A 144,179-nucleotide genomic window follows, 5' to 3' on the forward strand; every position below is an offset into this window, starting at 1 on the left:
TTCTCTTGCTTTTGCCACTCCCCTTGTATTCCCTGCTAGCCCTCTATTTCCAAGCATCCAGTGGAAGGTGGGGAGGAATGCTGGGTGTTTTTTAAGGAAAGTCTGAGGAAAATCTAAACCTCCATTTCCTGTCCGTGGGACAGAGCGCCCATTGCTCTCCAGCACACTCCCTCCGCTCTGATCTCAGCACCACCTCAAATTTAGTCAAACTAGACCCACCCAAGAGACTGAAGTCCAGCACATTAAGCTGTACACTCCTCTTTCACTGTAAAATATGATTATTTTAACCCGCTCTTCCTCAAGACACGCATGCTGTGGTGGATCCACTAAAAAAAATCAGTCATGGATAGGATGGATTTGGGAAGATGCGGATTAAGAGAAGTTATGATACAAACTTTCCATCTTCAAATCAGGCACACACACAAAAAAAAACAAAAAAACTAAAAAAAAACCTCAACGTCAATTGAGTGAAAATTGGGGGAAATTACAGGATATAGGCGCACAGAGGAGGACGAAGGCAGAGATTTCCCACTGGCACAAGTTACGAGAAGAGTCAGATGATCCTGATAGATAATTAGATTAGAGGAAACAGACAACACTACACTTATACATAAGAGGATATAGGCTGCCTAACAATATCTTAATTTCATTTTCAGTTATAAGGTGCGGGGAAGTAGAAACAGTGTAGGAGGCATATATTTAAATATTTTTGCACTTGCATTTGTAATTTTTAATAATACATTAATTTAAGTGTATTAGTAATATTACTTGTGAAAGACCTGATCAACTATATTATTCCCTTGACATGCACAGTGTATTCTTCAAGAGAGATACAGATGAGAACAACAACGTGAAGAGAAACATGAGATACTGTGTGTGTGTGTGTGTGTGTGTGTGTGAGAGAGAGAGAGAGAGGAGAGAGAGAGAGAGAGAGAGAGAGAGAGAGAGAGAGAGAGAGTTATGACTTATGTTTTTTGGCCCTAAACAGAGTATTGCCTACTGCAGACTAGGCTACCTGTCCACAGTGACTAATATGAAACAGAGAAAAACAACTACAGCTATTGAGAGAGGTTGACTGAGACTAAGACACATGGTAGAAACAGTCTCACTTTTTGAGTGAATGCATAAAACACAAAATTCATTATTTCCTAAACTTGAGGACAATTACAGTAGGCTAATCCTCATGTATGTCCAAAATGAAAACAACAAAATAATAATTTTGAACCTGACTTTAGTTTCTGTACTTGAAGCATATGCAAATTATTGCGTATTACATAACATTTCAGAAAACTTCCAATACACAAAAATATTGACTTATGTAGGCTACATAATCATCTGCGGAAGTTTTGTGGGGATATCTATTGGATATCTATTAGCATTTTTAGCCATATATTTACCTGTAATATTATTATTTTTTCTATGTATTTTACTGTCTATGGTAATATAACCCTGCATAGACATAAACTGATTGATAAAACACAAACAATTTAGGCTACATCATGTTTTATGGTAGCCAGAAGCACTGGACAGCACCATTGGTCAAAGGTAAGGCTATGAATCTCCCCATCCAACTTGTCGAAATGGTTTGTTCCGTTGCCAAGGATCCTTCTCCAAACCACTTGATGGACACTTCAGAAAAATACAAGGCAAAGAAGTCCCTAGCATACATACCATGCTAATGTAGCACCAGTTGTTTAGTTGGAATCAACTGAAGTAGTCATATTTGTGCATGTAAACTTCGAGGAACAAGCGAAGTTTAAGCTTTACAATTGTTAATACTACCAGCACAGTATCTACGCCCTTCACTGCCTGTTGCGGGTATCATATCGTTAGTTGTGTTAGCTGGAGTGCATGTTGGTGGTTTAGATAGCAAGTTGTCGCTAGCGTGTTAGCCAGGCTGGCAGATGTCTGGCTGAAATGGTGTATTTTGTGTCTTGGCGTTTGTTAATAAGATAGCTCTAGCTAGCCATTGTAATGGTTGTAAATATAAAACACAGCTTGAAATAGTATTTTAAACAACACCAAGCGTGAATTAGATGGTTGCTTGTTAGCTACCCAGGTATCTTATGGCTAGTGGGATTATTATCACGCCCTTTAAGATAGTAACGTTAGTGAACTATCAGCAAAAAGTTATTTTTCTTCTTCCAGCTTGCCCCGCGGATTGTTAATTTATGAACTGACATGTAGCTTGCTGGAATTTGTTCCAAAAAACGTGTGTACTTCCATGATGTAGCCATGTCGTGACATGTAACTAACTATCATTTTTGCCTGTTCACAACAAGGGCACGCACCTATCCTACTACGTTAGTTGCATAGTTCAGTATAACGGACCTGTGAGACTGGTCAGTTGTGTCTTTCAGAATTATTTACAGATATGATTTTGGGATGGTTTGTAGTTGTCGAATAGTTAGTTGAGTAGTTAGTTGAGCCTGTAACTTCGAGAAATTAGTTTATCGTCTGATCCACTCTACTGCACTTGTGTGGTGCAAACTGTGGCTTTAGTATGGGGATCAGATATCCGTTCATAAGTTCTGCTGCACTTCAAAGCGAGCCTAGCTTTGAAGCACTCGCCTGGGTTACCAAGACATTTACCCAAAGAACAGTGTGGAATGATGTAATTATTTGGAACTTCAGCCTTTGCCATTAAGAGGATCTGAACATGGAGGTAATGCTACAATTTGTTTAATTTTTACAAGGTGCGTGTTACTTTGTAAATTATAACTTTCTATCTACATTTTGTTATTGGCATTTCATTTTATTGAATCAGATAGGCTGCAAGTGGTGACACAAATGTCATTCTTATAATGTTGAACTAAATGTCAAGCATTAGTTGGAGACATGAGTCCCCTTGCCTGTTTGGGAAGATGTCTCAAGTTACTCGCAGGTTTACAGTATGCCCATTGTCTCATAATGCCCCCTTTTCAGTCGAGGTGAGAACCAAAGCTACCTTTTAATGCCCTTCCCTGTCAGTGTCACATTAAAATGGTAAGATTTAGAAATGGCCCTGTTCCTGTGGTCCCACAGGGGGCAACGGAGGTTGTGGAGGAGATCGCCCTTCGCCTACAGAAGGATGGTGTCTCTTCTGACGCCTCCCCCCAACAGAGGCTTTACCACCTGTGGCAGCTGCTGGTGAGGAGTGAGGGGGAGCTGAAGACCCTGCGCACACAGCAGGCTACAGAGATGAAGGAGGTAAGAGAACCGGCCCTCCGACTGCGGTGGTATGTGTGTGTGTGTGTGTGTGTGTGTGTGTGTGGGGAGTGGGGACCACTCCCTTCTGTAAAGAATGACTAATGAGAAGCCTCTGCAAGCTGGCTGTCACAGGATAAGTGTCTATGGAAATACAATCCAGTCTTCCCATCTTAAGCCTTACACTCTGATGAGTTTCTAGTAAATTTATACAGACATGTTATTGTTTTCCAAAGTGCCTTTGAAAGTAAGAAAATTAACAGATAAGGTTGCCATTTTCCACACCTGTAAGATATACGTGTTATTTGCCTTGGAATATTGATGCAAAGAAGCTGCTATCATATCTCTGTGTGTGCATGTTTAATTGTCTGTCCTCACCAGAGAGTGTGTGTGTGTGTGTTTTACATTTTCAGGTGGAGAATTATGTCGAGCACATCCGCAACCTGCTGGAGGAGCGTGAATCCCTAACAGCGGAGTATGAACGTGAGAACGACCAGCTCCGCGCTGAGCTCGCCCAAATGAAGCACCAGCTAGGTGAGCCTGGATGGAGAGATAGGCACCCACTTTTTCTGTTTGACTTTACAGTATCATATTCTTCTCCTTAACCATTCCCCAGACTCCGAGCCTAAAGTGGACCCACTTTGGTATTCCACTTTATTTTAGACGTACCTGTCTGTCTGTCTGAAACCGTCCGCAGACTGTCAGCTTAAAGCGAACACAGGTTGCGTTAGATGTATTTAGATACCTGTCTGACCGTATTTTTTTTTAAAAGTGCTTTTTCCGGAACCTTCCGCAGACTCCCAGCGCAAAGAGGTGGTGGAGATGCTGGAGCAGGAGGGCCTGGCGGAGATCAGCCAGAGCAGCTCCAGCGAGCAGGTGGCCTACATGCTGGTGGAGAGAGCCACACTGCTGGAGCGCCTGGAGGCTGCCGAGAGGAAGCTGGACACCCAGGCGCTCACGGACAACCTCAGGGAGGTCCATCTACAGGTAGAACAGAAAGAGCCCCTCCCCCCCTCCCTTATCTATTCATGCCTCTGTAAACATGGGGGTTTCAACCAGGAGTCCATGGCCCACTGGTGGTCTGTGAAGGTATTGCTGGTGGTCCCTGACCATGAAGTTTCAATGTGGAGATCACTATTTTTTATTCAGTGGTAGTCCTCCGGTTGCTTCCTTAGTCAGAATGGTGGGTCCTGGGTCATAACAGGTTGAAAACCCTGCTTTCAATGCATCTTCTTATAGTTTGCTGCTTAACTCATTTGGTTATCTTGTTTTTTTTCGTTGTTGTTTTTTGTAAAAGGCAGTATTTATTGTTTACTCTAACGGCCCATATTGCATTGTAGCTTTAATGTTTATATTTTTTACATTTTCATTAATTTTAGCAGACGCTTTTATCCAAAGTGACTTGAACCCACAACTTTTTGGGCCCCTGCATGCTAGCCCAGCTCCTTAACCACTACACTACCACCACGATAATGTTGTGTATCACCTCTTAGTTGCTCTGGATAAAAGCTAAATCAGCTAAATGAATAAATGTAAAGTGTGTGTGGGGAAACTGAGTTGTACTGCTGTGTCACCGTCAGAATGGGGCATCATTTGAATGCAGAAGTGGGTCTGTTTCCTTGCAATGTGGAGTTTGCTCAGCAATAGCAGATTGTCATATATGATGCAATAGAATTGAAGTCATCATGCAAACTAGCTGTGTCACACCACCATGTGGACACAGCAGGCCTGTCAGCTGGCACTGAAGTAGCCGCAACAGGTAACGAAAGGGTCAGATCTCTGTAGATCCCAGTGTGCACTCGGCAATAGTTGTGCCCTCACTGGATCAGTGGCAAGGACGCACAGGTACTTAGCACCCTCACTCTACTGTATGAAGCGTGCACTAATTGGCTGTAGAGATATATTTATCTAGAAAATGTGTTTAAAACCAGCCAAACAGACAAACAAACTGTGTGATCAAAGTGATACCAAATCATACTACTTCTAATTTGTTATACTAAATAAATTTGTAAGACTAGTAACTGTTAGAAGTGAAATAAGTTGTAAAAATAGAGCTGAAAAAGCTTAACTTCAAAAAGCTAAAATGCTGACCAATATGGGTGAGAACAAGGTAAAAGAGAATGATTAGAACCGTTTAGACTAATTGTCTGCCATCTTAAAACCAACCTCCAGTCACCACTCTTTATAGGTCTAAACCTTGGGTTACCATGTTAAATGTTAACATTTGTTATAGTATTTAGAATTTGGCAGACACAATTAAAGGGTATTTATGGATAGAAATTGTTTATGTTATAATATAAATACATTACCAGTCTCAGTTTATGGCAGACATTCAGTGTGACAATAGATAGGAGACCTGATGAGTCTTCAAATTGGATTTAATGGTGGGACCAGGACCATAAACACATCCTGTTACAGACAATAAAGTATCTTTATTGATCTGTAACATCCTGGATAATAAAGTATATCTGTCTATCTCTCTATCCATCTATCTACCTATCTATCTGTCTGTCTATCTATCTGTCTATCTATCTGTGTCTGTCTATCTATCGATCTATCTTAATCAACTACTACAAACAAAGAGGAAATGAGCATTTGTGAGCATTTATGAGCATTTGTGTAGTTACAGCTTAGAGATTCTTCTGAAGCAGAGAAATGAGTATCAGTTTAAGGAGGGTGTTGCTTATTATTAGACATTTACCAGTGTCCCAAAGAGTTATTTTGTGGAAACAACAGAAGGAAGTTTTACCGTGTCATATTGTTTGCAATTACATTGCAGTTATTCCCAGAAGACTGCACTTTGTAACTCAGCTGAACTCTGTACAACTTTGAATATGAAAATCTTAATGCAAATGTTAATATAAATCCTGCCGTATCCCCATCTGACCACCAGGAGGAGCTAGATCACATCCGACACACCATGGGGGAGGAGATGAGACAACAGCAGGAGAGCATCCAGTGTACTAAAGAAGGCATGGATAAGGTGAGGGCATCACTCTCTCTATGGCTTTGGCCTTTCAATGCCTCCCACTCTCTCTGTTGCTCCTCTCCAATACCAACATCATCAAGTCCTAGTCCTTGGATCACAGGTTTAGGCTAGTTCAACAGAATAACACTTTGTAAAGTGAGTTGTGAGCACATTCATGATAAAATAGCTTTTCTGTATAAAGTGTTGTACATGTGCTAAGGATGTAACGGTGCACCGTGAATTGATTAAAAATCCATACAAATGTGTGAAGATTACAACCGTTTGAGATTAAATTAAAGCGGTATACCGCAAAATAGTCAGTACAGGTTCAGTTGTTGGTGGGTTGTTCTGAGTGATAAAACACAGACACCCCAATGATTGGCAAGAATAGTAAAATTGGGAGTGAGATGAATGTAATTTAAAACAATGCGCTGGATAATACGCATGGGACTGGAACACTTGGCTGACGAAGTTCAGATCTTGTATTCCTCTCAGTTTACATGTATATAAATAAAGGAATATTTTTCAATCATAGTTTGTTTGCAGGTTATTCTAAACAAATCATGAGAAAATCATATTGTGAACTTAAAATCGTGAATCGTACTGAGTTGAAGGTATCATTGCATCCCTACCATACGTAGATGTCTTAGTTATGTGTGTCCTTGATTTACCTCTTAAGGAACAACAGTCTCAAGGTCACAGTCCCTGGAGGAAGCTGTTTGGAGTGCGCAAGGCGACACAGAGGGCACACATTCGTGCCAGTGTATGTCCTGGTTCTGCCAATTTACTCACCCTTCTGCTGACAGCACCATAATAATAAAAGAGCAGGTTGTCCCGTGGGTGAATGCTCATCATGTGCTTACTAACCTTTGGTCTCCTTTAACATTGTTTAATGATTGCTCTTTGTGTATAGAAACAACGCTAAACTGTGTTTAATTTCATAACCAACTCAGACTTTGTTCTTTATGAGGGCATTCTCTACCTTAATGATGAGGAAGCAAAACTTAAAACAAAAACAAAAAAACAATGCAGTACTTTCCTGACTATCCTCTGTATGTTTCTCATGGATTGTGCTTTGTGATGGGAGCTTCTCTATGGTGCCAGGCTTAGCTCCAGAAGCATGCAGGTGTATGTATGCCATTCACACAGGCTGTCTCATCTTGCACCACTTAATGATCTGATATTTAATAGTCTCACCTCCTGTTTGTGTCGACTACAGCCCCTGGTGTTTGCACGTTGCACAGCTATGAGATGGATGCATGTCGGGTCACCAATACTTACAGCATGACTTTTAACATAGTGGAATCGTGCCAGGTTTGGGTGATGCATTAACATTCCATTTCTCCCAGGTCCAGAGTGAGGAGTTACTGAAGCAGAGGGAGGAGCAGCAGAGACTGGAGAGGGACCTGGAGGAAGCTTCCAGACGCCTCACCATGGCGCACAGGGAGATACGCCATCTCACCGACGAGCTGGACTCTTTACAGAAAAACAAGGGCTACTGTGGTAGGAGCTGGAGTAGTATTTATCCATTTATTAAACTTAAACATAGACACAACCAAAAAAGCCCCTGTGTGTGTGTGTGTGTGTGTGTGTGTGTGTGTGTGTGTGTGTGTGTGTGTGTGTGTGTGTGTGTGTGTGTGTGTGTGTGTGTGTGTGTGTGTGTGTGTGTGTGTGTGTGTGTGTGTGTGTGTGTGTGTGTGTGTGTGTGTGTGTGTGTGTGTGTGTGTGTGTGAATTTGTTGTGTGATGTTTGGTTAGGGATGCACCCGCATGCATACACTACATACACACCAGAAAATGTGTCCCCACCTACAGACACTAGTTACTGGTTATGCAATCTGCTTCTCCCTTGTGTCCACTATATGAATAGAAAACTGAGGATAATGCATTTAGCAATACTGTTGTCAGCCTTTGTGAAGTAAAAAGGATCAGGATTCAGCCACACAAATAGCCTGAGTGTGAGACTTGATGTTTGCAGGGTCTGAGCTGCAAAGGCCTAGACAGGAAATGGAGCAGCTGAAGCAGGAAGTGGAGCAACTAAAGCAGTGTGGTGAGGCAAAATTGCTGCGCTGAAGGTTCCCTGTGAACATCACGTGTGACCCATCTATATGATATTCTAAAATCTATAAGATCTATGTGACCCATCTATACGATATTCTAAAAGATCATTGCCCCCCCCACACACCCCCTAACAGAGAATAGGAAGTAGTGTATCAGGTTGCAGGTGGAATTGAATATTGAGACTCTCCCTCACTGTATGTTTTGTTGTCTATCTCTACCAGCCTATTGTGATTTTAAATGCTCTTCAATGTATATTATTCAATACAATAGTCTTCTGTCTTTTATATTATCAAGCCAAAAGGTTGAAGTATTCCCTAATCAAATATGTATAGTCAGCCAACATTAGATAAGGTCAGCTAGAAAAGAAGCCTGTCTGACATCTGTGTCATTGACAGACATGCCGTAACGTACCACAGTTTAGGAGAGCTATCAGAATCGCAGGCAAATGTAGTCAGACACACATTAAGGTTTTCTAAATGTGTGGGTTGCTTTTGGAGCAGTAACACCACATTGTGGTTTTAATATATTGCAGATATGGCCGAGCTGCACAGGCTCAAAGAGCAAAATGAAAGGCTGAATGAGGAGATCCGAGCACTCAGGACACGCGTCCGCTGCTTGGACGGTGAACGCAAAGGCCTTCTGGAAATGGTGAGAACATAATGGCAAACCGTACTCCAATGCAATTATGCACATCCAAACATAGCATTTTTTAATCTGCAGATAATACTACAAATCTCTTTGGCTAATGAACTTGTGTTTTTTAATCAGTGATATTGTCGCTGCTTCTGGTCATTGTCAGTTATCTTATTTCAGGAGGGTCACACTCAAGCAGATATGATCACTTAGTCTTGCTACTCATTAAGTTCCGTCTCTCATAGATTGAAGTGTCAAAGGCAACATCAACAAGTCATGAACCCAAAATCTCCGCAGGTCACTCTTCCCTGCATCTTGGACAGGTCAAATCTATAAATCTCTGATATCTTAATATCCCTCATTAATTGTATTACTAATTAACAGTATAATATTGCCAGCTTGCTGTGGCCTAGTATGCCTAGCCTCACCTGCCTTGTATTTGTCCCAATAGGGCTGTGATGCAAATCGATTTAATGGTTCCATAGCAGCATCTGAAGATCAGGAAGTTCATAAAAGGTATCACAGACCTTTTGTTTTATCCATTGTGAATGCTTAACCATGCAAAGACTAAGGTAGTCCATAGACGAAGATGATCAAATACAGTAGGTAAACCATACCAAAATGGGTTAAATAAGTGTTCAAATTCATGGGTGTGCTGGGCCCTTTAAGATTTGATTTTTGATCGAATAGATTATTGTAACCCTACAAAATATCAACATCTACCTGGGCCACCATAGCTGCATTGTTTCCCTTTAACTGGTGTGACTTTCTCGTGCCTAATATCACTGCATGTGTCGTGTTTGTGCGAAAGGAAGACTGTCTTTGCATGGGCTGGATGGGCTATATTATGCTCGGAGAAATCAAAGATGGCTATAAAGGAATAGCGAAGACATTTGAATAGGATTTCTACAGATGCATCTCAGTGGGATGCATCTGGCCAGCTGCTCATAAAGGATTTCAACGTGTCTTTTACATCACTCCCAATGACAATACACATAACAACAACATCAAATGCAGAGAAAAAAATCATTGTTTGAAGCTCTGCTCCACACCTTGAAAGCCTAGCATGGAAATTGGCATCTATGTGTGCCAGCATAGAGGTATGTGCCATTGGCCTCTCGACACCTAATCCCGTCTAATCTAATCTGGGTGGGTGGCGGTGGCAGGTGCCGGCGGGAGTCGGAGGACCAGGAGTGCCGTCTGCGGGAGGTGCAGCGGCGGCTTCAGAAGCTGCAGGGGGAGCACGAGGAGCTGGTGGAGAGGAATGAGGAGCTGGAGGCTCTCCTCGGGGAGGAGCAGAACGCCAGCAAGGAGGAGCGCGAGCGCCACGAGGGCGAGGTGGAGGGCTTCAGGAGGAAGGTGAGGAGGAGGACTTAGAGGAAGGACTAGATAGGGTCAGACGAGACGAGACTAGATTATTAGCCACTCGCTTTTCGATACATGGGAGTATGCATGGGGGCAACACGGCTCAAAAAGTTGTATCAATGTATCATCACCTTTCATCACCATGCTTTGAAATTGCTACAACACCCCGTCTTCAGGAGCACAGGAGATGGTGGGTAGGCACGTACGGTTTTAACCAAACCTGTTTGAAACTGTGCTGCCTGCCTGGCATGGAGAGGGAAGCTTTTTTAGGTTCACGCGACATCATACAGTTATATTGTCTAGGATACTAAACCATCAAAATAATCTTACTACATATCATACACAATGTCATACCAAATGTAGTATTCTATTTTGGAGTAGCATATCATATCTCTGTTTAAATGGCAGCACCTTGCAGTAAGTATCTCACCTGATTTGCCCATACACACCTGATTCGCCCACACACACCACAAATATTGCTTTCATGTCTATGTCCGCTAGATCTAGACTTGTAGAACTTCATTTGAAGAGCTTTTTTCCAAAATGCTAAAAATCAATTTTTTGAAAACATTAATTAAACATTAAAGTCATGTTATTTTATTGTGTATTTCAGGTAATATCCATAAAAGTCCAGTTATGTTGTTTTGATTTAGTAAAGATAAATCGAATTCCACTGAAATTAGTTGGAAAGCAAAAATGTCAAAAAAGTATTTATGAAAATGCATTAAAATGATTGATATAGCGTTTTGGGAAAATAGCTCTTCATTTGTATTTTGAGGCTATGCAAGCTCAATACGTTGTTGCTGCTGCACTGGTTTCCCTTATCCAGATCAAAAGCATGGAGGCAGAACTGAACAAGAAGCCAACAATACCAGCCCTGGTCCCTGCAAATGAAAGAAGTGTGAACACACAGCAGGTAACTTTGTGCGCTCAGCTGCCCATCACAAGAGAGAAGTTAAATTGAAATGGCATTTAAAAACCCATGTGTTTACCTTGTGTCTAAATAATTATCTTTACAGAGTCATGGATTAATGTTTATGGTTATTATTATGACAAGTTGTTATTGTTATTATTCTGTTCAAATGATTTAATCTATTATTAAAGAAAATACATAGTCTTCCCAAAGGCATGTTATGTTGACACATCGGTTCATGTTCCTTTGCAAAAACAGAAGGTAGGCACAGCAACCACATATAACATTCAACATTAATTCCCTAGCCTAGCCCCAAAACAAACTTACATCACACAGAACATTCAGATGGTTACATCACAGCCTATGACCTAAAAGACACAAAAGACAGGAGTGATGTCCTCATAAACACCCAACTGTTGGCCGTGAATGGCCTGGTTCTGAAAATGAACGTTAATGAAGTGAATAGGTGATGTCACAGTACTGCCAGTCTGTGTTTCTTAAATGTCTATGCACCCAACGTGTTGATAGTCTTTTGTGTGACATGTCCTCTCTCTAACCCCACGGCCCAGCAGATAGATGCCTTTGGGGACAGGGTGGCGTTTCTGGAGAGCCGGCTGGAGGAGGAGAAGTCATGGAGAAAGCAGCTTGAGGCAGACTTGACTATGGCCCAGACTGCCCTCAGGAAGGACAAAGAGGTCAGCTACACATATAATGGTGGCCAGGTGCCTATAGATGGATTAAGTCTAATCCTAGACTAGAACCTTTTTCAGTGAAGATTTTCCATTTTCATTGGTTATCAATTTCAATTCAATTTAAATTTAATATCACTTATAGAGGGCCAAAACATTGCACATGTCTCATGGCGCTTTACAGAGTCTTAAACAATCAGAGAAGGCCCATGAGTAACAGGGGCGAGGAAAAACTCCCTAGAATTGGAGATACATGTAGGAAGAAACCTCGAGCAGATCCACGAGGCCTGACCCATCTGCCTTGGGTCAGTACAGAACAGTAGGGTCTGTTTACATGATAAATGAACAAGTTAGTTAGGTGTAGAGAAAAGAACATGGTGTTTAAAGCCACCTGATTCCCTGTTATGCTCATGTACAGAGGCAGAGTGTTTCTGGTTAAGTTCTCGTTTGTAGGGACCGCCTTTTAGCAGAAACCCCCTCAAACAAAACTGTTTAGCAAACAGCATCCATCATTTGACACCGTGGCAAGCAGTGGGTGGAGACGGGTCCATTATTTGTGGGGTTTTATGCTTTCACCAGATCCTGCATAGAGATCAGGAAGAGTTGAAGGCCTTGAGGTCAGAGGTGCAGTCACTACGAGCCGAGTGTCAGCAAGCCAAAGCCCTCAGCCACACGCTAATGCAAGTGAAAGGACAGAAGGGGGTCCTCGAGGAGAAGGTGCAGCACATTACATCACATCATTTTTCTTCCTAATGCTGCAGACTTTTCCATTTCATTGAATGCAGAGTTGCCAACCCTCACGCATTGGTGTTACGCATTGGTGTAAGAGCACGTAGAGCCAATCAAATGAATGAATCTCGCTCTCAACATTTGGGATCCTTGTTCGTCCTGTCCAGATGTATATTTCATGAGTGACCAGCGGACTATGCATTATCCCTTTACTGAAATCCCTTCACTGAAAAAGCATCAGATGTCTGCTGAAAAATGAATTCCCAATATTCGCTCCAGAGAAATGGTTTGGTGAATAGTGCACTGTGAGATTCAACCTCCAGTAAATTAACATCCAATAGCATTGTCCGTGTTCTATTTTAATTTACACATACTGTGACAGTTGTTTGCACGCAATTTAAAATAAGATGGTTTGTTGTCTCACTGATCTGCGTTGTTTGCAGGTGGCACAGTTGGAACGTGCCCACGCTCGACTTAAGAGCGACTTGGCTCTCCAGGCAGAGAACAGCCCGGCCCAGAAGGACCTCAGGGAGAGCTGGGGTCAGGTGACTGAGCTCACGGCTCAGGTGGAGCGAGTGAAGGCAGAGCTGTCCAGCCTGGACAAGGAGAACAGAGCACTCAAGTAAACAGCTTTACGAAACATGGCCGACACTATGTAATTATAAAACACACTAAACTTGAATAGCTGAGGTGGAAGAGCAAAATGCTAATATCTCCTCCTAGGTCCTGGTGTTTTTGGTAAGTTTCTGTGAAAGGGCTAAATGACATAAGTGGCAGACAAAGAATAAAATAAAAAAAAATACCGTCATCTTAACAAATATTGCTCCAGAATAAGAAAACATAACTCAGCCTGAAAGCCCGACAGAAATTGAGTATAGGCCTTTGTAACTTCATCCGGTAGTGTGACCTCAACCACCTGTAATTTCTTATGCTGAAACTCCATCTGACCCCAACCCCTCCCCCTGCAGAAGTGACATGGCTGAGAGGAACCGGCAGGTGCTGGAGCTCCAGAGGAAGCTGAGTGAGGAGGCGCAACTGCGGCTACAGGCCGAGGGGGAGAGACATCGGCTGGGCCTGGAGCTTCAGCACGTCAGGGACCAGCAGCAGCAGCAGCAGCAGCAGCTGGTTTGGCTGGAGGGGAGGAGGCCCAAGCCAGAGGGGGAGCCCAGACCAATGCCTCCCTCTGGGGCCAGTCTGCAGGAGGAGGGGCGCGGTCAGGTAGGAGAAGGCCAGAAGACGTTCATATGGTCCTTGCCAGTGTGGGATAACTTTTCCGAACATGTAGGACGGAAGAATAAGCAGTTCACTCTCTGATTTGGTTCTCTCTGTTTTTGATCCACTCTTCCCATAGTCTACGCTTTAACAGAGTGACCAGACTGATATCATGAACTGCGTGTGTATGACACGCCAATGACCACTAGCGTGTTATGTAACGCATAATCGCATTTTGGCATGTTTACCAATGCCATAACCCTAACCCTAGAGCAGTGTTTCTCAAACTTTTTTTCTGGGGACCCACTTTTTAAAAATGACAGACTATCGCGACCCAACTCGTGACTGTGGTAGTTAACAGTATAAGTATATATACTTTTTGATCCCGTGAGGGAAACAAACTAGATCAGTGGTTCTCAAACTTTTTCTTTCATTCCCCACTTTGATCAAGGGGGCATTCTCGAGCCCCACCTGTCCCTCATCGCTCTAAGAAAGTGGTAGGTCAAGCTTAAAATTGTCAAATTTATTGAAATAATGACAAGTTCTAAATATATCCTCTTCAACAGAGTTAAAATCAGCTGGTGCTGCAGATATAATAATAAATAAATACATAACACACATATTTCTGTTTTCCAGCAACATATTAGGAAGCATAGGCCATTTTACAACATTGTACAATATATTCATTGAAATACCAACATGCTGCATTAAATGGATCCATAATCCAGTCATACTGAGCACTGCTGGTTGGGCAATATTTTTGAAATAAACTTTGCAGGGATGTGATGTAGGCCTACTGTTTAATACATGGGATCACAAGAGTGGCTCCCAATCAGACGTTTCAGCGATTTCGCTCAGAAATCTCAAAGGCATAATACGGTCGCGATCGAGGCGCCTGTCCCATACTCAAGTTTTTTGGTGAATGCAGTAATCTTATTTGCTAGGTGAGGTAGGTGCTTGTCTTTGCCTTGTAACTGGACATTTAACTCAAATGTATCGCTAAGATATATCAAATATATCGCTAAGATAGGCCATCTTCGTCAAGAAATGTTCATTATTGAACGTGCTTGCAGATTCAAACATGCGCTCTTCCTCCAAGAAGAGGCGACTAGGAGCTCAAACACGCGCGACAGCACTTTACCTCGGGAAAGCCACCTTGCCTCGCTGTGAAACAGTACAGCCTTTTGGTCAGCTACCATCTCTTCGCAAAGTGCGGAGAATAGACAGCTTTTAAGGGCCGCGTTTTGAGGAAATTCACCACTCTCACAACAACGTTCAAAATCTTATGTAGGTCAGGACTAACTAAGCTGCCTTGACACGAGCGCTTCCCTGTGAATAACACAGTGCGTCCATTGCGCATCGGGTGCTACCTGGGCCCAGGCTACAGATAAAAAAAATAAATAAAAAAACTCCTGTTTTTCACGTCAGTTCGCGCCCCACCTGGCATGTCTCCGCGACCCACAGTTTGAGAAACGCTGCCCTAGAGGCACATACACGCGGAAGTGAGACAATAAGAGGCGTGTATGTTTACGCGGAGTTGACATTGCTCAAAATGCGTGCAGATAAGACGGCAGTTTTTTTGAAGTGCCGTGTATATTTATGCAAAACCATGATACCAAGTTGGAGTGACGGTTATCAAGCTCTACCTGTTTTGTCTCCAGCCTGATTACTGACTGTTGTACTATTCAAGTCCTGTCTGTAGCCCAGTCTGTGGTGGGTCCTCTAGTGAATTATTCTCTTACTCGACTTAGAAGATTTTATCCACATTTCCACTCAGGGTTCTTTATTTGAATGGCCAAAAATGGCATGAAAACGTTGGATGCAAACCCAGATATTTATATTTCCCCACACCAAATTGTCACATCCTGAATATGGCATTTCATTCATATCTGACTTAAACACAGTGGGGTTACTACTGTAGGTCTAACAGTGTAGTGTCATCATGGCTGGCACGGAGGTTTAAAGCAGGTGATGAGTTGTTGTGGTCATCTTCCAGCTGGCGTCTCTGAAACTGGAGATGCATCGGCTGCACTCTACGCTGGAAGAGGAGAGAGAGCTGGCCAGCCAACACCAGCTGGCCCTGCAGGCACAGATCAATGAGGCACATGCCCGTTCAAAGGTTAGAAACACACACACACACACACACACACACACACACACACACACACACACACACACACACACACACACACACACAAGCACAAGCACACACACACATGGACATGCTTTTGAGTATTGTGGGATGGGATACATTTAGTTTTTTTGCTCTTGAGAAAGTTTATTTTTCCCTTAAGTGTTTGCCATTGCTGTTCTGCAGTCCCAAGATTCGGTCCTGCAGCAGAAAACGGAGGAAACCAAGCAGCTGAGGCAGGATCTGGCCCGCACCCAGAACCTCTTCACCTCAGCTGAGCGCGAGCTGCGTTATGAGAGGGAGAAGAACCTGGACCTCAAGAAGCACAACGCTCTGCTGGACCAGGAGAAGCTCAAGGTAGAAATGACCTCCTCAACAAACCCACTGACTCTTCTCTCTCTCTGTCATCAAGTTCTTAAAAATTAATGTTTATTTTTTTTTTGCTGATGCGAGAAATTATCCGATCCGTGACCAGTGTTTCCGCTAGATTTTTTTTTAACAGTGGTGGCACCCCCCCACCCCCGAAGAAAAAAAAAAAAGGTTACAAGGGTAGTATGAAAAAACTGGTCGGGTGTCACTCCCAGGATTTTTTTTCATTCTAGTTGCTAATCACACCATTTAGCCTAACGTGACTTGAGGGACAGGATTCAGGAACTATGACAGGCCCATCTTCTGTCTGACTCACGTCACGTTAACCCATGCATTAAACCACATTGTTACTTGAACGCTTGAACATACCGGTAGTTCACGTTGACAATGGAGAAACACTTAGCTTACTTTGTTTATGACAGAAATTAAGCTTTTTTTGCCAACATGTTGTAGAAACACAACCCACAACACTGCCTGTATTTGGTGCAAATCTTCTTTACTTTATAGTCCGCGATTCACATTAGGGCCATCACCGAGAGTGCATCCAAAATGTTTTTGGCCAAGTTTTGCAATTTACCTTCGTTACTACCAGTCGTTGCTTTTTTACTGCGTCGATTCGCGATTGAGTGCGCATCTAATGTAACAGCGGTGTCTTCGCGGAGACATCCTCTCTCCAGTTTAATTTCTGCTGTTGTTGCGAGCAAGCTTATAGACTACGATATGGGAAATACTTTCAATGCAATCAGCTTCAGAAATGAATGGGGTTTCCTTTGCCTGTACTACACCTTTCCACCAAGTTGTGCGAAAATTTTAGTTTTTGCGATGTTGAGAAACATGCGTAGCACAAGGAAGCTCCTGATAGCGCATGCCACTAATGTTTATAAAAACAGTATATTTATGGAATAAAACTAGACAGGTACCTCGGATTAGCATTGCTGTTTGTTCTTGAACATTTAGCCTAACCTACTATGCTTCCGGACAATATTTTGCGTCTCCCCTAATTCTGAAGCAGTGGCACCGCTAAATGAAAGTTAATGTTTTAAATAGGCTACATCAATACAATATATAATATGTGAACTGAAACTGGACGGTCCATAATAACCTCTGACTAGTTTAGGTTACTTATTGTTAAATTGCAATGTGAGCGGCAGCCAGCAGGGGAGGATACGTCGGAGGATTATTTAAAAAGAAACTGCAACTACATTGTGCGTCTGTCCTGATTCTGATACTGTGGCGGTATTAATTAAACCGTGGGGGGCCGCCATGCTGAAATAAACGTAGAGGAAACACTGCGTGACTCAAAACTGATACGATCCAAAATGTGAATTTTGTCATCTGTTGCACCCCTGCTTTAGATCTGTGTTAACTGGCAGATTTTGTTCATGAGTGCATGAGTTTGGGGGCAGCCGTGGCCTACTGGTTAGCACTTCGGACCTGTAACCGGAGGGTTGCCGGTTCGAACCCCGACCAGTAGGCACGGCTGAAGTGCACAGGCAAGCCACCTAACTCCTAACTGCTCCCCGAACGCCGCTGTTGATGCAGGCAGCTCACTGCGCCGGGATTAGTGTGTGCTTCACCTCACTGTGTGTTCACTGTGTGTTCACTGTGTGTTCACTGTGTGCTGTTTGTGTTTCACTAATTCACGGATTGGGATAAATGCTGAGACCAAATTTCCCTCACGGGATCAAAAGAGTATATATACTATATACATACTATACTAGATGGTACCAGGTTATGTATGTGTGCAGTTGATTGCTGGAGTAATGTAATGTACTGTATGTGTGCAGGTGTGTGGTTTGTAATGGGTATTATGGATACGCACAGTTGATTTCAGGGGTTGTGAATGTTTGCAGGTGTGTGGTTCCTAATAGGTGTTATGAATGTGTGGTAGTTAGAACCCGACCGATATGGGATTGTAAAGACCGATACTAATTTTGATATTTGAGGATTTCAAAAACCGATAAACAATAAATGAGCCAATATTCATTTTTAACAAACACAGTGTAAACACTTTAATATAGCATATTGAAAAGTTCTGCTCAAGGTGGGACATTGTGTTTAAAAAGGCCTAACTATCTGGTATCCTAATGAAAGGCTCTTGTACAATAAATTATGAAATAATTATTATGAATAATACTCATGTCATGTTTGTTCTTATGGGTGTTGTTCTTATGAATGCTTGTATGGGTGTTCCCAGGCTATAACTGTATTTGTTAGTTTCTACTTTCAATCCCTTTTCACCTGGGCAGGTGTGTGTGGTCTATAATGTGTTGTGGCTGTGTGCAGGTGTGTGTGATCTCTAACAGGTGTTGTGGCTGTGTGCTGGTGTGTGTGGTCTATAATGTGTTGTCGCTGTGTGCAGGTGTGTGTGTGGTCTATAATGTGCTGTGGCTGTGTGCAGGTGTGTGTGTGGTCTATAATGTGCTGTGGCTGTGTGCAGGTGTGTGTGTGGTCTATAATGTGTTGTGGCTGTGTGCAGGTGTGTGTGTGGTCTATAATGTGTTGTGGCTGTGTGCAGGTGTGTGTGGTCTCAAACAGGTGTCGTGCAGGTGTGTGTGGTCTCTAACAGGTGTTGTGGCTGTGTGCAGGTGTGTGTGGTCTATAATGTGTTGTGGCTGTGTGCAGGTGTGTGTGGTCTCTAACAGGTGTTGTGACTGTGTGCAGGTGTGTGTGGTCTATAATGTGCTGTGGCTGTGTGCAGGTGTGTGTGTGGTCTCTAACAGGTGTCGTGGCTGTGTGCAGGTGTGTGTGGTCTATAATGTGTTGTGGCTGTGTGCAGGTGTGTGTGGTCTATAATGTGTTGTGGCTGTGTGCAGGTGTGTGTGGTCTCTAACAGGTGTCGTGGCTGTGTGCAGGTGTGTGTGGTCTATAATGTGCTGTGGCTGTGTGCAGGTGTGTGTGTGGTCTCTAACAGGTGTCGTGGCTGTGTGCAGGTGTGTGCGGAGCTAAGGCAGGCCCAGGCCAAGCGGAGCCAGCTGGAGCAGAGTGAGCACGAGCAGGTGGCCCAGCTGGAGCGGCTGCACCAGAAGAGCCGGGAGCTGGAGCTCCAGCTTGCCCGCAGCGCACAGAGCCGCCATTCCACCAGCAGCCTACAGGAGGAGCTCTGCACCGAGAGGAGCCGCCTCATCACTGCTGACAAGAAGGTAAGAAGACTCAAGGGGTCCGTCCGCACATTGGCGCCGACACATCCCTAGTCGAAATGTCGTTTGCCCTTGCACACTGGCAATGCAAGTCAGTAGCCTACACAGAAGTTGGTTAATTTTGTCACAATGGATTTTCTTGAGTGGCGGCAACAAAAATAGCCAGAAATTGTAATCTATACGGAGGTGGCAGCAAAGTCTGATGCTGGTGTGCGGGGTTGTATTGAGAATAATGGGATCTAAGTCAATCTTTGTTGGACCAAACCAAAAATAAACTTGTTTGAGACAAACAATATTTCAGGCTAAATAAAAAATATAGACTAGATTTGCATGTGCAAAGATGATTTCAAATGTTTTACCCTGCACCCTAGGCTATGCAGATTGTGCTGTTTAGTTCGTCCAAACCAATAGGCTCATGTCGTGGGAACAGTGTTCCCTTCACATTAGCTTACATGTTAAACTGTGCCATATATATATATATATATATATATATATATAAACAACAGCAGCTTCATGTCTTTTGTTTCTTGAATGCCCAATGCTGCCAGACCCATCTTCATGGTTCAAACGTAATGTATTCTCCATGAAATAGACTCGTTATAGACTAGGCTACACATCTATTTTTTCACATGCAAAAATTCAACATAGCTGTCACTACGAAACAAAACCCCTTATTTTCCCCCATTTTAAATGGCTTACTTTTGACCTTAAAACCCTTCTACAATTATGTAGATGCTATGTATAAATTTGCTTAGATTAAGGAGAAAAGCCTACTGAATTTACCCCTTACTTTTTCATTTCCCCTTAATTTCCTCCCTTAATCAAGGAATCCCTGAATTAATACCTTAAAATAAGAATTAAATGCCACTGCTGGCCATTTGGGTGCCCTAAGCAGAACTGCTTTCGAGGAGTGACAGCAAAATAATAACTTCATATAGCTCGACTTACCCCACGTTTTAGTCTGTTTTTGTAGCAAAGCATGTTTATAATCCAACGCTATGGCAAAGCATGTTCATAATCCGGTTTTGAGATCCTAGCAAATTCCGGCATGGCATTCAATTCAAGGCTCACATTGCATACCAATTTGTTTAACAAAGAAACACCTTTTTGCCTTTATTTTGTTAATGGCAATGCAGTATAAAGTTGTTGAGAATCATTTATGAGTGCATAGCACATGTAGGCCACAGGCTAACACGCAAACTCGGGTCAATTCAGGTCAGATCAGTTCATGTCACAGATATGGAGCGCAGAAACGTCATTTTTCATCACTAAATAAAAAAATGCCATTTACTTCTGTAAGGCGCACACCATATATGTCTGTAAATTGCTCAGCCCCAGAGAATCCCTCCACCATGGCAATGTGCTCTACACACACATGTAAGGAAAGTCGAGCTGCCAGCTTGCAGTGGTGAGATACATGTCAAAATATAATAATTGTTATAATACGCTTTTTGTGTTTTTATTATTTAAAAATCTAAATTAAATCAATGCAAGTATTAATACATGAAATTGTGGCAGGTAATGTGGGTAGCCTAGACTCTGCTGAACAAAACAATATATAGCATGTGTGTATGGCACAATGACCAGGATAAATCCTTCTAACTAAAGGTAGTGAAAATGCCCTTAAAACAGTCTAGGGTTCTAAGGGTTAAAGTGATCAATTAAGTCTTCTACCTGACAGTTGACAGTTGTGGTGTGTGGTGACAGACACATTAAAGAACACACAGAAATGATCGGATAAGGCTAGGTCTTTAATTGTTGTAGAGACATTGAGACCCTTTGTGATAATAAGGTTGAGGGTATGGCCAAGAGTGTGTGTTGGCTCTTGTACATGCTGTGTTAGGTTGAAGGTATCAAGTAGTGTAATTAATTCCTTGGCATAACCGTTTTCAGGATTATCCACATGCAAGGTTAGATCTCCTGATATAATAAGACATCTATGCAGATAGTTGACAACAGTTTACCTAACTCTTCAAGGAAGACTTTAGCTGAGTGTTTTGGAGGCCTGTAAATAGTCAGTAGTAAAATCTGAGGAGAAGATTTAATGATGCACACAGGTATTCAAATACAAAGATACAAAGTCATCCAATGATGATTGATTGCACTTAAAAGATTTTTTGAACATTGTGGCTATCCCCCCTCCCCTTTTATTTGTTCTGCAAGCACTTAGTAAGCTGAAATTTTTGGGGGGCTGATTCGATGAGGGTAGTAGCACTGTTTGCTTGATCTAACCATGTCTCAGTTAAAAGTAGAAAATCGAGGTTGTGTGTGCAGATAAAATCATTGACTAAAAATGATTTGTTTAAAAGATATCTTATATTCAGAAGTGCTAGTTTTACTCTAAGGCAGGGGTCTCAAACACCCGGCCCACGGGCCAAATCCGGCCCGCATCCGCCCCAATTCCGGCCCGCGACGTATGTCAAAATAATAATGTAATCCGGCCCTTGAGACTTTTTAATTGCGACAAACAACGATACTGATTAAAATAGACGATAGTTCCAAGTACGGTGACAAATCTCATTTGTACTCTGCTCCACTATGTGCTAGACATCCAGAGCTTCATTCAAACCCAAAATCGCTGCGCAAAGTTTTCAGGAAATACTTGTATTAGCGAGAAACACAAAGACGTGCATTTGTAATGACGCGGAAGCGATGCAGGCCATAGTGTTGCATAAATTGAAGCAGAAATTAAGCAGAAATAGGCCTACACCTAATGTTGAAAAACGTTTACGTGTGATGAAGTCTTAGGTAGGCTATGTTATTCACCTATTTTAAATCTGAAGGAGAATATCCTTTTGGAGATTATGATCGATCGTCTATTGAATGGAGTTGCGTCTGCCTGTATACGACGGTGTCCACTAAGCATACCATGCCTATTTCGACCCTCTGCCCAACATAGCTTGGAGGTTGCAGTGGTAATCGTGATGATAGTGTCCGTAATGGACGTGGTAAAGACAGCAGGGCTAGTAGAAATAGGGCTCTAAACTACAAAATCACCTGCAATATGATGCGAACTTCTGGGTACTCAGATTACCCGCGATAGGAACTGATTTGACCAGAATACTTTATTGTAGGCCTTGTGGTTTAGAAACCATATACATCTTAGGTGTTGGTATACATCGTAGGTGTTTTCCTGTTAATTTGTTATGTGGGTAATATGAAAAAAGGAAAGTAAACCTGCTCAAATATGTTCATCCAGTATTTACTGAAAGGTGCATATTTTGAGGTGCTTGCCATCCAGTGGCAAATTAGATGGGTAAATTTACCCCCTTCATAAACTTTTGTTTTACTCAAAGATTTTTACATTTACAGTAGGACTTTATCTCTGACCACTTTCAAGCCATGGCCTTTTGACATTTTGATATAAAAATCCAATGGTGTTGCTTTCTTAACGCCTATAGTTTGCCAGGTTTAAAAAAGTTATGAGAGGAAAATATTTTTATTTGGTGTGAAACACACACATACCTGTTTTTATGTTTTTCATTTGTTTTATAATTTGTATTAATATTTATTTTATCATTATTTTATTTATAAGCTAAGGTTGCTAGCACAGGTGTCTAAAACTAGATAAAAACACTTGCACTCTTTGCAGTTTTGTGTGGTATTTGAAAAAAGAACATTGCATTTTCAGAAATAGCCGGCCCTCCAATCAGATGACGTTGGCAGAATTGGCCCCCAGCTCATTTGAGTTTGAGACCCCTGCTCTAAGGGCTGTATTTTGGGTCACCAGCGCATGGCGTAATACTCGTTATTCACCCGCGGAAAGTTGAATTCGGTATTTTGCACGTTTATTTTTTAAGCATTGCGCCCAGGGGTGTGGCAATTAACAACCTAGGGAGGGGACTCGCGCATTGTCTAAAAATCGCTATCATACACCACCTAAACCTGGTCAGAAGTCAATGGCGAGTTGTTCATATGCTATTTTAAGAGTGCATGTCAACAGTCATATTGGCAGGTGCACGCACCATCCTTCTATCATTCATGAACGCACACCAGCGCACGTCCATGCAAAGCATTAAATTGCACGATTACAATGGGAAACATAATTAGAATAAAGATATTACGAAATACTGTACATCTCATGATGAGTAGTTATTCACTATCATTTGCAAATTGGTAATGACAGTTAAAAGTGATTAGGGGAGAGGCGAGAGACACGTATGGAGCACAGCTGAAGACGCACTGTCACGAGATATAAGCAACTCCTGCAGGATAAATGTTGTTTTATTCAGTCATTTGAGCAACATTAGGGTAAGTGTTGCTTTTTCCAGCCTATGTTTTCGATGGTAACCCATTGTCAGTCAATAGTGAAAGTAACTGCATATAACTGTCTTGTTGTTGACTGACTCCTTGGTGAAGTTAGTTTCACTTTGCCAATGAGTTCAAATAATAGACGAGTGCAAATGCGTGAAGGCTATGCTAGGTTTTAGTAAAGCATGGTTTAAGAATGACTTCCATACGGTCTCGCAAGCAGCCTCCTTCAAATGCGCCGTTGAATGCCAAAATACCGATGCATTTATTTGACATATCGCGCGTTGCGCCGTTAAAGGGAATGACAGATGTCATTCTCATTGGTTTAAAATGATGTTACGCCCCAAACACACCCATATGACTGATTAAAAGACCTAGGAACACCTTGTTACGCCATGCGCTCCACTTTTGAGAACGAAACCCCTCCCAATGTGAACTGGACATCCTACTAAATTTGAATAGACTTTCAAAGACGATAGACGAGTCTTGATACTTTAGAATGTCATGATAGGGCCCTAAGTGTTGAGGTAATATGAGCTGCGGGGGAATTTTGTGGTTGTTGTGGTACAGGTAGGAGATTTGACTGGTTTACCCTGAAAGGTCGATGCTCTTGACTCGTTCTATTGCTAATCAATACAGGAATAGAGAATGTCATGGGCCTACTGGGTCCCGGCATGTTCTCAAAACTACTGTCAGTACCATTTCTATTGCAGGGACCCCAACAATATCAAACAACTATATTGCAATCAGAGTTAGTGATTTGATCCCTGTTGTTGTTGTCAGTATTGTCCACTGCACATTCCATGTTACGTGCCGGCTGAGAATATGACTGCTGAAAATATTCTTCTGGGGCGGGGGGGGGGGGGGCTGATATAACACAGCCTGTCTGTTTGCAGGGGATCTGCTGATGGTATTAAGCTGTTAAAAGGCTGCCTGGCTATTGCCATTGGTCTCTGCATACTTGCAGGGAGTGACATATGCTGGGGTGGAGATAGTGATGGGTATTCAGGGGAGTTGGGGTGTAGCTTCCACATGTTCACAGTCTCCATTTGACTGCTTAGGTAGTTCACTTTCCACAGTCATTCCAGCAGTGTCCATGTCACTGGTATGTCAGCATAACTCTTTTTTCCGGATAGCGTCTCCGCAGTCTTGGTAGGAGATTTAGATTTCTGCAGCACTCCAACACAGTTTTATCTCCTCATGCTCATTTGTTCCAGTGGATGTGGTTGGGCATTGTTGAGCGGGCTGTTTATGTTCCTCCAAGGTCTTTATTTCAGTGGGGGCTACCGGGCGATTGTCAGTGGTCCCTACAGCAGAGGGGGTTCGGCATGAGACTGTTTCAGCTCGTGCAGAGTGTTTTGGTTTAGCCGAGTTGTTGATGTTTTGTTCCGTCTGTACGGCTACTGAGCGCTTATCAGAGGTTTGGCCGAATGCTGGTTGGTGCAGAGAGAGGCGATAGTTTTCAGTTAAGATGTTGGCTCCAATCCAACTGAGTTCTGTGCTACTTGGTCTGAAATATTCTCTCCGATTCCAGAAAAGGTGAAAATTGTTAATGTTCATTCCACCTGAAAAGCATGTTTTTGCGAGCCAACTTAAAAAAGTCTTGTTAAAACAAAGCTTCCCTCGGCTGGGAGTGGACCACTGAAATTTGTATTCCAAGCTCATATAGGACAGAAAAGTTCCTTGAAATCTTGCTGGACATACAGGTGCTCTTTGTAAATGTAATTTTCTCCTACATGCACAATGATGTGTTTGATTGTTTTATATTTTGACACTATTTCTGTAAGTCTGTCCTTTGTCTCAGACACTGATGCATTTGGAAAACAGCATACAATCATCCTTTCCCCATCTATATGTCTCACAGCAGAGTCACCAAGAACAAGGGTTGTGGGATGGACAAGTGCCGAGTGCTGTTCTTTGTCTGTGCACATAATTTTTGTAATCTGTTCCCTGGGAAGTTTCTCTCTCATGTCTCGGAGGCATTCAGATCTGTTTGATAATCTTAGGGGCTGTGGGTTTTCCTTTGGGCCTGGTTCTATTTCTAATACCAGGCATACATCTAGGAACATATGAATTTACTGGTGTTGAGGTAGTTACAGTTCCTTTTGTATTTTGTTTTCTAGCATCTTGCCAATGTTCTGTACTCACATTAGGCTTTGTTAAGTCAATGCATTCATCCGCTCCATTAGCAGTCATATCAGCCTGTTTGGGTACATTCTCTGCATTCATCCGTCTTTGATAGAAGGGCAATCATTCCTTGATTCTAATGTAGAAATCCTCTGTTCAAGCTCAGTACATTTTCCACAGAATTTCTTGGGTCTTCCCATTTTGTTTTAATCCAACTTCAAGGTGACTTGCTGTTCAGTTTCCCGTTTCTATTGCAGTTTCTATTCTCGTTTATATTCCCGTTTATATTCCTCTAAAGCTGTAAAGTCTTTTTTCAAAATTAACCACTAAAGTTCCAAGATATAAAATGTACTGGCTTCACTATCTTTGTTGTCCAAACTTGTAAATAAAATAAAGAGAGGAAAAAAAGAGTGACAATTGCTGGAAAGGGTAGGTTAAGCGATGTGAAAAGCGGCCTACTCGCTTGAGTAGGAGGAGCGAAGACACCAAAAATATAAACACCTTACAAGGGTTAAACCCATTTATTATTAATAATAAACCCATATTAACCATGGTTTTTAACCCCCATAGTGGGTTGGGGGTTCGGGGGTTCCATGTTCCATATGTGTTGTGCATGCATTACTTGAAGTGAAGGTGAAGGTGAAGGTAACGAACTCTTAAAAATGTGAAAAACGTGAACTTGAATAAGTAGGCTAAAAATTTAACAATAGGCCTATGAACTATGAAAATTGAACAACTTGAAGCTACATCTATCAAGTGTGAACATGCTTAACAAAATATGGGAACAAAACATGGGAACTAAACGTGCATTACGAATATTATAATCAGTGGGAGCCCTGTGCTTGTTTCCCTGCAACAAGAAGGTTCCATCTGGGGGTGATGGAAGACAGCGACACCCTCAGTGTGTTTGAAATGTCCAGTCGATTGCGCAATTTGGTCTTAGTTGCAGTCATTGCAGAAAACCCGGCCTCGCATAGATACGTGGTGGGAAATGGTAGCAACGTTTTCAGCGTTTTTTTTACGGCTATCTCGGGATATTCTGCTTTGGTTTTGATCCAGAAACCCGCCAGAGAGGTTTCCTCATACACACTCTTAAGACCACCGTCATTTGCAGTTTCGATCAACTGCTCTTCCTCCTGCGCTGACAAGTTAGGACTATTCTGGATATTGACAAATGGGTTGCGGACCCACTCATTGGTTTGCCGTGGATCTTTGGAGGATGGGAAGTAGCCTAACGCTCAAACTTATTTGAAAGCGCAACAAGTGATCGCGCACCAGCTGCGAGAGAAAGGGCCCTGCCTCAGTCTCTCCCAAAACCCCCACTACTGTTTGGAACATATCAAATACACCCCGTTCCCATTTGTCCCCACAAATCAAGCTTGGCTTTAAATACAGTGACTTTATCTGCCAGTTTAAAGACCGTGGTCATTCTCCCCTGGAGTGACAGGTTGAGGTCATTAAGCAACCCGAATATGCCACACAAGCGAGTTTTGACACCCAGTCCTCATCACTAAAATGTGCAGCTAACGGTGACTTTTTTTTCTGTAAGAAATCTCAGCAGCGGCTCTCGCAACTCAAACACTCTGGCCAGTGCTAAAGATGCTTGTTTTTTGTTGCTCATTCTAGCAGTTACTTCAGTAGCAGTAACTTCGTGTGACACTACCGTTTGCCAAGAACTGATCAAGTGAAGTGAGCTGACCTGAGGCTGCGCAGCGCTGAAGGCAATATGTGCCAAGTGTTGAAGGCGGGACAGACAGACGTAAGAAAATAGACCTTGCAATATGCAAACATGCGTGCAATCAAACAACTGCATATAGGCCTATGCCATGTAAAAACATTATTGCGAATTAAATTTAGTTTAGTTTGCATGCATTTTTTTTAAAACTCATGTCGTAGGCTACGGTCCGGTTAGGAATGTCCCACGGCCCGGTGGTTGGGGACCGCTGGTTTAGAGTGTTAGCATAATTTTCGTGGACGAACGCTGGAGTCTTTTCAAACCGTACGGTTGGAGCTGTGATTTTCTCGCCCTCTTATAAGACTGCGATTTGTCTACGTGACTTTCTATTATGATCGGTTGTACACTTTTCTTTATTGATACCGTTACGAGTGAGCTCGCTCTACTGCGGCAACTAGGCCTATGTGGAATCGTTTGGGTGTTTTTTCGCCCTCAGGGTGCCTTAAATACATTTTTGTTTAATGAAATGCCTTCGTGGTCTCGCAGGCTTCTTGAGTTAATGACGGATCTTGTGTTTTCCGCAACGTCTTCCTAAGTGAGTTAGAATTCAAGCGAATTCCGCTTTTGTATTGGAAGTGTTAATTTCACGTTTATGATATTGTTTGTTCGCGTTTTCAAACGCTCTCTTCTGTTTCTTATTTATAAACTAAGGCGGCGCGGTGAGCGTGTGTTCGCTCCTTATTTGCGCATATTTGTTTAGCCTACTGCATTTGATAGCCTCCTTGATTTTGTGTTTGTTGGTTGTTGGTAGTATAGGCCAACCGTTAATTTGTGAACTAAGCTATCGTTTGAGGCATGTTTATGATTTGTGTAGACTGCCGGGCCCCTCTGGAACCGGAGGATGGCCACGATGAGTGTCCAAGCTGTCTGGGCATGGAACACTTAAGGCAGGGTTTGACAGACCAGGCTTGCATGAATTGCAGTTGCCTGAGCGTAGCTGCAAGGACTGCTAGGCTAGCCCAACTAGAATGGGGGTTAAACTCCCAACCACCCCCTGCAAGGAGCCGCATAGGGTCCCCAAAAGCGCGGAAACGCAGAGCAGACACACGGGAGGCCCCTGCTAAAAGGAGGCTTAAACTCCCTAGGCCAGATCCTTTAAACCAGAAGGTAGAAGACCTTCGCTCAGTTTAAAGCGATGCTCCTTAATCTACAAGGTCCGGGAGCACAGCCTGCTGGCGATCACGCAGCAGCCGCTTCAAGGTCTTCATCAGAGCAGCCCCCTGTGCTGTCCCCAGCTGGGGGTGCCCGAGGGGAGGATGTGCTCTCTATTAGGGCCTCGGAGAGCCTATCGACGGTTGATGAGTGGGCAGATGATCTGGGAGATGCAGGGTCTTATGGCTCTTACACCCAGGATGCTTCTGGACACAGCTCACTGAAGGGCTCAGTTGCTAGCCACACATCAGCGATCAAACCCGCTGTGAAGATAGCACTGGCACGCCTGGGCTTAGATGCAGCCCCAGCGCAGGTAGGTATGCAGAACGCTTTTTTCAAGCAGGCCCCTTCTACTGCATCTTTTAGCGTGCCTCCTTCAGCTCCTTTCATTGAGGAGTTAGAGATGCTGGGCTGACCCCAGACGTTTCTCCCATCTCCCCATTGACTGCAGAACCCTGGCTAGTATGCAGGATGCAGCCAGTCATGGGCTGGACCGCATGCCGTGTATAGAGCCGGCACTTGCCGCCCTTATCCTTTCACCTGATGAGGCATTAAGGCCAGATGCACGTTGTCCCCGGCCACAGTGTCACCTGACTGACGAGCTTATTGGGAAGAGCTATGACTCAGCGGCGCGGGTTGCGCGCATAGGCAACTCAATGTTGCACCTTATACTGTCCCTGTCACAGACCCTCCAGTCCTCTGGAGCAGACCAGTCGGCAGGAGTGCTGAGTGAGGCCTCACTGAAAGCATTTGGGTACATGACAAGGGAACTGGGGAGACTAATGTCGTCCCTGACCCTGACACGGCGACAGATATGGCTGGCTCAGTCACCATTGTCTGAGCCCTGCAGGAAAGCCCTTCGTTGTCTCACGGTGGTTCCTGGACAACTCTTTGGGCCTGCCGCACAGCAAATGCTCGAACGCAGCCTACAGGTAACGCAAACCAGGCAGCAGTTTGCTAGCCTGCGTTGTGCATCCGTTCGGGGACAGAGGCCCGCTACGGCGGGTGATACTCTTCAGCCAATAAGGCGGACCTTTGCACAGGGGTCAACAAGGCCAGAGCGGTTTTGCCGGCCTGCTGACAACCAGCCCTCTCACAGGGAACGGCGCACGCCTGAATATCGCCCCTTTTGGAGTAGGAGGGGGCGAGGAGGTAGACAGTGACGTCTTCAGGCCGGCAGTCGGACGCTTCACCAGAGAACAGTTCAATTACTGGGAAGCGAATACAGCAGACCCCTGGGTAGTGTCAACCCTGTCAAAAGGGTAGACCATCCAGTTCAAGCACCGACCGCCGAGGTTTCAAGGGGTCAAAATGACTGTGATGAAGGACCAGGGCAAGGCTCTGGCCCTGCGCCAGGAGGTTCAGGCCCTCCTGGAAAAGGGGGCCATCGAGCAACTAGGGCCACCATCACAAGACAGTGGGTTCTATTCCACATATTTTTTAATTCCAAAGAAGGGGGGTGGACTTCGCCCCATACTGGATCTAAGGCAGTTGAACAGCCATCTAAAGGTATTCAAATTCCATATGCTTCACACAGCAGAGGTATTACAAAGCGTCAAGCAAGACGTCTGGTTTACAACCATAGATCTGAAAGATGCATATTTTCATATTCCAATTGCACTTCACCACAGGCAATTCCTCCGCTTCGCTTTCGAGGGGAGGTCTTACCAGTTCCGAGTTCTCTCGAGCATTTCCTGCCAGTCTTAGCAGGTAGACATGTCCTTGTAAGGACAGACAACATGTCAGTGGTTTACCATATCAACCACCAGGGGAGCACAAGGTCTCTAGCGTCCCTGAGGCTGATTCAGCAGCTACTCTCATGGGCCTACCCTCAGCTATTGAGCCTGAGGGCAATGCACATCCCAGGCACACGGAATGTCACGGCGGACTTCATGTCCAGGCAACAACCCGATCCAGGGGAATGGAGGCTGAACCTAGAAGTGGTGCACGCCATCTGGCACCAATATGGCAGAGCGGAGGTGGATCTTTTCGCCTCTCAAGCCACAACACACTGCCCCCTCTGGTTCTCACTCAGGGAGTCAACAAGCCCCTTGGGCCAGGATGCACTGGCGCATGGGTGGCCCCAGCAGCTCCTGTATGCATTCCCCCCACTCCCGCTCATACTACCCACTCTAGAGAGGATTCTCCGGGACAGCCCCCAAGTGCTGCTTGTAGCCCCCAGGTGGCCAGGGAGAGTCTGGTTCCCGGTGCTATACAGCCTGCTGGACGGACAGCCTTGGCGTCTCCCTGTGCGCACAGACCTCCTCTCTCAGCTGGGTGGCCGGATCTGGCATCCGAACCCAGCACGATTGCAACTTTGGGTGTGGCCTCTGAAGGGTCTGAACCACTGCTAGGGGCATGTGACCCTGCAGTGGTACAGACTATCCACAACTCACGGGCACCCTCCACTAATGCGCTTTACGCTAATAGGTGGAAGCTTTTTATACAATGGTGCCAAGAACATGGACAAGAGCCAACACGTTGCCCGATACCGGCTATCCTCAGTTTTCTACAATCACGGTTTGATGACGGACTGGCGGCATCCACTATCAAGGTGTATGTAGCTGCAATATCAGCTAGGCATAACAAGGTAGAGGGAGTTACAGTGGGATCCCATAGTCTGGTGACCCGTTTTCTCAAGGATGCTCAGCGACTGAGGCCCCCTCAAAGAAGGATAATACCTTCCTGGGACTTGCCGCTGGTGCTGAAGGCACTGTGTCGTCACCCGTTCGAACCTCTGGGGAGGTCAGGATTAAAATGGTTGTCTTTGAAGACGGCTTTTCTCCTAGCCATGTCATCGGCGAAGAGAGTGGGGGAGCTACACGCGCTGTCTGTCAGCCGGGAGTGCCTACAATGGAGTTCCGATGGCACAGGGGTGACCCTGTGGCCGAACCCGGCATTTTTACCCAAAACCTTCTCTGCAACGTATGCTAACCAGCCGCTCAGTCTGGGAGCATTCGAGCCCCCAGCCCAGGGGGAGGAACCGGGGCAAGGTGACATTCTTCTATGCCCAGTCCGAGTATTGAAAGCCTATATTGAACAGACCGCTGCCCTCCGGCAGTCAGATTCATTATTCATCTGCCACACTGGACATGCCTGTCTAAGCAACGGCTATCCAAGTGGATCGTGGAGGCAATCAGCTATGCCTACTCTGATAGTGGCTTACCGGTTCCACCTCGCGTTTGTGGTCACACTTTCTGACATATGCATGGCGGCCTCATGGGCGTCGACTTGCACATTTGCAAGGTTTTATAGGGTCAATGTGGCCACGAACCTCGTAGCCACAGCCGCCCTCTCAAGCCATTAAAAGGGTATGTAGATCTTCCTCGTGACCCTGTTGGTATTTGTCATCCAGGAAAGCACCGGTCAGTAGAAATGAAATAGAATGATGGTTACGTATGTAACCGCGGTTCTATGAATTTCGGATGACCGCCAGAGCTTGGCAGTCACTCGGAAGGCGGACGAGAAGATTGCCAAGAGGTCACTTCCGGGGTGAGCGCACCTTAAGTACCGGGGCGGGGTCATGCGTCACCCCATGTCACGAGTGACTGTTGATATAAACACTCGACCTGCACGTGCATGTGATGGAAATCCAGGTGCTGAAAGCGGTCATCCGAAATTCATAGAACCGCGGTTACATACGTAACCATCGTCTTCTTCAGAAGGTATAAACCATGGTTTTCCTCAGAACGTACAGTATAAACCATGGTTTTCCCTAACCCAACTTTATCAACTGTTACAAAAACATAGTAGTTACACGGTTACCATGATAAAACCATAGTAGTATCACAGTCACCATGAAGTGCGATAGGGTAACCATGGTGATACAAAAGCTACTATGAAGAACTATGCATAAACCATAGTAGTACGATCATCATCACCATGGGTTACCATGGTAAAACCATAGTTACTGCATTAAAACAATATGAAACCATGGTTAATTTTTGTAAGGGGGTGTTTCACACACACTCCTTGACTGGCAAGATGGCGGCGAGCAGAAAAATCAAGTGAGTTGTTCAAAACCTTTCTTTTAGTAAACTCTGTGTACACAAACAATGTTCTCAATGGTCAAGTTCATATCTAGAGACACTGATGATACTTCGATCAAAGTTTCAGGTTGTGTCGAAACAGGGAGTGGCACAAGTGAGAGGAACAAAATTATGTTGTGGATGATAACCTTGAAGTTGTGGATTTGTTCATTACTGTTACAGTACACCAGTTTCATGGAACATTTCTTCACTTTAACCGTTTGAGGTGATCCTCTCCTTTGAACCATGTAAGTTGACGGCTGAGCTATCAGTGTAAGCACCTGCTAGGCCCAAGCTGAGAGATGTGTGTATGCTGCTGTTGTAGGTGCTGGAGCTGCAGCAGCACCTGAAGAGCACCCTTCACCAGCTCCGTCTGGAGGAGGCGCGAGCCGGAGAGACGTCCAAGCTGGAAAGGGAGAGCAGGGACCTGGCCGACAGCCTGTCTGCCATCAGGGCCAAGCTCCAGGAGGAGCAGCTGCAGAGGTGAGAGACCCTCTAAACCCCCCTCCCTCAGAGGACCTAATGGTTCTGCCCAATTGTCTGAAGAAACTAATTCTACACCCCCCATACTCATAATGGTTCTGCCTAGTTAATTACTCACTACTACTATTATTATTGCATTTATTATTATATAATGTCAACTGGATTTATAAATGTGCCAGTGGTTCTCATTGGATTTTGCATTGTGTTAGGGTAGGTTGGTTGTAGGTAGGTTGTATTTGTCTAGTAGGTCTAGTCTACTGTAGTTCCCTTTTTTCACTTGTCGTCATTGCCACTTATTGCAACAATATTGTACAACAGCACTCCTGTTGTATCAGGACACCACCCCAAAGCCCACTTCATCTTTCCAACCTCCAACAGGAAGTTGCTCGAGCAGAGGGAGGAAGAGCTCCAGCAACAGATGCGCACCCTGAGAGCGAAGGAGGCGTCTTTAGGTCGCACAAACTCAGAGCTGACTCACCGGCTGCAACAGTTGGAGACCCGCCTTCTGGTCCTGGATAATGAGCAGGATGCTGCCAGAGGGGAAGTAAGTGGTTAACCCTTAAAGGAGTACCGTCACACCAGTGTGACGGGAATGTTGAGAAATGAACGTTCTAAAGAATATCTGGGTTCATTGAATTCAACATAGAATTTTAGAACCTTCAATTGTTGCGGAACTTAGAACGTTCAAAAACCTACACCTTTAAGGGAAAAAAAGAAAATACGTCAATTCTTGTGTTAGAAGATTTCCCTCTTTCACCCCACTGTTATGCAACTGCTTTGCCATTCGACATGAACTTGGAAAGGTACTTAATCCAGCCAAACAAATGTTGTGGCTAAGAGACATATTTATGTAGATGGTTGCTACAACAGCTCAACAACTATTCAGCTCTTTGAGCGTGTGAATGGAAACATCCAGTCACTGCCTCACTAAAGGCTCGTAACCATTGGTGAATTTCCATCATGAGTAAAATCCCAGTGTGTGGGGAAGCCTCTGACTTTTTTTTCCCCATGCATAAAAATGATAAATAAATAAAAGATACGTAGAATTTGTTTAAGATTGCCTGGCAACAGAAAATAACTTACACCTGTAGATACAAATACATAATTTGTGTTACAAATACATCAAACGTTTGCAAAAGAAATAAGGACCCTGTTGTTAACAATTTACTGCTAGTCTTAAATATCATTGTAATTTATTTTGTGTAGTCACATGATCATTACTAAGCACTGTTTAGAAGTTACTAGGCTCTGTGTCCCTAATATTACAACTTCTAATGGAAACAGACGGAGGCTATTCTCTGGCTGCATAAGCCTCAAGAAAAGCCTCAAACTAGCCTAGGTTCGCTCTAACAGTTGTACCAGTGCCGAGCATGATGTGTTCAGTTCTGCTCTGTTCCAAAAGACTGGAACCAGAGCATCCCATGTGTGCTCTGTTCTCTTTTCTGGAGCCTGTTTAAGGCAGGAGTAGGGTTGTACTATTCTGCCATGTCATTTTGTATAAATGGCACATGGGGTGGGGCCATTATTGGCCTGGCATTATGCCGGAACTGGACTGGATAGAGACAAATCCATGGCAAATGAAAGTCAATGCAAAAAGGTGAGGTTGGCTTTGTTTTATTTCTTTTGTTTTATTTGCTTATTTATTTTGTTTATCCTTTATTTAGCCAAGTGAGTGTCATTTGGTCAGAATGCAAACATGTTAATGCTTGTCTTTCATTGATGTGGAATGTTGGGGTTTCTTTGCCAGTACATGCCGGGAGCAATCAAAACAGCCATCTGAATTCCTTCGGCATGTTTATTTTCCAGCAGCGTGTGGCTGAGCAGATTTGCCGCGATCTGAAGGAGCAGATGGCGTCCAGTCAGCAGGAGTCCGAGAGGTTGCAGGAGGAGCTGCAGCAGGCCATGCTACAGCTCGACTCCAACATTCGGTAGGAAATGACAATGACAAACCCTGATGGGACTGAGGCTGGCATGTCAAATAAAAAAAAAGCTCTTTTGTTGGGCGTCTTGTCAGTTGGGATAGGGTAACCTTTCATGCCTCTGATTGCTTGACCCACCCACCCCCACCCCCCTCCAGGAAGTACAATGAGAAGCAGTGCCAATACAAGTCCAAGCTGCGCAAAGCCAAGCAGGTGTACACGAGGGCAACCACACATCGGGACCGAGTCATTCACAAGCTTGAGAACGACATCATTATCGCCAACAGTCTATCTGAGAGAGTGAGTCTCCTCTAAAAGCCAGAGTACTGAATTAATCTCCTGTGTAGAGCAGGATACTGCACCCCAAACTGTTCCCAATGTGCAGGTTGGGGCCTTGCATGGCATGAGACTTTAACTTTGACCCCATGCATTTGCATATGCATTTGTTTATTTTTTAAATGCATCTTGGCTGATCTGGTCACAAGTGAACAGTGCTAAATACAAAAACAAATGCATCCTGAATAAATGCAAATAGGATTTGTAATTCCTGGTGTTGCCTCATGGGGAGGGTGTGACCCCGTCTACAAATTTGTTTATAAAATGCGTCTTGGCCAATATGATCACAGACGGACAGCGCTAAATACAAAAAACGCACTATATAAATACAGTCCATGAACAAAATGCATCCTGGGTGAAGTGTAAATGGGGTTTGTGATGGCCGGTGTTGTGCGTGTGGCCAGGACCAGGACCGCGTGAGGAAGGTGATGGAGGAGAACGAGAAGCTGCTGCTGGAGAGGAGAGAGCTCCTGCAGCGGGTCACCGAGGCCGAGGAGATGGGCACCGACGGCCTCCGCACTGCCACCAGCGTCCAGCAGAGGTGTGTGTGTGTGTGTGTGTGTGTGTATATGTGTGGATGTGTGTTGCTGTTTGTAAACCCGGATGTTTGTGTGCCTCTGTGCGTGTCTGCCTGTTTGTGTCTAGAGTGTTTTCAGTCACTGCCTAGCCAAGAACAAGAAACATCCGGAGAAGTTTGTCAACACTTCCTCTGGCTAATTAGTGGTCGGCCAGTCCAGCAGCTGGAATAAATCCCAAGGCTATCTGATTAGGATGATTTACTCTCTATTCTACTAAGTAGGCATAACAATTATATTTTCTCTCTCTGCTATGAGTATGAATTGTTAGAACCAAATAAGCAGCTGAGGTTTGTAGAACCCCACCATCACAGTGGTGTCCACACCCAATCCACACCCTGCGTCAGTGAATGTGTGTAGGATTACTTGGATTACTTGTAAAGAATGCAACCATTTTGTGTGTTGACAAAAAAAAGGAGAAATGGAAAACTATCCTTGTAGATTAAACTGTGGTCTCATTTTTCTCACAGTGCTGTTGTTGAGGAATTTAAATTTGTCTCTGACCTGTTGATGTTGGTGATAAACCAAAATAAGATCAGATAAACCTGATGAGTCTACACAACTTATAACAGCAAAAAAATATTGTTCTAGCTAATATTAATGACGGCGTCCACACATAAACTATAACGATAATGACATCATCATTGAACTTTATTGTTGGGGATCACTTTTAAAACAATTTTGAGAATAATAAAAAGCTGACAGCCAATCAGAATCCATCAAATTTTAGCAATCACATTCATCAACACAAAGAGAGACTTTTCTTATTGTTGGTCAGTGTGGATACTTTTTTTTTCTACGGTTATAGTTAATCATTATAGTTATTCTTCCTTGTGTGAACGGCCCTTTACACTGGACTAAACTATAGCTAGAGGAAGGAGACAGGAGTGGGTAGGTCATAATCAGGCTGATGACCAAGATTCTGGTCAGGGGTGGAGACATGGGTCATTCCATCTGAAATGAGCCAATTTTGGAAAACCTTCACGCTCCACGCCTACACATTTCATTTACTCGCTGATATTGTGTGCCTCTACATCTCAAAGGAACGGGGTTGAGTGAGGGACTCCAGTTGATTTCACATGAAATGACCCACATGGCAAAATGAACAAATGAGCTCATGGTAAATACAAGATTACTACAAACTAAAGACATGTTCCAAACATATTGGACATGTTCCATGGCAAAGGTTCCAGACTGGAACATGTGTCTGGCACACTCAGTAAATAACAAGGTTCCTTTTTACCTGAAAACTGGGCTGGTCTCTCACAGGTTCTTAAGCATGACCCCATTGTTGATTGTGAGTGTTCTGGCGTACAGTGTATATTGGCTGCCGTGCAAAGTGGGTGCTACACATTGGTGGTGGTTTGTGAGGTTCCCCCTTCACTGTGAAGCGCTTTGAGTGTCTAGAAAAGCGCCACATATATCTATTGTGTTGTTGTTGACTGTTTTCCCCAGGGTGAACATTCTGGAGGTGGAGAACAGGCAGCTGCAGGAGAAGACGTTACGGCTGGCCCATCAGGTGGGGGTGCTGGAGCGTGGCCTGAGGAACATCCACTCCACCTATAATACGGAGGTGAGATGAGCTTCAGTCGTGAAGGAGGAGGAGGAGGGCTTGCATGAAGGGCATGTGACGGGGTTGGAATTTTTTAAAAATCTTCCACCTTAGAGAGAAAATATTAAATCTTCCACCTCACAAATTTTAATTCGGCCCGCGACACCTTCACAGAAAACTATAACACGCTGCTATTTAGACCTATGATGCAGACGGACGCACATCTCCTTACCCATTCGTCGTGGTGGAATATTTTAAAAAGTCTTTATTCAAGAAATTACAAACCACATATCAGCGTATGGCTGCCACACTAAAAAAAAAAAGGCTCAGTATTACGTAATTAAGTGAAAAGTTTTTTGTTATAACAATATCTTTTTCACGTTTTAACAAGATGTTTATCACGATATTACATGAAATTATCACGTTATATATATAGGGCACAAAGCTTTTCCCAAAGCGTACTTGCTTCCACCCCATAGCCCTGTATCTGCGTCTTGATGGAAGCAGAATGAAGAAGGGATTGAGGGGGTGGGTGGGGTCATGAGCGATGGTCTGTGCTCTGTTCTTGGTGAGTTTACTGTTGAGGTCTGATAGATTAGGGGTGGAGAGGCCTATTGCTTTGGCTGCGGTATGAGTGATGCATGTGAGTCTGTTTCTGTTGGCAGCAGTTAGCATGTTGAAAAAGCAGGGAAGGCAGTAGAGGAGGATGGGCTGGACTATGCTTTTGTACAGAAGGAGCAGGTGACAGGGGGCAACAGAAAGTGATCTGAGCTTACGGATGGCATAGTCTCTGTTGACTGCGTTTTTGTATGTCAGTGGTGTGTTGCTCAAAGCTGAGTTTATTGGATTAGATTAGATTAGATTTACAAGATATCTATCATATCCTGAACGCAATATATATATATATATCTATCATATCCTGAACGCAATGCAATTATTCAAAAGTAGTTTAATAAAAAGCTTGTCAATATTTTCCCCATATGCAGTGTATGATGCTTGCTGTGGAAAACGTACTTGTCTGCAATCATAACTGATGCCTTTGTTTTGGGAAGTTCTTCTCATGCAACACTGTATGCACATACAGTGGTGTAGTCTAGGTGATATGCAGGTCTACGCATAATAATCACTTAAAAAGCATCAATATTTCCGTATTTAAAATAGCAAAGGATATTTATCGACATTCATATGAGCATTGAGACATGAGCATTACACCGGAGCATTGAAACGTGATAATTGGGTGTGTTTCAACTGATACAGGGGAAAAATGCCTCTGCACACAATAAGATAGACCTAACCAATTAGAACAAACGAAATAGCCTACCAAAACATCCTTAAGGTATCCGACAAATGCCTTTAGTCACTGTTTTCTGTTAGTTTTTTTAAAGTTATTGCACTGTCAATGTCTTGTACAACAGACATGATAGCGACATCTAAGCGTATACGTCTCTAACGACAAGCTTTTTGCTGTAAACAAAACCGAAGTGCCAGGGTCACGTGAAAAAATAGACACCATTGCTCATCTGTCCATCATTGTATAAAGCCCGCCCAGACGATTTGATTGGTCGGCTGATTTTCATACGGGCATAGAAGCTTGTCAATGGAGCAATGCCAGATCAAATTTCACGACCTCAAATTTTGTGGGCGGAGTTAAATTTGGGCTGGCTTCCAGGCTAGGAATCTTTTAGATAGATAGATAGATAGATACTTTATTGATCCCCAAGGGGAAATTCAAGTCAATTCAATTTTTAGGTCATTTATTACTTGGGTTTTCATAGGCAAATAGTTTTGTAGTTTTTAATTGTCATATTCATGTTGATTGTATATGATCATGTGAGTGACAGATAAACACACCTTTTCACTAGTTGCCCAGGCTATGCAGTATGTAGTTTGGTGGTCCAGGATAGACCATCATGTGTAAATGTAAGAAAAATGGCACACCAACAACACAGCCTGGCATGGCCAACTACAGTCTCACAATTTACACCAGTTAGCACACTAAAGAGCATGTATCAACATTGTATCAACATTGTATCAACATTATATCAACATTGTACCAAATGTTTTGCAAGGTTTGTGAATGCTCTTACTTAAGGCTCGCTAAGTAGGTTAACCTTAGACCAAATGCCTTACTGCCTCTTTAAGTGAGGGCAACAGCGAAGTGAACTGGGTGCTCTCATAATTTGCTACTGGAATTAAGCATACAGAAAGCACTAACTGCAGGGCTTATGTTAGTATGACCAGTGGACTTGCTACCCGCCCCATTTCTGCTCCAAAGCTTTCTTTCCCCACAGCCATCATTCTCAATGACAGATCCCATGTGCTCTTGAGTACAAGGCAGTCTTAGCTGGTCGGAATTGATAGCCTGTGAACACAGGACATGTCATTTTATTCCATTACCATTGTTTTTGGAATTTGGAATTTACTACTGGTCTAAGTTTCCTTCTTTTTCATGTATTTGTTTGTTTATCTTGAATAAGGATTTGAAGAAAATGCTTCCTTCGGACTATGATGGATTTCTCCAAAATTCTGGATCAAGGTACAGCCTTTACTTCTAAATAGAACTCGTAAATAATTGAACTGTGTCACACAATCCGAAAATAGAACTTAAATGCAATGGTCTCTCAGTAGGCTATTAATGGGACATTCAATTGATATCAAATGTCACTGTTGTGGTCATGGGGTTTCTAAAATAAAATCATATCTGCAACTTGCTTGCTCTCTTCTTATCTAAAATATTTTGTGCAGTCATACATTGCCATTTGAAGAAGTTTCAGCAAAACTATATTACTTTTCAATGATTAATTCTGTCTTTCTTGCTCTCTCTTCCTTATTCTCTTTTTCTCTCACTGTCCTAAAAGGAAGTTAAATACATGTACTGTATATGTGGCCATGAAGCAAGCACACAACCAGAACTATGTGTTCTTATACATAGGAACTCGTCCCTCTCTCTTTCTCTGCTTCTCTTCTTACCTTAAAAGGACCTATAGTTTGAGAAGGTAGATACTTGCAGTATTACATTCGCCGACTGATGTCACTTTTGGAAGCAGTGCGCCTTTCTAAAAAAAGGTGTAGAGATGAATCAGTATCAGTGTCAGATTGGCTGTGTTAGTTAAATATTGTTGAATGAACTAGACATTTAGCATGTACTGTAAAAACAATTGCAGCGGGAGAATCCTTTGATTATGTCCAAGAGGTTTTTGGACGTTTTCTGAGACATTCTAAGATACATCGATCTCAGTTTGCTGAGAATGCTTTCTGGAAAAAAGTTCCTTTGCTTTCTATATCACTAAAAGGAATTTCATCAAACTGGTATCATTATGGAAAGAAACATTTTTCTCCCATAGTCCACACATAATCCAATACCTCAGCATTAAACTGAGATGAAACACTACATTTTAACATGTAACATTCAGTCTTACAGTGGCTACAAATGTGTCACTAGTGTAATTGATCACAGACAGACATCTCCTATTTCTAAATGTAGCATTTCAGTCTAATCTTCAATATTCAGCTTTCATTTTTGCATTGTGCAAAATCATTTTATTTTATTAAATGATTTAATGAAATTATTATTTTAACATACAGTATATGTTTTCCTTCGTTTTTCATTGTTTCCCCTCTTCTTCCTCACTCCCAGTGCAAAATTGGGTGTGGGTGACCCTCTGAGCATCCTGGACTCCATCCGCAGGGTGAAGATGGGGGAACACCTGGAGAGTCTCAAGTCCTCCATATCCGTGGCCCTCTCCCAGCCCTCTGAGCTCAGCTACCTGAACGTGACGTCCCCTGAAGGGGCCCATGCTACCAGGGACCAGGAGGACTGCACCAGTGTGGCCAGTGACGAAGCCTGAAACGCTTCTAGCGCTTTTGGAGACACTAATACTCCAGCAATGTGGGAAGTAGACTGCCACAGATACAGTACATGTGGCGCTTGTGAGAAAGGATGTGCCATAACGTGTCGTCTATGATTTCTCTCCCCACTGATGAGAATTTGTCATCCCACAATATTGTCAATGTAGTGGACTACATGTTCACATATGCGCCAACATGGGCAGCTTGAATTGTTTAACGAGAACAAGAATGACAGAAGGCAGAGTTCAAACAGTTGGCGAGGAAAAAAAACAGCCGATCGCTGACAATGTTCAGGATTAACCTTTACTTCTTTGGATCAATGTTTGTCATTGCAAAGCCCTATGTTGATGTGATTTGTGCCCAAGAAGATAATGAATGGTACTATTTTAGTTTTTATCTTTTGTATTGCAAAGAACATCATGAAATATTGTGATATAGTTTTAAGTTGTTGCTTATGAAAGATGCCACACTGTTTGTCACCTTTTAAAAAGTAGACTAGTTCAGCTTGACCTACAAGGGAATAACGTGCAGCATGCATGAATCCAAGTGGTTTTGGGAGATTACTGGGTGAGATTCACATACGGGAGTTATGTACGCATGAATGTATGACTCCGAGATCTCTCTGTCATCCTTGAAGGGTAGTATCATTACACTACATGCCATACACCTTGTGGAAACTGTTTAGGTCAACAAAATACAGGGTTCCTACGCAGTATGGAAAACCTGGAAAAGTATGGAATTTGATTTTAGTAGATTTTTCTGACCATATTCTCGACATTGCGGCCTCTTCTGGTTTGGGATAACTCGGTGAAAACAAAGGTATGGACAACTGAAGTGAATTAAAAAATGACACTTAATATAAGTCCATTTAGCTGGGTCATTTTTAGGTGTATCTTAGTTGTATCTTGATGATGGGGACTGACAGTTAAGCTACACAACAGTAGGAATGGTTCATTATGACCCGAGTGAAGTGATTAGTACTGCAAATGCAATAGTCTGGAAACAAATATTTCTCCATACCCTTGTTTCTTTTTTCCATACTTATCCAGACCTGAAAATGACGAGAAGTTTGGAAATTTGAGTATGGAAAAAGTATGGAATTTTGAAATGGAAAATGTGTAGGAACCCTGAAAATAGATTACTGTGGGTAAGGTCACTTCTACCATGGTGCATGGCGTGGTTGACATACTTGCATCACACATAATTTCCAGTCTTTCTGCGATGTGCTTTTCCCTATCGCTAAGGCCAAGCCTTTGTGTTTGATTCCAGCAGTTGGCACCCACTGCCTGGGCCTTTGAATCTTATGCTAGTAATAAACTCAAAGAATGCCTTATTTAGGAAAGGGAACATTTACTATATGAGGAGAACTTTCCTACAAAACCAAGAACAAAACCATTTCACTGTGGTATTACTCTATTTTGGTTGCTTTTGAGACAATCTGAGAGAGGAGGGAAAAATTAAGCACTTTTTTTAGCCAGAGATTATATTTCTATGTTAAGGACTTTGGGTGGAACGTGCTAATGTTGTACATATGGCAGTGCAAATGATTCGGCTGTATCTACCTATTGCCTAAGACACTCATACAGTTCAATGTCATTTATAAACACTATAGGGCCTATGAATGAAATGCATGGAGGCGGTGCATGTGCTTCCTACTAAGTTTTAACAAACGTAACAGGACATGAGAAGTTTATTAGCTAATCATGTTAAGGAGTGGTAGCCAGAATAGAGCCACGTGCTCTGACCACAGTGCGTGGCTTTCACAAGACCAACTTCACTGATTGTGATTTAAGCAACTGAAAATCTTAACCGCAGTTTTGTGGCTAGCTGTTCTCCATCATCTGACACATTCTTTTCTTAACTGGTTATAAGCACTGTTATTCGGGCGTGTCTACCATCATCATTTTAATGCCAATATATTTAAATGTATTGAATGACTTTCAGAAGTTTGATAGACTTTGTATGGTGTTTTTGACAAAATAATGAAAGGGAGTTAGAAAACAAGTTGTATCATTGGGAGATATACTGATATTTTTGTTACATTTGAGTTAGATAATATAAGTTAGTCACATTTGGGATTGTAATATCAGGTTAACTAGTTAGCTGAGCTGTGGAATACATGGAGGATCCAGTCTTCAGTGTGTGTGTGAGTGTGTGAGAGAGAGAGAGAGAGAGAGAATGTCACAACTCTTGGTTAGCACTTAGAGGGACATCTTGTGTATTGTGACCGGGAATTAGGATGTCTGATGAGACACTGGTGGGAAAACATGGTTGAACTGGATGTCAATCAATTCAACCCTGTCTGGTATTCATTGTTTTGTCTTCTTCATTGTTTTGAAGTTATGTTAATACCAAGGTTTTCAGCTGGTACAATTTGCATGCCTCACGTTTGAATGGGTCCAATTGGTACAGTGCTGTAACAGTCATGACGGGGTATCCCCAAAGAGGTTCACCCTCCACCCAGTGGCTATTATAATGGCCAGTGGAACCATGTGTCCAGCAGCCCTATCATCCAGTACTTGGCTGAGAGGCTTGAGACCAAAGATTCTAGAACAGAGCTCCGCTCTAGAATCTTTGCTTGAGACGTTGGTCCTGAAAGCCTCAGTGGGTCAGTGCCAGTGGATGCCAAATGCAGTGTATTATCCTGAACTTTCTGTATCAGTGTGACACCCAAAAGAGCCACACAGTGTCAAATATTCCATTGTTGCACTGCAGTGATTTCTCACCCAGCAGAGGAAAACCACCATGTTTTTTGGCATTATGGCATTTAGGGCACATTATGTTACTGTGACACTGGTATTCATTTTTGTGTTTATTGGGAAGCAGAGTGTTTTACAAACCACTCATGTTTGAGAATGTGATTTTTGGCCCTGTGTATTACAACAAACAAACTATATATTTTGTTTAAAGTATTTTAATAAAAATGGAAATATCTGTCAAGTGTAACTTTGTTTTTCAATTGGTCAGAAAAAAAATACAGCGCATTTCATACACATACATTCAGTCATTGTAAATAATTGAAATGAAACAAGATTTTACAAAACATTCCTGAGCTTAGTTCTTGAAGAGCATATCGATAGCCATTTTTACTTTCCAACCTGCCACATTATTTTGACTAAGGCGGGGACCACACTGACCAGCGGCAAGCTGCAGGTTTCCTATGGTTCGGCAGCGGAACGGTGGCAGCGCTAGCGTAATGCTAGCGTTGAACAAGCTGAGCGTCGAACTTGGTTCAACTTTCAAAGCACAGCACGATCGTATTCAATTGGCAGTTTAGGCAAACCGTTTGTGTTACTTAGGAACGAGATAAAACGCATTATGGTCTGAGTGTTGCGTTATGCTTGCCGCTGGCCAATGTAATCCCAACCTATATGATTTTTGCTGTGCTCTGTCTTTACTCCAGTGTGTGAACGACAACATCAACATATTTTCTCTGCTTTCTCACATGCGGTTAGCTACAATCAGATTTTATTGTATACCCCATGTGCACATCTGGAAGGGTGGCGTACGCACGTTTTTTTGTGCGTACCCTTCCAGATGTGCCCATTATAAATCACAAATGAACGTCAACTTGTGCGCAGACAGATGCTTTTAGGTCTCCGCCCTGTAAACACCCCCTCATCAATATCATTAGCATATGTTTTAATGAAATCAATGGCCTAAAAGCTGTAGCTTATGTAAAATTATATATTGAAAACATTGTATAGGCCTAGCCTATGCCATCTGATGTAAACTATATGCGTCAGTTCGAATAGCTTAACTAATTATGTTTTTTCCAGCAAAGCTTTCTGGAAAGAGATCGTATGCATCCATGTCCATTGTCCTCTGCTCGCTTTCATTCCTTTTGCTTGCAGTAATGTGAATAATCAACATTTCGTATGTTTAGGCCTACTTTGTAGAAAAAAAATGGGTAGGCCTAGCTTATGAAGGAAAGACCTCTAGGCCTATATAATCCTGTACGTTATGGTACAGTAGGCTACTGTACGTTTCCAACATGACCCAGGGTAATATGCTGATTTAGCCTACAAAACAGAGGACTAAATTATAAGCGTTATATGTCATGTAGGCTTAACGTTTCTTTTAGGGTAGGCTATGTTTTTGCTGAAAAAGTAGCCTAGTTCGCCAGTCATTTTTCATTCATTCTGCATATCTTTGCTATCATTTTCTTTCAATAATGTCCAATGGCTTAAACATTGTCCTTTATTGTTTGCTTTAGGCTTACCTTTATATTTTATCCTACATTATTCAACTCACGTATTGTCATCTGATCTTGGGCACTGCCAGTCAAAAAAAGCAAACAGGTGCGCGCTCTGCACCTCTTTACGCAACTCAGACGCAACACTAAATATGAAGATGCCCTGCTTTCAGAGGATAACTTCCGTCCCTTGGTTGTGTAGGCTATATATGATATAAAATATCTATAGCCTACATTGTATAGCTTACAGTCAAATATTACTTTTCTGTTACGAAGCTGGGAATAGGCCTATGAGCGCAAATAAGGATGTAGTGGAGGCTAAACGCGAGTAAACGCAGTTTATCCACCTGAAATTTCAGAAATAGAGTTTAGGCCTACCCACCTCTTATTAGAGTTTATCCACCTCTCAAAAAAGTTTATTCACTTTTAACATTCAAAACTGTATGATCAAATACTTTCCTATATTCCCAATACTGCACAATAACCTCCAACATTATCAAACTGTTCTAATGCCTTTTTGAATGCCTTCCTCTCCTAAACGAGGGCAATTGGACATTTGATGGTCAATATTAGATTGGTGAGAACACTAAATATACTAGATCACCTGTAAGAATGTTTCAATTATTCTATCGTCTTGGTGGGGTTTTTTTAGATATTGTGAAATAAGTAAGCTATACTGTACGTCTTTTCACTTTCTTAAGTGGGCTACAGTTCTCATTAGCAGTTTTATGCCAAACCATGAAACATTAAGCTGCGTCCAAAAACGTCTTTAAAAATCTTTTGATATTGATCATGCATATGGCAAAGAAAGACATGAGATCGTTGGTCTTGGAATTTTGAAAATGCATCGCACTTAGACCTCAGATTACTTGCAGTACCCCGGCATTACCACAAGGAAATGGTCGTACGTCAAGTTTGAACCTGACGTGGAGATAAGCACTTTTCCACGTCAAAGACGGTTTTTATAAATCTGAGCGTTGGCATGGATTTGAGCGTACGCACGGTCTAACATCAAAACTGTGCGTAAGAACGCTTTATAAATGAGGCCCCAGGGGTATACAATAAAATCTGATTGTAGCTTACAGCAGCCGACTATTTAGGTTAAGTTTATAACGTTGTGGACAGCCACCAAGCGTCTTCTGCCCCACAGCTGCGCGCGCATCTAGTTTTGTTGGTAAAAGGGAAACCCGTGTATAGGCCTATCCTCAAAGTAGGAAGCCACATGCCAGTGCTCTCATTGGGATACTTCAGCTTCTGTGAGGGCAGAACTGCATATTTGCATCTCCAATGACATTTGGCAGCAGAAGTTACCCAGCATATAAGGAAATGCATTAAGAGCTGCCATTTGATTTGAGGTCTGTGTCTGGACTAGAACTAGTCTAGAGAGCAGATGGAGCAGAATTGCACCTAGCAATTTCAGAGTTCACTGCATGATGTTAGAGCATTGCCTTTGTGTTAAAACTGCAATCTATTCTATCTAATCTAGTCTAATGCAATTCATCATTGCTTAGCATGTTTTAGACACTGCGCTTTAACCAACAAAGCCTTTTCACAACACAGAGGGTTTGGAAAAAAAAACCCAAAAGTTCTGAGTCCTGCTTTTACTGGCGGGATGTGAATAGGCTAATATAATATTGGCGAGAATTAAAACAAGTCCTCACAATCTCTAGCTCCCAAATCTTTGTAATCTTGACAATTTTGAGGTGATTTTTAGCAAAGCTACACACTTTTAAACCTGTTCCGAGCTTGATGGACTAAATAAAAACCTAAATAAAAGTTCACAAAGCGAAATAAGACTGGCAGCTACAGACCACTGGTCATTTATGTACATGAACAAAAAGCATGGTCTTCTCAACAATTAGTTTCATACATCAAGAGATCACAAGGGCTTTTTGCAGCACACACAACGAAGGTTTTCATGTTTCAATTCCCATCCCAAAACCTGAGCTTGTTTAGCTTGTAAACACTTAAACATTTCAAAATGTCTATACACCAAGTCTATTTCTCATCCCTGAGAGCCTTGTAATATTTTTCAGCCCAGATCAATCTTTGGACCTGGATTTCAAAAGGGGAGCCAATGTCAGTAGCCCAGCAGTATTCTGGGGAAAGCACTTTGCTGGGCTTGTGAAGCCAAAAGTACTTATTCAAGTGACTCTCGTCATGCCAAAGAGCCTCAACGCCATTTACCTTATCCATTTTAATTCCTTGGTGACAGCTTTTGGTGATGTTCCTCACACTTTGCCATGTGCCACCAAAGATAGCCGCGTGGTAATAGTAGTCCCCGTCATCCATGTACGCCTCAGATTTGGGGTTTCGGTCATAAGTAAACTCCGGTACTGAGCTCTTGTAGAAATAAGCATGCAGCAAGGCCACCGAATCCCCAAGGGCCTCCGAGCCGAATGGCCCAACGAAGACCTGATCAACGTCCATGCAGAACACATACTGGTTCCGCTTGCTGATGACGCTGTCGATGACCTCTGAGATCGCCCTCATGCGCATCATGGAGATGTCCTGCCAGCGGTCGTACTTCTTGACACTGATCACCTGCAGTGTCCGTCCTGGTGCCAGCTGGACAGTGGGAACGTTGTGTGGGACATCAGTGAACACAAAGTAGTCTACGGGCAAGCCCACCATGAAATACCGTTCGGCTGACGTCAAAAAATCTTTCAAGTAGATCTCCAAGTATCTTCAAAGGTGAAAGGAATACAGATATATAAACATAATGCAATGAGTTGAACTTGCTGAACTGAATTTCACACAGAGAAAAGTTCCATTAAGATTACTTATGTTACTGTTAGTGAATATTACTGTTTTTCTGTTTTCCACACAACTCTCTGAACTTAACAGAAAAACAAAAAAGGTAATGAAACACTCACCGTCGAACAGCAAAGACAGTTAAGGCTACTGATGTGGCCTTGGCTTTATAGTAGTTATCATAGATTTCTCTTTCAAACATCTCATTCCACATTATCGGAGCCCTCCAGGATGTGCATGTTTGAACATCAGATCTGTACCTATATGGGTTAAAAACACAGACAGATTTTTACACCACTTTACAACCAATTAACACACTGATGTCTTTGATGAGGGACATTTTTATAGCTCTCAACATACCAAAGATTTAGTGAATTATCTATATGATCTCCTGGTTGTAAGGTTTCACCAGGGGTCAGAGTACACTTCTTAGTTGCAGTAAAATACCTGGTGGAGAGTATCACAAAAAAGGTAAAACATTAAACACACAATATCATATAGACTAGTTGTAGCTTTTAAACATCTCTGACTTTTCATCTGGTGGATTCACACAAGTTTTCGGCCATAAAGTGAAGATGAAGTTATAGATAAGATAAAATGAAGAAGATGAAGATAAAAATGAAGATTTCTTCATTTTATTATGTCAGACTGTTATAATCTATCTATCTCAGTATCTATAAATCTATCTATAAATGTCAGGAACATCTGTCTGTGTGTTTGTGTGTGTGTTACGTCTCAAGCTGTTTTTGTGTTCCTGCTGCTTTTCTGTGTATTTTTCTGACACTCCAACAGGGGGCTTAATTGCTAGACTAGGGCCCAGATCGTAAGCCTAAGAGCATCATAAAGTCCCTCTTACGAACGTCTTAAGATTTGCCGACTATTTCCCGAAACCATCGTAGCTTAAGAGCGTTGTGAAAACACTTGTAGATCTACGAGTGCTCCAGAATTCTTGTTACCGGCTTAATAGCTATTTTGCATGCTAAAATCTGATTCATCACAAGTAAACACAATAAAGAATGGGAACGTAAGTTGGATAATGTATTCTAAGTTGTAATTCCTCTGTATGTCCTGTTGGTGACCTCAGTGAGAGGTATCTGTTAAGGTGCAGAAACAAGGCATACTGAGTTGGTGGTAAAGTATCCACATTGGTTTTCACTTTCCGAAACAGGGCACAGCGAACATCATGCAGTGCTGGTCGTTTTTGAAAAACACTGCACAAATATAAGCCCAAGCATTTTCATCAAATGTGTGCATAGATGTCTAAAATCTCTTTTGTCTTTCACTCCTTTTTCATTTGTGCGTGTTTGTTTATCACTAGTAGGCCTATGAGCTACCAAAGTCTTTTTAGGCAAGTCCCTCCACTCAGCGGCCATATTGTTAAGCTTTTTGGGCACTTATCGGGCATGTTTCGGCAAAAATGCGCTTTGCAAGGCTTCACGACACCAACCTTGCTCCAGCGGTGAGATCACAACACATGATTGGCACTTTTTGGTGGGGAAGGGGCGGGATATGTGTAGACAACTGCCATATTGGTGTTACAAACTGTGTGCTGTGTCTCCTCATTAAAACGTCTCTGGAGCTACCTTCTATGTTGTAGGCCTCTGAAGGTCGCCTACAAAAAGGAACCAAAGCTGCCATCTTTGCCCGTATAAGAGGATCCGGGTGTTAATTGAAGCTATTGCCAGTTGCATTGTAAGTTAGCTCTGGGGTAGCAAAGATCTAAGTGTGCCGTGTTCACGTAGCCTACCGAAGATCACAGTATCCACTCGAAGGCAGTGGACAAAACTGTGTAGAGCAAAACGTCTGCATTTTCTTCATCCCCGCGAGAGTTTAACAGGTGACATAATTCCAAATCCCCATGTTATTTTCCCATAGAAAAAATCTCAAGATACCGGATCTCCTTATTTGGGCAAAGATGGTAGCTTTTTTGTAGGCAAACTTCAGAGGTCTTGAGGCAGTGACTCTCTCTCTCTCTCTCTCTCTCTCTCTCTCTCTCTCTGCATAATCAGACACTCATAACTTACATATAGGCATACTGATAACAGTGAATAAAAGAACAGGTCCTTCATTCACTAACACGATCATACAAACAAAAAAATCGACACACAACATGCGGACACAACCTCTTCTCCACACATCTTCTTCTGGTGTTGGTCTGCAGTCAGATTTAATTTCAAGTTACTGTTGAAGAGGCTAAAGTGGAAGTGGTTAGGGCCTAAAACCCCTAACTGCACTGTTAGTCATGACCTCAACACAAAGATGGACACTAATGACATTAGGGCTGCTCGATTATGGAAAAAATGAGAATCACAATTTTTTTGGTCAAGATTGAAATCATGATTCTTCAAACGATTCTATTTGAGTTTGAAAATAAAATGCATTTATTTGGCATTTCGGCAAAAAAACTTACTGTAACTGAGAGTTTTTAAAAATTCTTAAACTACACAAAATGTTCAAATAAAAAATAGAAAATGTTCTTCAAATTGAAAATAATGTACAAATAAATATTTATCCAGCTGTTCTGTAATTTCTATAAAACTTTCAATGAATAAAATAAATATACTAATCAAATAAGACAGAACAACTTAAATACACTTAAATTAACTTTCTTGTGTTTAGCGCACTGACACATTTTTAACGTTTTTTGTAAACGACACTCAACAAATTGCATCCACTAATGGATTAAGGCTGGAAGGACTGGCCTGGCCCATCATACTCAGAACTTACTGAAACGAACTTGTCTTGAACTTCAGAATCATTTTCGGTGAATATGGCACATACTTAGTGTTTTTTGCCAGAAACACCAGCCTGTTAACATGATCATGCTTCAGAGATGAGCGCAAGCAGGAAGCAATATTTCCACTAGTGCTCGCATTATACAGTGTGTTTGAAATGGACGCATTACACAGTATGAAATGGATGTCTGTACTGATGTCGTCGGGGTTGTGGTTTTGTCTTTTTGTTACTTTACTAATTCGTTGTAAGCGACTTTGTGATTACTTCTGATGCAGGGTTGTGCACAATTCGAATTGCAATTCTGCTTCCTGTTTGCTACCTCAATTGAAATGCAAGTGAAATTTAAGAATTGAATTGGAATTTAAGAGCCAGTTTCAATTCAATTCTGGAATTTTGCACAAGCCTGGTCTGAGGTTATTGAACAAGATTGTTGCGTTGCCAAAGGGTGCAGATATATTACATTGTAGCACCTTTTGCATGAGTCTGTGCCTCGTCGGATTCTTCAAATCCGAAGTGTTGCCATACAAGAGAACTTGTTTTACCCTTTTTATCGAGCAAACGGGGCTGTCCTCCATCTGCCATCTCGCTCGCGCTGTTTTCTGAATAAGATGCTGGTGCTGCAGGTCACCACACACACAGACACACAGCTCGCAGGGCCACGTTGAATGCTCCGGGGGAACGACTGAATTGCGCATGCGCATTTCTTTCCATAAACCTCATAGACAACGGAAAATGTCAAAAGAATTGTTCCAACTCGATTTTATTAATTTGGAGATCGTTTGACCCAAGAATCGAAATCGTGATCAAAATTCAATTAATTGCACAGCCCTAAATGACATGCAATAATTTGAATGGTGTGGGGTTGGGAAGCCAAAGGCAATCTGGCTGGCTTTTGTATACTGCTGGTAACACTACCCAGTTCGACTTTAGGCTCAACTGTTTGGTTGACAACAGGCCTAAAACATGTTATCTTTATATATATATATATATATATATATATATATATTAGGGGTGTAACGGTACACAGAAGTCACGGTTCGGTTCATACCTCGGTTTGGACATCACGGTTCGGTACGAGTTCGGTATAATGGAGGGAAAAGCAAAACAAAAATGCAGAAAGCATTTTTTTTGTACATGTCTCAGGCTGTACCACCTAGTGTCATACAGTCTCTTCCCTGATCTATCTGCAACAGCCTGAAGTGTTTAAGATGTAGGCTAAACAGTACAATAAGTACCCAGACTCCATCTGTAACTTGTAAACAAAATAAGACAATCAGCTAAAAACTGAAAATAGGCCTACAGCATCTTTCATTTCTGAAAGTGCAAATTACATAGAAAAATGATTTTTAAAAATCCACTTAAGCAAGACCTTCAACATCTGTGTTTAGTTGTATATGGAAGGGTCTACAATTTGCCTCAATATTTTTTTTTATTGTGTGTAAAGTAATAATCTAGCCTACTAACTGTAAAAATATCACACTATTTTGCCTTTTTTTAAAAACGAAATTGCTCCTTTCATTTCATAAACAGACTACAACTAGAAGTCACGTGACTTTGCCCTTTGACGTTAACTCACCGTAGCATGGTTTGTTTATTAGCCTGGTTAGCGTTGTCACTTTATTTTACTGTCTATGCACTTAACACTACCAGCTCCTCATGTGAGAAGTTACAAGTTACCCCAACATAAAGGTAATTACCACGCGATTTACATAGCTTTCTGTCATTACGAAATCATTTAATTTAAGCCATAGTTTTTGGCCCTATTTGTATGTGTATCCAAAGGCTGCTGATGCGCAGGGTAAGTTTTTTCCCCTCGTTTCAGTGATTGGTAGCCTACTACATCATCTGGGTGATGGCTTCGAATATGTGTAGCATTTTTTCCACTCACATACCCAACAACTGCTGAACAACGCCGACACACAGTTTCATCTTATCCAGCACTCTTTCGCCTGTACTAACGTTACTGTAACTGAAGTTCTCAAACTTGCGATATTAAAGAGACCAGCGGATCCTCTAACTCTTGTGGGTCTAACCTTAGTGCTGCTAATGACTGACGGCCTCGACCGACGACCTGACAAAAAAAAACATAGGCGCCAATCAGAGCTTCAGAGCTAAGGCGAGGCTACAGATTAGCGTTAGGTGTCGCTAAAGAACTCCCGTAACTCTCGCTACTTAACAGTAATTGCGCATGACATAAATTAATGCGCACACGAGTTTTATGTATTTTTATACCGTGTATTCTCTCGTGTAAATTCATGCACCGAACCGTGATGCCCGTACCGTTTCGGTCAATACGAATACATGAACCGTTACACCGTTACACCCCTAATATATATATATATATATATATATATATTAAATATATATATATATATATACATTTGGACTATTTCATGGAAAGTATATGTTAATTTTGAATTTGATGCCAGCAACATGTTTCAAAAACAGTTGGGACGGGAGCATGTTTACCACTGTACTGCTTCACCTCTTCATTTAACACAATTCTGTAAATGTTAAGGAACTGAGGAGACCATTTGCTACAGTTTTGATAATGAAATGTTGTCCCATTACTCCCCGATATAGGATTTCAGTTGCTCAACAGTATGGGGTATTCTTAGTCATGCATTTCATTCCATTATGCACCTAATTTGACAAATCTGGGCTGCAGACAGGCCACCTTAGCACCAGCATGATAGATAGATAGACAGACAGACAGACAGACAGACAGATAGATAGATAGATAGATAGATATACTTTATTGATCCCTAGGGGAAATTCAAGATTTTTAAATATGTGCAGAATTCATTTTAGCATTGTTTTCCTGAAATATTCAAGGTCATCCCTGGAAAAGACATTGCCTGGATGGCAGTATATGTTGCTCAAATCTTGTATACATCATTCAGAATTGATTGTGCTTTGCCAAATGTGCAAGATGCTCATGCTGTAGGCATTAATGCTCCTCAACACCGGCATAGATGTTGGGTTTTGAACTGAGCACTAAGACAAGGATAGGTTGGATACTTGGATAGGCCCTCTCCTTTTTAGCCCAGATGAGTCCATGATTTCCAAAAGGAATGGCAAACTTTGATTGGTCTAACCACAGGACCTTTTTCCACGTTACCTCAGTCCAACAAGCTCAGGCCCAGATAAGAGGGTGGTATTTTCTTTATTATGTCTCAATACAATTTTAGTTGTTACAATTTTGGCTGCAGTTTTTGAATTGAGTATCAAACTGGGCACATAGACAATGGTTATCAGAGGTTTTCCTGAGCCCATACAATGACAGGTCTAGAAACAGGTCAGGTGTTGATGCAGTGCCATCTGAGGTCCAAAAGACCACGGCCATCCAATTTGTTTTTCAGCAATTTCCCCTGTTTGCAAAGATTTCTCTGGATTCTCTGAATGTTTTAATAATATTATGTCCTGTAAATTATGAACTTCCTAAATACATCCCAATTTCATGTTAAGAAGCATTAAAATTACATTGTTTTATCATTTGTGCACACAGGTTTGCACAGAGTGATGAATACCCCTACATCTTTACTTAGAGACCCTGCATCTGGGATGCTCTTTTTTACCCAATCATGTTGCCAGTTACCATAATTAGTTGTGAAACATTCTTCCTTTTGTTTTCTTTATCATTACACAACTTTTCCAGCATTTTGTTACCCCTGTCCCAACTTTTTCTGTTTTGGGGTTGTGTATATATATATATATATATATATATATATATATATGATATATCCTATATATATCCTATATATATATATATATATATATATATATATATATATATATATATATATATATATATTAGAGGGAGAGCAGATAGCTAACAAACGTTCAGAAAAAGTCCTGTTGGCAAATTTGAGGAAAAGTCGGTAAAGGGGCTATTTCACACAATTTGAGGGTGCTGAATTCAAATATTTTGTTTACCAAGCTCAATTTTGAGTTTTAAGCTTGCTAATTAGCATAATTCACATACTTTTTGGTTTTGCCATCAGATATCATAGGAATTGCAAAAAATAAGGCATTAATATACTCTTTATGTATCAGATATGTTGTAGGACAGGACAGGAATTACCCCAAAGACCGTTAAAAAGCAAATGAAAATAAGCTAAACTAAAATATAAATTGAAATAATAGCTAAAAGGCAGTATGACGTTTAGAAACAAAATAGATTCCTTGATAATACATTGATAGAATAGTAGGTAGAATAGTTTCTGTAGAAAGTACTTTGTCACTAACTATTATGAACAGTTGTCAGTCTTTACAGAGGATTTACACTGTATTTTGTTTTACTGTAAAGGCGACTGTGATTGCCTAGTTAAAACATCTCACTGGTGCTCTTTCCTACACTGAAAAAAATGGAAATAGGGGGTCTTTGATTTGACACAAATTAATTTGATATATGCAACATGATTGTTTTATATTCCGCTTGCAAACGCGTTTTAATTAAGTAGATTTCAAGAGATAATTTTGAATGCTGGATGTAGACATTTTTCTTGTGTTGATCGAAAGTGAAAATTTCAAGTTCAGACATACTCCAGAGCAGCAGGTGGCTGTAATGTGTCATTAAAACAATACATAGTAGTAGAAGAAGAAGTGTTTGAAGCATGGTTTGACCGTTAAAGTTTGGATATCTATCATCAGTGACTGAAGTGGAAGAGAGAATGGCAAATCGAATTAGCCTACTGAAGGGTAAGTTTATCAACCTTATGATCATGTTATATTAGACAATAAATCTCTTAGCTGTTTTCTTACAGTATTACAGTGTTGCAAAGTTGACCCTTGATGTCTTTGTATAATTTTTTGGTCCGTTTCTTTTTACCAAGTTAACGTTAGCCTAACCAACCAGTTAGCTGCATCTGTTGGGCGGTTGGAAAAATACATAAATCATAGTAAAGCTAAATTGGGGTTGGTTTGGTACAGTCCATTAATTTGATCACGTTTGAAGCATAATAAGTTGTATGTGAGTGAAAAGCCTGTTAGCCTGTGTGCGCCAAGTGTGTTGCCAGCAAATGGCTGCCTAAAAGCAAGCTAGCATAGCCACGTGGACAAAAAGCCATTTGCAAATTTACATTATAGCATCCAAAAACGTTTAGCCCTAGGAAGTTGTCTCCCCATATGATGAAAATATGAAATATAAATATTTTGATTTGTTTGTGCAGGCAAAAAAACAGGCAGTAAAGTGTACGCATACAACTTTTTTGTTACTGAGTCAAAGATGTAGTGATGTTACTGTTTGAAGTCACTGAAGTTTGATCTTTTATTTATTTATGAATTTACTGTTGATAAAATGAATGTCTTATACATCAATAAATGGCTGTTATGCCAGATGTGTGGTGCAGTATGAGTATGTTTTGTCTGGCACTGTCGTATGTGTGATGGTATGAAACTAATTTTCTTCCTGCTAATCTTATTTCAGATCAACACGGAATTTCAAAAGAATCACAATTGTCCCACTTCAATCCAAGTTCCTGTCTCCAAGCAATGATTAAGCAAATTACTGATGTGAGTAATGCAGAGTTTTAATCATGCTAACCTTACAGAGGCTAATATTTTTGATCATGTTGATATTGATACTTCTTCACATATTGTTCTATTATTATTATTCTATTATTCATCACATCCTAAAATTTGTGATGATCTCGGGAAGAATAAAGTATCTATCTATCTATCTATTGTATTCGTCTAACTTTTTTTTTCTTTTTATCATATGGTCGTTTACAACAGTGGCTGACTTAAATGAAACTTGGATTAACGTGCTAATCAATAATGTTTTTATTTCAGTGTGATATAGATGCTGGCCGAGTGTCTCCTGAAGGGACTCTGTATCTACACGGGGGAAGATCCTGAAAACTTTGTGCAGGAATATGTGGTATGTACATGAACATGTCTATTTTTCACATTCATTTCTCAATAGGGCTTTGTTAGAGGGTCTCATTTTCTTACTGTTATGTGCATTTGTCTGCCTAATTCAGGGCATGGATGAAGTTGATGTCATTGAAGACAACTGTTGAGGTTTATGTCCTGAGAGAACATGAGTCAAGTGAACCAGAGGACATTGGGGTCGTACTCCAAGGAATAAAGTTTTGACAGATCTACATGGCCATTAGCTGTCACTATGATGTCGGAGTTGATAACCTCATGTACCTGCCCGTGCTTAGATACACCTTTGAGGCATTGCAAAAAATCTTCATGGAGCTGGATGAAGGCAAACTCCCAAGGTTGGTTAAAGAACAACCTGTTTCAGTGAATGACTTTCCATTTTTATTTTTTGAAAAAGAAATACTGTTTTTACTATGTTGAAACCTGAAAGGACTATCAATGGCTGAGTGACCACGGGTCATGGAATCTTTTTGTGGATGTTTTTTTATTATTATTAATTATTCATTATCTTTATTTTAGGAACTAGAAATGTCACCTTTTGGTCAGTCATCTTTGAATCTGGTCCATCAGTCTTCAGGCCTGATCTCTCACTTTCTTTCTCTTCTCTCCCTCTCTCACTTCTCTCTCTCCTCTTCCTCTCTTACTCCTCTATCTTTCTCCTCTCCCTCCTCTCCCTGTGATGTTTGCTGCACTTTTTTCCATTTGTCAATTGCTGGATAAAAAACAATACTGTGTATTTCATGTTGCTTTCAATAAAAATTGACTACTAAACTGACTTGACTCTTTTCAGTAAAAAGATGTATAACATATGTCTGCAATTCTAGAAAAAAAAAACAGTTAAAAGACACTGTTCTGGTACTATAGGGACATAAAACTTTAAGAGTTTATTTTTTTAGCATTAATAAATTAAGTTAGAAGTACCTTTTACAATCTATTACTATTGACATGATAAAATTACTTTAGCATTACACAATACATTGGTATTACATAAATATGAAGGTATTATCTTCATTCAACATGATTTTTTTATGTAATACAATGTGATTTCAATGTGTAGGTTTTACAAGAAACGATTAACTAGAACAAAAGTGTAAAAATTGTGTCAGCTGGACACATTCTGATTATGTGGGACCGATGTACACATTAAAATCATGTAAATTCAAAGAACTTTTTTTTTCAGTGTATCATTCAAATTCCAGCCATGCAGAAAAATGGAAAAGTGTGCATGTTTGAGGAGTGTTGAAGAGTGCTATGGAGATTGCATTATTTGCAAAAAATGTATGGTTATGGTTATGGGATTTTGCAGACGCCTTTGTCCAAAGCGACACACAAATACAAAAACATAAATATAACAGGGAACAGATTAGAATGTTGGTCAAACTATAATAAGGAGGATAGCAATAATAAACAACAATGTCAATTCAATCAATAGCCTAATAAAATAAGCATTGAAAATGAGGGAAAAAGCAATAATAAACAATAATGTCCATTCAATCAATAATATAAAAAACAATGACATGGTAACACTATATTAAGGAGAATATCAATAATAAACAATAATGTCAAATTAATCAACAGCCTAATGGAAATAAAACAATATTATACAAACCATAACACATAAGAAGCACTTAAAGAACTAAGTGCATGTTGAACAGGAATGTCTTTAGACCCCTCTTAAACAACCCAAAACTACCACAGGAACGGAGACCACTGGGCAACTCATTCCACCAACATGGAACCACTGAGGAAAAGAGTCTTGAATTAGACCTACAGTAGTGTTTATGACTGGTCGACATAACAGACGCTCATCAGAAGACCGCAGTGGGCGGTTGGGGATGTATGCCTTGATTATTGAATTAAAATAACTAGGAGCAGATCCAGTCAGTGTCCTTTAGGGCAAAGTGAGAGATTTCAATTTAATTCTGGCTAATAGGGAGCAAATGGAGAGTAACTAGGAGAAGAGTTACATGTGTCCTCTTTGGCTGATTGAAGACCAGGCGTGCTCCAGCATTCTGAATCAGCTGTAATGATCTTATTACACAAGCGGGTAAGCCAACTAATAGTGAATTACAATAGTCCAGCTTGGACATGACCATGGTTTAAACAAGAAGTTGTGTGGAATCTTGTGTCAGATAAGGTCTGATCTTCCCAATGTTGTAAAGCATACACTGACATGATTTTGCAATAGAAGCTACATGCTCAGAGAAGTTAAGTCGGTCATCAATTACAACGCCCAAGTTACGTGCAGATCTAGTTGGGGTCAGTGAAGTTGAGTCAAGTGGGATGTTAATCTGTTGGGGAATAGCTGTTTTAGCTGGAAACACCAAAACAATTTAGACAAGATATCCTTTATAGTGCAACAAAAAGAAACATTCTCCAGTGCATCATTACTGCATATGATGCTGAAAGGGAAGTGGACCTAGGACAAATCCTTAGCTATGAACTGATTAATGTACTGTAGCTATTGCATTTGCAGATAGTGATGGTTATTTGTGAAGTGGAAATAAGTCTATCCTCACTCAAGTGCTGTCTAGCAATGTGGAATGTCCAGTAGTGATCACTGCAAAAACTGCTCATTCAACACTGGTAATAGATGCTCAAGATCTAGTTATGTCTTTAGGACACCCATCTGACTGCAGCACATTTAAGAAGTGTGCAGGAAAGTTTGTAAGAAACTTTTGTCAAAGTCCTTTTAGGCAAGTCCCTCCACTCGGCGGCCATATAGCAACGCTTCTTGGGCACACATCAGGCATCCATCTCGGCAGAAATGTGCATGCGCAAGGCTTCACGACACCAAGCTACTGCAATCTTGCTCCAGGGTCGAGATCACAACACATGATTGGCACGATGTCTTCACAACACACCACATTATTGGCTCAATGTATTCACAACACAGCACATGATTGGCTCAATGTATTCACATGTCAACGTTTTGCCGCGGAAGGGGTGTGATATGTGTAGACAACTGCCATATTGGCGTTACAAACTAACCCCATGCATTTCTATGGAGGATTTTCTGAGTGCTGTGTCTCCTCATTAGAAAGTCTCTGCTTTTTTATTGTTATTTGGTATTTGTTATATGGTAGCAAATTATTTTAACTATCAAAGAAATAGACCTAATGTAGGAATGCACAGATATTACAGATAATGGTGTAGGTCTATCTGATTAAGACCTGAGTGGTTGAAACATACTTATTAAATTACATGGAGCAAAGAAGACTATCTTCACTTTTTTCCCTTTGCAACTGTCAAAGAAATCCCATAAACACGGGAAGGCCTAGAGTAGCCTACATCAGATGGCCTAAAGATTAGGCTCTTCTGCATAGCATTAAGTGACTTGCATGCAGTAATTTGAACACTGACCTTGATCTAGCCTACTTTGGCTATTTAAAGGTAATTTATTGCCAAAACACCACACAATATAAATGAGCTATAACAAACAATAAAGGACTTAATCACACAAAAGTTTTAACATAAGTTTAAAACCCAGAATTTACCAAAAGTGCACCAAATTCAACACAAATGACTCAATACACTTGGAGGAGGCCTGCGTCCTTTCTTTTCCAGATATTTTAGGATTTGGATATAGCTTCAGTATCGAGTATCAAGATATTTATGGCAGGTATTGTATCGAAGTCATAATTTTGGTATCGTAACACTATGCCAGAGCCACTCTGTTTTCTAGATGTCGAGGATCGGAGGCTCTACCACCAAGTGATGCTGCTCAATAGCATATTAGAAGAGCTCATTATCAAGCTCTAGTATGGAGGCAAGCACACATACCAAATCCAGTGTTACTAGAAGTAAAATGTTGTTTACTTGTCGGTTGTTGCTGACGGTAGATGCAGTTCTGCATTAGGCTTATTCCTGCTATCTAAGTTCATATGTAGGCCTACTGTAGGATATATTCTGAGTTGAAGGTTATCTGTGCAACTTGTTATTGTGATGAAATGCAAACACCACATGAGTGACTCATGTTAGCAATAAAAATATGGTTGTGTTTTGATTAGAATTTCAGAGTGTATTCCATGTTAACTTTAATCATGTTCCCATTAAATACATTAATAAACTATAGTATGGTTTCTTTAATGCTCAAACATGTAAAGTGTATTTAGAGAACACTTTTTTTTGGTTTTAGTGATTACTTTGGAAATCAACCCAATTTAGAGAAAAATAAGCAAAGAAAATCGCTATTTTGTGTTAAAATGCTGATTATGTGGCTTAGAACTCAGAATTGAGCTTGGTAAACAAAATATTCAGAATCAGCACCCTCAAATTAGGTAAGAGGGGTGGTTTACCAACTTTTCCTCAAATATGCCGTCAGAAGTTCTCTTCTGTGAAGCTGCTCTCCCTCTATATAACGGATTGAGCAAAGCGAGGCTTTATGAAACACTAAAACGTTCGAAGCAATTGTGCCGAATTGTTCCGAAGGTCGAAACAATTTCAACACCTCAGAGCTGTTTAGGGTGAAACAAATCTGTCAAATGCTTTGTATTGGAGACGTAGTCTTTCAAGTTCGTGGCTCGCTGTGTTACCTGTGTTCAGTCTTCGTCAAAAGCTAAGCAGTCATGCCCTCGGTCAATTACTGGATGCTGCCACTAGTGTTCTCTAAATCACTTTCTTCTTATAAAAACTCTAGATTTTTGACCGTTCTGAGAGTTTAGTTGAAGCTGTGTGGTTAATGATAAAGCAAGAAAACCGATACGATCTGAAACAATACCTTACAAATCAAACGGGGATTTGAGCAGCCTGCTACCGTGCAAAAAACACCTACTACACGATCATGGTTATTGCTAAGAAAAGTCTACACTTTCACGTTCACTTAACTTTGGTCACATCATGACATGGGGATTTTGAACGATGTTTCGAAGCAGTGTTTCGAAACACTTGTGCTTCGAAGCCTCGACACTGATTCGAGACGTCGGTTTCGAAAGTCACACCCCTACATTTTTCAGTATATGAGCACACCTTATGTTGTTTTTGTCACTTGTGTAATTATGTTATTTATTGAGAAAGCATGACACTTGGAGCTAATGTTTTCAAAAGGTCCCTTAGGAAGGTTTTGCTATTTCCTCTTGTTGCATTAAACTCAAACTAGTCGGATTCAGAAAGATAATGAATCACTAGCCAAAATGATCCTCGTGGTTGCATAGTCTCAAATAATGATCAAAACACTGCATCAGCAAAACACTGCATCTTAAAGAAAAAGAAATATCAGCCTCAAGAAATAATCCATTTGTCGCTAAATCTAAATAATCTGACAGGGATGCCTGTTCTTGCATCGATTATTATTAGGCCGAAGTAATGGAAGAAATTAAATTTTAAGGAAGTCGTGTAGCACTTACCCAGTTGACACAGTATACTGGTATAAGATGAAGAGCACCACAGTCACACACAGAAACATTGGGCACAGACATTTTGCGTGGAGACGTCTGATAAAAGTAAAGGCGAATCGGAAAGCCATAATCAGCAGTCAGATTGAAAACACAACCAGTTCAAGTTTCCATTCCGTAACATTAAGGCCAAATCGAATTAAAACGCCAGATCACCCACTTCTAAGACCTATTCAGCACACAGTTCTAGGGCAAAATCTTGAATCTCCGAGGTTTAGGCTACCTCAGTAATTTCGGTAATTGAAGCGGCATAGCGTCAACCTTCAAATCCAAATCACTGAATGACAGGATACAAATCGCAATAATTTGGAATGTCACGAGATGTCGGAGAGTAGCCTTTGAATCAGTAGGCTACGATGGAACTGTGGAGGTGTAGTCTACTGTGTAATTAAAGAACCATGTAGCCTATGGATTCAACATTATTGTGAGACGCACAATCACCCGTAATATAATAAGTCGCAGAGAAGTTTCAGTTGCGCACAGCGTAATCCAGTGTCCCAAGACTGTCTGAAGTTGGGCTGTGCCACCTAATGTCTGCTCCTGTCAAGGATGACGTCGCAACATTTGTCGCGATAGGTTATACTTGAGACAATCCCAAAAAGGTTTGTAGATAAATTGGGTGAGGGTCTTTGAGAGAAGCAAGACTTTAGGCTACTGAACGTGTTCAGAAACTCGTACTCTTAACGTTATATCAATTTGTAACGTCAGGCTACAGAAAAATGGGAAGGGAAGACGTTTACTTCTGTGCCGAAACGTTCTGTGCATATGCATATTGCTTATGGTTATGGGATTTGACACAGTAGACAAAATTGGTAAAGAGAATAGAAATAACTAGAAAAGCATTTCCTGAAGGAAATACAGTGCATGAAAATGCAAAAAATATTATGTAAAATATCATACAGAGTAAAAACAAACTATATTGGTTGCTAGGTAGATGAGGTTTAATATAGGTAGAATGAACAGTTAAATAGGTGGATAGTTTAAATGGTTAAATTATTTAGGTAGATAGTTGACGATAACTGACAGTTGGAATGGCTCTAATGTTTGATACACTGTAAAAAACTAGATGTAGCCTACCGCATAGCGGTACAAAATATGACCGCCGCTCAGTCCTGTACATCTATTCCGCGAAAATAAATCATATTAATGAATTTGTCTCCATCTTCTACTCCATCCCCCACTCTTGAAACTTTTGTGTATGCTTGTTTGGAATGTGTGTTTGCACACATTCCGCACACAAAATAGCCTACTGGCGCTGCAAAGGTGAATAGATTTGTTTCTGGGCCAAAAAATTTGTAGCATTGTTATAAAACCTTTAAAATCTCTAAACAATCACAAGTAGGGCAGTTCATCACAGTCCATCCATTGCAACTGGACTGATGAAAGGTACACCTGTAGGCTACATTGTATTTGGGAAAAGCAGAAGGTAGCAGCATAATGTATTTATTTATTTATTATTAAACAAAACAATCCCTGTCAGTTCCATGCAGTTTTCAACAGCTATCAAGAAGAGAGGTCATGTCATGGATTTTTGTGAATGTTTCTTCTTCTACATATGCATAAATTTAGTCATCTAGTTCAAATGATATTCAGCTTTATTGTCAATGCACAAATTAAATACCAGTAGTCTAAAACAAAATGCCGTTTTACCCAGTGGTGCAAATAACTGACATGTCCAAAAGGGCCTTCATGAAATGCGTTGCGAGACTTCACATTTTAACGGGCAAAGTTGAAGAGCTACTGTCCGTTATTGTTTGTGCAAATAATATGCTGATTCATGTTCCCTTGCATTTTGCAACTGAGGTCCATGGTTAAGCTCAATCTTTTGATTTTCACCCAGCCTAGTCCATGGTATGCGCCCGATAGAAATATTGTTTAATTTTGCGATTGAGATATCCACGCACTGGCGCCCCCCCTGCGACGTGTTCGCCCCCCGGTTTCAGAGCTATTCTAAATGCAAAAATGCATAGAGGGAGTTATGACAAAACAGTGACTGTTAACAAACTATAAGCTATATAACACTGTAAAACCCGACAAGTTAATTGAACTCAAAAAAATTGGTGAAACCGATTACACAAAAAAATTTAAGTAATAGTAACTCGGTTTTGCTAAGTCAAAGAAACTTACCTTTTTTAATTAGTCTTCACTAGCAAATTTTGAGTGTGTTCAACAAGGTTTTTTTAAGTTAAAAAAACATCAACTACATGAGTTCACGGTAATTAATAAAATTAAGCTTAGATAGCTTAATTGGATTTATTTACGTCAGCCTGAAATATTTCATTTTGCTTCAACCAATTCTTTAAATTAAATTTAATTAAACTTAAAAGTTTTAATTTCCAGAAAGTTGAACAAACTTGTCCATTTTGATTAGTTTCAAAAAATTATTAAAAAGGTTGACAAAGGCCAGTTAAATTCTTCTTAATCTTTTATTTTCATGTAAACCATGGAAACAAATACAGGTTGGAGTTCAGAACAGGGCTGTAGTGGAGGCTATATTCAAATAAACACAGTTTAGATCAAGGGCATAAAGACTACATAGATAGATAGAGAGATAGATAGATACTATCTATCTAGATAGATAGATAGATAGATAGATAGATAGATACTTTATGACAAATGCCTGACCAATGCTAGGAAATTCAACAATCATTTCAATCCAAAACAACAGGAGTCTTCTTTGGGCAGAGGGATGCATTTGCACTGTTCGTGCTGATCAGAATGAGTTCAACAGTAAGGTCCTCAATATCTGGGAACTCCGATTGAGACCTGAAGAAATGAACAAAGAACAATTGTGTGTTAATTGAATATCTAATAGGCATTACATGTCAAGTGATACCATGTCATATTAAGTTTAACATTTTATCTTCAAACTTTTCCAGGGCAGTTGCATTATTGAAATAATTACTTGAAATAATACTAAGTAACTTCCCTGGAGTTTCTTGGTGAAAAAACAAACAGAAAAACAAAAGCTTGAAATGTAACTCCAGCGTTAATCGACACATAGCCCTGTTGTTCGAGGTCACGGCTGTTCGTAAGAATAAAATTAAAAGAATTAAAAAAAATTGGTGCAACATAGACTGAGTAGTGGCCCAGCAGCTATTGATAACCTACCAGGGAATTTGGCTTTAGTTTCAGTTCAGTTCAAATGCCTTGTTAGGTTAGTTTAAAGGGGTGGTTCAGGATTTTGGACATAGGACCTCATTTCCAAGTTACCAAGTGTGATATTACATTAATACACAGGATTAGGTGTTATAATCCCTTGTGCCGAGATCCAAGATAACAACACAAGTTGGAGACCGTTTTCAACACGTTTCATCCAGTCCTTCTAGTTGCAGAGTTCGCAGGTGCTAGGCTGGCGCGAGTCAACAGTATGTGTAAGCCTGCCACTAAAAACAGTCTTACCCACTCCATAGTACACCGAGGCAAATAAATATAACGCCTGAATAGACGAGGACTGGATGAAACGTGTTAAAAACGGTCTCCACTGATAAATATCACACTTGCTAACTTGGAAATTAGGTCCTATGTCCAAAATCCTGAACCACCCATTTAAGCTGCTGGACCAGTATTTGCTTTATGTTGTACTCAATTTTCTCATTGTTTTTCATTCTAGCATGAATTTTTTCAATAGCATGCGTTGACCTCGAAACAGGCCATGGGTCGCTTAATGCCACAGTTACGCTTTAACTCTCATGTCAATAGAAAACATACTTACTTACATCCCATGTCTTTAGAAAAGTGGCATCATCCTCATGGAGGTAGAAAGGAAGGCCACGGAGCGCCACAGCACGTCGGATATTTACATCTGAGGATCCCTGCATGAGAAAACATGGAGTCAAGCCAGTTAATAACTACAAAATGCAATTCAATAGGATTACCTTTCTTTGATAGTACAGCTTCTGAAACCAAAGCATTCTTTTTATCTTAAGTCCATGGAGGAGTTGTAATCTACAAGACCTCTGCTTTCAAAGGGGGTCAAGCACTTGAATATAAGTCAAAGTATTTGGAAACAGGGCCATTGTTAGTAGGCGGTGTGCAATTTCGAGCAAAAACTCAAAATAGGGGGGTAAGTGTAAAGATTTAAAACACATTTGGTCAGAACCACACATGAAATGAATCTATTCCAAGTATTTGTACAAAAGAAATGCTTACCTGAGATTCCAACATGATTGCAGGCCACCACCGAACCAATAGGCTATGTCTGCGGGGAAGAACGTCTGATATGATCTCCTTCCTTCTCAATGCCAATGTTGTTTGCATCAACTTCTGAATCTGTGAATTGAAGGACGAATACACATTTGAACATACTGACAATCTCTATTAGGACAATCCACCATCTCATGATGTCGCTTTAAATGCCACTTTAAATGCATCCTTAAATGGCCGAGAACAGTTTGCACATTAAATGGTTGTTTTCACCTACACAGCTGACATGCGAATAATACACATTCTGACTGAGCATGAACTGTGTGTGACCGTGTCAAATGAATTTAAGCTACTGACTTAAATGTGCAGACAGTCAGTAACATGACAGTGGACTAATTTTAATGGAGGAAACATTGCTAACATGCTGTAAACGATAATGTTGCAGGACCTGTGCCCTGTTATCAAGCAGTGCACCACAAAGCTTGCACTTCCAAGCTATTGTGTTAAATAGTGCTAACGGGGGTTAATTAGTTCATATTTTTAGTACTCACATTGGCAAATTGAGTTAGATCGCTGGCTGATCCAGCAAGTGCTGGCATACAGCAGCCAAATTCTTAGCCGCTAGTGCTAGCTAGTTCTAACTGGATAAAGTTACGTCACGTAGCCTAAGACAATATTTTCAAACATTCGGGTTTTTAAACAATATGATAAAGGACGTGCTTTAGGGTCAACATGCACCTCATTTTTCCACTTACGTTTAATTGCGGGTTTTCTCTCTTCTCGTCGTCTCCTCTCTCGTTGTCTATTTTCACTGCTCTTGTTCTCGTCTCTTGTCATCTGGTGGTCGACCGTTGCCGGCGTCGCTTGTCACTCGGCGTTAGTTGGTGCTGTACACAAGGTCCACGTATGGCAGAAGATCCGCCTACAAATTTGCTACAATTTGCGTGGGGAAGTTTCCCACGCTTTCTATTTTTTCAAATGACTTAAAGCGGACGAGTGCTGTCAACTTAAAAGTTCAAATTTGTTCAAGTAACACAGACGATTAGAGTACTATTAACTTTTTTTCATTTTTGAGTGTTTACAAATCAAAAACATTGTTTTACTTGTACTGTTCGGTTTTACAGTGAAGGCATAGCTGTCAACATTGAGCTTTGAAAATAAGGGAGATTTCCCGGGTTTCTCACGCAGAAAAATGTCAACATTCGTCCTCCAACGTTGGAAGGGTTGCAGTAGTAGTCCGTTTCGCAATTGCAAGGTCGTGCATTGGTCAGCTAAACAATACAACAAAGTAGCCTACTTTATTTAGGCTACGCCTAACAACAGCCTATATTAATTTCGTCAACTTTATACAGCCCTAACAAGGCTAAAGTTATCGTAATCGATGCCGCTGTGCGCTGTTATTCTCCCTCCTGAGCACACAAAATGTGTGAGTTCCAAGTAGCCTAGAGCGTAATTCTTCTTCATAAAGTTGAACAAATGCATTTGTTTATTTTAAAGGAAAAATATAAATAGCCTGTCATGCAGTTTATGGGCTACAGTGCAGAGTTGGGAAGTTATGGTAGGCCAACTTGGAGGGAATTCTTTCTCTATTCGTAGCACAGTGCGTGCGGCCTTACACTATGCAGGTGCCACTGAATTGTGCTCTCACGACAACCACGCCGTCATCTTAACCCTTATAAGCTGTTCGGGTCTGTGGGACCCGTTTTCAGTTTTTAGCTTAATAAAAATGATACAAATAATTATTTTTTAAAACTAAGATTCATTGGCCTTGGCTCATTTTCTGTGAGGAACATAAATCAGAAAACATTTTCAATGAACCCCCCCTTCACATTTATATTACACACAGGATGTTCGGGTCCACTGGACCCGGAACTAGTTAAAGTGTGGAAATCATAGGTCCTGTGTGTATGTGTGTGTGTCAGTGTGTCAGAGGGTTTTGATGGTGATGCAGAGCAAATAGTTTCAGAAAGTGAGGATAACATTTCTGAAAAATTAGAGTCTGACACTGAGTTTGAAGAGGAGGATAAGCATCAGCCAGCTCCAAAATGTAAAAGAGCCTCAGGACTAGCCCTTCAGCAGCCAGGACAAGCCTGCAAGCAGCCAGCCCCAGGATCATCCAGTGAGCAGCCAGGACCAGCCCGCAAGCAGCCAGGACCAGCCTGTGAGCAGCCGGGACCAGCCCGCAAGCAGCCAGGACCAGGACCAGCCGTGCAAGCAGCTAGCCCCAGGACCATCCCGTGAGCAGCCAGGACCAGCCCGTGATCAGCCAGGACCAGCCCGTGATCAGCCAGGACCAGCCCGCAAGCAGCCAGCCCCAGGACCAGCCGTTCAAGCAGCCAGTCCCAGGACCAGCCGTGCAAGCAGCTAGCCCCAGGACCATCCCGTGAGCAGCCAGGACCAGCCCGCAAGCAGCCAGGACCAGCCCAGAAGCAGCCTGCAAGCAGCCAGGACCAGCCCACAAGCAGCCAGGACCAGCCCGTGATCAGCCAAGACCAGCCCGCAAGCAGCCAGGACCAGCCTGTGATCAGCCAGGACCAGCCCGCAAGCAGCCAGGACCAGGACCAACCTGTAAGCAGCCAGGACCAGCCCGCAAGCAGCCAGCCCCAGGACCAACCCGTGAGCCTTAGGACTAGCCTGTAGGCCTACATCGAAACGCAAGAGAACCTCAGGACCAGCCCACCAGCAGCCAGCCCCAGGACCGGCCAATAAGCAGCAAGCCACAGGACCAGCTCGTCAATCAGCTTCAAAACGCAAACAGGCCTCAAGACCAGACCGTGAGCAGCCAGCCATAGGACCAGCCTGTCAGCCAGCTCTGAAACGCAAGCGAACCTCAGGACCAGCCCGCCAGCAGCCAGCCCCAGGACCAGCCGATGAGCAGCAAGCTGCAGGACCAGCCGTTGAGCAGCCAGCCATAGAACCAGCCATTGAGCAGCCAGACATTGGACTCGACTGTCAGCAGCTTGCAAATGACAACATATGGATGTCAAAAAATGGTAGAATTGAATGGTCTTCCTGATCAAGAAATGAACCCCCCTGCATGGCTGCCAATGTGATTTGGATGCTACCAGGACCTACTGTACATGCTCGATGTCTTGTGCATGTAACTCATGCACAAGACATCAATTGTTCTTTTTACCTTTTCATGCCATCCCCTATCAAAAAATACATATGCAATACACACACAGTGAGACTCTGCCCCTCATGTGTGGTATAGTCTGGTATAAAATTGCTGTGTTCAATGGCTTCAATGTGTTGTTCAGACAGATGTTATTGAGTATGTTCAATTTCTAATGAAATTCAAATAAATAAAACTTGCTTCATTTGTACAATTGTTGATTATTTTCCAGTTATGCCTGTTTTATGACGCATTTCCTTATTTTGTTATATTTTAATACAAAAATAAACAAAAACGAGTGGCACTTCTATTCATAATTGTGATTTAACAAAGGTAAAGGCAACACATTTAACATATGTGTTGTTTATATTACTTGCAATTGGGATGAAGTAACCATCTAGTAAGTATTTTTTTTAAAAATGGACCAGACCCAGCAGCACCTCCTGTGTAACAAAAAAACGAACACCCTATGAGGGTTAAATAGTCTCACTGTCGCCTTCAAGCAAGCAAAACGATGCTTTGAAAACATCTGTTTCGCTGGCAGGGCAAAGGGGTAGCAATAGCAACAGGACAACAGTAGCCTACAGAGACTGACAAGTCCGATGGTAGATCTAATGTTATGAGATTGTTAAAATACGGGATATTTTGGGAAAATAACGGGAAGACTGCGGAAAAAAGTTAAAATACGTGAGAAACCCGGAAAAAACGGGAGGGTTGACAGCTATGGTATAAGGTAGGCCCTATGCTAGGCCTATTACACAACACTTGTCACTAGGCTATGCTGGCGACCCAAATAAAATCTCCTTTGGAACCAATGGCTTAGCATACACCTTACAGTATCAAGCTGCCACCTCTGGCGAATCACGGAAAGGGCGAATGAATAGACACTTCTAAATGGAACCCAACCCACTGTACAGTAGCTCAAGGTCTGTGGCTAAAGCAGCCATAATGAAAGCGTTATCATTGTTTGGATACTTCACACACACGTGTTTTTTAATCGCATAGACTAACTACCAAGCTGGAATCACATCGACTCCCCTCTCACACCCTAAACACGCACTTCGCACAAACAAAAAGCGCCTCAGTCTCACGGAATAGCCATAGGCAAAACTGTATCTGACCGGTGTAACGTTGGTACTAAATCATCCATCGCAAAGAATGATTTTTGTAGCACGTGCAACAAATATGTGTAGGTACAGCCCTGCCCTGAATACATCTCAACGTGCGCTCTAAAACATCTGGTTTAAATGGAGATGTAGATCATCACGGGTGCATTAATAAATCTACATTGCGGTGAGTTGACACAAATTATTCACTTTGACGAATTTATGTAGTTTCAGTTACTTTACTTTGAGCCATGCTCTTCCTTACTTGAATCACCTTTGAAAATAGAGGATTGCAGACATCCCAACCTGCAAAAAGTCATTTCAGGGAGGTATCACGAAGCCCCCCCCCACCCCCCCAAAAAAAAAAAAAAAAAAAAAAAAAAAATAACAATAAATAACAATACTAAAAACCATAATAACAATACACCAAATAGGGAAGGCCTATAGATAGTAGCCTAATTGTGAAAATAAAATATGTAGATCTTGCAGTTTGGTCTTCATGTAGCCTTGGCAATTAAGCCATCTAATATAGGCCTGAATAATATGCACATGAATTGACACTAGTTAAACTCACCTCAACATGTTTTTGCAATCATTTAACCCACCATGGGCAATGCTAACACTGTTACAAACAGTGCAGCATGCAAGACTAGGCCTATCATTATTTTCTACTCTTATAAACAAGGGTACACTTTGAAATGGGTCTTACATTTTCCTTTTTGGGGGGGGACTGACTCTGTCGTGACTCTCCTGTTCCTAGATACACTGAACTGATTAGGATCAGGATCAGGATGCTCTGTCTTGGATGCGCTCAGACACACATGCACCACCACCCCTCTCTCTCTCCCCTGTCGTGTGCGCGCTACACTCAGATACACACGCGATTTTAGGTCTCCCTCTCGCGTGCGCGCTCTTGATCGCTCGCTCTAGATTCCGGGAGATTTTATTTAATTTGCGGGCGTCAGGGAGCCGCTATCAATATGCGGGAGACTCCCGGAACTTCCGGGAGACTTGGGATGTCTGCTATTGGCAAATGTATACAGCCAGAGAATGTCTAATAAGGGGAGAACTGCCACTCTCGGAAAACTTCCGGTTTCTGAACTGGTTGCAGTTCCTTCTGTGGTTCCACATGAGGGCGCTCGTCCACGAGTGCAGAATGCATGGAGGTCTATGGAGCTGTACCCCTCAAAATCCACTTTTCTCGGGATATAATTTTTTTTCAAGTAATTTGAATATTGTATTCTAAAGGGAAGGCAAAGAAATTACACTTGGTGGAGTATTATATTTTTTAAAGTCACTTAATTGTTCTAAAAAGCCTTTCAAACGTGTCAATGACGTAACTCATTAGCACAATGCTAGCGTGTTATGGGCAACAACGACCCAAACTGTAAGAAATCAAAAGGACATAAGTACTCGTTCATTCAACTTTTGACCTATAACCCATGTTGAAGTTATACAAACTACAATCAAATCTGAGATTTGTCAACGACAATCAGGTGAAAGAGACAAATTTAGCCGTCTAGCTCCATTGACTCCCATTCATTCTGCACTCATGGCGATCGCCCCCAGTGGAAATCTGGTGGAACTGCAACCAAAATTCGGTACAATGGGACTTAATACGGAGTGGCAAGGCTCTCCGTAGACGGGCTCTGATACAGCCTAGTTCTAGACCCCAGGCGCCACCACTTCCTCATAACTTCGATAACAAAAAATATCAAAGGGCTTGAATACCTAGAATATTTGTTTTCTGCTCTGCATGGTCTGAGGCAATGTTAACTCGCATAGCTGCTATCAGTTAGCTGCAAACTGTTAGCAGCTAGCGCATATATCGGCCACTTAGCAAGTTGAACTTAACATTACCCCAGCTGTTAATGAAACCGAATGTACAGTTTTGCACAAATGCTGTTAGTTCAACCTATACTGTAAACATTTGACACATTAATACATACTGTAAACTTACCGGACAGAGCAAGTCACTGGTGAAGCTGCGTTACACTCCCATCCCAAAAGTCAGCCACACCGTAACACTGCCGACCGTTGGCTGTGGAATCCAGAATGCTCCCTCTGCTGACTGTGCTCGTGTGCACTGCGTGAGTCCAGTTTACTCAGGTCTGAGTTGTGAAGCTTACTCGGGTATCTCAAGTTTTAGACCCCATTGATGCAAGTTCGGCACATTACTAATGTTACTCTAGTAAGAACACTAGGTCAGCCTATAGTAAGTAAAGTATACTTGTGTTACTGCAGTAAGATGTAATGATTGATGTTTTTTACAGTGTAGCAGTTATGCTAACTATGTTAACAAAGATAATAATGTTAACCAAGTTACTTAACTTAAGTTAATTTAGGTAATGTTTTCTAGCAGTTTTTTTAAATGTTAATAATGCTAATGCTGTTAACTATGTTAACAATCTTAACTATGTGACTTAGCTAATAATTTATAGCAGTTATGCTAAAATACTAAGAATGTTACCATAACCATGTGACTTAGCTAACTTAACTATTCATTTTTAACAGTTATGCTAACAATGTTAACTATGCTAACCATGTTACTTAGCTAACGTTTTCTAATAGTTTTGTCAAAAATGATAACTATGTTAACAATGCTAACTAGCATGCTAACAATGTTAACTATGTTAACCATGTGACTTAGCTAACCTAGCTACCGTATTTTCCGGACTATAAGTCGCACCGGAGTATAAGTCGCAGCAGTCAAAAAATGTGTCATGAAGAGGAAAAAACATATATAAATATATATATGTTGCACCTGAGTCGCAGGACCAGCCAAACTATGAAAAAAGTGCGACTTATAGTCCGGAAAATACGGTAATCATTTTAGTAGTTATGCTAACTATGCTAACTATCATGTTAACAATGCTAACTATGTTAACCATGTGACTTAGCTAACCTAGCTAATAATTTTTAGCAGTTATGCTAACTATGCTAACTAGCATGTTAGCAATGCTAACTATGCTAACCATGTTACTTAGCTAACTTAGCTAATAATTTTTAGCAGTTATGCTAACATGCTAACTAGCATGTTATCAATGCTAACTATGCTAACCATGTTACTTAGCTAACTTAACTAATCATTTTTAGCAGTTTTGCTAAAAATGCTAACAATGCTATCAATGTTAACATGCTAACTATGCTAACCATGCTAACTAGCTACAGTGGGTAGGAGTCATAGTTGATGACAAGTAACAGTTACAATGGCTGAACAGTTAAAAAGTTCAGTAGTTTAAAGGGTTAAATTGTTTAACAGTGAAATATTGTAGTGAGGACTTTCATTTTGAAACCGTTTTTGGCAGAGGAAGCAGTTGAATAGGGTGTGTAGTCTTAATAGGGCCAGTTTGTATGCTTAAAGCCTGAGACTGGCAGTTGATCCAGGTGGCCGGAACACCTGGCATAGGATTCTAATTGCTTAACGGCTCTATTGTGATGTCACAGCCCAATGTTAAGTCTATGGGGACATTTTGAGTAGTTTTTAATTAATAGTTTAAAAAGTATAAAAGTTACAAAGCTGAAAAATACATAGCACCCATGTCCTAAGTAAGACCTACACAACGCAGTTTGAATGAAGTTTCTACGTTAAACGGTTGAAGCTGCATTAAATGCATTAGAAGAAGAAGAAAAAGCCTTGGAAGAACAGTACAGTGCATTTTCATGCACTGTAATAAACTACAATGTAATTCAATCAATAGCCTAATGAAAATAAACAAATACAAACCATAACACATAAGAAACACTTAATAGCCTAAACTAAGTGCATGTTGAACAGATATGCCTTTAGACCCCTCTTGAAAGACCCAAAACTCACAGGAACGGAGAGCACAGGGCAACTCATTCCACCAACATGGAACCACAGAGGAAAACGAGTCTTAAATTTGACCTATCGTTGATGGCTGGTCGACACAACAGACGCTCATCAGAAGACCGCAGTGGGCAGTTGGGGATGTAGTACTTGATCATTGAACTAAAGCTGGCAATTGTGTTACAGAATTTGATATGGGGTGTGAGGGAGTTCCAGAGTTTGGGGGCAGAAAAGGCTCGGTCCCCTCTGGTTTTAAGTCGTGTCTGGGGGATAGCAAGGAGCTGTTTGGTTGGGCAAAGAGCACGTTGTGTGAATAACATGTGAGAAAGACACCCAAGCACAAGGAATGGTCAAGGAGTTTTTGCCGGTGATATAACTTAAGTAGGGGAGACCGGGGACAGTTGCAACAGGGGATGGTTGCAACATGTCAATTTTCTCCAATCAGAAACAAAGTAGAGTGATGACACTCACACTGCATATGCTCAGTTGGATGCCCCCCATAGCTGAGAAAAAGTAAGGAGATTCCTGAATTGCTCAAGGATTTATTGTAAAAAAAAACTGTTTTTTAGGTATGAAAGTATTTATTTTCTTGAGCTTTGTTTCTGTTAAACTGCTGTCACTGTTTTTGTGATTCAGCTCAAACTTATATGATTTAAATGAATGATATGTTAACTTTAAGCTACTATGGTTAGCATGTGTCAAGGTCCCCTTGTTTAGCTAGCACATGAGGTTTTATCATGGCTGACAGGAAAGGGGACAGTTGCAACAACCAGAAAATATATATAGCCTACCCGGACGATATTCTCTATGAAGATATATATTGTCAGCCGAGGGAATTCGTTATCTTTGTCAGATGATCTAGGAAGACGTCTCATAGCAATGCCCGTACGTGGACATTCATGTATTCCATCGGTGATGCAAGAATACTGTATGTCCGAAAATAAATCGGACATAGGCCTAGCACAGTATGCTGAACATCTGAGCTAGAATAGCCTAAAATAAATCGGACATAGCCTACAGTAGGCCTAATAAATTAAAATCACAATTTTAACAAACTTGTTGAATTGAATGTCATATTACTGTACCCTGCACATAAAGGCTACACATTTCCACGGCACCAGAATCCGACCGAATGCCTCCCTCAACCCCCTCCATAATCGGCCTTCCACTATTATTTGCGATGGCCAACTCCTCTGCTACTGTAAAACACTCTGGTGCCTTTCCTCCTACAGTAGTGTTCAAAGACACCTTTTTATTTTTAGCTGTAAAACAGAGGCCAAGTGAAGGCTATAAGCTAGGCCTACATGTTTTAATAATTAAGAAATATTAATGCAAGCTATAACTATATAAACCTACTATTCTGAATAATGTTTTTGTGTTTCATTTTCACCTGCTGCTATGTGCGTTTGGCAATGGTGTTGCATCTGAAATGGTCGCAGGATTAGGCATACACTAAATCAGTCAATGGGGGCTACTTAAACATTCCATTATCCTTATTACTGTAATCTATATGCCCATTTCTGAATTGGGTTGTATCTGTAGGCCTTTCTATGAACTCAAAATAGGCTATTTAATTATTTCAACTCATTTCAGACATTCCGCAAGCTACTAATCCTCCATAACACATATTTGAAGAACATGTGGGAATATAACTTTACTTTTAGGCATTTAGGCTACCCGATCTGCAATACGTTGCCAACAGCCTTGCTTTGTTCACTGCCGACGTATTTGATTTTTGTCGTAGAGTGGGTTTTAATTCCTCATAACTTGTCATAATAATTGTGCATTCCTCATCCGTAAAATAAGGTGATCGCGTCATCATTGAAAGTGGTGACTTGCGCTGCAACCCGCCCCTTTTATGTGAACGCGCACAGACTCCAACTTGTATTGCAATTCCAAGGAATTACCAGTGCATGAAAATGCTAAAGTTGTGATGTAAAATATCATGTATAGTTAAAACAGATAATACAGAGATGGTTACTACGGTGATGCTAGGATAGACATGGTGGTTGCATAGCTTAATAAAAGTTGATAGTTTAAAAGTAGACTGTTTAAAAGCTGAATGTAGATAGTTTAAAAGTTGTTGATAGACAGTAGATAGTTTAAAAATTGTTGATAGACAGCTAGTTTAATAGATAGTTTAATGAAAGTTTAAAAGTAGACCGTTTAAGTTTTAAGTTGAAGGTAAATAGTTTAAAAGTTGTTGACAGACTGGAAGTTTAATAAATGTTGTGTAAAAAAATTGTTTAAAAGTAGACTGTTTAAAAGTTGAATCTATATAGTTTAAAAGTTTAAAAGTTGAATGTAGATAGTTTAAAAGTTGTTGATAGACAGCTAGTTTAATAGATAGATAGTTTAATGATAGTTTAAAAGTAGACCGTTTAAAAATTTAATGTAAAAAGTTCAGTAGTTTAATGGGTTACATTGTTTAACAAGTTTAAAAATTGTTGACAGACTGGAAGTTTAATGCATGTTGATATTCAAATAGTTTAATGGCTGTGTATAGGTAGATATTTGACGATAACTGAAAGTTGGAATGGCTCTGATGTTTGCTAGCAGTTATGCTAAGATTTTCAACTATGCTAACCATGCTACTTAGCTAATGTTTTATAGCAGTGCTAGCAATGCTAACATGCTAACCATGTTACTTAGCTAACTTAACTAACGTTTTCTAGCAGTTTTGCTAAACATGCTAACTATGTTAGCAATGCTAACATGTTAACTATGTTAACCATGTGACTTAGCTAACCTAGCTTATCATTTTTAGTAGTTATGCTAACTATGCTAACTAACATGCTAACAATGCTAACATGCTAACTATGTTAACCATGTTACTTAGCCCACTTAGCTAATCATTTTTAGCAGTTTTGCTAAAAATGCTAACTAGCATGCTAACTATGCTAACCATGCTAACTAGCTACAGTGGGTAGGAGTCATAGTTGATGACAAGTAACAGTTACAATGGCTGAACAGTTAAAAAGTTCAGTAGTTTAAAGAGTTAAATTGTTTATTAGTAAATTATTGTAGTGAGGACTTTTATTTTGAAACCGTTTTTGGCAGAGGAAGCAGTTAAACAGGATGTGTAGTCTTAATAGGGCCAGTTTGTATGCTTAAAGTGGAAATGAAGCAGTGAGAACTGTGACCATTTTTTGGCTGCTTTTTCATTTTTGAAGATACATGGATTTTCATTAAACCTGAAATTCAAGTGGTTTCACTGGAAAATGACATGTCAATAACGACTTTCGCCACTAGGGCGCGGCCATGTTTTAAAAATGCAGGCGCTACGTCATCAGAATGGTTAGCGTTTGTTCGTGGATGTTTTATCCATTAGCGGACATTCACTTTATTTCAATATGCCAACGCAAATTCTGTTGATGTTTGTTTTTGTGTTTGTACCAGAACAAGGGCCGCTGTAATGTAGACTGTAGGCCTATCAGAGACAGTACTTAATTAGATTTAACTTCAGTCGCAATAATGTGTTTGGATGTTCTCGCACAACTTTGTGGATTACCGCGACCTGAAAATGCAGTTGCATCGTTGATGAATTGGTGAATAAACTCGGGGGAGCGAACTTCTCATGTGTGAGTAAGAGGTTTCTTTTTGTGATTGATTAGTATCAATGATTGCATTTGTTTCACTCAAGTAGTAGTGGAAACTATTTGCAGAGACTTTCTAACCTGGTGAGAACCTGTTGTGGGTACGCCAGCCTACAGTACGTCTGACTTGTGTAGGCTACTCTGCAGTAGCCTAGTTCTGTGATTGTGACAGGCATGGTTTTGTGGGTAGACGTTGTTTATGGACTGTAAGGCATCTGAGTTTTATTTGTTTATGTAAGCTAACATAAAATAACCTGCTGTTCGCTTTAAGTAAATAAATGCACGGATGTGCCGCTTGTAGCAAGATTTTAGGGTTAATGCTATGCTAGTTACAGTATGTGCTTGTTATGCTATGCTAGTACTGTATCGCAGCTTCTACCATGATAATACGTTGCAGAACAACTGAGTATGGGTGTAAAAATCAGTGTAGTCTCAGGCGATCAGTGTAGTCCCCTAGCCTACCTACCCCCTCTGCACAACCTATCAAGAGTGTGTTGGTTGGTTAACTGCTGTTTATTGGGCGTTCCAGTGTTTCGGCTCGGATGTCCCTCAGCGACCGCATTGCAACCTTCAACGTCTCGCTTTAATGACAGCATTTGGCACGTAGGATTGGACGTTATATATCTGTTATTTTGGATGAGATGTCCCAGGTTCATTTCCTGGCAGCAGACACTCTCCATGTGTGGCATGTCAGTGAACATAGGGACACAACCCCCACATAAGCACCACCGATTGTTTTCTGTGCGCTCAGATACACCTCTCTCTCTCTCGATCATCTATTTCTCCTCCATAGTCAGGCTCTGGGGGCACTAAAACTCCCACTGCTCTTACTGGCTCAAAAGCATAGGCAATTGGATGCCTGTCCTCATTGGTGGGTCTATCCCATTCGTCCATATCCATTTTGTTGAGGCAGTAAGCTAACTGAGCCTATGACAGCCGCTATGTAAACAGCATAGAATGTTGTACCAACCATTCTTGTGATGTCATCATTTTCTGAAAACAAAGATGGCGGCACACAGCTGAAATTAATGCAACTTGTTTGTTCTTTATTCTGAATAACGGGTCATATTTCTGACTTAATTTGTATTTAAGGTATATTTAAATATTTAACTAGTGCTATAGACATCTGTTTTATTTGACTGCTTCATTTCCACTTTAAAGCCTGAGACTGGCAGTTGATCCAGGTGGCCTGAACACCTGCCATAGGATTCTAATTGCTTAACGGCCGTATTATGATGTCATAATTGGCAATGTTAAGTCTATGGGGAATTTTAAATAGTTTTTCTTTAATAGTTTAAAAAGTATAAAAGTTTCAAAGTTGAAAAGCCATACCAACCTGATCTGTTTGAAGACCTACGATACAAAGTTTGAATGAAGTTTCTAAGTTAAACTGTTCAAGAGAAATTGCGTACGGAAAAAGTGGTAAGCGGAATAATAATAATAACTAGAAATGCAATTCCAAGGAATTACCAGTGCATGAAAAGGCTAAAGTTGTGATGTAAAATATCATGTATAGTTAAAATAGATAATACAGAGATGGTTACTACGGTGATGCTAGGATAGACATGGTGGTTGCATAGCTTAATAAAAGTTGATAGTTTAAAAGTAGACTGTTTAAAAGCTGAATGTAGATAGTTTAAAAGTTGTTGATAGACAGTAGATAGTTTAAAAGTTGTTGATAGACAGCTAGTTTAATAGATAGTTTAATGATAGTTTAAAAGTAGACCGTTTAAAAGTTGAAGGTAAGTAGTTTAAAAGTTGTTGACAGACTAGAAGTTGAATGAATGTTGATATTCAAATACTTTAATGGCTGTGTATAGGTAGATATTTGACAATAACTGAAAGTTGGAATGGCTCTAATGTTTGCTAGCAGTTATGCTAAGATTTTTAATTCTGCTAACCATGCTACTTAGCTAATGTTTTCTAGCAGTTTTGCTAAAAATGTTAACTAACATGTTAGCATGCTAACTATGCTAACCATGTTACTTAGCTAACCTAGCTAATCATTTTTAGCAGTTTTGCTAAAAATGCTAACTAGCATGCTAGCATGCTAACTATGTAAGGATTCTAATTGCTCTAATTGCTTAACGGCCGTATTATGATGTCATAATCGGCAATGTTAAGTCTATGGGGATTTTTAAAAAGTTTTTTTTTTAATAGTTTAAAAAGTATAAAAGTTTCAAAGTTGAAAAGTCATACCAACCCGATCTGTTTGAAGACCTACGTTACAAAGTTTGAATGAAGTTTCTAAGTTAAACTGTTCAAGAGAAATAGCGTACGGAAAAAGTGGTAAGCGGAATAATAATAATAAGTTGTTGAAGTTGCCTAGGAAGAACAGTACAGTGCATTTTCATGCACTGTAACTAGAAATGCAATTCCAAGGAATTACCAGTGCATTAAAATGCTAAAGTTGTGATGTAAAATATCATGTATAGTTAAAAGAGAATACAGATTGTTCAATATTCATCGTTCATATTGTTCAATTTTCACTTCTTCAAGTTCAGTTCACGTTTTTCACATGTTTATTTTTAGCAGTTATGCTAACTATGCTAACTAGTATGCTAACATGTTAGCATGCTTACTATGTTAACCATGTTACTTAGCTAACCTAGCTAATCATTTTCATTTTTAGCAGTTTTGCTAAAAATGTTAACTATCATACTAACATACTAGCATGTTAACTATGCTAACCATGTTACTTAGCTAACTTAGCTAATCATTTTTAGCAGTTATGCTAACTATGCTAACTAGCATGTTAATTATGCTAACCATGTTACTTAGCTAACCTAGCTAATCATTTACAGCAGTTTTTTTCTAAAAATGCTAACTAGCATGCTAACATGCTAACTATGCTAACCATGTGACTTAGCTAACCTAGCTAATCATTTTTAGCAGTTTTGTTAAAAATTCTAACAATATTAGCAATGTTAACATGCTAACTTTGCTAACCATGCTAACTAGCTACAGTGGGTAGGAGTCATAGTTGATGAAAAGTGTTGCCATAGTTGATGACAAGTTAAAAGTTGTTGATAGACAGCTAGTGAATGTATATAGTTTAAAAGTTTAAAAGTTGAATGTAGATAGTTTAAAAGTTGTTGATAGACAGCTAGTTTAATAGATAGATAGTTTAATGATAGTTTAAAAGTAGACCATTTAAAAGTTGAATGTAAAAAGTTCAGTAGTTTAATGGGTTACATTGTTTAACAGTGGATTATTGTAGTGAGGACTTTTATTTTGAAACAGTTTTGGGCAGAGGAAACAGTTGAATAGGATGTGTAGTCTTAATTGACCCAGATTATATCAATCTGTCTGCGTCCTGCAATACTACAAGACACGCCCACTACCAGAAACGCCCACTACAAGACATGCCCACTACATTGCACGTCAACGACTACCAGACACGCCCACTGCGTGACGTCATCAACCGACTCTGCCTACTTGAACGCGAATCGGTGTTTCACAACACAAACACAAAAAAAACAAATAGGCCTACTATTGCTTAAATGTCAGAATTTGTGCAGTTTACCTCTTATATCCTCCATCATAATCATAAATCATAAATTAAGTAGGTTACAAACGTATCAAAGTTGCCTTTCGTTCCTTTACTTGAGGGAATGGCTATACCGGAAGTTTGTAGTTTTTAGTGTTTAAAAAAAAAAAAAAAAAAAACTAAACATGCGGGCTGTTTCTCAAAGGATCCATAACAAAATGTTGCTACCGGTCCCGTTCATCCCTATGGTGCTATTAAGGTGATACTCATTTTTACGTTTGTTTGTGCAAACCAGAGCCCGTCTACGGAGAGCCTCCCCACTCTCTATTAATCCCATACAAACCGAATTTGGCTGCAGTTCACCAGAGTTCAGCTAGATGGCGATCGCGGGCGAGTCCAAAATACATGGGGTCCTATGGAGCTACATTTATTGTTTTCACCTATTTAACAACTGAAACCCTCAGATTTTATTTTATTTTTCACTAAATGGATATGGATTATCAATCAAAAGTGAAATAATCCAGGAGTCATGTCCTTTCGTTTTCTTACAGGTTGGGTCGTTGTTGCCCATAACACGCTAGCATTGATGCTATGCTATGATCACCCGCTGTCGTAGCCGACCTCAAAGTAAAGCAGGGTTCCCACGGGTTCATGGAATTTCAAGAATACCATCAGCATTTTAATGAAGTCTATTCCAGACATGGAACGTCAGGAAATTATATCTCTAATGCTATTTTGGGAAAAGATTATTCCAGACAGGCTGCCTATGTGCCCTAAGACTTTTCATCCTTGGGATAATTCTAGGGCTGCACAATTAATCGAATTTTAATCACGATCACGATTTTGGCTTCCCACGATCAAATTTGCGTGATCGAGCGATATTTAAAATGCGTGCTCTACCCATAGAACCAACCTGGCAACCCATATAACGCTCCGCTACAAAACAAATCAAGCGCTCCTTAAACCTGTCTGACCATGTGCCTGCATGCAGCCTACCAATGACAGCTGTCCCCTGCACTGCTCAGCCTGATGCACTGCTCAGTTTGGATGCACTGTGGACTAGTGGCATTATGTTAACTATTAGTAGGCTAGTTAGACTATACAATAAACGACGATCAAAAATCAAATGTGTGGCACAGCAGAAGGACAAGAGCTTGTCCCTCGAAGCGGATCATCCATTGTTCGAAAATATTTCGGATTTAAGGAAGGTTAAGTTAACCAAAAATATAAGCAAAGCAGGGCTCTCAACTCATACCGTGAAACACATCACATGACGTAAACCACACATGCCTTTTTTATCACGTTAACTTTTAGTCCTTGTTTGCTTCCTCCGATAGCCTATACTGTAATAAGAGTTGAGCTAACGACGGGATCCGTGGATTTTATTTATGTATAAGCTGCATGTGCAACCTACAATGCATATGCGTTTCAAGACACAGCCTACTCAAAACGAGTGAACAATAATGAAAATGTAGCCTACACGTCAGTGTTTTACATATCAACGAATGACTAAGGGGTGTCTAAACTGCGGCCAGCCACGCACTTTAATCCGGCCCGCCGAGCATTCATTAGTTTATCATAGGCCGCTCGCTATTTTTTTCCAGCGATAGACGACTTTGTGGTTAACTTTAGGCTACTGCAAACTGCTTTACACTCTTCTTAGAGAACGTTTACAGTTAACAGCTTGTTACATCGAGATACATAGTATCTCCATTGCAGCAGATCTAACTACGTTAGCTAATAGTCCATTTAATTGGGGACGCATTTGAGCGTGGGAGAGAGGGCGATGGCAACAGTAGTTCCCACTACTGACCATTTATAAACTGTGAGAGGGCACAGCCATAGGCTATATTTGAGTGGAGCTGGCAAAGAGTCTTAAAGTGACAGTGTGTGACCGGTGGAATACACTCTGCGTTGTGATTTGCTGTTTTTCAGTGACTGACGTGACACGGGATGACGATGTATTCGCGGGCTTTTATTCTCTGCAAAACGATAGGGACAATTCATACTTTGCACGTGACGTCACAACCACTGGCTGGCGGGCAAGAACGTCGTTCTCCAGCAAGGAAATCCAGTAAATTAGTCTAGGATCTGGCCAGGGTGTCGCCACTTTTACTATACAAAAGTTGTTTTTTTGAGGTGTAAATAACATGCCAGATAGTTGTTGTGCGATTGGATGCACTAACCGCCGAGGAGATAAGCCCGAGTTATGTTTTTACCGGATCTGATAAGGAGAATTCAGAGAGAAGACGACAACTATGGATACAGGCTATCAGACGTGAAATCGTTTCAGGAAATGGGACCTGGCAACCTTCACAGGCCCTACACGTCTGTGCAGTGATCATTTCATCAAAGGTAATTTCAACATTTGAATACAATGGGTGTATGATCATGTAATTAATCGTGTCTTAAGTTACCCTGTAGTTTCGTCAATCAACACCACCAGCTGGTTCCGCGAGTCAGCTGTTTGTGTTATGAGTCTAAGCTAGGCTAACAGCTGTCGTCTTTAGCTAACAACAACAAAAGTTGTGTGATAGCTTGTTTTGAGGTTTGTGATATCTATGCTTTTCAATGAGAACCAGAGATGACCCAACAGTAGAGCTAGATTATTTACGGAGGAATTATTACTGCTCGATTATAAAAAATAAAAAAAAACTTGTCTGCTTCACACAATTTAGCTATAACCTATCCCTTATGCAGCTAGCTTGCTAACATACTTGATAGTTACTAGAAATACCTGGAACTAACGTTACAAGACTCAATGTTGAAAATACCCAAAACCTTGTGTGGCAATAACGTGTTTTATCTATTATATTATCTTATTTTATTATTTCAGGTGCCAAATCTGATGACCCGCTGTCCCCTGATTGGGTTCCGTCTGTCTTCTCTCACACCCCTGCCACCAAAAGGAGGAAAAGGGAGAAAGACATGGAAAGCTTGTCCCATCATTTGTATTTTGGCCACAGAGAGAAGAGCTTCGGCTGTCAATGCCCATGATATTTAGACAAACTTACCCTAGATGTGCCTGCATAATTGATTGTTTCGAAATTTTTATAGAAAAACCCAAAGACTTAGAAGCAAGAGCACAAACATATTCGACCTATAAACATCATCACACCATGAAATACCTAATAGGCATATCCCCACAAGGAACAGTCATATTCATATCTAAGGGATGGGGAGGCCGAACAACAGTTTTAGACAAAGTAGCCTAGTCCATGTGTGTTGTGCCCTTACAAATGTGGCACCCTCAATCATTCCTTCTGGTTAAATACTACAATAATACAATGTAAATATGCCATGCTTTATTTATACAAACACACACTGTAAATAATAATAATAATGAATATATGACATTTTATATATTACAATAATACATGTATTACATTTTCACTTTAAATACCTTTGTGCATTGTATTTATTTGTATTCATCTGTTTTATTTATCTATGTGTGTGCATTTTATTTATTTATTGAATAAATCTGTATTTGTCTGTCTAACAGTGCAATTCAAAATGTAGCACTTTTCATTTGTTTTCTTTGTGCACAGTTGCGTTTTGCCAATTCCTGTTTGCAGACACTGCACCTCCAATTCAAAACACTAAGATCAGTAGTCTGCAAACAACTTCTGTGCATGTACAGTCTCTTACAGATTCCTGATGTACACTACATGTGAGCACACTTCACCCGGCGATACAGGTGCAGTGGCCAAATCGAATCAGTCCCTCCTTTTCCACAGCAACCCAAGTTGTCAGAGGCGATTCATTCAAGCTGTAGGGATGATGTAAGGTTTTAGTTAGATAAAGTATATCATTCACAAGCACAGTAGCCTACAACAGATATTTTTTAAAGCTACACATTTCTTTCCTTTTTTTAATTAGGTTACCATATATGTTTACATGTGGCAACACATGGGTAGACAAATCAGACGAACTGCAAGCTGTGCGTCCAGCTGGGTTTCACTTCTAAGTGACGGTCATGAAGTCTCCTGTCATAGAGACAGTTGACATAATGGATAATTTCAGATTTATGATTCGCTGATGTTATGTTTCATGTCAATCGTGTAATCTTATCTAAACGTGCTTACACGTTCGCCAGTAGGTGGCGAGAACGCGTTATCATCTGTACGTGATTTGATATGATATGAGAAGAAGATTACATGGTGAATGAATGACACGTTACTGTTGTACTGCGTCTACTTATTACTTACAGTTACTTTGCATGCATACTATCGTACACTTATTACTACTACATTACAACCTAACAGATTGCTAACAGGATTATACGCATTTCGCTGCCCCAACTGCTCTTGTCTGTTGTCTGATGCTATGTGGAGTGGATAAGCAGGTAGGCTACAATGTTGACATCCTGCTAGCCATATATGATACAGTTGGCATACGTTTTTTTTTTTTTTAACTACTTATCAAGCTGTCATTCGCCGGCAGGCAGGGTGTACATATTCAGATGAAGACTTCATCACACGATGAAACAGATGTCACTTTGTGTAACTTATAGCTACAAACATGCAAACATTAGCAAACGGGTAATGTTAGCTAGCTAACTAGTAACACTCACCTTTTATGAAGATATTCCTGTTTTTCACCTCCCATAACACATCGTTGTTAACCCATCCACTCTTGATAAAAAGATAGCCATCTGTACTTTTGTAGGCTTTCATATTTTGTGCGGTGTAAAGGTGACGGATTCTCTATAAGATATGTAAATATCTCCAAACTCCAAGTCTGGTAGAGACTTTGCCAGCTTCAAAGCAATGAAAACATCAGCGGGTGCTGTGTAACGTTATGGATCACACGTTCCGAGTATGTTAATCTTTTCTTGATATCTATTTGAACATTTGGTGACATATGGTCTAACTAGTTAATAGATTGTTGTATTGGAAATCTGCAATTCCCCTGGCTGGCCACTGTTCGTCGCCATTTTGTTAGCGTTTCTTGCCCGCCAGGTATCCATGGTAATCACGTGACTGCAAAGTATGAATACAGTGAAGCAGGCAGTAGGTTCTCCTTCCCCAACTCCTCTTCCCCAGAGTGACAGAGACAGGGCCAAAGCACAGGTAACCCACACAAAACATACTAAATACAAAATAAAAGATATAAAATAAAAGTAACATCAATCATTACATTTAAAAGGTTAACACAACTAGTCGCTAAGATTTAACCATTAAACTATGCTACCTAACCTAGCTCCTGATAGAGACCTAATGGAAGTAGCTAGCTAGTATGGCTAACATAGTTAGCAACTATGCTAGCGGGAGCTAGCATGCTAAATAGCTGTACAAGGTTACAAGCAAAATAACACCATGACAAAGTGATAAACAAACAGAAAACAATGACACACCTGCAAAACGATAGGGACAATACAGTGAAGCAGGCAGTAGGTTCTCCTTCCCCAACTCCTGCGGTGAATTATAAATAGCATGCTAAGTACTAGCGATCGCTAACAACATACAGTAGCATTATACAGGGTACAGGCTACAGCCACAGGCTAGTCACAGGTTTATTTTACACCATGTGACACGAAAGTACCAAATATAAAGAAATAAACAAGAAAGCTCCATAATAGATAAAACAAAGTGTACAGAAAGTAAATATAGGTAAAGTGATAGTTATGATAGTAGTGAAAGACAGTATAGGGTGAAGATATTTAATATAATATGAAAGGAGGGATAGACAGATAACATACCTCTTCCCCAGAGTGACAGAGACAGGGAAGAGGTGAAGGGCACAGCGAAATATGAATATGAAAAATTGATACATTAGAGGGGGGAGACTACGGAGGCCCACTAGGACTCTCACTGTACTGGCGATACAAGGCAGTGTGTCAAGGCAAAAACCATCTTTGTGTAATTATAAAACAATAGAAATGTGACCTGTTACAAGTGCACCATTTATAAATGAATTAAACAGCATCAAATTAACAGTATTTCTTAAGAAATTTATTTTCTACAAAATGACTTTGTCAGTTAAATAATACAAAACATTATCATTATTATTATTATTATTTGTGTGTGGCCCGCTGGCCAATTTTCAAAACCCAATGTGGCCCTTCAGTCAAAAAGTTTGGACACCCCTGGACTAAACTATTACAGTAAACTCATGAACAAAAAGCAGAGCTTTTAAGTGGCTAATGGGGAGCGTTGGGAGGATTCCCGGTGTGCCGTTAACGTTTTCCCAAATAGTAGCACGCACAAAATATTTGTTTGAAAGTTGTTTGGAAGTCGCAGTCAAATCTATATTTGCCGTAATTTAGGGGAGTAAATGTAAGGGGAAAAATTTGGGTGAGCCAGATAGCAAGTCCAACATGTTTAGGGAAAAAATATTTTTGTCACTAAAATTAATTAATAATCGTGATAAATAATCGTGATCTCAATATTGATCAAAATAATCGTGATTATCATTTTGGCCATAATCGTGCAGCCCTAGATAATTCCCATCAGACTTTTAAGTGCATTTTCAGGGACCATTAGGCCTACATAAGGCTACATATCCACTTTGTGACAACAAAAAGACAGCAGATTAATTCAAAGAATTTTATTGAAGACATTTCATAGAAATTAAACACATAGCCAAAACAAGCCACAATGGCCGGTTAAACACTGTTAAGCAAGCCACAATTGACTTTTAATATTCGTACTTCCAATTAAAAAAAAAAAAAAAACAATACACACAGAGCCAAAACAAGCCACAATGGCTGGTTAAACACGGTTAAGCAAGCCATAATTGACTTTAATATTCATACTTCCAATTTTTTCAAAAAACAATTCCACGTCCTCAACATACTCAAAGTTAAAGATGAAAGGATCCTTAACTTCATGCTTTTCATCAGTATTGAAGGTGTCACCATTAACAATAAAATTCTCGAGTGCCTGTACAGCCTCGCTGTCTTCCATGGCAAGGAAGCGTGGCACATGGACTTCACCTTTGAAGAGGTTCTGTTTCTTCAGCTGCGTTACCCAATTTCTCGCTTCTTGCATGTCTTCAATATTCTGAGTTACCCAATTTCTCGCTTCCTGTGTGTGTTCGATATTCTGCGTTACCCAATTTCTCGCTTCCGGTATGTCTTCAATATTCTGCATGATAAAAAACAATTAATTAAAATAAATATTACTGATAGAAACCAGACAAGAACAATCTCACTAACAGGAGGATATTTTTTCATTGTCATTCATTTGTGACCATTTTGCATTTATTATAACATTTACCGGGTGGCCACACCACCACCTTTCATACTAAACATTGCTTCTCCATAACAGTGATTTTGCTTTTATACTTATGACCAGGCATTCTATGAAAGGCAAACCTATTACCTCCATCTCCTCAAACTTGCGCTTCCTCAGACGCATCACAGGCTGCCGATGACCTTTTAGGAGACCATTGCTTCATTGGTCCAGTGTGAAAAAAGCTTGCCGTGGCTAAATGAGGTAGTGGAGGGAGGTTAAGAGTGGAAAATGCAAAAATTATCAGAAATGCAATGACTTGAAGTATGAATCCTGCTATTAAAAGGTTGAATCATGTGAGAATCTGTAAATGCCCTAATGTTAAATAAGTACTTGTCCAGTGTGAAGTTTTCCATCAGCATGATACACCACCACCTCCTAAGGGCTGGCATATCCACCTAAACATAAAATAGGTAGACTTATGGCATATTTATATGTAGTTATTATAAATTCCATCACACCGAATATAAATAATCATTCCTTACGATGGTGTAATCGAAGGGAGCATCAAGTGCAACGTACAAGGCCAACTGCACAAAAAACAACAAACAAGTAAAACATGTGGGTGAACACCCGAAAGACAGCAAGACATGAAAACATTTACATACGCCTTACCATTATCATGAAGACTCCACAGTCATTCCCACTGGTTTGACGAGGAAACTTCTAACAGAATAATACCACCATCAGCATTGATTGCAATGGTGCAATTGAAGTTTACTATTGCAAATAAATGCAGGCTGTAAAGCTTGATACAAATGAATATCACTTACCTCAAAATGGTACCCAGTTTTCTGTCCATTCCCCAGGATTTATCCTTTGTGCAAGATCTCTGTGTATTGTGCAACCAATCAGAAAGAAACAGTAAACCCCTGATGCACTCACTATCATTCTTGTCTTTATGAGGGCATATGAAGGTGACTGTCCTAGCGTAAGGTCCACATGAACATGACCTTATAACATAAAGCAGGGGTGTCAAACATATGGTCCAGGGCTGAAACCACCCCTTCACATTATTTCATGCGGCCTGATCCCAAATAGGGGCAGCCGTGGCCTACTGGTTAGCACTTTGGACTTGTAACCGGAGGGTTGCCCCGGTAGGCCACGGCTGAAGTTCCCTTGAGCAAGGCACCTAACCCCTCACTGCTCCCCGAGCGCCGCTGTTGAAGCAGGCAGCTCACTGCGCCGGGATTAGTGTGTGTGCTTCACCTGACTGTGTGTTCACTGTGTGCAGTGTGTTTCACTTATTCACGGATTGGGATAAATGCAGAGACCAAATTTCCCTCACGGGATCAAAAGTATATATACTTATACTTACTTACTTAGACTTAAATGCTTGAACAACAATTGCAGCTCTGTGGCCTGCTTGAAATCAGTTTGAATGATTCACATGTGGCCGTGCTAAAAATGAGTTTGAGGGATACGATTCCAGTGAATTGAAGCATTTGATTCTTGATTCTACTCTATTCCGGGCTCTCAATTCCCACCCCTACCTTGAACAGAACATAATTCCATTATTGTAACCTCAACAGAGCGGTATATCTCTGATCAAAGCCATGCGGGGTCTCAAAACACCTAGAATCAAGTAAAAGAATCTCCCGAAGGACAGGCTTCAACACCTAATGGAGACATGCAGTATATCCGTAACATGCAGATATGCAGTTAGAGAGTTGAATGAACACTACAACTTAAGCAATAAACATTTCATAATGTTAAAGTTCTCAAGAGATGCAACAATCCGTTTTATATTCATATGAGATTACTGAAATTTCTATTAGCTTTTGGAACAAAGAACTGAGAACTGTAACTTACACATAGCTGGTAATGTCCTGGTGTCCAAATTGGAATTATAATGAATTCTTTTGTGCGAATGTCATTCTGTGTGAAGATATAAGAAAAGATATAGCGGATCACATGTGGTTCCGCAACCATTCCGCCACCCAACATTACTCTCATAAGTCATATATCCAAATGTACAATGTGGTCTGAATGTTTAAATCTCATTCCGCCAAACAAATATAAAATAATGCAAATCTAAAACTTGCCTATATGGGCCATAATGCCACACTTAAAGTAAAGACTAAAGTAAAGATTTGTCTAAGATGTGAAAAAAGATACTCACAGGCATACTTAACAGTGGGTCACTGTGGTGGGCCAGCCAAGTTGGTACGACATACAAGTCAGCAACGTAGATTTCTTTCCCCTATGAAGCGTTTAAAAAGAGTATAGTAATGCAAGACTGCAACAGATAGAGGTGATTCACCACACTGACTTTCACTGTACCTTTGACCTGGCAATTTTTGAAACCAACTCCAAACAGCTGTTTCCGATCTGGAAAACAGAGTGAGACATGCAAATACGCTATAGGCTAATATAACTAAAAGTCATACATTACAGTGATGGGCAGGCTGGTTGAAATAGTTTGTAAACTTGCCCACGAATCACCAACACATTAACATTAAAAGCAAAAAAAAAGGATTTCATCAAGTTAAACCTAAACTCACCGTTGAGTCCATGTTGTGATTCAGGCCCAGGCTCCAAAAGTCAGCCCGAGTGAGGCATGCCTTATCTGTGCGAATAATAAGCTCAGCTCCTGTTTTTTCTTGGTCAAGGACATAGTCCAACTACAAATTTAAAAGCATGAGAAATTATGTAGTTGAGCAAGCAAGCCTTCACTGAAATGCGGTCTAAATTGCATTTAACACAACTAACCAACGCTTTTTGAGATGGATGATACTCGAATATCCAACTGGCACGGCACGCTGATATTCCCTCAGGGCTGGTTAGGGCTTCACAATGAGGTCCACACTGTGTTGTGCCTATTGGTGGAGGGGATTTGTAAACAATTATCAACCAGAGAAATTAACCCATGACATAGATCTGCTAAAAAAAAAAACCTCATTGTTCGTTACACCTAGCATAGAAATCACATATCATTCCTGAGAATTTAGAAGCCAACAGAAGTTATACAAGCAATAATTTTACCTTCCAGTGATCGTCTGGGAGGATGGATTTCGTACATATCTTTCTGCTTATTTGTAGCTGCAAATAAAGAATGACATCAAATCTCTTTTGTTCATCAAATGGCATTCAAATATGAAATGTGGGCAAGATAAATACCTAAAACAGCTTTTCCATTCAAGTCCAAAATGATATCTTCATTAGAGACCTTCTTCAACTCCTCCATTGCTCGTTTATTCAGGTGTTCATTATGGTGATGAAGAATGTTGCGCATGAGAAATATGTGGAAATATGTGTCAACCTTCCACAGCTTCCAAACCTGTTATGCCGTCTCATTGTTTGTTTGTTTGTTTAAGGTAATTTCCGCAACTAGGCTATTTAATGGCCAAAGCATTGTGTGTTGCCGTCTCACTGAAAAAATGGAAGTATTGTTTTTAAACTTACCAGATGCTCCCCAGACTTTTTCTAAGACCTTGTCATAGGTGCTCCTCGTTTGCATCTCCTCCCTCAGACAGAGAAGAAGGTCCATTTTGGAGCCCTTGCTATCCATGCCACAGTCCTTCACAAGTTTGCGCAAATCTTCCACCTGAACCATATAGACAGAAAAAGCATTTTACATTGTGAATGAAGGCAGTCTTTACAGCTTTGCGACAAGTTACTAACACCAACATGAAAATGTACACACACAGTCTATCCATACTATTTTTGCTTACACATTACAAAAAGTGTACATTTACTACAAATTCATCAATGTACAAAAACACAAGAAAATAAATTAAGTATTTATTTTTTTCACATGCCGTAAGAAATACACAAATAAAATCACCTTCAACTTCATCAACTCATCTGAAAGACGTTCTTCTGGTACGTCAATGTCTGCTTGGCTTTCATTAGGCTTTGAGGCTTTGATTTGAGCATACTCTGTGTTGAGCACCAAAGCACTGTCCCTGGTCCGAGGGCCAATCCACGGAGCCCATTTCGCATAAGATGGTACAACACGAAATGGGTTGTTACTGTTGCCTGTGACATAATTAAAAAGTGTCTCCTCACTAAATAACAGATACATTTCAGAAAACATTCATTGACGAGCTTACAGTTAAGAGTGCATGGCTGACCACACAGTCTATACTTACTTTTTAAAAACCCGTGACACACTATTTCCTCAGATACAGACCGCCAGAATTCCTCTAGGTCAACACGACCATCAAAGTCAGGTGGTGGATCCGCAACATCACTCACTGAAAATATATTCATGAGGACATATTCAGAAAGGACACAAAATTGTGTCTGTCAAGGAAGATCTGATCATCAATACTAACCTGGCATACTGAACACACCCTTCTTGTGCAAATCCATAATCACTACAGCTGGGTGGTCTCCACAGTTGACACATGAGAAATAGTAGTCATGTGCTGACAGGGCCTCAAAATGGAGATAACCATGCAAAATTGCATCATGGCTGCCATATTTTTGTTTGTTGGTTTGCTCCAAAATGTCCAGCTGCCTGCCAACTGCTGTGTGATTCTGTAACAGAAGCAATAACACATGAGAGGCTGTGAGTTATGCTCGTTTTACCACAGCTAAGGGGTCATCAGGCACCGAGCGGAGCTGAGTGCAGTTACACCACCTTAGCCATGATAAAATCAGCATAACTCACAGACTTAAGTGGGTTATTGCATTCCTAAAACTGATACCACATTAACCTGGCATGGTTTCATTACAGGAAGAAAGAATAAAAGTAACCTGCACTGATTGCCGTAACAAAAGGCATAGATGAATAGAGAGAATCATATGATCGTCAAAGTTATGAAGCCCCTCAGTCCATTCCTGATATCTGAAGAAGTTCCCACAGACCCCACACTTTTTACATATGTGGTAACATCTGAAAGATAACAGACAGGGTTCTTGCAGGTTTCAGTAAGTTAAATTTAATACCTTTTTAGACATTTAGATATTTTCAAAACATTCTATGGGCCCCATCTTGCACCCTGGCGCATGGCGTAACGGTGTTTCTTCAACTCCGGTCACTTTTGACCTTTCAACTTTTAGAAAATTAATTATCTCCAAACACACATTCAAAATTATTCATACAATAAGGTTTAAGTACTTAATGAGGATATACAGGGCTTTTTTTGCCTCGACTAAGTTGATGTTTCCTATAAACAACAATTCATGTTCATAGAAACAGCAAGGTCACTAAAACATAATATATTTCATACCGGTGTTGCAGCATATAGGCTAATGTTAGCAGCATTATAATGACATTCTAATGTCTGAAATGCTAATGATTAGCCTATCGGCTACCTGAAAAGTTAAGCGTTTAAACTAGCATTTACAGTGTTCTATCTATTTGATGGTGTATTGGCCCTGACTAAGTACGTGTGATATATAAACCACAATCCTTGTGGATAAAAGTACCAATGTTCGTCTAGAAAGTTTTTATTCACATTAAGATTTTCACCATAGGCAGTAAAAGACTCCGCCATCTTTGTCAATAACTTTCACTGAGAAAGTTTCAAACTATGATCATAACGGCCTTTCCACCAATCAGAGGCATCACTGTGGGATTGTTCAGGATTGTGGGTAATGAAGTACTTATCCAAGACATCGCGATTAAAAGACAAGGTTAGTGCCCCTTGAATTTTCACCATCTATATGAGCATATACAATCGCTTAGTATATATATATAGTACATCTTACTCAATTTGAATAAGCTTTTGACGAGTGACAATGCGCTTTAGGCGGTCATGATAGGGCCCTAAAGCTTCATACAGGGTTCCCATAGCCTAGGACAAACTGTTCATACACACCTCCCAAAATCCCTGTGAAAGTAGCTATTTTTGCCTTTTGAGTGATAACAATAGGCTCCGAAAGGGGTACTTTGCAATGATGGCAAAATGTCTCAAGTGGAACAAGGTGCCGAGGGAAGTCTGCTGTCTGTGGCGTGGTGACATCTTTGGGCAAGTCCGATGGAATGGTTTTGAATTCAAGCATGTACTTAACTAGATGTACCGCATAGCGGTACAAAATATGACCGCCGCTCAGTCCTGTACATCCATTCCGCGAAAATAAATCATATTAATGAATTTGTCTCCATCTTCTACTCCATCCCCCACTCTTGAAACTTTTGTGTATGCTTGTTTGGCACACAAAGTAGCCTACTGGCGCTGCAAAGGTGAATAGATTTGTTTCTGGGCCAAAACATTTGTAGCATTGTTATAAAACCTTTAAAATCTCTAAACAATCACAAGTAGGGCAGTTCATCACAGTCCTTCCATTGCAACTAGACTGATGAAAGGTACACCTGTAGGCTACATTGTATTTGGGAAAAGCAGAAGGTAGCAGCATAATGTATTTATTTATTTATTATTAAACAAAACAATCCCTGTCAGTTCCATGCAGTTTTCAACAGCTATCAAGAAGAGAGGTCATGTCACGGATTTTTGTGAATGTTTCTTCTACATTCAAGTTTAGTCATCTAGTTCATATGATATTCAGCTTTATTGTCAATGCACAAATGAAATACCAGTAGTCTAAAACAAAATGCCGTTTTACCCAGTGGAGCAAATAACTGACATGTCCAAAAGGGCCTTCATGAAATGCGTTGCGAGACTGTTCATACACATTTTAACGGGCAAAGTTGAAGAGCTACTGTCCGTTATTGTTTGTGCAAATAATATGCTGATTCATGTTCCCTTGCATTTTGCAACTATGAGGTCCATGGTTAGTCTGGCTTTCGCCAGACCAAGCTCAATCTTTTGACGCAATCTTTTGATTTTCACCCAGCCTAGTCCATGCTAGGCGCCCGATAGAAATATTGTTTAATTTTGCGATTGAGATATCCACGCACTGGCGCCCCCCCTGCGACGTGTTCGCCCCCCGGTTTCAGAGCTATTGTAAATGCAAAAATGCATAGAGGGAGTTATGACAAAACCGTGACTGTTAACAAACTATAAGCTATATAAGGTAGGCCCTATGATAGGCCTATTACACAACACAAATTGTCACTAGGCTATGCTGGCGACCCAAATAACATCTCCTTTGGAACCAATGGCTTACACCTTACAGTATCAAGCTGCCACCTCTTGGCGAAAAGTTATGCATATCAGTAGTAATACATTTCAAGTAGCTGTGTGAATCACCGAAAGGGCGAATGAAGTGGACACTTCTAAATGGAACCCAACCCACTGTACAGTAGCTCAAGGTCTGTGGCTAAAGCAGCCATAATGAAAGCGTTATCATTGTTTGGATACTTCACACACACGTGTTTTTTAATCGCATAGACTACAACTACCAAGCTGGAATCAAAGCACATCGACTCCCCTCTCACACCCTAAACACGCACTTCGAACAAACAAAAAGCGCCTCAGTCTCACGATATAGCCATAGGCAAAACTGTATCTGACCGGTGTAACGTTGGTACTAAATCTTTCATCGCAAAGAATGATTTTTGTAGCACGTGCAACAAATATGTGTAGGTACAGCCCTGCCCTGAATACATCTCAACGTGCGCTCTAAAACATCTGGTTTAAATGGAGATGTAGATCATCACGGGTGCGTTAATAAATCTACATTGCGGCGAGTTGACACAAATTATTCACTTTGACGAATTTATGTAGTGTCAGTTACTTTACTTTGAGCCATGCTCTTCCTTACTTGAATCACCTTTAAAAATAGAGGATTGAAGTAGCCTATATGGGTGTTTGGGAATGAACGTTGACTGCTTTTTGAGACTTCGAGCAGAAATGTCCCAGCCCGGTGTTTAGGATGCATCATAGACAGGTTATCTTTCAGGCCTATATATTTTCCATTAAAAAACCATCACGTAGCGAACGTATTGTGGCTAACTCACTTAGCTGCTAGCTCCCGTTAGTAGCCTAGGTTATGGTCATAAGCAAATGAGATGACAGTCGAAAGATACAATTATTGCTGTTATCAATTTGCTTGGTAGCCTATAAACGCATTTATGGTTTTCTACAAATACATCAATAATCAAATTGGCCTCCATCACTCAACCATGCTAATGGTAACATTATTTTACCTACGTTCTGCTATTGATAGGATTAACGTAGCCTACCTGCAGTAAAAAACAAGCATGTCCGATAAACATTCTCAGATTTATTTCGGCTTCAAGAGGAAATGGGAATTACATGTCATGCAGAAATCATCCTACCCTTAGACGTTCTCTGCGGTAAACTACTGTAGGCCTACTGTCTTGTCCTTGTAGGAAGCCATAGATATATACACTAGATGTCGCCTTGACTACTGCTGTTCATTGGAACGAATGCGTCAATCGAGACGCCATCTTGCTTCAGTGATCCACTCCTCTATAATGCATTAGCGTCAATCTGGGCAAAGATCTAGCGAAAATAAAATCACCATAAATCGTCAAAATCTCAAGCAATTATCTAGTTTTTTGGGTTGTTCCAACTGACAGGCATGTATTTATGGTTGAGTCTAGAGAAAACTAAGCTTAAGACGATAATAAAGATACATTTTACCCGTCTAGCCCCATAGACTCCCATTCATTCTGCACTAGCTAGCGGCGGCCCCTAGAGGAACAATGAGTAAACTGCAACCAGGTTCGATACAATGAAAGTAAACAGACTCTTCGTAGACAGGCTGTGGTTGAGGCCACATACTCCTCGTCTCGTTTACTCATGTAAGTTGTAATCTCACCAGAAGTTGCTGTAGATCTGTAGAACATTTACCTCTGCTACTACATAGGCTACGCCAGTCGTTACTTTTATATGCATGGGTCAGTGCCATGGGCAAACGAGATGTAGCTGAATTCATAAATGACAAAACCATGAGAAAGGTGATTTTCTTACGTTTCAACAACAAAGAAGCCGATCTGCCATCATTGTGAGAAGTTCCCAAATTTGTCGCTAATCGCTAAAAAGGTTTTCTATCGCTGGGGATGGCCAAACGTCGCTAAATAGGTAACGCTGACAATACAGGAGAACTAGTTTAGCGCTTCAGATCCCTGTACCATGATGGCGGCGGTGTTGACGCATGCTGAGAAGCAGAAGGCGACATCTAGTGTATATATCTATGGTAGGAAGCATAGTGTCCCTCCAAACCACTTTAGATTAACTTCCAACAAAAGTACGTCTCACTGCAACGATGCGCCATCTAGTGGACAAACGACTACGGGACGCCAATACTGGAAATGCAGCCAAATTATTATTATGATGAATATTTGGTTTTCCTTTAATCCTACTGAATTTGTAATTATGTATCGGCCGTTCTAATTGCCGATACTGATGGTATACGTGCCTGTGTGTGTGTGTACGTGTGTATATGTGTGCACCACCATCTACAGGCCAATGAGTGTACAGTACAGTCACTAAATGTACACATAACTTCATTTTTTAGACCCCCCCATGGATGAAATTCTACGAAACTTGGCATACCCCCAGAGAATGTCAGGTTAATCATACACATAAAATTTGGTGCAGTTCTGAACTTCTTAACTGAAGAGAGGGGCGATTAAAGCAGAATTATATTGCATTTTCATTTTTTACCGGGGGGGTGCAAATCACAAATGAGTGATTATGGGCTAGGTTTATGTGGGCCCTTGAGACCAACATACCATAAAAATGTCTTCATCCTCGGTGCCACGGTTCAGGTAGTTATTTAGGAAAAACTGCATTTTTTGGGTTTCGGGGGGCCCCGCGCGGAGGGGGAGTGGCCCCCGGGGACCAAACGAAATTTTTCCGTAAAAGTCTAGTGGGGCTACATACCCACCAAATTCCATGTGCCCCGGTGTTTCGGTGGCCCGGGTATCGTTCACCAAAATTTCAGGAAGTAGATGACGGGGAAAATAAATAAATAAATAAATAAATAAAAAATAAATAAAAAAACTTTGACAATCCCTATATGACCGCTTCGCTAGCTTCGCTAGCGGCGGTCATAATTAGTGAGGCCAATGCCTTTCCCTCTGGAGGATATTTGTCTTGGTTCTGTAATTGTTCACTCTGTGTGGAAATGGTATTGATCCGATCATCAGTGTTTTGAGTATTCTTGAATAGCCCTTTATGTGTGTGGTTGAGGTGCCATTTTGCTATGGCCTTGTGAGGGCATGACCTCCTCGGCTTCGAACATGGACAGTGCCAGACATTTTTCTTTTTATCGTATGCTACCATAATCCTACCCAACCTGGAATAATATGATATGTTTGGTTCAAGGATAGATATATGAATTTGAGAAGCATCGTTGCCCAATTCAACAATTTTGCTGAGCGGTGCCTTCATACACTCAGCTTCAGCACGTCTATACAGACACATTTTTTTTGTGTTTTCGGACAACCATTTCTTTTGGACCATGTCACTGAGTATATCATCAGTAAGGATTGTGTCACAGTCAAGTGACTGAGGGCTATAAGAAACAGATTTCAGATGTGCACATTGAAACCCATCACCCCACTCCTCTGTGAAAAGTCCAAAGCTCTCTTGCATTGTTCCAGCCTACAACGGAGACGATGTTCCACTCCCCAGGTGCATCGCTGGACATGGATTGGAACACAGAGAAGCCTCTTCTTACAGCAAAAATACCCCTACTCCGGTCAAGGCAAAGAGAATCGAGATAATGATTAGAATTGACATCAGGCACGGATGAGCTGTGGCGTCTTCTCATGTGAGTTTTTATATTTTTTTTGTTGAGAACCATGTTGCACAAAGTACAAGTTGTTTTTTTGGGCTGCGCATTCAAAATAGTTCTCTTGCTCATGTCCCCCCATGACCGTGGGGTATGAAGCTGGAGGTTTTACAGGAGTGGGGCCTTGCGGACCACTTGGAGACTGGCTGTGTGGGCGGCTGGAGGAAGACTGCAGACCACTTGGAGACTGGCTGTGTGGGCGGCTGGAGGAAGACTGCAGACCACTTGGAGACTGGCTGTGTGGGCGGCTGGAGGAAGACTGCAGACCACTTGGAGACTGGCTGTGCGGGCGGCTGGAGGAGCTCTGAAAATGGCAATAAATTCATTATGTGAAAAAACATCACCACCTTTGAGGGCTTGTCATTCAAAAAGTATGTGACACAAATTCATCAGATTTTTTTCCCACTCATGTATGGATTATACGGTCATGTCCATGCATTAACTTTGGTTGTTAACATTATCATATTGTCAGAGCATTTTTATTAAATTGGGCTTGATTTTCAAAAAGCCTGTTTTCATCTTCTCATTTCACCACGTGAACAGTTAACAGGATTTATTTTAATTTTACCATATATCATTCTGTATGTGAGGATCATCTGCCCAAAATTTCGGCTTGTTGCTGAGTTTCTTCATTGAGATAAGATTTTTTACAAATATTGTCTATAAATCCACTGAATTTGTACTTTATCTGCAGTACCACTTTACACCACATGTGGTGCTCTTTTAATACAATGGAAGTCAATGGAAGAGTAAGAGAGTGACTTGTTTGCTGCACATATCCAATCTAAACACACAGTTTATGGTTCATATGTTTCAAGTAAAAAGGGGTTTCTAAAATTCAGTGCATTGTCAGATGCAGAAAAATCAATACTAAAGATTTATCATATTTTTACAAATGCCTCTTGGATCCACGAGTCCTCAAACCTTGTTATGAATACTTGTGATGGAAACACACATGGTCATCTTCATCAAGTGAAATACCTTGATGAACTGAATTTTAGAAACCCATTGTTTGATTGTTTGTTAAAACACTGATCTCCATCTTGATGCTCTTTGTCTATGTATCACAGAGGACTGCATCCCAAGCATATGACGATGAATATAGACTTTGCCTAACCAGCTGGCTAAAAATTATTAAAGTGCTCACATAGGCACTGATAGGTTGAAGCTGGTGTAGAAAACTCATTACAAAGATGGTAATTATGCTAAATCCTCTTGCTGCATGTATGATGACCAGTCAGTCTTATGTGTGTATAATTTACTTGATCAGTTTATTTTCTCTAAATAAGATTTATGTATAAGTAGTATGTTGTTCATGTTGCAATAATTATTTGGACCAATTCAACTATGAACCATAAACTGTGTGTTTAGATTGGATATGTGCAGCAAACAAGTGACTCTCTTACTCTTCCATTGACTTCCATTGTATTAAAAGAGCACCACATGTGGTGCAAAGTGGTACTGCAGATCCAGTACAAATTCTGTGGATTTATAGACAATATTTAAAAAAAATCTTATTTCAATGAAGAAACTCAGCAACAAGCCCAGATGGGCAGATGATCCTCACATACAGAATGATATATGGTAAAATTAAAAAAAAATCCTGTTAACTGTCCACGTGGTGAAATGAGAAGATGAAAACAGGCTTTTTGAAAATCAAGCCCAATTTTAAAAAAATGCTCTGAAAATATGAAAATGATAACAACCAAAGTTAATGCATGGACAGGACCTTATAATACATATATGTGTAGGATTAATTTGTGTCACATACTTTTTGAATGAGAAGCCCTCAAAGGTGATAATGTCTTTTCACATTATACATTTCTAGCCATTTTCAGTGCTTTCCAGAGGGGAAAGTACACAAGATACGTCTGATCCGATTGGATTTTTTAATTCAACAGGAAAATTTACTTCTATTCACATAGTTTCACTAATGTGTGTGAAATACCAAAAGAGCCAATAATGTTGGAAGTTGAACAAAAAGGATTGTTCACCACAATGCTTAAAATGACTTGAAGTTTCAAAGGGCTGTAGTTTTGCAACGATTAGTTATACAGATATACTATTTAAGATCTATGCATGGATTTGGTCTACAAACACCTGTTTTTCAGATTTTTTCGGAGAGGGTCACCTGCCAAATTGTGCTGAAATTGGGTGATTTCACACGGAATGACCCACTTGTAGATTTTGTAACCTACCAAAACAAAGTAAAAAACAAAAATAAAAGCCATTCGTCATTTCTACTTTGTGTTGTGAGCAAGACTGCTCAACATGATAAAAAACGGATCTACAACGGATCACAACTAACACAGTCAAAGGTTTTGTTTGTTTATACCATGAAATGCACTGAGAATTACCATTGTGCTTCACAGCCGACCGTTCATGTGTCTGCACATGAGCTACCATAGAAGCGTAACTGCCCCGCTTAAAGCACACACAGCACCCATGTAAATTTTTGTCAACAGTAACAGGTTGCATGACTCCTCTGTCAGGACAAATTGTGGCATGGAACTGGAATGACATGGAATGAGAAATATGTTAGTGGTGCAAATGATGCAGGCCATATGCACAGGTTTTGGGATATTGAACATATTGAACATTCTCTAACCATTGTGATTTTGAATTGGTACAGTTTTCAGCACAAAACTCATTGTATTCTTTTCATGAAGAGCACTGCTCTATGCTGTTCTATGGTGCTTTCTGCCTCTTAGTTGCGCACGCATGTTTTCGTGACGTTGCATAGAAATCCATGTATGGACAGGCGATACATTTTTGGCCACACCCTTATTGGAAAAGCCCTTATAAGGGCCCCTGCCGCAAAGAGCCCTTATAAGGGCTACTACAAAGCCTACAAGAGCCCGCCGGAGAAGGGAGAAGAGGCGGGGAGCGGTCATTAAGGCCTGGCGGAGGACGACAACGATGGCATGATCTTCGTGGCCGTGGTGGGAGAGGACCTCGGGCCGGCGGTGGAAGAAGACGACGTCGGAGGCAGCGACCTAGCCGGGCGGCCAGCCATCCAGGTAGGGGAGGGTCCGGAGCCTCTGCCCCCGCCAGGGGAATTTGTGCGTGCGCTGGCGGCCCACCTCAACGCCCAGGCTGCTGGTGTGCCCGAGGCGATGTCCCTTTGCTGCCAGGGCGATCGAGGCTGCGAGGTGGAGAGGCAGCCTTAGGGGACGCGCCTGGTTCGTGCCTGACTGGGACCCTGAACGGCGGGCTGACTTTTGGGTGGGGCAGAGGGTGGGGGGACGCCGAATAGTGGTTGCTGCAGCTGTAGCTTGTGAGCGCAGCGTGTCTGGCTGCAGTGGAGTTGGTGTCTGCCTTCTTGGTTGGTGACGCGGTGGAACGGATTAATTAGTGAGGCCAATGCCTTTCCCTCTGAAGGATATTTGTCTTGGTTCTGTAATTGTTCACTCTGTGTGGAAATGGTATTGATCCGATCATCAGTGTTTTGAGCATTCTTGAATAGCCCTTTATGTGTGTGTCTGAGCGTCGGACTAGTGCACCGACGTGGACTACAGCAGTGAAGTAGCGATTGCAGAGGACGACAATAGCTTGTGTTGGGGGGCGGGGGGGGGGGGGGGCTGTGTAACGTCGGTGCTCCTGGACTAAGTGCTACAACTGTGTTACAGTGCATGCTGGGATGCGGGGGAGAACTGTGGGGTTGTGCCTTTATTTTACTGTTTTAATGTCGGGTTTTAGTGTAGCGTGTTACCCTTTTAGTTCTTCCTCTTGTGTGATCCTTTTTTGTGTGGGTGGCTGCGTCCACCCCTGTATGTGTAGTGTGTGCGTGTGTGTGTGTGTGTGACCTGCCTAGTGTGTGCTGTATTCGGTGTCTGTGTCCCTGCCCTTGTTCTTAGGAATAAAGCTTGCCTTGAACAAAACTTTGGCTCCTGACTCATAAACGTTACAATACATATAAACAAAATATGTAAAACCTAAGCTACTAAATACTCTTACATGGACCCACTAATTACTATTCAGGTCACAGCTGTTCCTATGTATGGTTGACTAAGATGCTTTTGCATGTGTTTTTTTAAAGTAGTTTTTTTTATTTATCTTAGTTGAGTCATTTAAGGTATCCAAAGTGCATAATACTCCATTGTACTTCATTCAGTTCTAATAGTTCAACATAGCCGTGCAGCTGGGTTACCGTCAAGAACTTGACATCCGTGCAACCCCCTAATAATTCTTTCACACAAACATACGATTTATTTGCATGGCTAGGCCGATGCCCGAGGTACCAGCATTGCCTGGCTTGTTGGTAGCATCGTCTAACTAGCGCCAGATTTCGGAGTGCAGGGGACAAGCCGAGATGGGCTATGAGACATAGGTTCACACTCGGCGTCATGTTTCAAAACACTTTGGGTCAAAATCACACCGGAATTCTCCTTTAAGGGCGTTTTTGGGAGGTAACCAGGAGGTGCAAACAAACGCTGCCTAGCCATTCAAATCACATAGTAAGGAGCTGGCTCAAGGGCTATTAAAGTTTTTTTCTCGTGTTTAGTTGTAACATGAAGGCACAGTTTTTATAGCCATACATGCATGTTCACTTCTTGCTCCTTGGCTGTAACAATAACGAGCTATTTAACGTCTTTCGAACACTAAACATCTCGGAGGTGTCAAATGTTGAGTTACTCCAGTCTAGATTTTTTGACATTAAATCACTCCAATGATGTTGACTATCCAAAGTAAAATGCCTGTTTTGAAGTTAACTGACGGTTAAATAACCAAATATCCGATTGTTTGCACCTCCAAGTGGTGTGTGGCGTAGGTCTGTGACGCGAGTTAGTGTGAAAAAATTGAGTTTAACGTTACAGTCCAAAAATGGTCTTGAAGATTATCTGCAGGGCATGAAATAATGGTGGGATTCGAAAAGCAACTCGCTGACTTAAGTTTAATAGCCTCACATTCCACCAACGCTTTCTTATTTTATGTTATCATTGCGTTAACGGAGCAAATAGTCGAAAAACCTTTCAACACTTGTGGTCGGCTAAAACTCCGGTCTAGAAGCTAGCAGCTAACGTTAACGTTACTGTGTTCTGATACCACAGGTTTCCCCGCCACTAGCTTTTTGTTTCACAGTTCGCTTTTGGGTGATTCTCCAACTATGGTACTTTTTGGACCTGAACATTTTCAGAAAATGAAACATTTTTAATTAAAATATTACTGGCATACTTTGTTTCCCCAGTATGCCTAGATACCTGCCCTGAAGTTGGCTGTGCTGATTTTTATGGAATAATATGTATTTTTTGACATTTTTCCAGACAATGGCAAAAGCAATGGTCATTTCCACAACCGAACAAAAACAAGCCAACCTGTCTACCTATCACTACCATGGAGACAGATGTGGAAAACACGGTCGTGGAAATGACATTTTCCCACTTTCCCTCTAATATCTCATGTTTGACTAGCCTGTTAGTGTTAGTTTTAGAGTTAGCATTAAATAATCTCAAATTACACCTAATGAAATTGTAAAAATCCAGAATTTTTCCCATCGGAATGAATTATGAGCGGTTCAGAAATTACGTACAATAAACATACTCGCGGTATTTCTCATATTTACCTTGATATCTCCTATGTATTAACCTCTGCTGGGATCGTTCTTTCATTCAGCCATGTGGATCCCTCTGGAGTGTCAGTTGCTATGGTTACTGAGTATACAAATCTAGAATACTGAGCCTGGGATTGCATTTTATGCAGAGGTGTGGAAATGACGGTGAACCCAAGGGACAAGTGTTTAACATGTTTAAAATATGCCAAATCGAAAAGAAATATAAAAACAAATAGTAGATTTGAATGAATTGGGTTATAATGCATACTTTCTGTTTGAATTTAAAATTATATCAGTATTAGATTTTAAGTGAGATAAGGTCGAAGACCCAAAGTCTGGCCTAGGGACAGAGGCAAAATAGTAAAAAACACATATAAAATGTCTTATATTTTATAAAAAACAACATAATTGAACAATGATTTTTTATATATAGGTTCCCCTAAATATGTAGTAAAGGGGAAAAAAATAAAAAAGTGGAAATGTTTTTTATTTTTTTAAATATATGTCAAGGACAGAAAAAGTACCATAGTTGGAGAATCACCCTTTTACAGTTTTTTCTGATTGCTTAAGCACATTTTTTGTAACTATGGCTTTTTTTGCAAAACTCTACACACAAATGGCAAAACCTCTCACCCAATCAACAAAACATTGTAGTTCTCTTGCAAAAGCTAACACAACTTGCTTAACTCTTCACACCTTCGTAAAAATTGTGTTTTCATATCTACAGTAACAGTAAACACAAGCCATCACAATAGTAAGCACACAATGTGCCAACAACACACTGATGGTATGAATAAAAAACACATCTGGCTTTTGCTTTCTCTGTGCACAAGGTAGACTATGTCAGTTTGAGGTCATACTTTTGTCATAGTTCTGTAAACATACAGGGATCCAAACTTCAAGTATTAGTGTGTATTTACACACATCAAAACAAACACAAGTGTGTTTTTCCAAGTCAAAACACAAAATAGCATTTCACTGAGACAAAACAAATCAGTTCACATCGGGTCGTCTCTCTCAAAATTCTGTCTACATCACATGCAATGTCCTAGTCCAAGGCACCGGGAAAAATATATTCTGGAATGATGTATCCAGGCCTGACATGACAATATCCCCACATGTAGACTGTTTTTTTGTCTGTAAAAGGGCTATTTCTTTCTCTTCTCTCCATTGTACCCATTGTACATTACCTGTGGCTTATTTATAGTGCTTAGGCTGATTGCAAAGTGAACTAATTATCTAAAACAGTTTTCACATGAGAAAGTGTGCCAGAGAGTTGGCAAAATAGTGTAAATAATTGCCATTGTGCCTACAGTTGTGCAAAGTGTGTGTTACAAAATTGCAAACTGAGTGCAAAGCAGTGTTTGTGCTTTTAGTTTTGCGAACTCAGTGAGTGGTTTTGCCATTTGTGTGTAGAGTTTTGCAAAAAAAGCCATAGTTACAAAAAATGTGTTTAAGCATTCAGAAAAAACTGTAAGATGCGTTCATTCAGACAGCTTATATTAAGTAGCTCTTGGGGGCCTGGTCCTGAAATAATTCATAGATGATTGAAAGTAGTTTTTCGAGTAAAGCGTCGGCTAAATGCAGCGGACACCAACCTGATGTTTCTTCCAACGTTAAACAGTAGAAGGCTATAAGCGGTCGAACAATTTGTAAATAATGTTAAAACAACCAGCGGATGGTGGGCAGGTGCATTTTTGAAAATTGGTCAACAAACTTTGGTGCTGATGGATGGCTGATGGATGATAAGTTTTGCTATGCAGTTATGGTTGAAATAATAGCCCATCAGCGCATCTCTAGTGTGTGTGCCTCTCTCGCTCAGAGGGGAGGGAGAGGCTGAGGGTCGATCCAGCATGGATTCTAAACTCTGTGGTGGATAGGATCTACAATTAGGTGTTAATAATATTACCACGCTAGGTTGAAGTACTCCCAAGTGCTATTGCGCCACACATTGTAGTGCTCATGTTTATTCGCTTGGAAAATCGTCACGTTTCATGTTGTGTGACCTAACATTTTTCATCAACTACTTGTGCAACTGTATGTAAGTAGGTAAAACGTGGAGGTGTTTGAATACTGCTATGTGCCTCTCTCTACGGCCACGGCAGAGCCCGCTAGCATAGCAACATGCTAACACATTCGCGACAGAGCGTTTGAGTGCACCTACCGACGCGGGAGAGGAACGACTCAACTCGTGAAAGTTACGGTAAGAACATATATCACTACTGATTTTGGGTGGCGTGTTCCTTTAAAGACTTGTCAAGATAGGCTACACAGTGCCGCTGCTGGCCATTTTGGTGCCCTAACTGGCGAAATACAGTATTAACCCAAGTATGTCATATATGGCCAACTATAAGGATGTAATCTGCCTTTTCTCATGGATGGGTAGTATTTCTGAAACATGTAATATGTATTTCAAATACAAAATAGTATTTTGTAATTTGTATTTTATTGAGTTGAAGGAAATGGCTCTGTATTTAGTATGAAAATACTTTATTGGTGTGTATTTTTGCATTTTAAATACTATATGTGAAAAACACTAAAATGGTAGATACTACACACAGGTGTAATGAATAATTGATAATTAGGCAACAATGGTTTATGTTTACTGCAATCAGCTAATGTGAGAACAGCTGTGTTCAACGACACTCCCAGCTTTTCAGTGACGGCTATTGCTGAAGCATTAGCTCTGGTCTGAAGTATAAGTAAGTATAAGTATATATACTCTTTTGATCCTGTGAGGGAAATTTGGTCTCTGCATTTATCCCAATCCGTGAATTAGTGAAACACACTCAGCACACAGTGAACACACAGTGAGGTGAAGCACACACTCATCCCAGTGCAGTGAGCTGCCTGCAACAACAGCGGCACTGGGGGAGCAGTGAGTGGTTAGGTGCCTTGCTCAAGGGCACTTCAGCCGTGCCTACTGGTCGGGGTTCGAACCGGCAAACCAGGTTACAAGTCCGAAGCGCTATCCAGTAGGCCTGGCTGCCCTGAAGCACTGGTGTGAAGTCGTACGCAAGTAAAGATGAGCAAGTTTACCTGTGCAACTTCACATAAGGACACCGACAAAGGCAACAATGTCCTATTGGCTCCATGCCGATCTTTAACAGAAAAAAGTGCAAGTTATTGTAACCGAAAATAATAATAAAAGGCACAACTCCGGGAGGACTTCTTGTCGCCATGGTCAATGCATTTTTTTTATACAGTATATCTGTGAGTGTGCGCACATGCGTTATGGTGCACATTATGGCAAAGGGGCCATGCCGCTCGTTATACGTTTTCCAAAGTATTCTGTATGTAGCAATAAAATAAAATAGAAATACATGAATACATTTAGATTTTAAAAAAGCAATAATTGCATGAAATACAGCTTGTTCAGGAGTCTCGAAGCTCGAGTCCGAGTCAAGTGTCTTCTGAGTGGAGTCGTAAGTCAAGTCATTGTTTTTGCGACCTCACTGCTTTTCAGCCAATCAATGACGTTTCTTGTACTGTAGTGCTGGCTGTCGGAAGGATCAGCAGCACAAATAAGTTCGCTAAAATATTGGTGGGGACAATTTTGTCATCTCAAAATTTTGATTAGGACTAGTCCTTAGCGTCCCACCCTAAATCTACGCCCATGGTCATTTGTGTTTAAAAGAGGAAGTAGAGGCTACATGTGTGCTATATTGTAGCAGAATAGGTGACCGCCAACCAGACTCTGAAAAGGAGGACAAGTTGTCTATAAAGTGAGGACAAATTGGCCAAAATGAGGACACCCCCTAATGTCTGCTTATAGGCTTATTAGTTGTGTAACTGTAGCTAGCTGGTACATACAGTATGTGCATGTAGGCCTATGTTGTGTATGTTAGCTTCCTTCCCAACGCCTTAAGAGATGTGCTAGTTGCAGCAGCCTGGGCTTTTAGCTCGATTGTTAGCGCGCTCGACTCCCGAATCCAAGGTGTTGCTGTTTGTGGGGCGAGTGCATGGCTGAGCGTGCAAATCAACACAAGGCATTGGTGCCGTGACCCGGATCAGGAGTGAGGTTTAGACATAAACACGCAACATGTTTATCACAGGTCTGCCAAATCTCACGCATCCGTGAGACTCACTCATTTTATTGGCTTCACACACACTCTCAAGCCACACCCCCCCGATTTCTGTGAAATGTCAACCCGGTTGGTCAAATACCTTTTTACTGGGGCACGTGCCCCAATACTGAACTGCTGTGCCCCAGAAAAATCTCAAGTCCAAGTTCAACTAAATTGCTCACAGAGTAGGCCTACTCATCACATAGATATCACACAGCATAGGCCTATCACGTGAGCGAGCGGAATCTAAGCTTTCCAATCATATTAGCACCAGGTTGCTGTGATAAATGGTTAACGTTGTATGAAATGTAACCATATTTGCATTCTGCGCACCCATTACTCTTCACTTAAAATATGGCAAACTCTGTATCACAATAACCTTACCGAATATGAGGAAAGCATGCCTCTGTAGGCCTACAATAAGCGGTTCCCGAGTAATCCGGTTTTGAAATTGCAACAAATTTATACATGGTCTCCAACTTCGGGCCGGAATTATAATGTATTTTAATGTAAACTATTTGTGTCAGTACATACATTTTTGTAAATTGCTTAGCCACAGAGTAGCCTACCCCACTATCATGGTTCTTATATCCAGATAGCAAAATCAGATTGGCAGATAGCGGACCGCTTGTGGCATGTGAACTTATTGCAGTATCATCATAACTATTCCACCTGTGTGTGCATGGTTACAATTCTGAAGTGCAAAATAGTTTAGGCTACAGCACAAATATTTCCATCCATAGATAAAAATAATCACCTTTTCAAAGTGCACCAGATTGATGCATTAAAATGTTAGAATATACAAAGGTTTCTTCAGGGGGTAGCTCCCCCAGGTCTCCCCAAGGATGATAGATCAGAGCCAAGGAAACCCCTTTGGTCTTTGGCCACCAGTTCCCTCTGTTGTAGTAGTCCCCTCTTTTAGTAGATCTCTTTGGTACCCCAATGTTAATTTAACTCTGGATCCCCCTACCTGGTGGGCCATAATATATTTTCATCTATCTAAAACTGTTTTTCCATGTCTCACCTCCATAAATTATTGTTTAAACACAGATATTTGTGCATTTACTTAAAATACATGGAGTTACAGCCGCAAAGACATATGCCACTATAGCCTGTTTTGCTTTCCATGTAAACAAGCACGCAGTATGAAAGTCTGGGATTGTGGAGAACACTAAATGGTCTACTGAATAAGCATGAAGTCGAACCTTTAAATGAAAAACACTCATTAATAATCAAAAAATGTAACCACTAATGAAGTTTACTTTCAACCATCAAAACCCGTTTATCGCCTGTAACACAGTGATAAAAGGACATAGCAGGAAGATATTTGGCTGATAGAAGGAGGTTAACATGCTCCAGGACGTCTGTCTATCATCATTGCACTCGGAGAAAACTGGAATGTTCAATCGTCCCGGTTCTCCCCGAATATGGCCTTTTTCGGTTTATTTCAATCAGAACTAGATGTACCGCAGAGCGGTACAAAATATGACCGCCGCCCAGTCCAGCACATTTTTTCCACAAAAATAAATCATGCTGAAAGGCCTATATGATTCTAACTGTCTCACTAAATTGCATTATCCACACGTACTCAATTCTCACTGATATCTGCTAGACCAGTGTTTCCCAAACTTTTTTTCTGGCGACCCACTTTTTAAAAATGACAGACCATCGCGACCCATTTCACTTCAAATCTACCCTGCAACCACCAATGTGGTTTTAGGCCACAGGTTCTCCAACTTTTCTATGCCTCCCCCAACCATACATTGCTATAGGATCCCTGCTTTGAACACGGTTGTGTTGCATTTTGAGCACCATCAGCGTGAAAAGTTGGAAATGACTACTGAAAAGATACGTTTTAATGCGCATCCGAGAGTAGGGGCAATTTTCGCATGTTGTGCAGTCGTCATTCGTCAGCATAGTAAGCTGTTCCTGTATGTTCCTGTATTTCTAAAAAAAACATAAAACTGTGGACGTCAATTCCAATGTAAACAGCAAATAACTCAAGTCGTTATATTGTATTGTTGTATTATATTATATTGTATAGTCGTTATATCAGAACAAGAGGCGTTTGCGCAATAGCCGGAAGAATGCGCCTTTACTTTGGAGTTAGCGAGGTAGAAAACGAGAGGAATAGTGTTTAAAATGCCCATTTAAATTGTAGACTATAATGCACTGTTGTGCATTTTAAATCAGAAATAAGAATGTGAGGAGGTTGCTATTAACTTTAAAGATTGCATCTGCAATCGAAACTGTATGCAAATTGAATGGCCTTATGTCCGGTCTATGGATGTCTGCTTTAGTTGACAGCGCAGTCACTAGATTTGAATCGGTAAAGTTGAGGAGCTGCTATCTATTAATGTTCGTGCAAATAGGCGGATTCATGTCCCTTGCAGTTTGCAACTGCGAGGTACATGGCAGGCGCCCCACAGAACGGTTTCATTTTGAAAGGTAGATATCCATGCTGGCACCCCCTCTGCGATGCGTTCGTCCCCCAGTTTCATGCGCCAGTTTCATGAGCTTTTATGACAAAACCGTGACTGTGGTAGTTAACAATCTACATCCTAATAGAAAACTGTTAGCTTTCCTGGTATCAAATGACAAATGGTATCAGTTAGGCCTATAACACAACATAAATTGTGCTGGCGACCCAAATAAAATCTCCTGCGACCCACCCGTGGGTCGCGACCCAGACTTTGGGAAACACTGTGCTAGACAACAAGTACCAAAACATGATTAGTTCATAGACTTCACATGTAAAATTCATTTTATACAACCCCACCTCCATCTTGCCTGTTCATAATTCTGAGAAATTCTTGAATTGTGTGCATGTGTGCATGTTCATGTTTATGTTGTGTGTGTGTGTGTGTGTGTGTGTGTGTGCGTGTGCGTGTGCGTGCGCTTGTGTGTGTGCCTGCGTATGTGCCTGTGCAAGCGTACATATGTCTACTGTGTGAGTATGTGTCATACGTATGATTACTGTGAATGTATGTGTGTGTGTGTGTATCTGTTTGTGCACATGTGTGTACATGAAATGGGTTAACATGACCCCTGGAGGCAAACATACGGAAAAAAATGGTCATCCTAGTCCCTACAGTTCTCAAGATATTCACAGAGAACTGTGTCTGCCCTACCCTCCTTTCGGGGGTCCAGTCCAGCGGGGGGGCTACAGATCAAAACGAAAAACGACGGTTCCATGCTATCCATGTGGGGTTACATGCCCACCAAGTTTTGTGTACCCCGGTCTTTCAGTGTCCCGGGAATCATTGTTGGTGTACGTCACTAAATGTACACATAAATTATTTTATTGTAAGGCCCCCCATGAACGAAAGTACACAAAACTTGGCATGCATTCGGAGGGTGTCATAATGATCCTACACTTTTAATTTCGTGCAGTTATACATGCTATACATGAAACTAGATGTACCGCAGAGCGGTACAAAATATGACCGCCGCCCAGTCCAGCACATTTTTTCCACAAAAAGAAATCACGCTGAAAGGCCTATATGATACTAACTGTCTCACTAAATTGCATTATCCACACTCAATTCTCACTGGTATCTGCTAGACAACAAGTACCAAAACATGATTAGTTCATAGATTTCACATGTAAAATTCATTTTATACAACCCCACCTCCATCTTGCCTGTTCATAATTATGAGAAATTCTTGATTGTTTGTGTTATGTTTATGTTATGTGTGTGGGTGTGTGTGTGTGTGTGTGAGTGTGTGTGTGTGTGTGTGTGTGTGTGTGTGCGTGCCTGCGTATGTGCCTGTGCATGGAAGCGTACATATGTCTACTGTGTGAGTATGTGTCATACGCAGTGCCGGCCCAAGCCTTTTGGGGGCCCTAAGCAGAATTTGATTTGGGGGCCCCCTCCCACAACGCAGTCACCTGTGCTTGGCGATAATTGACAACTTCACACTATAATGTCATATTATAAATTAATACAGTGAGGTTATGTATTAATACAGCGACTGATTATGAACTACTGTCCCCCTGGACACAGATGCATAAGGACCCTCTCCCCCTACCCTGTTTGTGCAAATGTGGGTACAAACGGGTGGGTGTGTGTGTGTGTGTGTGTGGGGGGGGGGGGGTTAGATGTGATTTCCTGTATTCTGGTGCATTTTTGGGATGGTCAGCTGGAGAAGGGCAGTACCTAAATTTGTTCAGATTCATAGCCTTTTGCTTTTTGACTTATTGGTAGTGAATTCACACAACTACTTGGGGTTCAGGGTCCCTTGACCTCTTGGGCTCGGTAGGCTCATTCAGTAATCCATCCTTGCTCACATGCCAAAAATGTTTTGGGGCTCCAATCTAGACTTCTGGCTCCATGTGCTTGGTAAACCAATGTATTAATATAGTTGTTATTTACACCAACCCTGTCACCTTTTAATCTTAGAGGGTACTAAAATCACAGATTTATTTGAAACATTCATATTCAAAGTGAAGCACTAAAGGTGGTTTACTGAAGTTGAATTGACAAATAACAAAATACAACAGCATTTGTATTTGTTGTAAACAAGTACATCAGTTTAATGACTTGTTTTTCAACAGATTTGCTGAACAAATCCGCAAATGTGCATTAAATGAGCAATTTTCAACTACAAAATAAAAACAAAATAGACAAACATTAATAATCAAAAATAAAATGTCCCAAAAAATAGATAATTATTCCTACTTCGTTCCTGGTTTTTAGGCATCTGCAACTCTGCAGTGGACGAACCTGCAATGATTAAATAAATACATAAATAAAAAATAAAAAAACCGATGTTAAATGTGTCGTGTCATATTAACAGGCTATGTAACCATTTGCCATCAAGAAAACCTCACCTTCTGGTAGGTAGAGTTAGGTAGAGGTAGAGATGTGCTCCAAAGGACTTCAACAGTGTCTCTGAAAAAAAAAAATATTGCATAAGTGCATAGTTGATCGAGCAGAATGAGTTTATTTTGCTATCATTACTTACACTCAAATAACAAGCAATTCCACATGTAACAATTCATATTCTATTGGCAAATGAGGCATAATCAAAAGAGTATACTTAATTGCAGTATGGTGAACGCTTAACATGGTGATCTACTGCAGCCTAAATATTAGGGTAGCACCGCTACATCACTTGCCACCATCTTAATCAAATGTAAGTTTATTTTCATCATAGAAGTCTCCCCACCCAACATGGTAAATTTCCTCAAACACTACCATCTCTCTCCAAAGATCTTAGAGCAGAGCGCACTGCTGTTACATCTTTGCCTATGAAGCTGGAACGTTACCGATGCCCAGAGTCGCGTTAGTCAGTGGGTTGGGTTGGGACTGGGAGCCTGGGCTTAGTCTGTTGTTGCTATCAGACTTACCACTATGTCACATATTATAGAGCAGTAATAAACTATCAACACTTTCAGGTACGAAATCAGAAACAATCCCTCTGTGGTAAATGTGCCTTCAGCTACGTTTTCATGTAGCTACTGTAGTGCTAATGTCCACTTCAGTCAGCTAGCTAACTTTAATTTACGACATAATAAGCCCACCTAGAGCAAGGGTACATGCTTGATTGAAAATCCAAAACAATCCCAATATCCTTGACATCTGAAATACATCTAGATAAATATATATTAATGGGAGACATTTCTCTGTTGATGGCGGAGATTTAGCTCTGGTGATGGCTTATATTAGATCATGACAGCTAGCTAGCTACCTCAAGCACAAAACATACTGTAAATAATCATGCAAAACATACCTGTATCTTGCTCGTTTTTCTCCTCCTCTGTCATTTTCTTCGTTCTGTTTTCGGCACCAGAGAGATACGTCCTTTTTTGTGACTTGTCTTAACATTACCGTCTCTTCCGATTGTTGAACTTGATGCAGTGTCTGCACGAATTGTATATGCACCCGAGGTGTCTAGCACTTTATGCGCGTGACTCAAAGGCTGGCAGACACAGTAGCAGTAGGCAGGCATATTGATCATGAAATCATAATTTTCTTGATTTGAATGATAATTGTTTCATTTATTCATTCATTGATGTCACTTGTTTACGTTATTTATTATGTAAAAAAAAAAAAAGAAACTCGATTGGGGGCCCCCTGGTGGCCAGGAGGCCCCAAGCAGCCGCTTAGTTCGCTTATGCCTCGGGCCGGCCCTGGTAATACGTATGATTACTGTGAATGTGTGTGTGTGTGTGTATCTGTTTGTGCACATGTGTGCACATGAACTGGGTTAACATGACCCCTGGAGGCAAATATACGGAAAAAGTGGTCATCCTAGGCCCTACAGTTCTCAAGATATTCACAGAGAACTGTGTCTGGCCTACCCTCCTTTCGGGGGGTCCAGTCCAGCGGGGGGGGGGGCTACAGATCAAAACGAAAAATGACAGTTCCATGCTATCCATGTGGGGGTACATGCCCACCAAGTTTTGTGTACCCCGGTCTTTCAGTGTCCCGGGAATCCTTGTTGGTGTAGGTCACTAAATTGTTTTATTGTAAGGCCCCCCATGAACGAAAGTACACAAAACTTGGCATGCATTCGGAGGGTGTCATAATGATCCTACACTTTCAATTTCGTGCAGTTTTGACCATGTCAGCCAGAGATATTGTGATGAAAACACCTAATTTTTTGCTTTTTAATTTTTAACTAGGTGGCGCTATACATGAAATAAGTGGTAATGGGATGGGTTGACATGGCCCCTTGAGATCAACATACAAAAAAAAGGTGGACCTCCTAGGCCCTACGGTTCTCGAGATATTCACAGAAAACTGTCTCCGGCCACCTACAGGCCAGTTGGTGTATAGTAACATAAATTAATTTATTGTGTGGCCCCCCATGAACGGAATTCCACAAAATTTGGCGTGCATACAGAGGGTGTCATAATGATCATACACTTCCAATTTCGTGCAGTTTTGACTATGTTAGGTCACAGATACCTTCAATTACAACACCTCATTTTTATTTTTTTGTGTTTAACTAGGTGGCGCTATACATGAAATGAGTGGTTATGGAATGGGTTGACATGGCCCCTTGAGATCAACATACAAAAAAAAAAATGGTCCTCCTAAACCCTACGGTTCTCGAGATATTCACAGAAAACTGTGTCTGCCCTACCCTCCTTTCGGGGGGTCCAGTCCAGCAGGGGGGGCTACAGATCAAAACGAAAAACGATGGTTCCATGCTATCCATGTGGGGTTACATGCCCACCAAGTTTTGTGTACCCCGGTCTTTCAGTGTCCCGGGACTCATTGACGGAAATTTGGGCATGCGAAAAAAAAAAAAAAATAAATAAATAAAATAAATCTGACTAAACCTAGCTTCGCTGCGCGGCGGTCATAATAAGGTGTTTATAAGACACACGCATATTCACGCAGTTTATTCCCAATACACTGATTCGAAACCGTTTATTGGCTGCATGAAAACATAGTGATAGTCAGTATTTTACCTATCAAGTAGGCATAGGCGAACCTGACTCTCGCCAGATGAATTTCGTTCTGCCTAGCTCCACTCATCCATCTGGGATTGATCCATTGGAGTGGTGTTTCAGAAGGCAAATCCTTGCATATGATTGTGCTACTTCAACCACTCACATCGAAGCCAACCTGTGACGCTGAGAACAGTCTCACAGTCGCTTCTACGCTACGTCGCATCTATGAAACTCCCACCCTGCGTCCTGATTGGCTCTACCATACAATCTCGTGCTGAAATCACTCTCAACCGATCCCAGATGGATGTGAGTGGAGCTAGGCGGAGCAAGGCGGAACGAAATTCATCTGGCGAGAGTCAGGTTATGGAAACCCAGCAGTGTGTTCAAAAACCCAGGGATTTTTTTTGGTGCACTCCATCTTTGCTCTTGATAAGGTGCACTCCATCTGTGGTGCACTCCATCTTTGCTCTTGAAAAGGAAGCTGGCTTGACAGAAGTATCTGCTCGCCACCTGGAGGTCAGAGACACTTCATTCAATAAAAAAATCTTCTCAAGGCATTTGTCTCAGAACAGTCGAGACTCTCTCAACCAAAATGGCTGTGGCCCTCTGACTTCTAAGCTGCTCGATAATAACCACTGTGAGATAATGCTCATCTCAGCACAGACAGGCAGCATGTGAAACAGAGGTGTCCCAGCAGGTACTTGGGAATTCAGCCAAGTGTCTTCAGACAAAGGTCCTCAGTAGCAGCCTTGTCCATCCTTCACTCCTAAAATGTGTTTCAGGAGCACAGAAAACAGTGTGCGCAAAAACCATGAGGTCTGTGCACAGTGTCGATGAGTGCTGAGAGATGGGGTCTGTGAACAGTGTCAGTGGACAGTGTCGATGAGTGCTGAGAGATGGGGTCTGTGAACAGTGTCAGTGAACAGTGTCGGTGAGTGCTGAGAGATGGGGTCTGTGTTGCACTCTGTGGTGTGAATGTCAGGTGCCTCTACAAAAACCACAAGAACTGTACATGTGCGCGAGTCCATGGAAAGGAAACCGTTACTATGGCTGCAAAAGCCAGGAGCAACAACAATAAAAAAAAAAAACATTTGCAAGAACATTATCAACAGTCTGCATTTATTAAAACCCGATAAAGATACAAAGTATTTGTAACATTGATATTATTTAATTCACCTAGCATGTCTGTGCATATTAAGCCAAATCTTAAAATGAAACCACAATGCAAGACAAAGGAAAAGGGGTGTTGTCATTTCTAGACATGTATAACAATGTCAGACAGAACAAATGCTACAGTTAATTAATACATAAGTTATTGTCAAAGTACTCCATGCGAAAAATGAAAAGTAAAATGCACAGAAACTGAATACTGAAAACACCAATATGGGAATATGGAAATAAAATAGTCAATGATAACAGTTAAGGCTTAAATGTAAGAAAAAAGGAAAGAAAAATAGAATGGATATTAATGAAAATGGTCAATACTCACAAAGATGATTAATAAATGAAAATATACTAATACAAAATTCAACAGTAAATACAGTCATTTGAAAATTTGCACTATAAATGAATACAAGGGTTATTTTTTTTGTCATAACAAATGTACACTTCTCAGTTTACTAGCTTTATGAAGACAGGAAGGGTAGAGGCAGGGTCAGTTATTGGCATAAAGAGTTTTGTTTTGTGGCAAGTTGCCAGCATAGAATGATCTGCAGTTGTACATACTAGACTTTATTTTACTTGTAAACATGCTTATGTTCCATCTCAACATCTAGGATTAATGTCTTTTGACACATAAGAAGCACCTCATCTCAAGTATGAGGAGGCATATGGCACATAACTGTGCGTGACTGCCTCCCAATTCTTGTGGGCCAATGTGTGACCATTCCAAAGGAAAGCTTTATCACAACATTATTTTTTAACATGTCCAACTCTTGCACTGAACGCAAAAGACCTGTATCAGAGAGCCTTTTTCAGTACTCAGTACAGCACCAGAGTGATTGCCCTCTTTTGAAAAATAAATGAAGGAAAATAAAAAATAAGAGAAAAAAAAAACTATTGGTCCTGTGACAGGAAATAACAAAATAATCAAACTCACATCAGTGAGGAATCTATTGTAACAACTTTAGCAACATATGTGTAGAAATGGCAGCATATCGAGCCTGATGTAGCTGACGTTTGAAAGGTGATTTGAATTTGAAATTCTTTTTTTTTTAGTCAAACAAGGCAGTTTGCTCCTTCTGATCTAGTCAGGACTGCATGCTTTACATTTAAAGGGGCATCTAGTTGTGGTGTTTGTCTGAGAAACTTGTTAACAAAGTATTTCAAACAAAACCCAACTGAGCATCAATAGCCCTGGAGAGCAGTCTTGGTGTGCATCTTTAAAGCCAGAAAAATCTTCAAGGATCTATGTGGAATTCTTTAGGATTTGATTTGTCTTCAACGGAGCCACGCTGCTCTCTTCCATTGAGTTGCATTGTATTTAATTTAATTTAATACAAGTGGCACAACATGGTATTATAAGAGAGCTGGTCCTACACTAGGTGGTTTGTATGCTAGCTAGACATATCTGGACAACACAGGGATGGGGATCTTTGACATCATGTTAAAATGTTCACATTCTGTTGCTATATGAAGGTAAAAAACAACAACAAAAAAGAATAATCCACATAGCACCTTTAAGCACCTGCTTACTTTACTCTCTGCAGTAAAGAAACAAACTGCCATGGACAACTAAAAAAGCAACCACCTTTGCAATGTGTGCTTAGTCTGACTCGTTCTCTTCAGAGTGACAGCAAGCCTGTGTAAGTGAAATGAGCTTAACAAGTGACTGGTATGATGAATGTAAAAGGATGCACATTAAGTAAACCAAGGAATGGCATACTTAGTTTCTGGGTTGACAATACAGTACACAGTAAGGGGGAAAAAAACAGGTCATACAGTATACATGAAAAGTCATTGCAGTATGCATCATACTGCAAGTTTAGGGTGCAGGTTAGAGGACTATGATTTTTGGTCCACCTATTTTAAATAGCTTCCCACACCATTTATTGCTGCACTGTGTTATTAGCAGTGATGAAGAAAAGACACATTTTGATATGACAAAGCTACAAAACACCCAACTAGCACAACAATACTGAATCAATAGTCATTTTATGAACAGCGGGGGAGGTGCTCAATAAGGTGACATTCACAAATCATTCATAAGGGCATTTTCTCGCATTTCATGCAATTTAGATTGTTATTATTTAACAAGGTCATGTTATCCTTGATAAAGCTGTGAGAAAGAAACTCACTATATTTTTGGCATCAAGTGACTTAAAAGTCTATAACTGTTATACAGGAGAGGGCAGCAAACAAAATCTGCCATTGGACATGAGGATTAGAATGAACCCATGTGAAGACAATGGACTCTACAAAATAAAAATTTAAAAAAGTCTTACATAGAATCGGATTGCTCCTCTCTAAGCAGCAACGTATTTAACCATTATCACAACTAAAGTTTAGTATGGAGAAAATGGCCTCACGGTGGGAAAATGGCTATTGATTCAAGAAATTCAGAACATAAAAAAAAACAATGTTCACAAACTGAACAGCATAAACAAATGTCTCATCCATTCCTACACTAAAGGTCATTTTTACAAGTGCAAACGCAGCATGACTACTATGAACTACTTCCAATACTTCAAAAAGTTTACAAAAATGGCATCAATTACATTTGCTCACTGAATTCCATATTGGTATTTTACATAGTAAGGGGTCACTCATACTCATGTATAGGATTGACAGACCATTGAATACATATTTGAATACAAGCTAAACAATTACAATTAAATACAATTGACTATGTATGGTCCGCTTTCGATCAGCTTTGCATTTGCACCTTTAAAAATGTAATCCTAAGTGTTGTTCAACACCAGACAAAGTGGAAGAAATCTCTAAGTGAGATATTTGTGAGACCTACAAATATTTTTTTTTGTACAAAGAGACAACATGAAAAAATGAGGAGAATGCTTGAGTCAGTATAAGGAACGAATAAGATGAAGAGTACACCAACAACAGCTAAATAAAATGATAGTCTTGGAACCTTTAGCTGCCTAAAGCAATGCCTTATTCTTGAATTGAAAAAAAAAAGAGATCTGTACACTATCTTGAACCAAAACCACAAGGCCTGAAAGTGCTTTTTAAAAGATTATCTTTGGGCATCTCCCTAATACATCCTTGGTAACAAATATAAGGTGACAGCAACAAACTGGTATCTGGCTGTCTGCTCTAGGGATGTAGTTCCCCTCCAAGAGAGTCACAAGAGCTGTCGATCGCCATAGACACTGTATCAGCAGGTCCATCTACTCTCCATAAGCAATACAGGATTGTTATTAATTGGTTAAGGACTACAATACACACCAACAAACAAATTAAGAAAAACAAACAAACAAACAAACAAACAAACAAACATACCCAGCAGCAGCCACTAGGCCCTTTGAGGACTAAAGTGCTGCTCTCTCTGCTCTATTCTCAAGAGAGCAGGAATATCATCTGGCACATTCTGAGGAAACTGCTTTGCAACCCAAAAAAAAAAGGCAAAGAAAAAAAGAATCAAAGTGAAAAAGAGGAATGACAGAGGAACCGGGAGGGAGGGAGGGAGCGAAGTGTAGACTCAGATGAGGGAGATGCGTATAGGAATGTTGGGAGACTCAGTTCTCTGGGGAGAGTGGTGGCTCACGAGGTGTTCCACGACTGTGTGTTTGGACATGTGCTTCATTAGGTAGGTCTCCTGTTCAAGGGCACAATACAACAGCATTGTTACATGAGGGGGGTATTCCAGAAGGGAGGTTAAACAAACTCTGATCTAACCGAGATCTCTAGATTGATTTAACCGAAGATGGAACACTCAGATTTTGGATCCAATAATGGAATTTGAGACTGAGTTGATTCGAACAACACAGTGTTTGCCCGACAACTATGAAAAGCCATCAGTCACCATGGCCACCAGTTAAAAAACATAATCCTACTTCTACATCACTCCATTTTATGCCCATGAGCCTGCCTATAAGTTCTGGCTATTAGCACTATGGAACATTTTCAGATGAAAATGCAACACAGTTGCAGGGTTCTGTGGAACTGGTGGTTTCCCAGGTCACCAGGAAATTATTAAATGCATTCCTGCTGTAAAAATATTGTAATCTACAGTTCATTGTTTTATAGTCCTAATTAAATTCTAGGCTTATATTTCCTTAGCCTGGTTAAAACCAAACTCATTCACTTTGCGAATAGAGTCTGGACATTCACGATTGGGAAACCTTTCCAACACTAGCATGGTGACGGGCATAGACATAGCGCATATAGCATAACTCATTGGTCAAATCATTGGTCCAGCCTAACCAATCACATTGATCAGAGATTCCTAATGTTACTTCCTACTTTGCCTAAACTTTACAAACTGACAATAAACAGCATTGGCAGTCAGGAAACAATACAGGTGGGCCTACCTTTGATGTAAATAAATGTACACATTCTTCCAACTGCAGTTTGCAGGCATTGCTACCATTTACCACAGCCAATCATGGTGTTCCAGACTAGTATCTCCCTGAAAGGAGATCTAGGTGGGTGTGGCCACTGGCCAGGCTAACATATCATAGCCAGTGACTTAAAAATGACTAAAACCCTAACAGCACAAACAATGATTTTTACATTTCTACAGCACAAACAATGATTAAAACATGGTGAAATCTTTGATTACTGCTCAGTTTCAACACTCTCTGGTGAAATATCACCAACTCAAGAGTCCGATACCATCCTAACAACATCCTGGACATCATCCCCTAGCAACATCCTGGATACCATCCTACCAACATCCTGGATGTTGCTAGGATGGTATCAGTATCTGAAGTCAGTGAAATTTCACCATGTGTTGGGTTTTCCCAGATCCTATCACATATAGCCCACTATAAATTTGCTGCACTAGTAAATGCAATGGATTTAAAATAACTTTTTTATAGGTTATTATCTTAGTCATTATGTGGAAAAAGTAGTGACATATTCAGGACATATTCAGTTACTGAATACATTTTAATTTTAATTTCAGGCCACATATTTGGGATCTCAAAATCATTTCTGGGTGTAGGCCATGGAAATGAATTTGAGGATAGATATGTGAATTTTTTTCTTCCCATCTTGAGGTAGTCAACTGACACTTTCAAGGTTTGTAAAGTGGTGACCATGATGGCATAGGTGACATCTTCTTATGTCTTTGAGGTGACTGAAGTTACTTTCAGGTGTTCTACATGTTTAGCTTGAACTCGCAATGCACTGATTAAATGCCAATCCATAATGCTAATGCCATCTAGTGGACAATGAGCGCAACTCTCCTACACCTGTGCTGTTTAGGCCTACATGGTAACCCGTGGTAACCCACCCCCCGCCCCAAATCAGGGAGTCTGCCCCCAGTCCAAATAAATCCTCAGCTATAAGCAAATTATGCCCACTTTTATTTGCCCACATACTGTATGGCCTCTTTTACACTTTACTAGCACATGCAGTGTTTCCCATACATTGGCTTATTTGTGGCGGCCCACCACAATATCAACATTGACCACCACACAATGATTTTCCAGGTTGTACTAAATTGTGCTTAAAGCTAGTTAGCATCATAACCACGCGGCGCTAATTTGCTAAAAACTGTTGCATTCAAGTTAATTCTGCAAACCTACCGCCACAAATATAATTCAATTCTGTGGAAAACACTGACATGCATATTGAGCGTGTATGCACACATGCATACAAGCATACACATACAGTAACAGAAGCCTGTTGGTGGAAGTGTGAGGTAAAAGACAAGAGATAGCTGAGCACAGTACTCACTGAGGTGTATGCCCGACCACACATACTGCAGCAGTAGGCTTTAGCGTTCTTGATGGCATGAGCGGAGAGGTGGATCTGTAATGAGGCGGAGTCTGAGTACGCACGGTAGCAGTTCGGGCATTTGTACGGCTTGTCTTTATTGTGTTGCCTCTGGTGCGACTGGAAACAAAGGAAAAGAGAAAAGAATACAGACATGGTTATTTGTCACTATAGAAATATCTCACTTTTGAAGACAGGCTTAGTGATTGGCAGGACAACTCATAACCTGCAATTGAATGACCAAATTCATAAAAAAAAAAAAAAAAAAAAAAAATCATGATTTTTTTTTTATGAATTCATAAAAATCAATGGCATTTCAGAAAATACTTTCCATGAGGATCACACAGTCATGGCTGTTGGTGCACTAGGGCTGTGCACAAAAAAAAATGATATTGTGTTATATTGAGACACACTTCCTGCTGTATGCATCATCGATACACATGCTGCTTTGCTCCACTGGCCTGAACACTGAAAAGTGTTTTTTTAAATACAGAATCGCTGTTATACAGAATGATAAAGCTATTGGAGTGAATTCTGCTTGCACAAGGTCATTATTAAACCACAACCAGCACCACAGTGTACCCTTTTCTAATGTACAAGACCCTGGGTGATGTTGGCGGACCCATCTCAGCGGTGCCTCAAGTGGTGCATAGCGGTACTGTCAGTTACACAGAACTCCACAAACAGACATGAAGAGATCATTTGTTTGCTCTTCATTAGCCGAGTTCCCACTATCGCACCAAAGACATGCAAATAGGGGCGAGCGGGGACTAATCCTGTCCCCATGATCACTTTGGGGGCGTAATCGCGCCTTAATCAAGGCATTTCGGGGCTACCCTAAGGCCAACGAGTGCTTACTAGTGCTTGAGGCTGTGTCAAGGTGGAAGGCGGGACTGAGTCTGGTAAGAGGATTCAGTGCCAAAACAACATAAATACTGAGCTTATGCCACAGACTGTATTGCTAGCAATTGTCTGATAAAATGACTCTTGACTATGCAGGCTCTCAGGGGGATGTGCTTTGCCATCTTGTAACCATTCAGTGTCATAAACCGTTATTCCTCTGCCTCCCTACCAACTGAACTGAAAATATATCCATGTGGTTGGTAGTCTATACACACCAAACAAAGCATGGCTTGCCCAGCTTATATAAGTCCCAGACTATAAAGTAACTATAAAGAAATTCACCGCTGACATTGCTGACACAACACTTTGAAGTCATTCAATTTATGTACACTGCTTCAATGAAAGCACACTATATTTAGCTAAAAGAATTAATTCAAACCAGTACTGACAGATTTAGACTGAATAGTCCGCTCTCTATGAATACTGGCACCGATTCTCTCTCACGTGGATGTCTGCCAAGTCTGCAAAGATGATTCTTTAGTTTGGCTGTTACAAAGACATACCACTGCAATCGTCAGGGAATATTTAAATGCATAGAAACCACAAACCCCATTCATCACAGTATTTCCCACAAACATCCATCGGCCATGTTGCAGCTACCTAAAAAGCCATCTAGCATTTGAAATGGAACAGGATAGAGAACATAAAACCTTTAACTCTTTAAAATGTTATTGCACAGAGACAATGTCAGTCTTAAAGCAGCACTATGCTAGCCTGGCCCCCGCCAACCTAGATCTTCTTTCAGGGAGATCTAGGTCCCTATCGTGCATCTGGCGCAAGGTGGCGCAAAGCGTGATGCAAGGCTTATTCTTATCTTACACTCAATAAAGTGAGGAATTTTTAGTCATGCGCATCACTTTCATTAAACCTTGCGTCCAGGGGTGTACCAATTAATGACACAAGGTGTGGTCTGGCGCATGATCCAAAAATCGCTATCTGACACCCTCTAAAAATCATTACGCCACTATTTGAAGTTACTCTGCTTGCTGTTAAAGGGAATGACAGATGTCATTCTAAGTATGTTACACCCAAAACACACCCATGACTAATTAAGAAACAAGAACAACCCTTTTGCAACCCGTGCCCAGCACTTGATCACAAAATCAAGCCATTGAATTAGTGAATATGGACTGGCCACGCCTTTAATGTCTAACCTTTCACCTCTGACCACCCGTTTCCGATCCCCAAGATAGGGCCCCTAGTCTGGAACACCGTAGTTCATAACGGTTTCCCTTCAGACAAGAAAAATGTCAGGTCAATCAGCGACAAGAGGGGAAGACGAAACCAAAACTTATTGTGATAAACAGAAGCAGCAACACCTGCAAACGTCAAAAAATGCAGTTTGAAAAATGCAGAAATTTATTTACAGCAAAGGAAGACTCACATACATTGTTTCCTGACTGTTGATGCTGTTTATTGTCAGTTTGTAAAGTTTAGGCGAAGTAGGAAGTAACGTTAGGAATCTGTGATCAATGTGATTGATAAGGCTGGACCAATGATTTTAAAGTTAGTGCCCGTTGTAATGCAAGTGTTGGAAACGTTTCCCAATCGAGTCACCAGACTCTATTCACTTTGTGAATGAGTTTGGATTTTTCCAGGCTAGCACTATGCAACAATTTGCCACTTTGTTTCAGACATACACAGGAAAGGTATTAAATTCCTAGTGCTATAGGTGGCGGATCTCACATAGTGGCCGATCAACAACCAAGCCTATTTAACATTAGCCAACATGATACTGGATACAACAGCAGCACAATTGGCTGAGGTATGCTTTTATCTGGCAACTAGTTTTGGCATCATCTTTAAACTCATATTGATTTATTTTTTACACAATTCTGTGTTCTGGGTTGGAACACACTGCAAAAATGAAAGAAAACTCTAATTTCTTTTAGCAAGCATAGCATACCGTTTAATTGACAAGGTCTCAATTGTTTATTTCTTTTTATTTAGTCAGCCAAATGTTATCTGTGAAGTTAAAAATGCACAACTTGCAGAAGTCACCTGGTGCCATTTTGCACTGCAGTCAATGCAATGACAATATAGCATGAACGCTGCTCTTCCACAAAATGTTGTGCATCTCTTGGCTTCAATATTCTACTTGTAATGATGTCATATCCCCACATTATGATGCCCAAACACACATGGCTAAATAAATTCATCGTCCAACACTTCTCATGGTCTCCCTATCTAAACATCACCACCAAACAGATCACTTGCGGGATGCCAATGTCTTTACATCTTACATTTAGAACGGTACGTGGGACTGAAGTGCAAAACATATGCATCCAAGATCTTACCTGAAGGTTAGAGAGCTGAGTAAAGGCCTTCTCACATCCAGGATGTGCACACTTGTAGGGTCTATCACCAGTATGAATTCTGTAAGTCAGAAATAGTTGACAATAGTTGATTGACAATACGCAGACAATACACTCTGGTAAATCTTGGCTCATACCATCACATTCAAATAAACAATGAAATTGCCATCAACATTCCTGTGCAATGATATATTCAGAAGAATGACACAATTAATTTCTGTTTATATTTTCTGAATAAATAAATGTATGCTGGATTATCCATCGAACCCTTCCCTGGGAGCAGGGATGGATTACTGAACGGGCCTACCGGGCCCAGGGGCCCAAGGGCCCAAGGGGTCAGGAGGCCCTGAAGCCCAAGCCTTTGCATGGAATCATTGGCTCAATATCAACAAATCAGGATGTAGGCTATGAATCTGATTGAATTTAGTATTGGCCATCCCTAAAATGCACCAGAATACAGGAAATCACATCAAACAAATTAAAAATGTTCTGATGGAGGACCCCCAAACCCCGCCTCCCACATATGCGACAATAAGTGGGGGGCCCTTAATACATCTGGGCCCAAGGGCCCGAAAGTTCATAATCCGTCCATGCCTGGGAGCCACTTTGGTGCATTCACCTGGTGTGTTGCTGGAGGTGAGAGAGCTGGCGGAAGGAGTTTTCACAATAGGAGCAGTGATAAGGCTTAATCCCTAAGTGAATGCGTAGATGCTGGGCCAGGTAGGAAGCGTTGGCGAAGGATTTGGAACAGTGAGGACACTTGTGCGGTTTGGCCTCTGTGTGGGACTTCGAGTGGATCTGCATCTCCGACTTGGTGAAGAACTGGAGAGGACATACTTTACACCTGGGACATGAGGGAGAGAGGAGGAGGGAGGAGAAGAGGAAGCGGAGGACGAGGAAAGAAGAGAAGGTGAACTTTGTGAGTAGGAACAAAATTACACTTGCAATGTTAAAGTTCTCGGCTGTTGCAGAGGCTGTAGTGATCCTTGGCAGGACTGAAAGCTGTTTATGAAAATAACTGGGGATTAAACATGCAAACTGGAGATGTTGTGAGAAGGCTCATGCAAAATGAAACTCAATGGGGATCAGACACTGTACAGTATGACATGGCTTTTTTTTTGTTGTGTGAATACTAGACTCTCCCTTACACTGCAATTCTGACCAACTATGCTATGCTATCCATAACATCCCCAAGCAAGGTAAAGATGGCTAAGTCTAAAGGGCTAGAGCAAAGCTAAATAAGGGAATCAAAAGGCAATTACAACTAGGGCTACAACTAACAATTATTTATTTACTGGTAATGGATTAATCTGGTTTGGTCTATGAAATAGTGAATAAATGTTGATCAATTTCCCAAAGCCCAAGATGCCATCTTCAAATGCCTTTTGTCCACATGCTAAAGACATTCCAATTACAGTCATAGAACAGGATGTAAACTAGAGAATCTTAGAATTGTGTGTTTAGAGTAGGGATATAACGATACACCAAACTCACGATTCGGTTTGTATCACAATTTTTGACCCACAGTTTAATACATACCTCGATTTTTTAAAATGAATTCATTTTTTAATTTAAATGTGCATGCCGTGGGGCGCGTGTCCATTGAGCACGTGTGCGAGAGAGAGGGTGGAGCAAGGACAGGGGGTTTACCTCCGTTTGGTAAAGTTGCACGCATAGTCTACAATGAAAGCTATGAGAGCTATGAAGTTATTATTTTTGGACAACGTACCGGCAAGTATACTAATAAGGCGGGAAATGTGTGTTGCTCATGCGGCTGCGTAAGCTGCAAAGCGCTGCGGGAAACACTAGAAGGGGTGTGTCACGATCCTGCCTTCTCACACGGCGACACAGGTTCTTGGATATAAGTTTCGCGATTTCGGTTTCGATACACATATCGTTACAGCCCTAGTTTAGCGTATTTTTCCTTCAAAATGAATGAATTCATTAATTGTTGCAGCCTGAATTACAAACACTGCATTTCATACCTGTACGTTTTTCCCTCTTTGGCAGTAATTATAGAGGACTGGTCTGTGCCCGAAGCCAGGATTGGGTAAGGCACCACGAGGAGAGGGCCTGAGGGGTTCTCCGCTTTGATCTTCTTGCGCCCGCGCGGCGTCTTCGGCGGTGGCCCCAGCATGCCCGCCAGGGTTCCGCCCTTGATTGGGTCCATGCCGGGACCACTGGCCAATCCGGAAATGACGTTGAGGCTGGGGGCTCCGCCCAGTCTATTCTGGCTGCTGGAGGTCGGTGTTGTTGGGGTGATGGCTTCTGAGGTGTTGTGGGGTGTGTCTGTGCGAGAGGATAGCGCTAGACCTGAAAACCACCAGAGACAACTAATAAATGCATGTATTGACTCTTGTACCAGCTCCTTTGATATAAGTACTTGTCAACGACAGCATTTGTTCTTATGACTTCACATAATCGGTTACACTACTAACATCACAGTGACAGTACAAGGTATCTCCACTTCTCCATACAGTTATAGAAAACATATCGCATTGGCAGCTGGGATGTGAATGTGTTCCTTACCAAACAAATACCACAAAGTGTGTTCTTAAATGGCCAGACAAAAGATTTTATGTGTGAGTGTACCTGAACGCTGGTTAATTCTGTTGGCTTGGTCAATAGCTTGACGCATATGCCAATCTTCCCATAGTCCTTTTGCTTTGACAGCTGTTTTGTCATCCATATTTAAGTCTGCATTCAGATAGAAGAAGCATATTAGACAAGCACAGACAGACACAGACATCATGTAACTTTAGGCTTTGTCTCAAACCACCTACTTGCACACTTCAAATACTTAATTTAAGTATATAGTGCAGATATTAGGACAATACTAACCATCAAAAAGTGGGCAGTATGGATGTAAGCGCTTAGTGCACACTAACAGTGTAGGCTACAGTACAAGATCCTAGATCAGTACATGCTGTATCATACACCAATGACTTGGAAATAAAGATAGGGAAATGTCATATAGTACTAAAGTGGTCATTTCCCCCCCCATCATAATTCCATAAAATTAGGATTTTTGTTATTTCACTGTGTTCACATTTTCTGTTTGCATTTACATGTCCTACCCAGTACAAAAACACTTTTAGCAAATATTTCTATACCCCATAGTGCTAGGTCATGGCAGTTGCTCATATATGGTCACATGACCTTACATGGTAATGCGCACATGACCTTAAACACCTTACTTTACCAGCTGGCCTCTGACTCCCTCATCATGTAACAAGTCAACTCCAGGGGATGTTGAGAACTGAACCTCATGCAAAGTAACTGAGCCCTGTGGTGCTGTGGCGCTGAGGTGGTGGTACCTGACACAGTGCTGGAGGCCGGCCGAGCGTGCAGCGCAATGTCGGGCTGCGACGAGTTGTGGCCCTGCAGACCGGGCACCTGCTGCAGCTTGGGGAGAGACATCACATGCTGGCCGGCTTCGGCGGGCTGAGAGGCTACCAGCAGGGTCTGCTGAGAGGGGACAGTGGTGGGTGGCAAGTGCGGGGGCCTGATCTTTTCTGCCATCAGCTGCTCTTTGATCTTGTTGATTAGAACCAGGTTATCCAGCTGCAAGAGTCATGAGGTTTTGGTGCTGAGCTAGGACACAGTTGGTACTACAGCGCACACCAGCAATAGTAACAGATCAGGTGAGCGGACTGTACGTGATGGTATGGAAAAGTAAAATTATCCGAAGAAGTAAAAATGTGAATAAGATATGATGAGATATATTGAATGGCAAGTTAATATTAGTATGTTCTGGTGATATAAAAGCTATTGGAATGAAATAGACCTGAGAGATGTCTGAACCTTTCCTCAACCAACTTGTTTTTACACACCAATTCCCACTGTGCTTTCATACACACAAAAGTTACTCTGGGTGAAAATAAATATTGTGTTGTAGGGATTGATATCATCACTGTGGCAGTCTTGCTGATAGGAACATGGTTTTCTTTTGATGATAACAATGAGGTGAGTCAAGACTGAAATAATTAATTTGATTTTTTAAAATAAGTTATGAAATTCTCAACTGCACTGGATATGAATAAAATGCAGATGCATTCAAATGTTCACATTCTGTCAAGTGTTAAACGTCACATCGTAACATAGTAGTTTGGTTAGTAAAACAGCAAATGAAACGCAAAGCAATAAGTCTATGGTACAATACAGATTTAAAAACTACAACTTTAGCAGCTTAGCTCTGGCAGCCTTATGTAGGGTTGTACATAGCATGTCTAACTAACTACCAGAGATGTAAAAGTCCTGCCACATTTTTGCTTGAACCATTCACTTAATCAGCTGATTCTAATTAGCACAACTCTTAAGCCAGGTGGATCAGCTAATTGGTGAAATCACCTGTGTTAAGCACACACATAGAACCAATACATGGCAGGACTTTTACTTTTTTAAGCTGGACTTTTACATCTCTGCTAACTACTAACAGAGGGATGATGGGGGAGCGAAAGCAGGACAGACACATCAGTAGTCTATGCTGTAGGAGGACATTGTGAGAGGATGGATGATGATTCATTCCAGTGACAGAAGCAGAGATGTAAAAGTCCGGCTTCAGAAAATAAAAGTCCTACCATGTATTGGTTCTACCAATACACTTAACACAGGTTACACTTAACAGTGCACTTAACACAGATGATTTTAGAAATTAACTCATCTACCTGGCTGAGGAGTTGTGCCAATTAGAATCAGCTGGTTTAGTGAATTGTTGGAGCAAGTTGGAGCTAGTTTACTTTCTGAAACTAGACTTTTACACCTCTGGACAGAAGACACAGGAAAGAAGCACTCACCTGACCGGGCATAGATGGAGGAGGAGGCCAGAAATAAGGGTTATTAAATCGAGGCTCTGCCATCCTGTCAAAACAAACAGTGTTGTGTAAAGTTAGACTGCCCCCCTGACTTCATTTTTAAAAATTAGCCTTCTACTAGTCAGAAATAAAAATCCACCACCAGCAAACCATAGAGCTCAAGAAGGAAGCACTTAAAAACACAGTAATCTAATGCATTCTTCAGTAGTGTGTTATGCCAAACTGCTGTCAGCGCAACAACACAATCCTATATTCACCAAGCTAACATTAGAAGAGAACAGCCCAATTTAGACACTTTGTACAACATTCTTTCAAAGGAGAACCAACAATTGTCCGTGCCAAAAGAAGAGTTGTTTGTCAGACATTGTTTGCTGGCCCCTGTCTGCAAAACTAAGTAGTAAACAATCAGAACAGGGCAAAGTCATGTGTGGACCTACAAACGTGTAATCTTGGTAATTAAAAAAGTATTTATTTTTAAATTGAACAGAGGTTTGCATCTGCACTATCCATCACAAGGCATGTTAGCCTACCTCAAACATTCGCAAACATCAGAGCTAGTTAGTCAACTTGCAATAAGCTGGACATTGTGGGCCTGTCACCCAACGAGTAACATTGTTTAGACTGTACAGGCTGCCTTTAGACGAGCATCACGTCACACATGTAGCCTATGTTGTAACGCTGTAGCCTACATGCAGGCTACAAAACGAGTTTAAACTTGAAGCCGAATCAGTGACAATAAAGATAGTCAAATAGGCCTATGCTTGCAGCCTTAGACATGCCAATATTCGTGGGTGCGTAGCTAATGTAACTATACCAAACCCAAAAGTGGGCATTTTCCCTGTAAAACCGGGACCTCATTCCCTCAGTTAAAACTGAACTTCTTGCACTCAACAGCATATTCGGGCTTCATATCTTATTTTCTTGTGATTAATGAAAACAGATTAGGTGGCATCACAATCATCGCGCAATGTTTTGAGTCCTACATGTCCGCGTCAGTTTTTATCAAAAAATCAGACAAAAGAAAAACAAAAATGGCAGCCTGTCTTATAAGGAAGGACGCCATATTCTGCAGATCCAAATTTTAAAACCCGTTCGTATCTACCAAAGATTCATTTAATACATATAATTATATCCGATACACAGCCTATGCTGTACATGTAGGCTATGTTTGTGTTTAACGAAGGAACGATTGTTTACTGAATAGCGCGTTTGAATTGCCCGGCCCCTGCTTGAAAAAAATGACACTTCCTACAACAATCATGCCTTGCAAAATTGCACCGACGCCGATAAGGAGAACAGTTTGGACATGCTTTTTAGCATCACATCAGACAAAACTATCTTATTCGCTACATTCATGTACAAGATACATCAAGACAACTGATTCGGAAAACGCTCGCACGATGAATTCTAAAATCGCAGCTACACAGTCATTTGCAACTTTGTAACGATTGAAATGGGCGTCAAAAGCCCTTCACAACTAACAGAGGGGGTAACATATTGTTACATTTTTGGTGGCATTTATAGAGAAACTGGGATGTCAACCACAGACCTGGTATCCTGATTGCTGATTTATTTCCCTCGCAAGCACAGCTTTATTACAGCAAAAGCTTGATATTCTTTCTGTCTGTTTCAGAGTTCAGAGCTTCCGGGTCGCCTGCTGTTCACTTCTGGGTGTTGCAGCAGTTTGTACCCACATCATTTTACACTGTTGTCACTCCCCGATGTGAGTCGCTACCCGATGTGAGTCACGCATGCTCAGATTGATAGGTTTTACGGCATAACGCCAAGGGATCCGACTGAAATCCATAAAATAATTCACTTTTCTGTTTCAAAAACGTTTTAGCTATCTAAGATTGTTTGATTGCTAACGTTAGCAAACGCCATTCAAGTGACAGCCTTTGTTGTGCTTGATTGCTTACTTACTTGCCAGCAGTTAACAAACTTTGTTATGTAGGTCAATTTTTATTGATATTACAGAAGTCTCTCGCTAGCAGGCTACTTCAGCCTCTAATCTAGAACTGACATTAGAGATCATGCCGTGAAAATGTGATGCCTTACGCTAAATAATACATTACTGCTGTGTAGGCTAATGTCATTATTCTGTGGCTAACAGCACAGGTAGTCCAAAGTAGCAAAGTGACGCATGCGCGACTCACATCCGGTAGCGACTCACATCGGGGAGTGACACTGTTCTGACTGCATGGCAAACATGTGAAGTCGTCGAAACACCCAAAAGCGAATAGCTAGCATTTTTTCAGCAATCTAAGAATGATCTGATCGTTATTAAATGTTTAAAGGATGATTGATGGGTTGGCTATGCTGTGTTGGTAGGCTTCTCCATACACCTTTTGTTTTTTATTTATATTTAAAGACCATTCATTCCTTATGATGGATCCGTGGATTTCTTAGTGAAAGTAAGCACGTAGCATACAAGCATTGAATTGTAATCGAGGTTAGTAGAAGAGCGCTTTCAATGTCCACCAGAGGTCTCTATTGGCCTGTCACTAAACTCAAAACGCAAAAACTTTCTCTTTACATGATAATGTGCATTTATTCCAGCTCGTTTAAACAGTTATTTTTATTGATTGGGTGGGTGCTATTCAAGCCTCGTTTTAAACAATATGATCAAATTCACCATGACCACGCTTGACATACGTTTGACTCCAGTAGGCCTACTTTCTTTCATTTACAGGATGGTGCTATGCTGGTTAGGTAATAGCCTACTTCAATAGGCTTCCGCATGTGTAATGACGATGACAATCAGTGAGCGGGACCCATGAGGTTTTCTCTGACGTGTTTCCCCTTTCTCTCTCTCTCTTGGTCTCTCTCTCTCTCTCAACGTATTCACCTGTCATTCCATCATTATACCGTAGGCTAGTTGGGACTGCCTGTTTAGTAGAACATTTCGTAGATTGCCTAGGGTAGCGCTCAATTAGTTAAATGCGTTATCCAGGCCTAAATGCAATGACGTCTTTTGTGTTTTGTGATCTATTTTATTTATGAATGTATTAAGGACTGCGTACTTTTCACATTTCTTTAACCTCACATTTTACCTGGATTCTAGACTGTAGTCATACTATGATGAATCTGATTATTTACATCTGGATTTTGTTCATATTAAAGGTAATGTAAAGTATTTTTTTCTTTTGATGCTGACAGTACAATTCATTATAGGTATCTTCAATTCATAAACAATTGCTTGTCCCAACACAGTTTATATGCAAGCAGCATGAAAAGACTTGTTACAACTTCACACAATATGGTGAATGGTTGTGAATTGGAGCTCAGTGGCATTTGTGCAAATTGAAACAAATGTAGTATTTTCATGTCAAAAATAATATGTGTGATGTCTTTAACAGAATGTGTGTTATTTTATTCCTGAAAAATTGTCGCCTGATTTGTTTTATAGTGAATTTGAGTATCTAGGCCTACCAAATGAATGAAAGAGACATACTTCACATAACATATTTCCTCCTCATAGCTTTTGCCAACTACTACTGCCCTGGAATGTCTTGAAACACAGAATAAAACAGTATGTTGTAAGAAGTGTGCTGCTGGTAAGTGTTTTTACACATTTTAATTAACTCCAAACTGTTAATTTAGCTCATATTTTACAGGCAGTTGTTAACAAAACTATTCAAGATGCAGGACACCCCACCAGACAAATACTGAATATTCTCTGTTAAAGCAATGATGGCAAATATTGTGTGATCCAGTATAGCAAATGCACCAACTGCACTTAGAGCCAATAAGCTTACTACAGTAGTGGGAGCACTTAACTAATTTCACACCATAAGACATGGCCATTTATTTTTGTCCTTTGTGGGGGACATAAGCAGAGTGCCCGAGTGTGATTAGGCTACTCCCCCCTAGCCCTGACCCAACTGGTCTCTGTTCACATTACATTTTTTGTTTGCAGACCTGGGTCCGTTTATGTCATAAACACTAGTTTCTATTTACCAATATCGCAAACCAATATCACAGTCTATTTAACAATTATGGCAACATCGCAAAAACGGCAGTTTATTTCCTGGTTTTGGAACAGATAGCATTCAAACTGCACCAGAGTTCTAACACACCGTACCCCAGACCACTGTTTTCTAGCGGACCCTGGTCCGCACCCGGTTAAGTAGACTGCGTTCACATTAGCAAAAATCACTGAACTATTGGTCCAACGAATTCGGGTCCGGACCAAACGGTCTAGTGTGAATGCATCCTAAGAGTCTAAGACCTTTCAGTCAAGCACCATTTATGCCATCGAGTCCTACTACACTCTCAAGAGGACATCCTGGGCATTCTGGTGATGTCACAATTATGTGGGTGTGGTTAAGAGAACACACACCTTTTCAAAATGGCGGGCATAGCATTTTTTTTACATTTTATAGCGACAAAAGAGGTAATTGATAATTTTCTGGGGTCCGTCACACAGGGTCAGGGGTCAGACTAGGGGTGTCCCTAATACAGCTCATACTTTGGGCAAGTCTCTGATGGCCTCACAGCGAGCCATCACACTGAAGGGAGTGTGTATACTCACCCCTCCTGGGCTAAATCCCAGGCCTACAGGGTACCATACCTGCACCTTGACTGTAACACCCAAGACCAAGGCTCATTGGCATGACCATCAGAGTGCATACTCAACCATAGTAACAGCACTCCAGTTGAACTTATTTCAATTTAAGGTGCTCAGGATGCCTCCACAAAAACACTAGTAGTTGGCTCACACAACATTTCAGATGTATTTTGGGATTACAATGAAGGCTTTTTTAGAATGTACAGTGTCTATTTCTCGCTAACTTTCACAAAATCCAAGCATTAAAGAACTTATGTTTATCTGCAAATACGCAACATCTCCCGCCCCCTTCCTCCCGTCCAATTGAAGCTCTCCTTAACGCGCATCTCGTTGGTGATTGGCTGTAATATGTTTTTATTGTCCAGGCTGTTTTTAAAACAGATCTTAATATCCAAACTTTTTCCTCTGGGTTCCAGGATTCTTTGTAAAGAAACACCTAGATGACATTTGCCCGGGCGACAATGTGAGTTCGAAGTGGGGAATGGAATGTGAGCCGTGTAGAACATGTGACACTGGAGGTAACCAACACCTGATTTCTTAATCATACTTACACAGGTGTCTCAAATGTTCTTCTTTGAGCTTGGTCTGTTAAGTTCAAGAATCAACCAATCTTTGAATCCATTATGTTTTACGGTCTAGATCTGAATCAAGGTCATATTGAATGTCAATGTAACAAGCAATACGCAATTATTTCCCTGCTACTATGCCTTGAACAGAGATTGTGTTTGAAGCCTTAGTAATGCTTTCCTCATGTGTAGAGTAACTAGTGATTGAGACTGGCTTTTCCCTAAACTTTGCCAGTTTGTCCTAAGGTCTGACCTCTTATAATGAGGAATAAGCTTGGCTTTTCTGACTTCGGTCCATAGAATAGTATCTTTGTCCATTGCTTAATGCTTATTTGACTGGGTTCAGCAGGTCACATAAACATCACATACTGTACTCTAAGTCACTGAAAGAGTTGAATAAATGTGTAAGACTATGAATGTTGAATCCCACAGTTCTTAGCCTGTGACATACAAACAGGCAATTAAGTATAAGTATAAGTATATATATACTCTTTTGATCCCGTGAGGGAAATTTGGTCTCTGCATTTATCCCAATCCGTGAATTAGTGAAACAAACTGCACACAGTGAACACACAGTGAGGTGAAGCGCACACTAATCCCGGCACAGTGAGCTGCCTGCAACAACAGCGGCGCTCGGGGAGAGTGAGGGTTTAGGTGCCTTGCTCAAGGGCACTTCAGCCATGGCCTACCGGTCAGGGTTCGAACCAGCAACCCTCCGGTTACAAGTCCGAAGCGCTAACCAGTAGGCCATGGCTGCCACCATTAAAATGATCAGAAAACAGATTTCTTTTCCCACTTAGCCGTCAATCACAGCAACGCTCTACTTGTTTCTTATCCATTCTCTCTTACCCAAATGAAACCGCATATTACCGGTACAGAATACTAAGCAGTCAACCTCTTTGGTTTTTGTATGCTAGTATTAGTGTTGGGACCTTTTCCTTGGATGTATACTGTCCTGACAATTGTATGGCACACTATTGTAATATATAATATTAACCTGTACTAAACGTTGACCCATTTCTGCCAGGTAACGAAATTGAGGAGACCCCCTGCACACCCACTAAAGACCGTGTTTGCCGATGTAAAGATGGATACTACAGCAGACTACAAGTAGACAATCATCTAATTTGTCAGAAATGTGAAAGTCACTCAGAATGTAAGGATCTTTAAAGGCCATCGGTGTACTCAGAACACAAACCTGTGCCACAGATGAGATTTTACAATTGAAAGAACCAGTGAATATTGAGCATCATCAGTCAATTTCACATGTAAGAAGTTTTTTTTAATTTAGTTAACATTTTGGATTATCCTTTTCTGAGGCCCAGAACCCAAGGAGTGCAAAAATGGCACCTATATGGATGATGCTAGGAGGTGCATGTCTTGTCAAGAGTAAGTAATGTTTTTTTGTCCATACATAGCGGTGTCCTACAAAAATGACACACATTTCCTGGCTGTGATTAGTTTGACATCATACATTTGGGTTAGTGGGTTGTGGTTTTCCTGCGCAGGTAGTCTGAGATCTGTCTTTACTGACATGCATATTTTTTTTCTTCTTCTAAATAAGCCGTTTTCTTTGTACACACAACTTAGGATGGCTGGGAGAGTTTTCCCCTTGCACCCTTACAGTTAGTTACGCTATCAGTCAGACTCATGTTACTTTCAGAACAGCCTGTCTTTAGGGAAAACACAGACACCACAATGAGATAGAATTTAATACTGCTCTGCTGCTAAGTGTTGTGGCATGATTTGGTGTGGGAACACTCAGATACTTCTTAATGTGTTAATGGTGATACTACACCGATTCACCACATACATTGACGTATTTATGAACAAAAATTGATGCAGACATGATGCAAATTTCCTGGACTTCCTTAATATGGAGTCTGGGAGAGTTGGCAAACCATTTGATGTTTTTCTATACGGGCATGCAAAGTATAGTATAGTATAAGTATACTCTTTTGATCCCGTGAGTGAAATTTGGTCTCTGCATTTATCCCAATCCGTGAATTAGTAAAACACACACAGCACACAGTGAAGACACAGTGAGGTGAAGCACACACTAATCCCGGGGCTCGGGGAGCAGTGAGGGGTTAGGTGCCTTGCTCAAGGGCACTTCAGCCGTTCCTACTGGTCAGGGTTCGAACCGGCAACCCTCTGGTTACAAGTCCGAAACGCTAACCAGTAGGCAACGGCTGCCCCATGCATAAACTTCATGAACTACCAACATGGCAGCAATCATACATTTGATTAATGCTTCACTGCCCCCACTGCATTTAAACTGGCTCGGGTAACACCCCTGCTAAACCTTGTTCCCACTCAAGTGGAGAACTATCAGCCAGTTTCGCTCCTCCCATTCCTCTCACAAAATGACATCCTTGATCCGAATCAATCTGGCTTCAAAGGAGAAATTTGGCAATTTTTCAAATAGATCTCTGTTTCTCAAGGTCACCGTCCGAGTACTGTCAGTATGAAAAAAAGCGAAAACAATTGGTTTTACCTAGCTTGAGTTGCTAGTTCCAACAGCTAAACTAGCCAGACAGTTACAGAGCTACACTCTAGGGCATGTACATGGGGGCTCACAAACATGCCTCAAAGTGTAGCGCTGTAGCTGCCTGGCTACTTTAGCTGCTAGCTGCAGCAACTCGAGCTAGGTAAAACCGATTGTTTTGACAGTACTCGGCGCCTTTCAGAAACAGAGATCTATGCGAGAAATCACCAGATTTCTCCTTTAATGGCGGCCACTCCACTGAAACGTCTCTGTTGTCTGTGACAGAAGCAGTCCGTATCCCTCCGCCTCAGGAGTGCCCCAAGGCTCGATGCTGGGGCCCCTTCTCTTTGCTTTGTACACCAATTGCATGTTTTCTCATATCACTGCTACACAGATCAAACCCAACTCTATCTGTCATTCCCGCCTGACGGCCCCACGGTCTCAGCGTGGATCTCGGATTGTCTCTCACATATCCACATGGATGAAGGAACATCACCTCCAACTAAACCTCTCTAAGTCTGCACTGCTGGTCTTCCCAGTCAAACAAAGTATACACCACAACATCAACATCAGAACACTGTTAAATGAGCTCCACTGGCTACCCTTAGCCGCATGCATCAAATTCAAGTCACTAATGCTTGCCTATAAAGTGATTGCTGGGTCTGCTCCCATTGATTAAGATGCTTCCATAAAGGCTTATGTTACCCCTCAGCCACCGCATTCCTCCAAGGTACATTGTCTGGCACCGCCGCCCCTACGCAGATTTTCATTTGTTTTTCCCCGCTAGTGGAATGATCTTCCAAGTGCTAGCATAACAAAGGCGTCCCTCTCTGTCTTCAAGAAGCTCTTGAAGACCCAACTCTTCTGAGTGCCTCCTCTCCAAACACATCTAACAACCCAACAAACCTTACAAGCTCTTACCATGCACTGCCCTTCTTCCCTCCCTTTTACTTCCTTCTACACCCTTTTTTGTCTCCCACTATCTCTTCCTGGTAGTAGTATTTATTTTTAGTAGTATTTTTTGTTACCTAAGGTCTTCTTTGCAATGCAGCTTGAATGTTGATCCTCATTTTGTAAGTCACTTTGTATAAAAGGGTCTGCTAAATGAACAAATTAAAATGTAAAATTAACTTTATGAGTGTGGATGTCAGAATCAGTATGACGGTGTCACAAGTCACTTATTTTCTTATTTTGGGGGATATATTTAACCCAATAGACATTATGGAAATACTCAAGAAAAGAAAAAGAATAGCCTAATGCAATATGTAACATAGTTACCCCCACAATTTTTTAACTTTAAAACTAAAGTTGTTTAACTCTCTTTTACTGCAGACAAAACTGTGACAAACCTCAGTGTAAAGGCACTGACATTTGTGCATGTAAGTTGGATGCTTTTATACCTTCAAAATTCTCCTTGTTTGGTAAATGTATAAATAAACCTGATATGCTCTAATCTAAGGTTCATCTTTTTTAAGCAGCCAAACTACCTGTTTTGGTCATTGTGATTGCACTGATACTGCCACTGATAGTGGGACTTTTGCTTATCAGTATCAGACACCTAGTTCATTGTAGGAGACAACCTTGTTGGTCTTACAAGGGAAAAAACATGAATTTGTCAGATAAACATGAGGACACCCACAGAACCACACAGACGTCCTATATAGGGACAAAGCAAGGAGGTGAGTTGGCAACAGTTTGACAATTAGCCTTTTTTTTTGGTGGGGGAGGGGGGTGCACTGGAAAGTGTCTTAAGACCCACTCCAGCAAAAATAAACCTTTTAACATTTTTAACATGTCTTTTTGGTGTTTTAATGTAGGTGTTTAATGTTAACTGAAATTACACTGAAATTGGTACATTGAACTATTACCAAACCATTCAGAAGTACAGCAAACACATCTTTTTTGTAAACAAAGGATATAAATACAGTTTACTCCATTCCATGTAAAATGCACGTCCATAGTCTGACACCATCAACCATCACTGGTTGAGTTGAACAGCACTGCTAACTGTACTCCTGTCTGTCATCACCATAGAAGAAGCATACAATGTAACCAAGAGCATCCGCTTAGTGTCAAGAAACATTGTTTATTTCAGGATTAGGATTTTAGAGCAGTAAAAATATGGGTAACACTTTATAATAACTGCACATAATTCATAGTGTAATGATGTATGGAACGCCGGTCATTATCTGGAAAATAAGTCCCGACAGGGCGAACCGGGTGTGTCAGGGTCTAGCTTCGCCCTAAAGGGACTTATTTTCCCGATAATGACTGGTGTTCCATACATTATCCCGCTTATTATACGGCTACTTGCCAAAATGAGAAAAAATAAACTCTTATAGATAGAGGCTCTGGTTTACACCATACAAATCAAACATTCTTTATAACACAGCTGATCAACCGTCTGCTTTCACTTTTGAATGAAGTTCCATTGCAAGAAGTGATTGAATTACAGTACTTGTGGAGTGATATGAAATACGTAAATTAGAAGCACAGTATAAGACATCTACAGTCATTTCCTTTGTATTAGCCGCATTGTGTATAAGCCGCAGGACAGTGTTTTATGCCAGGTAAAAGAAACAAAACCATATTAATACCATTAACTGCCCCTGTGTATTAACCTCATACTGTAGCTGAAGAAATTTTGCAAAATCAATGTATAAGCCGCGGCTAATAGTTGGGAAATTACGGTATTCACAAACATATTTTTTGAGAGGTTTATTTACTATGAACAAACCATTTATAACCATCTGTACAAATGCTTTACTGATGAGAAATAATGTATGAGCAATACTTTACAAATGATGAACAAACCATTTACTTATAGTTTACAAATGCTTAATATGAATTTCTGTGTATTATAAAGTGTTACCGAAATATGAGTATGTGTGCAAATAACATTTATTTCTCAACAGATCAGGATCAGATCATGATACCCATTCCACAGGTGAGTGTTCTCTAGTTGGTATAGCTATTTCATTCAAGCACCTTTTCAATGTATGGTGGTGGAAACAAATGTTGTTGCCAATGGTGGTTCTAGCAGAAAAATGTGTACAGTACAGTTATGTATTGATGGGTGGTGAAAAGTTGATGCTGTTCTATTACATGACAGCCACCCCCCCCCCCCCCTCAATAAATAATGCTCAAAATGTCCCCCACAATCAAGACATAAATTGTTAGGATACAGTAGTATCGCTCCCTGTTGTGCAAAATAATCACTTGTTACAAACTGGAAAATGGTATGGGGTCATTCCACGTCAATTCAACCAGGGCCCACACACTTAGGTTTAGGCTGGGCCTAAACAGAGCCTAGCCAAAAACCTCCAATAAAAGTTTGAGCAACTTTGAGGGACAGCTTTGACCATGCAGGATCATCCAGACCAAATGTGACAATTTTGCTACCTACTATTCCTATTTATGTACCAGCATGCAAAATGTGAGCCTCCTACATGGTTTAGTTCTTGAGCTATGGGCTTGTGAACTTGGACAAAAAAAAGAGGCAGAACAAAATCGACCATCCTCCCCCCTTAAAACTGGCTGTAACTTGGAAAGTATTGATACATAAAAGTAATTTACAGTGTGTCTCCTGGGTAACATAAGTACACCTGGTATTTTTTTCAGATTTTTTTGAGACCTAAGTTCGTGGGCCCTGGTTGAATTGATGTGGAATGACCCTATGCTACATGGTTAAATATCTGACAGAGAAAGTGAGTGCAGGGTACAGAGAATTGCCAGGAATTGAGCCATTGCTTAGTGTATGTGAAATTCATTAACACAATTGTGAAATACCAACTGAATAAAGCGGATGCGGACGCACTGCTTTCTCTCTGCGTCCTTCATTTCCTGTTGCATTTCATTAGTGTTATGGGGGGGTTAAGTCTAAAAAGTCTAATATTTTAGACTTAACCAAAATGGCTTTGCTTATTTAGGTGCATTTTTCATCTTTTTAATTCTTTTACGGTTCTTTCCAAACCTTTCAAAGGAAGTGAAGGTACCATCTGCATCCGTCTTTGAAGCCCTCGTGCAGCCTTCAGAGGAAAGCCAAATGGACACATACACCCAAAGCCTGAACAAAAATGAGTGTAGGAGCCACTTTTTCTCACCCATGCTTCTGAGCAGTCAACATCCAGGTATGTGTGGCTTTCCCTAGCTCTATTTTTAAGTTTTAATTTAGCAGTATTTGTCCACAAAGGTGGTTTAAGCACAATCTGCATGTATTAGGGAAACATCCGATGATGATTCATGTTATTACCCATTCACACCTCATGAGATAATCATCTTTTCGAGACCACATTTATTAGTCGATGAAAACAATGTGAAGATCATGGTGTGATGTTTTGGCTTGCCTTCATTTCAGATAAACACAGGAGAGGTGGTAAATATTTTGTAGGGGATTTCCCACAGCGGTTAATTAACAACAAACCTTATTTACCATAAAAAACTAAATCACCAACAAATCAACCTTTGTCAGACAAAAATGAACCTGCATCAAACATTTTGTAAAGGACACTTTTGGGAGAGTTAATGTGCTTAAGATCCTATGAAGTCAAATCTTTCAAAAGAAAATACACAAAGAACTTTTTTTGTGGAATTCAAAAAAAGAAGTAATTTGTTATTATTAATTACTAGTGCAGTGCCCGTTCAAACATGCTATTCCTGTAGCCCAATTACATGCCTGCAGGTAGGCCTGCTTTGAAAATAGAATAGGGAAAAACATAATTCCAGGTAAGCATTCAATAATGAATAGGCCTAATTTAAGCATGGCTACATGTGAAATTTTTTACAAATCAAAATGACATAATCCTAACAGCAGTTTTGAGTCAAGGCTATATGCTTAGCCTATTGAATAACTTGATGATAGAGAAAACAAACCATTTTGTGGAATGATCATAGGGAATGATGCATCATATGAAATTTGCAACGGTGTGACTCAAAAACAGTCTCTGGTGGCCTATAAGTGACATCACACTCTGTCTGCCACTCGTTGCTTGTCGCCGGTTATGCTTTGCATGTGTGGCATTCTGAGACGTTCTTTAATTCGGGACCATCATCGCTCGTTTCACTTTAGGACCTTGCAGTTGGAACTGTCGTTTGCTTATTCAAAGT

General features: G+C 40.9%; 6 protein-coding genes and 2 long non-coding RNA genes across 10 annotated transcripts in view; 3 read left to right on the plus strand and 5 right to left on the minus strand.

Moving 5' to 3' along the window:
* The window catches only part of emp3b (epithelial membrane protein 3b (MAM blood group)), a 3,536-nt gene extending 3,371 nt beyond the window's left edge, over nucleotides 1-165 (minus strand). The window contains exon 1 of the mRNA XM_076275552.1: nucleotides 1-165. This exon is cut by the window's left edge and continues 79 nt beyond it. The gene's annotated coding sequence lies outside the window, so the exon portion shown is untranslated.
* Nucleotides 166-1,660: 1,495 nt separating this feature from the next.
* ccdc30 (coiled-coil domain containing 30) lies at nucleotides 1,661-44,233 on the plus strand. The gene is made up of 28 exons (XM_076275538.1): nucleotides 1,661-2,665; nucleotides 3,025-3,189; nucleotides 3,600-3,720; nucleotides 3,983-4,173; nucleotides 6,080-6,169; nucleotides 6,834-6,917; nucleotides 7,504-7,657; nucleotides 8,132-8,203; nucleotides 8,747-8,862; nucleotides 9,093-9,170; nucleotides 9,299-9,363; nucleotides 10,014-10,206; nucleotides 11,042-11,128; nucleotides 11,695-11,820; nucleotides 12,394-12,531; nucleotides 12,987-13,165; nucleotides 13,512-13,761; nucleotides 15,752-15,874; nucleotides 16,073-16,243; nucleotides 19,189-19,398; nucleotides 33,014-33,171; nucleotides 33,550-33,715; nucleotides 34,978-35,099; nucleotides 35,249-35,390; nucleotides 35,831-35,967; nucleotides 37,457-37,574; nucleotides 40,031-40,089; nucleotides 41,191-44,233. The coding sequence occupies exons 1-28, from the start codon at nucleotides 2,660-2,662 to the stop codon at nucleotides 41,399-41,401; spliced, it is 3,732 nt and encodes a 1,243-aa protein (XP_076131653.1). The 5' UTR covers nucleotides 1,661-2,659; the 3' UTR covers nucleotides 41,402-44,233.
* Nucleotides 44,234-47,401: 3,168 nt separating this feature from the next.
* On the minus strand, nucleotides 47,402-62,865 carry LOC143114089 (N-acetyllactosaminide alpha-1,3-galactosyltransferase-like). Its single transcript, XM_076275539.1, has 4 exons — nucleotides 62,325-62,865; nucleotides 48,712-48,798; nucleotides 48,474-48,611; nucleotides 47,402-48,283 (listed from the first exon to the last, which is right to left on the minus strand). The coding sequence occupies exons 1-4, from the start codon at nucleotides 62,441-62,443 to the stop codon at nucleotides 47,596-47,598; spliced, it is 1,032 nt and encodes a 343-aa protein (XP_076131654.1). The 5' UTR covers nucleotides 62,444-62,865; the 3' UTR covers nucleotides 47,402-47,595.
* Nucleotides 55,666-57,750, plus strand: LOC143114351 (uncharacterized). Its single transcript, XR_012984901.1, has 4 exons — nucleotides 55,666-55,788; nucleotides 56,516-56,601; nucleotides 56,881-56,968; nucleotides 57,072-57,750. It is a non-coding gene; the product is annotated as an uncharacterized LOC143114351 (long non-coding RNA).
* A 25,398-nt stretch (nucleotides 62,866-88,263) lies between the features above and the next one.
* LOC143114652 (uncharacterized) lies at nucleotides 88,264-92,103 on the minus strand. Its single transcript, XM_076276357.1, has 13 exons — nucleotides 91,992-92,103; nucleotides 91,857-91,913; nucleotides 91,584-91,690; nucleotides 91,376-91,495; nucleotides 91,155-91,202; nucleotides 90,994-91,074; nucleotides 90,684-90,749; nucleotides 89,645-89,703; nucleotides 89,487-89,537; nucleotides 89,357-89,401; nucleotides 89,205-89,269; nucleotides 88,962-89,066; nucleotides 88,264-88,724 (listed from the first exon to the last, which is right to left on the minus strand). The coding sequence occupies exons 1-9, from the start codon at nucleotides 92,056-92,058 to the stop codon at nucleotides 89,492-89,494; spliced, it is 651 nt and encodes a 216-aa protein (XP_076132472.1). The 5' UTR covers nucleotides 92,059-92,103; the 3' UTR covers nucleotides 88,264-88,724; nucleotides 88,962-89,066; nucleotides 89,205-89,269; nucleotides 89,357-89,401; nucleotides 89,487-89,491.
* Nucleotides 92,104-92,982: 879 nt separating this feature from the next.
* LOC143114647 (uncharacterized) lies at nucleotides 92,983-93,661 on the minus strand. The gene is made up of 3 exons (XR_012984971.1): nucleotides 93,576-93,661; nucleotides 93,152-93,356; nucleotides 92,983-93,070 (listed from the first exon to the last, which is right to left on the minus strand). It is a non-coding gene; the product is annotated as an uncharacterized LOC143114647 (long non-coding RNA).
* Nucleotides 93,662-117,615: 23,954 nt separating this feature from the next.
* Nucleotides 117,616-133,113, minus strand: znf362b (zinc finger protein 362b). 2 transcript variants are annotated; one of them, XM_076277353.1, is made up of 9 exons: nucleotides 132,999-133,113; nucleotides 131,432-131,495; nucleotides 129,953-130,100; nucleotides 129,228-129,332; nucleotides 128,621-128,948; nucleotides 127,255-127,479; nucleotides 126,618-126,696; nucleotides 123,379-123,537; nucleotides 117,616-121,291 (listed from the first exon to the last, which is right to left on the minus strand). In XM_076277353.1, exons 2-9 carry the CDS (start codon nucleotides 131,492-131,494, stop codon nucleotides 121,175-121,177), a joined length of 1,224 nt encoding a protein of 407 aa, XP_076133468.1. In that variant the 5' UTR covers nucleotide 131,495; nucleotides 132,999-133,113; the 3' UTR covers nucleotides 117,616-121,174. The 2 variants fall into 2 exon arrangements, with proteins under 2 accessions (XP_076133468.1, XP_076133466.1); XM_076277351.1 differs by having other exon boundaries at nucleotides 129,953-130,199.
* Nucleotides 133,114-133,115: 2 nt separating this feature from the next.
* LOC143115373 (tumor necrosis factor receptor superfamily member 25) overlaps nucleotides 133,116-144,179 on the plus strand; it is a 13,232-nt gene continuing 2,168 nt past the window's right edge. The window contains exons 1-9 of one of the 2 annotated variants that reach the window (XM_076277354.1): nucleotides 133,116-134,572; nucleotides 134,931-135,006; nucleotides 136,436-136,537; nucleotides 137,613-137,741; nucleotides 137,905-137,974; nucleotides 140,406-140,452; nucleotides 140,549-140,752; nucleotides 141,989-142,020; nucleotides 143,056-143,203. In XM_076277354.1, the coding sequence (XP_076133469.1) occupies nucleotides 134,528-134,572; nucleotides 134,931-135,006; nucleotides 136,436-136,537; nucleotides 137,613-137,741; nucleotides 137,905-137,974; nucleotides 140,406-140,452; nucleotides 140,549-140,752; nucleotides 141,989-142,020; nucleotides 143,056-143,203 (853 nt within the window). In that variant the 5' untranslated portion in view covers nucleotides 133,116-134,527. The remainder of the gene's footprint in view (nucleotides 134,573-134,930; nucleotides 135,007-136,435; nucleotides 136,538-137,612; nucleotides 137,742-137,904; nucleotides 137,975-140,405; nucleotides 140,453-140,548; nucleotides 140,753-141,988; nucleotides 142,021-143,055; nucleotides 143,204-144,179) is intronic. The other variant, XM_076277355.1, reaches the window with a different exon arrangement.

The sequence above is a fragment of the Alosa pseudoharengus genome, unplaced genomic scaffold (genome assembly GCF_046254945.1).
Source record: "Alosa pseudoharengus isolate Yale_2024_CS ecotype anadromous, Long Island Sound unplaced genomic scaffold, YU_APseudo_1.1 YU_APseudo_1.1_scf_9, whole genome shotgun sequence".
Lineage (NCBI taxonomy): Eukaryota > Metazoa > Chordata > Actinopteri > Clupeiformes > Clupeidae > Alosa > Alosa pseudoharengus.

What these genes read in the sequence shown, in the direction of transcription:
- znf362b (XM_076277351.1), bottom strand. Translation starts at nt 131,494, where the DNA reads ATGGCAGAGCCTCGATTTAATAACCCTTATTTCTGGCCTCCTCCTCCA. An exon ending in CTCCATCTATGCCCGGTCAG is followed by an intron (nt 130,200 to 131,431) that starts GTGAGTGCTTCT and finishes TGACTCTTGCAG; the next exon opens with CTGGATAACCTGGTTCTAAT. An exon ending in GGCCTCCAGCACTGTGTCAG is followed by an intron (nt 129,333 to 129,952) that starts GTACCACCACCT and finishes ATCTGAATGCAG; the next exon opens with ACTTAAATATGGATGACAAA.
- ccdc30 (XM_076275538.1), top strand. An exon ending in CAGCTCGACTCCAACATTCG is followed by an intron (nt 35,100 to 35,248) that starts GTAGGAAATGAC and finishes ACCCCCCTCCAG; the next exon opens with GAAGTACAATGAGAAGCAGT. An exon ending in GCCACCAGCGTCCAGCAGAG is followed by an intron (nt 35,968 to 37,456) that starts GTGTGTGTGTGT and finishes TGTTTTCCCCAG; the next exon opens with GGTGAACATTCTGGAGGTGG.
- LOC143114089 (XM_076275539.1), bottom strand. Translation starts at nt 62,443, where the DNA reads ATGGCTTTCCGATTCGCCTTTACTTTTATCAGACGTCTCCACGCAAAA. An exon ending in CAGTATACTGTGTCAACTGG is followed by an intron (nt 48,799 to 62,324) that starts GTAAGTGCTACA and finishes ACTCTCCACCAG; the next exon opens with GTATTTTACTGCAACTAAGA. An exon ending in GATAATTCACTAAATCTTTG is followed by an intron (nt 48,612 to 48,711) that starts GTATGTTGAGAG and finishes TAACCCATATAG; the next exon opens with GTACAGATCTGATGTTCAAA.
- LOC143114652 (XM_076276357.1), bottom strand. Translation starts at nt 92,058, where the DNA reads ATGGAGGAGTTGAAGAAGGTCTCTAATGAAGATATCATTTTGGACTTG. An exon ending in CAGGACATTACCAGCTATGT is followed by an intron (nt 89,704 to 90,683) that starts GTAAGTTACAGT and finishes CACAATACACAG; the next exon opens with AGATCTTGCACAAAGGATAA. An exon ending in AAACTGGGTACCATTTTGAG is followed by an intron (nt 89,538 to 89,644) that starts GTAAGTGATATT and finishes TTATTCTGTTAG; the next exon opens with AAGTTTCCTCGTCAAACCAG.